Source organism: Notamacropus eugenii, chromosome 2 (assembly GCF_028372415.1).
Source record: "Notamacropus eugenii isolate mMacEug1 chromosome 2, mMacEug1.pri_v2, whole genome shotgun sequence".
Lineage (NCBI taxonomy): Eukaryota > Metazoa > Chordata > Mammalia > Diprotodontia > Macropodidae > Notamacropus > Notamacropus eugenii.
Genome location: NC_092873.1, coordinates 359,140,705 through 359,282,771, shown reverse-complemented (window position 1 = coordinate 359,282,771; position 142,067 = coordinate 359,140,705). Strand labels below are relative to the sequence as shown.

Sequence of the window (142,067 nt, the reverse complement as noted above, 5' to 3'; positions counted from 1 at the left end):
GACCAAGTATGCCAAATGTCCTGCAGCAAAACAGAACTCTTCTCTAATGCCCTCACTCTGCCAAGTGAAGGCTAAATTACCTACAGGAGGGTTGGAAGAGGAGGGAAGAGGGTGACCAGTAGATCATTACCATTGATCTTTCCCCTAAGAGGTACACCAGGACACACCAGATTCACTATCTTTGCAAACCTATAAAAATTAGATTCATTGATACCTGAACCGTATTATTAAACATCATAATATTGTTGTAAGAAAAGCACTTTATAATCTTTAAAGTACGAAACAAATGTGAGTTCTTATTAGCAGCTGAGCGAGCTCTTGGGGGGAACTTGCCACAAGTCTCCCCTCTTCCTCTGCTCCCTTACTTCCTTGACATGACTTTCTTCAGCTCTAGACAGAATTCCTTTGTCTTTGAGCCCCACCTTTCCAGGCAGTCTATTGTAGTAGCTAGAGAGCTAGACTTGGAGTTCGGAAGACCTGAGTTCAAATCCCTTCTCAGATATTTAGTAGCTGTGTGATCCTGGGCAGGTCCCTTCATCTCTCTGTGCTCCAGGCAGCTCTGAGATAAAATTACAGATGAACTGCAAAACTACTTCAGCATATAGAAGAAATCACAGAGCTAGACCAAAAAGAGAAAAAGGGCGGGCCTTCGTCAGAGGGCTTTGTGAGGGTCGGATGAGATGCAGTACATAAGTCATAAACAGCAAATCAATGTCATCCGCTCAGCAAGCATCCGTTAAGCACCTGGAAGGCACTGCACTGTACAGAGTATTAAGGATATAAAGAAAGGTCAAAGAGAGTCCCTGACCTCAAGGAACTTATATCCATCTGGGGAAAATAACATGCAAACAAAAATCCAGGCAGATACAACGTATACACAGAGTATCTGGGAAGCTTTCCCCTGAAAAAGGGAAGGCATTAGCAGCTAGGGAGGGGTAATAAGGCCTCCCGTATGTGGGCTTGGAGTTAACTCAAAGGAAGCCCAGAAAACTAAGAGAGGACTGTGGTGATGGGGCAGAACATTCCAGATACCTGGGAGAGCAAAGGCACAGAGATGGGAAATAGGGTGGACTGTTAAAGGAATAGGTAGATCAGAATTATTTGTGTTGTTAGAATGTAGAGTTTGGGAAGGGAATAATAAAGTGGGAAAGGTAGTTAGGGGACAGTTTATGGAGTGCTTTACATGTCAAACAAAAAGAGTTTATATTTGTTCCTGTGGATAATAAGGAGTCATTTTAGTTCTTGAGAGAGTATGGGAATAGTGGTAGTGTGATATAGTCAGATCTATGCTTTAGAAAAATTACCTTGGTTGCCGAATGGAGAATGAATTGATTTGGGGAGAGACTGAAGACAGAAAGGTCCAGTTGGAGGCTAGTCAAGTAAAAAAATATTTATTAAATATGTACTATGTGCCAGGCACTCCAAAGAATATAAATATAATTATCTCTTCCACATCATGGGGGTTATGGGAAGGGCACCCCTCCATCTGGATCCTCATAAAATTTTTTGACTCTCCCTTAATAGCAAAAAAGAAGTCTGATTTTTTTTTCTTTTATGGCATGTTTTACAGCATCTTATTGTAAAATTTGGTTAAGTATTTGGTTGTAGACTCTGTGTCATCTTCTGACCTTTTCTTGTCTGTGGCTTTCTCAAAACTTCCCCAAAATTCCTATTTAGTTTCTTATGTTGACCTGCAATATATTGAAACCTCAATGGGGAAAGCTGAGATGTAGAAGGAATAACTGTGCAGGTAGAGACAGTACCTGTCCTCAAGAAGCTTACATTCTAAAGGGGACAGACAACACATTAAGGGAAGCTAAAAAGGTTGGGAGAGATGAAGGCGCATAGTTCTGGGGTATTGTGAGAAGGTCTGAGAGTCAGGAGTGGCACTAGGGAAGAATGAAAACGTGGCTAGCTTGAACCTCTTCCTTAAAATAGTACATTGTATACAGTAACAGCAATATGGCAACCATAATCAACTGTTAAAGATTAGCTACTTGGATCACTACATTTATCCACAACAAATACAAAGGACTCATTATGAAAAATGCTATAACTTTCAGAGAGAGAACTGAGGAACTCTCAGTGCAGATTGAGGCATATTTTTTCACCTTTGTTTTTTTGCCTTTTTTGTTGTTGCAACATGGATAACGTAGAAATATGTTTTGCATGACTATACATATACATACACATATATGTACATGTGTGTGTACATAATGGGTATTGTATTTCTTGCCTTCCCAATGGAGAAGGGATGGATGGAGGGAGAGAATTTGGGATAGAAAATTGAAAACATTTTCAAATGAAATTTCTAGAAGGAACCAACCAATCAGAGGGAGAGGTCAGAGAAACAGCGGGCATTTCCAATGTGTGAAGTCCAGGGGTGAGGGTTGGACTGAGCTTCCAGGGCAAAGAGGTCTCTGGGGGAATGTAAAGAAAGACCAGGAGGTTATTGCAGTAGTGCAGGTGACAGGTAGCGAGAGGGTTGTGGCTGTGTGAACATGAAAGAGACATGGAAAAGATGCTGTAAAAGTAGAAATAACAAGATTTGACAAAAAATTGGATATGTGGGGTGAGTAAAAGTGAGGACCTGAGGATCATGCTGAAATTGTGAGCCTGGATGACAGAGAGGCTGCTGGTACAATCAACCATCATAACCATCTTGTTCTTCCTATGCTTTCAATAGAGTTCAAACAGAAATAATCTTGGGACAAGTCACTATCCTGCTGTTTAAAAAAAAATAGATTTACTGTTTTGAGAAATTATGTCCATATGAATAGAAATGTTTTTGGAGGGTTTTTTTAATAATTGAAAAGAACATTGGACATTAACATGAACTTACATAGTTCATTATCTCTAGGCTCTCCCAAAAGCATCCTCAGAACACCTCCACCAGCATATAGCACAGAGAAACAGGGTTTCATCCTACTCTCACATGGTTTTGAATTCTTTTGCTAGATCTCTATATTTTGTTTTTTTAAATAATATTAATTTTTCATAATTACATGTAAAACATTTTTAACATTTGTTTTTTAAAATTTTGAGTTCCAAATTCTCTCTTTCCCTCCCCTCTCCTCTCCTTGAGATGGCAAGCAATTTGATACAGTTTATATGTGTGCAAACATGCAAAACATATTTTCATATTAGTCCTGTTGTGACAGAAAGCACAGTAGGTCTTTATATTTTGAAAACTTTTCATTCCATATAGCTCAGACATTTTTGATATGGCGACCTCTATTTTTAAAAAATGATTACTCTTCAATTTGTATGGATTGATGTTCTGATTGAACAATTGTAGGAAGCCCTTTTGTCTGTCATAATGCTCCTGTTCCAGAACATTTCATCTGTTGTTACTGATATTTCTCCATACTCCAAAACAGATCTGTGGAGTTAAGTAGTGATCTCTTGGATCACACCAAATATACAAAACACATTATGTGAACATCTATTCCCTATATGTGTGAGTGTATATAATAAGGCATCATGTGTAGTGAGCCTGGGTATATATAGCTAGTGTACATCATGTACAGCCTCAGTTTCCCTTCTTCTTAAAATGTCTCTAGGACCTCATTTTTCCATCCCCAGCCACAGAGATCACTCCACTAAACTCCTGCCTAACCTCACCTTCACCTAGGAATTTAGATCCTTCACTGTATAAGTTCAGTCATAGTAGCACATTGCTTGTCTAATGTGTCCTGCCTGAGTCCCAGGCTGGGCAGGAGGTATGAGCCTGGGAGAGGAGGACAGGATGACAGGAGAGGAAGTCTGGAAACAGAAGGCAACTCCCCTTTCCTGTCTGGCTGGGATTTGTTTTTCTTCCTCACAGGCTGTTCCTTGCTGATATGGGGCTCTGCTGGCAGGGCCTGTTCTGATGGGCAGATAGAGCCAGGAGCAGTCCCCGGGGCCCCTTGTACTCTCTAAGGAGATCCACCTTTGGCCAGAAGCTGTGTGTCTGTGACCCAAGCAGACCTTTTAGGCCTGGGCAGCTACGGAGAGAGAAGAGAAGCAGTGGGGTGTCCCTTTGAGAAACTAGCCATCTGGAACTGCTTCCGGCCAAGACCAAGCATGAAATGAGGCACAGTGGGCAGAGAGGCTGGCAGGGCACTACCCTGGCTATGGGCTTGGGAGTTTTTCAACCATGTACAAACACAGGCATAATATATGCAGTCCCAAAAGGAAGGGCCCTTTTCTCAGCTGGAGATGTTTATTTTCTCATTAACAAAGGATAAGAGGCCCTTTCTGATGACTTGGGGTGGGGGGGAGGGTGGGAAGGACAGGATTTAAATATGTCACTGTGTGTATAAGGATTCAATCTGGGTACTCAAAACCTCAATTAAAAGCATGTTTCCCATCCTCTCAGCCCCAGAGGGGAGGGGGCTAAGTACCTAGGAGGTGGGTTAGTTGGGAATACTTGGGATTCAAAGGCTAAGCTGGAACACAGTCTTGTTGACAGACTCAGGAATGCCTGGCTCTGGGCTCCATGCTGCTGCTGAAGGAGGGGACTGACTGGCATTTTGGTTGAGCCCCACAAAGCTCTGGGCAGAGTCCCTAGTTTCTAGTGACCTTCATGCAGCCTCCTCTGCTTTGTTTGTTTCTGTTTACAAGGCAGTTTATTTGAGAAGGGACGGTGGTGGGGTCTGGCTGGATCTCTTCTACTCTGGCCAAATGTGTTGGGTTTCCCTGAGGGGAGGGGAGAGATTGCCTCTGCTTTCCTCTGACTCTGGGTTCAGATCCTCTAATTAAAGAACTCCTGTTGGACTATATAACTGGGGTTAAATGATTTCCATCCAGAAAAGTCTTCTTTGGTGGGAAGGGAGGAGGACATATGTACTGTGGAATCATAATTCTAAAGGGATTCAGGTTAATACCTTGCTGAGGGGGTGGGCAGTTCTGATTGGCTTCTAGAATACATAGAATCTTGGAATGTCAGAGCTGGAATGAATAAATGTTAAATTTTTGCTATTTACAGAGAACTAGGCTAAGGGTTGGGGATATGAATAGAAAAATTAATTCCTATGTTCAAAGAACTAACTTTTTTTTTCAATTTTTAAAAACATTTTTATTTAAAGTTTAGAGTTCCAAATTCTATCCCTATCTCTTTCCCTTCCCTCCCTTCTCCCTGAGATGGTAAGCAATCAGATATGTTATACATGTGCCATCATGTAAAGCATTTCAGTATTAGTCATCTTGTAAGAAAAGAAAGTGAAAAATAGCACACCAGCCTGTATTAAAAAAGTATCACTTCTTTCTCTGGAGAAGCATAGTATGCTTCATCATTAGTCCTTTGGGATTTTCTTGGATCACTATATTGTTGAGAATAGCTGGGTCATTCACAGTTCTTCATCAAACAATATTGCTGTTACTGTGTACAATGTTGTTCTGTTTCAGTTCACTTCACTGTGCAGTTTATGTAAGTCTTTCCAGGTTTTTCTGAAATCATTCCACTTGTCATTTCTTATAGCACAATAATATTCCTTTACAATAATATACCACAGCTTGTTTAGTCATTCCCCTATTGATGGGTATCCCTTCAATTTCCAATTCTTAGTCACCACAAAAAGAGATGCTATAAATATTTTTGTATAAATATGTCCTTTCCTCCTTTTTTGGATGTCTTTGGGATATAGATCTAGTAGTGATATTGTTGGATCAAAGAGTATACACAGTGGCCAGTCATGGGTCTCTCTGCACTCTGTCTGAACACATGCTATGAAGATGATGGTATAATTCCAACCCTTTTGTGAATGGTCCTCAAATCTTAAGGATTTTTTTGAAGAAAATACTCACCTGGAGCCTCTCTTAGATATCCATTAAAATGTTTGTTAGATACAAACAAAAAAGTTATTTTAGGAACAACACATAAGTAAGATTTTTTTAATCTAGTTTCTTTGTTTTTTCTCCTCTCAGTCCTAGAAGCTTGTGTAGGACAAAGTTTAAGCCTTGATGTTGAAAATCATGCTCTTTCCTACTTAAAATGTGCCCTCTTGCAGTAGGTTATTCTGCTGGTCATTTAATTCGTTGAAGGTTCAGCTCACTCCCTTGCTTCTATCCTCAGTGATTTTTGTCCCCTGTGGAAATGATTGCTGTGACATGGACAAGGGGCGCATTGCTTCATGTTATCCTGCTAGCCCCACCCCAGCTCCACCTTCACAAGTCTTCTGTGTACTCAGGATGAACCTCATTGTTTACTTTCTGTGTATCATTGGAAAATAGGCTTGTCAACACAAAATTGTTTTGTCTGAGGAGTGTTTGTTACAGAGAATATTGTTGCTAATTTGTCAGGATGAAGGGTCTGGCTCTTTCCATTTCATGTATTCAATCCTCAATGGCATCTGCAGCATGCTGGGGCATGTGCACTCGCATGGACAGGAGCACCTGACACATGGACTTTAATGGTTTCTTGATTCACTGTGGAAATTTGAGGGATCATATAGTGATTGTAAAATAACTCATTTACTCGACAGCTTCTTGTGTAAATTACAGTAAGGCAAGGTAATTGAAATTGGAACTGAAAATAAATTTGATCACAAAATGCCAAAAAAAAAATAGTATACAGTTTTATAGACCTTTGGGCATAGTAAGGAGCTCACATTTTAACCCCTTCATTTTACAAAGGAGGAAAATGAGGTTCAGAGAGGTAAAATGATAGTAATGTTAAGGGGTTGATAAGAGGAATCTCTGATCATTTCAATGGGCTCCTAAATAAGATTGATCAAGGCACCTTGTGGAACGTAGACATGGTCACTGAGTGCACCTAGTTGAGGAGATGTAGAGAATTACTGGTGTGGTTTTAAAGACTGGGGCTGCCTCTGAGATGTTCTGCTAGTGGGGACTCAGGAGGGCACACTTTTGTCAGAGGAAACATCCCTCTCTGAGGTCTGTAAAAGCAAACTGAGATATTAGTTTAGCCCTTTTCAGTCCACTCTTTACTCCCCCTCCCCAACTCCCGCCATTCCTGCACTTATGTCCAGAGTTTGTGGGACTGGAAAGGGGAATATAAAGATTTTACCTTTTCCTCCTCCCAGTACGCTTGTAGGAAAAGCACAAGGCAAAGAGAGGCACCATGGTGTGGTGGTTAGAAGGGCAGTCTAAGGGTCAAGAAGGCCTAGGATTCTGAAATGTACTTACTGCCTGGAGGACTCTATGAAAGTTACTTATCTTTTCAGTGCCCCAGGCAACTCCCCCAAATTACAAGTTGAGCAACTACTTGTGCATTGGTAGAGGTTCCCAAAACCAGTGTAATCACAGATTTTGACCAAAGCAAAAGCGCAGGGCAGAGGTGGACACAAGTAGCCTGAGGGAAGAGATCCTAGGACTGGACTTTCCCAGTTCAGGAGATGATAGTATCTGGGGCTCTGGGGGATTATTTTAAGAAGCAGATATATGTGTCTGATCAGTCTAAGAGAGGTATCTCCGTCTTGGCAGTGGGGGTTACTTCAAAGGGAAACCTAATTTTGAGAGTTTCAGGCACCAATCTGAGGGAGATTTCTTCAACAATGCTTTCTATGGAGAGCAAAGAGGATTACTAACACGGCCCCTGTAGCCAAAAGTCTAACATGAAAGCTATTACATAAAAGTTGGACCTTGCCACCCCTCACTATTACCATGAATTACTCAAATACTGTGAGTCTGCTGGAAAAGGGACTGGTTCTTCAGTAGCTCCCAAAGTTTATTTATAAAACCCAACGATGGCTTGAACAGGTCTCTACCACTTTTGTTGGGCCACCTCTGCCATACCTGTCACAAGAGACAGGCATTCGTGTCTACCAATGAGGAGAGAGTCCCAACAATGGACTTTGGGACTGGGGTTACAACTATAAATAACAGGATGGTTTTATGAGGGGGACCATGTAGGACTTTGCAGGAAAGAAAGACTCACTGCAAATGTTAAAGGGTTGTTTGGATAACAACACCAAGTTTAGTTCCCCTCCAGGAGGAGCAGATGGGCTATCTTAGGTGTATTCATATCTGTTTATGAATTCCTGTAAGTCATTTTCATCTGCTTTTCCTGTGAGGTCTCATGCTTGATTGCAATCATGAGTGCTTGTACAGGAAGTGGGGACCCTTGTTAACTACGTCTAAAAAACCTAGACTTAGCAACACTGTGTGTATATTATGAGATTTTCAGTGCAATGAGACAAAGAGAGAACTTTTATAGGATTATCTGAGTGACCTTGGGCAAGTCACTTAGCATCTTTTGGCTTCAGCTTCACTTTCCTCACATATAAAAGGAGGGGTGTTGAATTAGGTGATTTTGTCTGTGCTTCTTCCTCTTAGGTTGCCTTCTATTTGCTCTGTATTTATCTTGTATCAACCATTGATTTTTGTTGCCTTTCCCCATTAGGATGTGGGTTCTTTGAGGACAGGGATTATTTTCACCTTTTCTTTGTATCCACAGAGCTTAGTTAAGTACCAGACACACAGTAAGCACCTCATAAGCTTGTGAATTGACTGGCACATGGTAAGAGCTAAATTCATGCTTGAACCAAAATACATTAGAGCTAAATGAATGATTGTTGATTAGTAGATTTGTTCTGCCAAAAAATACAAATTGAGTACAATTGTGTAAATATTCCTTTCCCTAGACCTTGACTTAATCAAGTGATTTGAGGCATAATATTAACAATAACAATTGTTGACACTTACCTGTCACTTTTCATACATAATCTCATTTGAGCCTCACTACAACCCTGTGAAATAATTAATGCATTATTCTCGTTTCAGAGATGGCAAAACTAAGGTTCAGAAAGATTCAATGAGTAGCACAAAGTCACAAAGCTAGAAATTCAATTCAAGAAATATATTTGCAAGATGCAAATCAAGCAGAATTCCCTCTGAATCCACCAAAAAAGCACTCCAAAGAACCTGGCCCAGAGGCCTGTTGGAGCCCACCCTAACCAGTTTGTTTATTTGTAAAAGACTTTAGATTCTCACTGTGAACATTTATACCTCAGAAATCCACCATAGCTATAACTCAGGGCTTGATTTATTGTTTTGTTGATTATCTAGACTTATCTAGAAAGTTAATAATCAGATTAAACTTAAAAGTATATGTACATACATAGGGTGGGTGGGAGGAAAACCACATTTATCTACAACATGCCAGCCCTGGCCCAAGTCTCTTGCTAGTTAAGTCCTGAAGGAATTGAAATACTGGGGTTTTTTGTAAAGACTTACATGAACTGATGCAAAGTGAAACGAGCAGAACCAGAACACTGTACATAGTAGCAGTAATAGAGTGTGATGATCAACTGTGAATGACTTAGCTGTTCTCAGCAATGATCCAAGACAATTCTGAAGGACTTAGGATAAAAATGCTGTCTCTTTCCAGAAAAAGAATTGATTGGAGTCTGAATGCAGACTTTCTTGACTTTCTTCATTTTTCTTGGTTTTTTAAAATCTGTTTTCTTTCACAATATGACTAACATGGAAATGTGTTTTGCTTGACTACACACGTATAACCTATATCGAATTTCTTGCCTTTGTCAATGAGGGGAAAGAGGAGGGAGGGAAGGAGAGAATTTAGAACTTAAAATTTTAAAAAAAGAATGTTAAAAAATGTTTTTATATGTAATTAGGAAAAATATTAAATTAAAAAAGAAAATACTGGGTTCTTTTTAGTGTTTTGATTTTTAGCTGTTGCAAAGGAATTTGAGGATGGTAAGAGCAGTCTGCTAAGAGACAGTTTTGCCTGGTGGATAGTATACCAGCCTTAGTCAGTAAGACATGGGTTCAAATTCTGCCATTTTAAGCAAGTCACTTAGCACCTCCATTTTTGTATACTCTTCTCGTGGAGCATCTCAATTATGTAAAATCATAGGTTCCACTTTCTTCTTCCTCATTTCTTATTTTTTCTCTCCCTTTAAAAGGAAAGACTCTGTTAAAACAAAAAAGCTAAACAAAACAAAATTATACCCAGACCCTAAGATTATCAGAGAAGGTACTGGCCTACATAGATAGAGGGAATTTCTTCAGGAGTTCCCTATACCAGTGAAATCACAAACATAGTCCATATGCCTACTATGTACAAGCCACTTGGCTAACATACAAACATAAATGCACCATAGAAACTGAGACTCATAGAGATTAAATAACTTGTTCAGTCACAAGGCTAGAAATCCAATTCAATCCAACAAACAGGACATTTCCAAGATACTAATCAAAAGTTCTTGCCAAACACTCAAAATGCAAAAACAAGACCAAAAAAAATTCACTTCTAAGAACTTATATTACAGTGGGGAGGAGAAAGAAATGGGGACACAAATAACCATAAAGCATGGTAGAGGAAGATGAATACAAAGGAGAGAACTAGTTAAAATGTCAGGGGAAATTTGAGAAGGAATAGATCATTTTCACCAGGCAGAGATAGTTCTTGAATTGGGCCCAGAAAAAATGAGGGCCTTAAAAAGTAAGAGATGGGGGAGCAGAGAAAGGGGGAAGTCCATTTCAGGGATGAGAGGTGGTATGAGAAAAGGCATGGCAATGGGAGGGAGCAGTATGGAGACAGAGTATAGTCTAGTTTAATTGGAATGTAGAGTTCATCACTGGTCATAGCTTGAGATCAGGCTAGAGCGATAGGTTATGAAGGATTTATGAATTATGCCAGATTATGAAAACCCCCTTCAATGCCAGATTAAGAACTTCTCTTTACTCTGGGCAATACACATTTATTTGCTGAGTGTTTTCCAGCCCAGTTGCATACTCCAAATCTACTGCTCTTTCAATTACATCAAAACTATCTTTCTATATAATGCTTAAACCAATAAGAAGCCAAAATGTAAATAAATAAAAGCAGGGCAATTGTCATTATTATTATAGAGGAAATCAAACTCATCTCCAGGGAGAGAATGGAGCTGGTATTAATCAGTGCTTGATGTAAGACTGCAGGATGCTTCAGCCAAGCTTAGGAAACTCACTGCCAAGACAAATCACAGATCAGGTTACAGGAATTAAATTCATAATTTTATTTTTCTGCCTTGGGAATTCCTAGAAGAAGAAATATTCCTATTAGGTTTCTCAACTCCATTTGTCTAATTTTCTTTGATACCAGAGTTGCACTAAAAATCAAAAATCAGCGGTGATGTAATTGCTGTCTTCCACCCCCACCCCCACCCCCAGTACCTCTGAATGAAAGCGAGACCTTTTAAAAAAATAAAATCTTTTGGGAATTTTACTAGTAGTTTCTCTTCTGCAGATTAACAGGACAATAATACAAAGGCTTTTGCATTGGTGATCCCTTATGCCTAGAACAATCTTTCTCTTCACCTTGACCTTTAGCTTCTTCCTTCAAGATTCAGCTCAAGTACCATTTTAAGCAGATTTTTCCTGACCCCCTCAGTGGCTATTGCCTTCCCTTCCAAGATTACCTTGTGTCTGCTTTAGACATGCTTGCATATACTTATGTAATGGACATCTGTCACATGCCCATACCATCTTGGATAGAATTTCTTCATGTGGAGTAGCTGGGATCTTGCTTCTGAAATAGCTGTTATGCCATGTAAGGAAAGTAAGGAGAGACTGTAGAGCTTATGTATACATTCTGTAATTAGTTATGCTTGGCTAACCATGTGGTGGGAAAGATCTTTCTCCTAACAAGTCAACTTTGTCCATATCTTTGCTGCATTTGAGACTTGGGGAACAAGGTGACTCTGACTCATGACATCTTGTGAGAGAAAGAATATAAAGGGAAAGTCCTCAGAGTCTTCTTCCTTCTGAGGCCATCTGACTCCCAAGAAAAAAGATTTCTGTCATTAGTCTTTTCATTCATTTTTTTCTGTTCCAGGTACAGGGAGTAGAGTCTATGAATTGGTTGGGAGAGTAAGCCAGGAGTTGGAACGAAGGCTGGGTGTTGCCTACAGCTTAATTAGTAGTGATGCCCAGAGAAGCAAGGAGAATTTGGGGGAGCAACTTTCTGGACTCATGCAAGTGAAAGCTGACTTATGATTGCACATTTGGACATTAATTCAATGTGGACCAAAGCTATGTAGAAAATGAGCCAAGTTTTGAGTTTATTCCCCCAGCAACTGAAATGGTATAGGAGAGAGTATCTTCCTAAAGAGCTGGGAGGGAAATGTTTATGTTTGTTCTGGCTATATCTATGAAGTAAATATCCATTTGCTAAAATTAATCATTGTTGAATGGTTTAATGGAACTAGAGCACAAGTCATTGGCTCCTAAAAAATAGAGGGAAGACAGCTGAGGGGCATTTGAGCCAATGACATCAGAGAAAAAAGACACCCCACAAACCTTTCAGGGAACTTAGAAGCCTAAATAGTAATGTATAAAGTCTAGCTCTTTGAGGAAGGGCCAGAGCATCTATCTTATTGTATATATTATTTCCCCTGGTAGAAGGTAAATCCCTTGAGGAACACCGGCTTTTTCATTTCTGCATTTGTATTCTAAATGTCTAGCATTGTGCCCGATACATAGTGAGTTCTTGATAAATGTTAACTGACTGATTAAGTACCTACTGTGTATAGTACACTGTGCTCATTATTAGGGAAAGGACAAAAGCTAAGACACCACTCCGGCTCTCAAGGAACTTACAGTCTGATAAGAGGATAAGACAGCATTATAAACAACTTTAATTCACCAACATTAGGTGAGAAGTAAATCAGATAACTGGTAAACAAAGTGTCATGGAAAATTTAAAGAAAAAAGTCATTATTAACTAGGGAATCAGAGAAGACTTCACTGAGGAGGCATTTGAGTCAGACTTTAAAGTATGGGTAGGAATTGAACAGGTGAAGAGGGAGAAAGAGGACATTCTAAGCATAGGGAGCCATGTAAGCAAAGGACACACAGGTAGGAGAGCTCTGTGCTTGTTCCAGAGGCAAAGAGTAAGCCAGTTTGGCTGAAGCTTACTGTGCATGGAGATAAAGTATGCGATAAAGCTAGAAAGGCAGGATGATGCTACATTGTGAAGGGCTTTGAATGCCGGGGGGGGGGGGGGGGCAGGGAAGGGGAAGAGAGAGACAGAGACAGAGACAGAGACAAAGAGAGTGTGATTATAAACAAAACTCAGGCAACCACCTACACCCTTATTGTACTACTTTTTCTCTTTTGTAGTGCAAAATAGGTGACTTCTGGTCTTCAATTGCTGGAAACCTCCAAGGATGAGTCCAAAAAGATGCATCCAATCTGGTGAACTCTGGGCTAGAATCTATTTGCCATCTCCAGAGACTTATCTCTCTAAATCAGTCCTCACTAGGCAGTAGTCTGCAATCCAAGGATGACATTACTCTCTGGAGTCAGAAATTTTGCAGTCCCTTGCAAAAAGTCAGCTGGGGCATACTTAAATTATACAGAACATGTAATTATACAGCATAAAATGAAACAGCAACACTTTCCAAAGAAGGGGGGTAATTATCCCCATATCCAAGTTAATTATTCTACTGTACCATTTAATTCAAATGCATATTAACAATACACCTAATAGATATAGCACAATACAAAGCATCACTTGACAGGGTACTTTTCCAACTAAATTGCTAAATAAATGCAGGAGTTTGAGATTCTACTTCATACCTATCAGATTGGCAAAGCTGATAAAAAAGGAAAATCACAAATATTGAAGGAGCTGTGGGAAAACAGGTATATTGATGCACTGTTGGTAGAGCTTTGAACTCCATTTTGGAAATCAATTTGGAACTATGTTCTAAAAAAAAACTGCATACCTTTCATTTGATCCAGAAATACAATAATTAGACCTATATCCCAAATAGAACAAAGAGATAAAAAGGTCTTATTATATAAATATATTGATGGAGTTTCTTTTTGTAATAGTAAAGAACTGTAAACTAAGGGGGTGTCCATCAATTGGGGAATGGTTGAATATATAATAGTATATTAATGGAATGGAATGCTATTATGCTATAAGAAATTAAGAAAAAGCAAGTTTCAGAGAATAACTTGTGCTGATTGATGCAGAATGAAGTGGTAGGAATGAGGAACACAATTTATACAATAAAAACAATATTGTAGGAACAATTTTGGACCAGCCCATGCAATGATTGATCATCATTCCAGAGGTCTGATGATGAAGAATGCTTTCAGACAGAAAGGTGGTAGATTAATATACAGAATGATACACAAATTTTTAGACATGGCCAATGTGGAGATTTGTTTTACTTGATTCTACTTATTTGTTAGAAGGGTTTTGAGGATTTTCCCCCTCCTTAAGAAGAAGGCGGGAGAAAAAAATGTTTATTGAAAAGAAATTTTAATTAAAAAATTACACACAATAAAAATTACATAAATAGTACATTCATATCTTAAGAGTATATGCATATACCTAGTGAATAATCAGTCCTAAATAGCAAAAGAAAAAGCCCCTAAACTAATTGGAATTTATATAGTTCTTTAAGGTTTGCAAAATGCTTTACAAATGTTAACTCATTTGATCCTCACAACAACCCTGTGAAGTAGGCAAAATTACCATCCCCATTTTAAAGATGAGAAAATTGAGACACAGAGAAAGTGAGCCTCTGAAGCAGGATTCGCACTCAGGTCTTCTGAATCCAAATCCTTCATTGTATTCAGGGTACCACCTAGTTCCTTACAATATCTTTAGGCCTATAAAGAACAAACAAAATTAATCTAATCCCTGCACTAAACACTCTCTCCTTTCCTCTCTTGACCCCTTGATGAACCAGTGCAACTCTACACTGTTTTCTTGAATCCCTAGCCTCCTTAACATTACACAAATTGTACCCAGCCAAGCCTTAGCTTTGGATCACTCTCATCATTTCCTACCTCTGCTTCTACACACATGCTACTGAATGAAGGTGGGAGAAAATCACACAACGGTTCTGACTGGGTTTGGTAAGAGTTTTTGTTATACAACCTCAACTGGAAAATTCCACTATATATCTCTTGTCAACTCACTATCCCACTTCCCACCATGGCTCTCCTAGACCTTTTCATTTTTCCTCAAACCTCCTATGGGTCTCCCTCTCCTACCTTCTCAAGCAGGTAAACTTGTTTCATATTTTATTTTCTAATATATTTATTAAGCAAAGAGGCAAGAAAAACCTTTCTCAATGGAGGGGAAAAGGGAGGAAGTAAGAGGGAAAAAGTGAAGCTCTCATCACATTTGGCTTAAGGTGGGAATAACATACCCACTCAATTTGGTATGAAAATCTGTCTTACACTATAGAAAAGTAGGGGAAAGAGGGATAATTAGGGTGTGGGGGATGATAGAAGGGAGGGCAAATGGGAGGAGGGAGTAATTAGAAGTAAATACTTTTGGGGAGGGACAAGGTCAAAAGAGAGAATAGAATAAGGGGAGGGCAGGACAGGATGGAGGGAAATATAGTTAATCTTTCACAACATGACTATTATGGAAGTCTTTTGCATAGCTACACATGTATAACCTATATTGAATTGCTTGTCTTCTCAGTGGGGATGGGTGGGGAGGGAGGAAGGGAGAGAAGTTGGCACTCAAAGTTTTAGGAATGAATGTTGAGAATTGTTTTTGCGTGCACCTGGGAAATAAGAAATACAGGTAATGGGGTATAGAAATCTATCTTGCCCTACAAGAAAAGAGAGAAGATGGGAATAAGGGAAGGGAGGGGTATGACAGAAGGGAGGGTAGATTGAGGAAAAGGGTAATCAGAATGCATGGTGTCTTAGGGTGGGAGGAGGGGAGAGATGGGGAGAAAATTTGGAACTCAAAATCTTGTGGAAATGAATGTTGAAAACTAAAAATAAATAAATAAAAAAATTTTAAAAAGAGTATATACAAATAAAAATTATGCTGAAGGTAAAATATATACATATATATTAAGTTAAATATTTCCCAATTACATAAACAATTTTTTAACATTCATTTTTTAAAAATTTGAGTTCCAAATTCTCTCCCACTCTCCTTCCCATCCCTCCCCTACTCCTTCAGAAGTCAAGTAATATGTTGACTATACATGTGAAGCCATATAAAACATATTTTCCTATTACACATGTTGCAAAGGAAAACATGCAAAAAGCAAGAAAAATAAAGCTGGGTTTTTTTTAAAGTATGCTTCAATCTACACTCAAAGTTCCATGGTCCTTGCTCTGGAGGTGGATAGCATTTTTCATCTTGGCTACTTTGAAATTGTCTTGGATTGTTTTCTTGATCAGAGTAGCTAGGTCTTTCACAGTTGATCATCATATGATATTGCTGTTATTTTGTATAGTGTTCTGGTTCTTCTCACTTCACTTTGTATCAGTTCATATAAGACTTCCCAGGTTTCTTCTGAAATCATCTGTTTTGCCTCATATTTTACAAAGCAAATTGAGGTCATTTGCTATTAGTTCCCTCTTCTCCCAGCTTCCTCATTTCACATCACTCGTATGCCTTCACTCCTATCTCACATGGTGAAGTGGCTTTACTATTTACCAAGGCTAACCCTTCTATTTGTTCAAGTGATCCCATCCCATCCCATCTCCCTCAATGAATTACCCCTTTGGTCATTGCCAGTCTTTCTCTTATTTCCAATTTTTCCCTGTTTACTGGCTGGTTCCCTAGTACCTACAAATATGTCCATGATTCTTCCACCCTCAAAACCCTCCATCACAGTCCTTTTATCACTGCTATCTCCTATGTCTTTTAGTGGCTGAACTTCTTGAGAAGGCCATGTACAATAGGTAGCTCAACTTCCTCTTCTCTTACTCTTAGTCCTTGTAATCTAGCTTCTGACCTTTCCACTAAAATATCTCTCTTCAAAGTTACCAAAAATATCTTAGTTGCCAAATCCAGTGACCTTTTTCTTAATCCATCTAGACCTTTCTGCAGCTTTTGACACAGCTAATCACTCTCTCTTCCTTGATATTCTCTTTTCCCTAGGTTTTTAGGGTACCACTCTTTCCTGGATCTCTTCCTACCTGACTGCTCCTTTTCTGGATCCTTATCCAGAAAATGGCCTCTAACCCTCCCACAGGGTTCTGTCCTGTGCTTTTCTTGTTTCCCCCTATACTACTTTACTTGGTGTTTTCATCAGTTCTTATACATTTAATTATCATCTCTATGTTGATGATTTTCTAGTTTACATATCCTGCCCCAATCTCTCAGCTGACCTCAAGTGTCATATCTCCAACTGCCATTCAGACATCTTCAACTAGTGGCCCAGTAGATGTTTTAAACTCAAAGTGTACAAAACCAGACTTATGATCTTTTCCCCCATCTTTCCTATTTCTGTCTCTCAAATATGACTCTTTCTCTCCTCAGACACTGCTACCACCCTGGTACAGTGTCTTGTTATTATTGCAATAGCCTGGTGTTGGGTCTGCCTGCCTCAAGTCTCTCCCCACTCCAGCATCAAAGTGATTTTTCTTTTACTACCCTTTCAATGATGTCATCCTCCTGCTCAATACTGCAGAGGCTCCCAGTTGCCTCCAGGATCAAATATAAAATCCTCTATTTGTTGTTCAAAACCTTCCATAACCTAGTCCCCTCTTACCTTTCTAGTTTTCTTACACTTTACTGGCACCCTGTACCAACCCCACAATACTCTTGATCCAGTGATCCAATAACAATGGCCTCCTGGCTGTTCCTTGATCAAGACACTCCCATATCTCAGCTCCAGGCCTTATCTCTCAGTGTCCCCCAGGCCTTGAATGCTTTCCCTCTACTCCTTTCCCTGGCTTCCTTTAAGTCCCAACTAAAATCTTCTAGAGAAAGCTTTTCCCAAACCATCTTAATCCTAGTTCTTTCTCTCTATTATTTCATAATTATTCTGTATATGGCTTATTTGTATATATAGTTTGTTTATTAGATTGTGAGATCCTTGAGGGCAGGGACTGTCTTTTGCCTTTTTTGTATGTCCAGTGCTAAGCACAGTGCCTAGCACATAGTAGGGTCTTAATAAAGGTTAATTCACTACATGACTTAGTCATTAGCATATACATAAATAAACAATGAGCACACAGCACATAATTAACAGATATTACTCTACTACAAATATGAATAAGCTTAAGTAAATAAACATAAGGACAGAGTAATAAAACCAAAATATTATTTAAACATGCCATAATAAGCATTCATATCACTAAAGCATATGAAATTACATACAAGATAGCTTTACATGGACAATCTCTAACATTGTCACCTGACAATATTTATAACTGATTCACCTGTAGCATCATAAATTAGTTTAATAACAAGTCATGAATTGGTCTATCTTTTCTGTGACCTGCTGACCTCTCTGCCCCATACTCCAGTGGTTGTTGGTAAGGAATGTTCATCATCATCATTATCATTCTAACCATAGGCCTGCTTGCTTAAACTGTAACTTGTTGAAATATCAGTTTGACCATCAGCTTTTCCATGCTCCATGGGTTGTCTTTGTAACTTCGGAATCTCTTTAAATAAAGCTCTAGGCAAAAAAGGAGTTGCCTCTTTATTCACTCCTCTTCATCTCTATGAACTGGGGCTCCCCTCAGTTTGAAGCAATAATAATACCCAATGTCTCTTTTACTGGAAATGTTGATTTCAGAGCTAGTATTTGGTTTAGACTTTTCTTTTTTTTTTTTCCTTATAATTACAGAATTCAGAGTCAAATACTATAAGCAGTCATCACTTTTCTCTACTTTATCGTTAGAAAGTACAATTAACTTTCCCGTAGACAATAAGTGCTTGCAAAAAATTGTTTTTCAACAAATCCCTCCGCTGTCTAGAGCCTTTCTGTAAAAAAGAAAGTTGCCTACTCTCTCAACACCTTTGTAAGGTTTAGCTTTCTATTACTCTGTCAACATATGTGTCCCTTGAATATAAGATTTCTCAAAAGAATTTTATGTACTAGAACAATTTGGAACGATGCCCAAAGGGCTTCAAAACTGCGAATACCCTTTGACTCAGTAATACTGCTACCAGATATATATCCCAAGGAGGTCAAAGAAAAAGGAAAAAAGACTTGTATGTACAAAAATATTTATAGCAGCCCTTTTTGTGATGGCAAAGAATTGGAAACTGAAAGGTTTCCCATCAGCTGGGAAATGGCTGAACAAGTTATGGTATATAAATGTGATAGAAAACTCTGTGCCATAAGAAATGATGAAGGGGATGGTTTCAGAAAAACCTGGGAAGATTTACATGAACTGGTGCAAAGTGAAGTGCATGGAATCAGGAGAATACTGTACACAGTAAAAGCAATATTCTAAAGATAATCAACTGTGAAAGACTTAGAAACCATCAATATGAGTCCAAAGGACTCATGATATAAATGCTATCGAACTCCAGATACAGAACTGATGGACTTAAAGTACATATTGAGGGATATTATTTATTTATTTATTTGCTTGTTTGCTTATTTTTCATGTGTGGTTTTTTTGGGGGGGCAGATAACAAGGCTAATGCAGAAATATGTTTTGCATGGGTGATAGATATTATATTTCTTGCCTTCTCAGTGGCTAGAGGAAGACTGGAGAGAGGGAAAGAATTTGCAACTGAAAATCATTTTTAAAAAAAGAATTCTACCTCCTAGTTGGAAGTCTTGACAGTGAACCCAAATGTCATACCATTGTTTGTTTCCACTAAAACGCTTTTGAAATTATAGTTGAGAGGCTTTTTTCCAGGTTTCTCTCAGCTAGGAGATGTGCTGGTGGTGAGTATTTGTTTCTTTTATCTTCTGGCTCACACTGAGATCTGTCTCCTCCAACCCAGCCTGTGAAATTTTATCCCTAGCCATACTTTTCAGTACTGGATGAACTTTCACTCATAACGACATACATTGACTCATGGTAGGGGTGGGGAGACAGTCAGAATACTTCTTGTTTCCCATTGCCTTTTCTAGACTCTCCTCCTAGTGCCATCATTCAGCAAACTTTCCTCCTTTGATATCAGTTCACATTATCCAAATTTATCACCCAATACTGATTTTGGGAGCTCTTATGTAACAACCCCCAAGACAGACTCTCTCCTTTTTCAATGATTTCAATGCTTGGCTCAGTCTTCCTGTTCACCTCAACCCCTGCTCTCATTCTAGTGGACTTCAGCATATGTGTTGATATTCACTCCTGTATCCTCAATTAATATGACATCTAACACCTTTATCAGGTGAGTGCATGCTTTGAGTTATGAATCAACCAATCAAGTTTCATTTTGTGTGCACAAGACTGTGTGCACAAGACTGTCTACACTCTGCGACATACCTCTTTGACTGAGTCAGAAAGGGAAAAAACGTGATTGACCGATGAAACAAATCAACTACCCTCTGGGAACTTTAAATAGCAGAGCATTTTCAGCAATTCTCCAATCCAGAGGCGTCCAGTGCAGTTATGGAAAGTTTCCATCTGAGAATCATCTTCCAGTTTGAGCCAAGGCCCTGAGAAGGAATCATCCTCTCTCTCTGTAATGTTAATGTAAGATTAATGGTAGGTGGGGGGAAGAGTTAAAGATCTTCCCTGCCCATTATTATGCCTCAGATACCTTTTTCTAAAATTTCTAATGAGGCACTGAATCACGAGAGTCATGCCTTCCAGCTCTCAAAAAGTGTGTATGTACTCTGAGATAAGGTTTTACTTTGGGGCTTACTTTTCGGAGGAAGGTTCCAGTGCCAGCTGAGACTCTGGGCAGCTGCTCAGGAGTCCCCTAGCTTTGAAAACCCAGAAGTTGGTGCTTCTCTCTCTGGTAATGATGGATGTATTGTGTATGGTCAGACAGTTGGAAGCTCTGTCTGTTGGTCTCTCTGTTTGTAATTTCTGTTTGTATTTTCTCTGACTTTTCCCCACGAACTAAGTGAATGATATATACGCTTGATTAAAGTGGATTGCTGAGCCCTCAAAAGTTGCTTTCCTGTTGGAAAAGCAGATCTAAGAACCTATACAGCAGGCCCTCTTGTGTATGCTGGAGTCCTTGCTGTTACAATCTCCAGCCCTCTATCCCCACCCCTACCATGTTATTAGAGAGACTGGATAAGTAGTAGACAATACATTCAGCTGTGAGCAGAAAATTGTAACCTGAAGCCAAACACAGACAAATGTAGACACAAGTATATAGAACAATAGCTGTCCAAGGAAGGAAGTAGCTTCAGGTAATGAGATTCCTCAAAGCAGAGAAGAATATTGGCTCTGAACTCAAGAAAAGACTTCTATTAATAAGGAGTTGAGAGTTTACCTTTTGATCATGTGTGTTCTCTATGTGTATGCCTCACTACCATTATACTCTAAATTTAATCCCATTCTTTCCCTGGACTTTATGTGTACTTTGGAAGAATGTGTCCCAGGTTTTTGAAATGAAATGCTGCTGTGCCAGCTGTTCTTGCTGTACCATTTTAGCAAATACCCCTTTCTAAAAGCTAATGGAGGCTACACAATGATGGGGACTCATCACTGATGTTGTATTCATAAACAACAGTATTAGAAATACAAGCCCTTCTCATTACCTCTAGAACCCTAAGTAGGGGTTGTAGCTGCTCTTTAAGGACCTGATCCACAACTGCTAGTGGGAATTAGGAAAGTAGCTCTAGAGTAGCACTATACCTTAAATACCCAAATTTCCCTGTTTCTCAGTCTTTCAACTCCAATGACTGAATCTTCTACTTTACCTCAGCTTCAGCTAGCGATAGTCATATTCTTGGTCCTTCTACCACCCACAAATGTTCCATTTCCATGGTCAAGAATTCCTAATTTCCTTTATCCTAACATAATGTTGTATTTTCATCTTTCCCTACATCTTATTCTTCCTAAATCTGTTCTTCATTCTTACTGTGACTTCCAGTCCCTCCCACCCTCCTCTGGCTACACTTTCTCTTTTTCTTTTGCTCCCAATTTCCCCTTTTAATTTAAAGAAACAAAAAGAAAGAAAACTAAGCATATTTGTAACAAATATGTAGTCAAACAGAACAATTCCCTGCATGGATTATGTCCAAAATGTATGTCTCTCTGAGTTTTCGCTACACTTTCTTTCCTTCCTAATCTCAACTCTTTGATGAACTGCTTTAATTCTACATTATCCTCTAGTATCATATCCCTCATCCCTCAGTCCTGTCACTGTTTATTTCCTGCCAACCCAGTCCTGGCTTACTCCCACTCTCATCTCCTTCACTCCAACTCATGAACTAGCAGTGGAAATCATGAAAGGATGCTGATTGGGTATACTGCAAATTTTTGCTAATCTCAATTAGGCCCTGGGCAGTAAGGAAATATTCTCTGATTCCCTATCTCACTCACCACAGCAGCTGTTCTAAATCTTCTTCTCTCTCATCAAACTCTCACACTACCCCTCCCCTACCCTCTCAGATGAGGAGCTTGCCTCATACTTTACCCAAAAAGAGTGAGGTCATTGTCTAGGAGCTCCCTTTTCTCATCTCTCGTCTCTCTGATATCATCCCCCATTCTCTCTTCTTTCTTCATTTCAGTCTCTGAAGCTAGCCCTTCTGCCTACCAAGACCAACCCTTCTACATGTATACCTAATCCCACCTCCCTTTGTCTTTTACAGGGGTCACTGCCTCACCCCAATCATTGTCATTCTCAAACCTTCAGTCTCTCCCTGTCTACAGATTCCTTTCCTTCTACCTAAAAACATGCCCAAGTCTCCTCCATCTTAAAAAAAAAATTATTCACTGGATTCCATCATTCCCCCAAAGCATCTCCCAATCTCTTTCCTAGGCTCTTTTCTCTCTAAACACTCTCAGCTGGTGATTTCATCCATTCCCATATGTTCATCTCTATGCTGATGATTTCCAAATCTATTTATTCAGCCCCAGTCTCTTCCCTGAGCTCTAATCCCACATCACCAACCATCTATTGACAGTTTTGAACTAGATATCCTCTAGGCATCTTAAACTTTATACGTCCCAAACAGAATTCACTATTTTTTTCCTGCTAATCCCAAACCTCTTCTGCATTTACACATCACTGTTGGGGGTATCACCATCCTTCTAGGCACCTAGGTTCACAAATTCAGTGTCATAATTAACTACTCTTTCACTTATCCCATATATCCAATCAGTTGCCAAAACTAATAATTTCTTTTTCTACATCTCTCAAATACATTGTCTTCTCTCTACTCACACAGTCATTAGTCTCTCTCTAATTTAAGTTTTCATCAGTTTCACCTGACATATTGTAAAAATCTTCTAATTAGACTCTGTCATTTGTTTCTCCCCATTCTAATCCACCCTTCACACAGCTGCCAAAGTGATTTTTCTAAAGTGTAGGTCTGACTATATAAGTTCCCTCCTCCATAAACTCAATGACTATTACTTCTAGAATCAAATATAAATTCCTCTGGCACTTAAGCTCTTCACAACCTGGCCCCTTATGACCTTTTTTGTCCTTTTTAATACATTACTCCCTTCACTGTACTTTGTGATCCAGCTTCATCTACTTACTTGTTGTTGCTCATATAGGATGCTCCTCCTGCCTTGGTGTCTTTGTATTGTCTCTCCCAAGCTTGGGGTCTTCTCTTTCCTAACCTCTATTTCATAGAATCCCTGGCTTCCTTTAAGACTCAGCAGAAGTGGTGCTATCTCACACCCATCAGATTGGCTAAGATGACAAAAACGGAAAATGACAAATGTTGTAGAGGATGTGAAAAACAGAATAAGCTATTAGTGGAACTATGAACTAGTCCAACCATTCTGGAAAGTGATTTGGAATCATGCCCCCAAATCTATTAAACAGTGCATATTCTTTGACCCAGCAGTATTTCTACTAGGTCTACACTCCTAAAGAGATCAAAGGAAGAGGAAAAGAAGCCAGGTGTACAAAAATATTTATAGAAGTTCTTTTGGTGGTAGCAAAGAATTAGAAACAAAGGATTCCTATTGGTTGAGGAATGACTGAACAAATTATGGTATATGAATATGATGGAATACTATTGTGCTATAAGAAATGATGAAGGAGATGGTTTCAGAAAAATCTTGGAAGATGTGTATGAGCTGATATACAGGGAAGTCAGCAGAACCAGGAGGACCATGTACACAGTAAAAACAATTTTATAAAGATAATCAACTTTGAAAGACTTAGTAATTCTGTTTAATCCAATGACCAACCACAATTCCAAAGACTCAAGATGAAAGAGCTGATGGAGTCAGAGTACAGACTGAAGCATATTTTCTTTTCTTTCATTCAGATGTGGCACTTCAGGAATTTGTTTTGCATGACTATGCATATTTGCAATAGATTTTGCTTTTCTTACTTTCTCAATGGGTAGGAGAAAGGGACAATTTGGGACTGAAAATTAAATTAAATTAAAAAAAAAAAAAAGACAGCTCAACCACCACCACCTCTATGCCTTTTCTGGTCCCTCCAGCTATTAGTGCCTTTCCCTCTAAGGAAAGTTCCTTCTACCTTCCATCTATTCTGTATCACATATGTATTACCCCCAGTATTTAAATTTATTATATTAAAAAATGTAATAAGAACAAACATACCAACATTCTCTCCCAATACCTGGAGAACTTGATTCTTACCCATGCCAAACCCTCCCCCTTCCCACAACAACACTTCAGTTGTGAAGAGGAGGATTAAGTTCTCAATTTAATTTAGTTTCTGTATGGTACCAAATTTGAAGTCCAAAACCCACTTTAGGCTAAAATCTTAGATACATTGACTTCTGAGCTGGCAGCAACATCTAACCTGGAATCCTGTCTTGAATGGATCAAATTCCTGGGTCTGAGATGCCTCTGTCTGTTCTAGAACTGAAAGGACAAATGAAAAACACAAGACTCCAAGTGCATTTCTCTGGGACAGAGGGTCTAAAGGAGAGGAAAGGAAGCAGTTCTTTCCTCCACTGAACTTAATTCACGGCACCTTTGCTATAGGTGAACAGGAAGGGAGGGGAGGGGAGTTCCAGAAGAGGAGGGAAAGCTGTCCCAGTCTGGTAGTTTTAAAAATGCAGTCTGTTCTAGCAACAGACAAAGATGCTGCTGTCACCCATGTCTGGTGGGAGAAAAGAATATCTTCTCCCACATGGGTGTTTCCATCTTGGATGATTTAGGCAAGAGCCCCATATGTGCTGCTGATTACCACATTACAACTTAAGCTCCTTGAGAACAGAGATTGTTTTTGCCTTCTCTTCTTATCCTGAATGCTTAACACCATGGCTGGTATATAATAAATGATCAATGAATTCTGTTTGACTGATTGGTTAAAAAGCAATTTAAAAAATTTTAATTTAATTTATTTTTAGTTTCATATTCCCACCCCTCTCTCCCTTCCCTACCCATTGAGAAGGAAAGAAATATAATACTCATTGTGTTTGTGAAGTCATGCAAAACACATTTTCATTTTAGCCATGTTAAAAAAAAAACAAAAAAATTAAGTGAAAAAATATGCTTCCATCTGTACTCAGAGTCCATCAGTTCTCTCTCTAGAGGTAGGTAGCATTTTTTATTATGAGTCCTTTGGAATTGTTATTGATTACTGTATTGATCAGAGTAGCTAATTCTTTCATAGTTTATTATTGTTACAATATTGCTGTTTCTGTGTACAATGTTCTGGTTTTGCTCACTTTACTTTGTATCAATTCATATAGGTCTTCCCAGGTTTTTCAGAAACTATCTCCTTAATTATATCTTATAGCATAATAGTATTCCATCACATTCATATACTATCAGCCATTTCCCATTTGATGAACATCTCCTTAGTTTACAATTCTTTGCTTTTTTGGTTGGTTGATTGATCATCTCTATCCTCTAAGATGCCAAAGCATAAATCAAAGGGTAGGCATGGTTCTTGCCCAAACATTAGCAAATATGGTATGAATATAGTATTATCATTCCAAGGGAAGTTGTTGACATGTACTAGAAATACCATATGTTGATTTCACTGAGACTTTAGTTCTGGTTTCAGTTCCTAATATATTCACTCGTATGAAGTTGAAATGCTCAGATTATGTATCTCCTTGTCAATTCTTGATATTTAACAAAGCTAACATTTATTTGAGTAGCATGCTCTCAAAATCTCTGCTTTGGTCAGAATGGATACAGGCAAAGAATTTATAAATTGAGAAATATTTTTTAGCTCCAAATGTGTGCTTAGACATAAAGAGTAGTATCACAAATAAATTAGAGGACCAAAGAAAAAATTATCTATCAGATCTATAGATAGGGGAAGAGTTGATGACAAAAGAAGGGATAGAGATAGAGGACAGAAAGTAAAATAGACAATTTTCATTACATAAAATTAAAAAGGGTTTGCATAAACAAAACCATTACAACTAAAATTAGAAGATAAATAGGCAAATGGAAAAAATCTTTGCAGCAGTTCCTCTAACATAGGCCTTGTTTCTAAGATACATAGGGAGTCCCAAAAGTCTTAGTGTAGTTTTAAGATTTCATAACTTAAACTTTTGGGATTCTCTTTGTAGGCACCTGACTCAAATTTACAAGAATAAGAGCCATTCCCCCAATTGACAAATTGTCAAAGGATAAAAACATTTTTTGAGGAAGAAATCTAAGCTAGCAAAAACCATATTTTAAAAACATTCTACATTACTAATAAACATAGGAATGCAAATTAAACAACCCTGAGGTTCTACCTCATACCCATCAGATTGACAAAGTTCACCAAAAAAAGGAAAATAGCAAGTGCTCAATAAGCCATGAGAAAATAAGTACATGAATGCACTATGAATGGCATTGTGAATTTATCTGCACTTTCTGGAAAGCAATTTGGAACTATATCCAAAATATTATTAACTTGTGTATCATCTTTGACCCATCTATATCACTTTAACTTTTATACTACAAAGAGATTGAAGAAAGAGGAAAAAGAATACAAAATAGATACAAAAACATTTATAGAGCTCTTTTTGTCATGGCAAAGAACTGGAAACTGAAGGACTACCCATTAATTGGGGACTGGCTGAGCAAGTTATGATGAAGGGGATAGCTTTAGAGCAACATTTATGAACTGATGCACAGTGAAATAAGAAAAACCAGGAGAACAATATATATTAGAGAACAACAGTTGTTGTAAAAGCAAACAACTTCAAAAGATGTAAGAACTACGATCAATGCAATGACCAACCACAATTCCAGAGCAGTCATGACAAAACATTCTCTTAACTCCTGTGCTCATTTTACTCATCCACTTCTTTTTCTGGCTTCTTATATTTCCCAATGCCTCAAATGCGAACCTCCTCAAGATCAATGATTCATCTTTGTTTTATGATGTGACTACTTGCCCAGGGTGAGTTCTTTATAAAACAGTTTTTTTGGTGAGCATATGTTTTGAACTTGAAAAACATGGCCAACCCATCAGAGTTGTGCTCTTTGCAGTAGATTTTGAATGCTTGGCAGATTAGTTCAAGAAAAGACCTCAGTGTGCTGTATCTTATCACACAGGGCAAGCATTCACATGGTAGTTATAAAAAGCAATACAAGGATACTTTCAAGTAAGAACTTTGCAATTGATTGTATGACATGGGAGACAGTGTCACAGGACTGCTCAGCATGGCGTGCCTTCGTCAAAGAAGGTGCTGTGCTATGAGCAAAACAGAATTGAAGTTGCTCAAAAGAAGTGTGGGATGGGTAAGTTTAGAGAATCCACCCCAGATGTTCACATAGACTATTTGTGCCTGACCTGTGGTAGAACACTCTAAGCTCATGTTGGTCTGATCAACCACAGTTGGACACACTGTAACTTGACTCTAGCATAGTGATGTCATTTTGGTCCTTTTAGAAAATGAAGGACTCCAACTAACCAATCAATCTTATGATATAAAACTCAAGAAACTTACCACTCTCAAATATGAATCCAATAATCCTTAAGTAATCTTTCCATAATCCCCAGTTAATTTATTTTTAATATTGTAAGGTATAACCTTAAAAATCTAAAATCATGCAAATGAGCTAGTGGACCACAATGGCCTTCAGCCTTCATTTCGTCAGGCATTGCTCTGCATTCAAAGGCCTCCAACATATCTTCTTGGTACGTTCATCTGATAGACCACTCTTTATCATGGTTCTCAGAACACTCTATGTCTCTCTTCAACATTTTATCCAAAAGACAGTTTTCTCATGAGTTGATTTTTATCAGTTCATAAACAGGTGTTCTGTTAGCAACCAAACTTTTCAAAAATGAAAGGGGACAGTACCATGTACATGTCTGACAATTTTCTCCATAAATTGATGGAAAATGGCAGGTACCACAAGACCTCTTGTAACATATACAAATTAGTAAAATGCAACTGGGCATAAGAAAGCAATCTTTTCTTTGGCTTCTTTATCCATGAGAATCTGATAGCAATCACTGCCTAAACCTAAGACTAAGAATGGTTAACTTCCTGGAAGTAAGTCCAGGACATCTTGAATCTATAGAATACTTTATCAGTTCACTTTGGTGCTTTTGTTTAAATTCCAGTATTCTCTCTCTACTCTTGCATATTTAATTTTCAATTAACAAGTACTTATTTTCTTTTTCTCTCATCTCCTTCCCCTTCCACCTCCCTTGAAAGAGAAAAACAAATACTTGTAATAAATATGTATTGTCAAACAAATTTTCACCTTGGTCATGCCCAAAAATGTGTCTTACTCTACATATTAATCTGTCATTTCTCCGTCAGGAGGTAGATAGCATGCTTCACCATTGGTCCTCTGGAATCATAATAATTATTGCATTGATAAGAGTTCTTAAGTCTTTCAAAGTTATTTGTTTTTATAATGTTGTTGTTATTGTATAAATTGTTATCCTGGTTATGTCTTCTTAATTCTGCATCAGCTCAATTATGTTCTCTCAGGTTTCTCTGAAGCTGTCCCTTTCATCATTTCTTATAACCTAATGGTATTCCATAATATTCTCATACCATAATTTGTTCAGCCATTTCTCAATTGATAGGCAGGCCCTTAGTGTCCAGTTCTTTGCCCCTACAAAAAGAACTGCTATAAATATTTTTATTCTCATGAGGTCTTTTCCTCTTTCTTTGAACTCCTTGGGATATGGTCATAGTAGTGGTATAACTAGGTCAAACACTATGCACAATTTAGTAACTTTTGGAGTATAGTTCCAAATTATTTTCCAGAAAGACTGGGCCAGTTTGCAACTCCATGAACAGTGCATTAATGTGCCTGCTTTCCCTTAGCCCCTCCAGCACATTTGTATCTATCCATTTATCTTCCATACTACCATCATAGTTGATATATAAGGACTACTGGTTTCTGTGATGATGTCATCTTGACCAGCAACTTTTTCAAATGGTTTCTTTATCAAATAGTTTCATTATCACAGATAATGAAATCTTGCTAGGTTATTCCCTGAACAGGTTGAGCTGGATTCTGTAGATTGCTCCTTGGGTACATCCCACATCCTACTCATACCTGTCCTTGTGCTAAGCTTGTGCCTCAGCTGATCCTTCTATTTTTTTGATCCTTAGGAATCACCAAAGTCAAATAACTAAGGATCCACTCCAGAGTCTGAAGAGACAATGCTTTCATGATGCTAACTGCCACCACTTGCTACTATTCTCTGACACACCTATGGATAGGTAAAGTATATCCATAGTGGATCCAAGCTTGTTGCATGTTATATCCTGTTAGTATGTTAAATGGACTGAAATTGATTCTAGTCAATGCTAACATTTCAGTGGGAATTAGTTGGTGTGGACATATGAGAGCCTTGGCATCTAGTTTTTTGTTCACTCAAACAATTTCCTTAGAAAACTTCAAGCTCATGATGATAGATAGTTGATAGGTAATCTTTATCACCAAGTCCAAGCCCTTTCATAGTTTATAAAATGCATTTTCCTCATGTATGTCTAACATAATGATTGAAATGTGACCATGACTTCAGATCCACCCTCCAGCATGGCACTGCATTCTCCATTTCCTTCTCAATATTCATTATCACATTTGTGTGGGATCCTGTAAGCCAAGATAGGATGAAACCATGGACAATTGATGATGAGACCATGCTTACTATTTTGGGGTTCCTGTATACCTACTTTGGCCCCATCTCTGTTTCTCAACTAGCATTTGGTAGACTTTATCTTCTGAAGGACAGAGATTGCATTTTGTTCTCCCTAACATCCAACACATGGATGGCCATATAATCAAAAATTGTAACAAAAGATGGGTCTGTTTCTCTGGTTCTATATTGATGGTGAGGTTCTTGTACTGTATCGGCCCATAGTTAAATCCAAACTCCATATTGTTGCCAAAGTGATTTTTCTCAAGTGAGGATTCAATCTTGTTATGCTCCTACTTAGTTAATCCCAGAAGCTTGCCATTGTCTCTAGAATAAAATATAAACTCTTCTATTTAGCTTGTAAAGCCCTTTATAATTCGGCGCCAGCCTGTCTTTCCAACTCCATTGTCTATTTCTTCCTTTCCTGTACTCTGTGATATAGTCAAACTGACTTTCTCTCTGTTCCTTCTATGCAGTTGCCTTGGCATCTCCACACCTTTGCACTGACTGTCCTTCATGCGTCTAATGTCCTCCCTTCTCACCTCTTCCTCATAGAATTCCTCTCTTTCATCAATACACAATTCAAGCTCAAGGAGTTTACCTTCTACCTTAAGCCTTCCCTGATTCCCTCAATTGCTAGCACTCTCTCACTCCTTCTCAAACTACCTTGTATTTATTTCATTTCTTTATATTTATTTTTTATATAGTTGCAGTGCTCACTCAGACCTCACTCTTTCAGAGTAAGGACGGCTATATGTCATCTTCTGTGTAGTGTCTGGGAGGGATTAGGTGTATCTTTCTCTAAGGTTTTCAGGTCTAGCCCCCATTATGGTATAGCTCTTCCTCCCCCCCACAAACTGATAGCTGCTAGCAATCAATTCTAGTTCTCTTTAGCCAATTAACATAAATTAGCTTATATAACAGGGGTATTTACTCCATATCTATAGCAAAAACAGGAGTACAAATATCTTCCAACACCTAGGGACATGCTCTCCTTTATATCACCTCAGTCCCTGGAGACAATGGGTTTAGATTTATCACAGTTTCTACATAGCAGAGATCCTACCAATTTAATGTTCAAATGTAGCATGACTGCTAGATAAGTCTAAGTCTCAATTATTGATGGGCTAGGGCCCTAAGGTAATTTTTTAGAGACTTGATGTTGGACTAGATGGCCACAATACCCAAAATTGACTCAACTTCCAGAGCTCCTGGTGGCTCTCTTTCCTGACTGTTCAAAGCTCACAAGTTTATAGCCATCTTTTGTACCCTTGAATCCTCACTTGAGTGAGTGTACCATTTTTAGGAAAAAGTAGACATTTTCCCTAAAAGTCAGACAAATGGATAGGCCCTGGCTTACTAATACCTTTTGAATATATTCCAGTTCTGAATATAGCCCATCAAAAAAGCTCTTGACCAGAGCCACTTGCAAAATGTCTGCATGTATTTCAAGGTCCAAGTTTTCAACAGTCAAGCACACTGCTCATGTTCATTGGAATTGGGCTCATTGGCTGAGTCCCATTAGTTATATATGTCTTTGCTATCTCCCCCATTTAATTGTATATTCTAGTTAATACTGATAGTCTGTAATTGAAGTGATCTGTTCCTATTCCTCTGCCATTCTCTTCACTAAGCGCAGACCCCAGCGCTTGGCATGTATCAGACCCTTAATACATGCTTGTTGACTGATTGATTAATAATAACCTCCGTTTCCTTGACCATTTGCTTTTCTAAGAACAGTTTTGTCTACAGTTTCATCTCTCACCTGATCCTCTGTAGGATTCTGCCTTCAAATCTATATCTGCCACATTGCTGCCTCGCTTTGCTTTCATGTCCCCATCTGAGAAGACATTCCTAGAGTAGTCAAGATTAAGCCCTTCTTTGCAAAAGTACTGCGCTCCTCCATCTCTGTTAGTATTTGCCTCACCTTGGCTAACTCAAGGTTAATAATGTGGAAGTAGAATTCAAGGTTGTATATTAGGCCTCTGCATGTTTGCTTTCCTGGATCTGCTTCACCTCTCTGTAATACTCTCTCATCCCCTTCCCTTTCTTCCTATGTGCAAAGAAGGAGATGAGAAAAAGAATTAATCTAGTTAATACTGATAGTCTGTAATTGAAGTGATCTGTTCCTGTTCCTCTGCCATTCTCTTCACTAAGCCCAGACCCCAATCTCTATTCTTATACATTCTCTCTTTTAAATTATCCTTTTACAGACTTAACATGAACTGATGCTGAGTGAAGTGAGCAGAATCAGAATATCGTACTCAGTAACAGCAACGTTGTTTGATGATCAGCCATGATAGACTTATCTCTTCTCAGCAATACAATGATCCAAGACAAATCCAAAAGACTCATGATGGAAAATGCTGTCCACATCTAGAGAAAGAACTATGGAGTCTGAATGCAGATTGAAGGATGCTATTTTCACTTTTTTTTGTGGCTTTTCCTTTTTGTTCTGTTTCTTCTTTTACAACATGACTACTATGGAAATGCTTATATTATTCCACGTGTATAACCCACTTGATTGCTTGGCATCTTGGGGAGGGGAGTTAGGAGGGACAGAGCAAGAAAAATTTGAAAAAAATCTTATAAAAATTAATATTGAAAAATATCTTTACATGTAATTGGAAAAATAAAATACTATTTACCAAAAAATAAACAATAAACTATCCCTTTAAAATAAGCTACTTTACAAAGTTCATGTTTGATTTGCTTGTGATTATTCCCTCCCTAATTCTACCTTCCTTTTTAAACTCCCCTCTCACTATCTCCTTCAGTTTCCCTGTTGAGTTTAATATATTCCTCCACCCAACTCTGTGTGTGTCTATACGTGTGTGTATGTGTGTGTGTGTGTGTGTGTGTGTGTGTGTGTGTGTGTGTAGAAACACAGAGACAGAGAAAGACACAGACAGACACAGACACAGACAGAGAGGGAGAGAGAGAGAGAAAGAGAAGACAGAGACAGAGAGAAAAAGATAAGGTCTGCAGTAAGAAGAAAGGTTAACATTGGAGGTATAGATTGGTAGTCATCTGAATAGAAATGGTAAATGAAGCCATAGAAGTCTATGAGTAGAGCATTGATAGGACTGACCCAAGCCCTGGCTTGCCCATTCAGCCAGTCAGAACATTTTAGGAGAAATTCAGTTTCATGATTTGAAAGTACACATATTAACATTCCTGTGAAGAGCCAAGGGGAAACTGAAATGTCTATCTAGAAGTCAAAATGTTTCATATTTTGATGAAAACAGAGATATCAATAAAATTTTCTAATAAAAAAATAGTAAAAACAATCATGTTAGCCATTTGTAAGGACCTAGAGCTGGACACACACCAGATTCTTTTTAAAAAGTATTGTCAATTGATTTATTAACCTCACAAGAGAGGATAATAAAAGGTTACAAGTTGTTCCATCATCTTTAAGTTCAGTTAAGGAATGCTTTTACTGATGATGATGATGATGACCTAATTTAGAGTTGTGGTAATTCAGATAAGGTTGTTGTCTGCCCACTCCCTGCTATGACGGTCAGTAATGATAATATGTGTACTTTCAAATCATGAAACTCAATTTCTTTTAAAATGTTCTATAACAATTTTCTTACTGTCAAACTAAAGAGAAAAGTTAGCAAATAGGGCAAGAAAGAATGGGATTTGTCAGCTGTGGAATGAGTGACTGAACAAATTTCATGAACGTAATAACATATTACTGTACTACAAAGAATGAAGAACCTGAGAAATTCAGAGAAATATGGGATGACTGGTATGAAGTGATGCAGAAGGAAGGTGCTTGTACAATATATATAGTGCTTACAATAATGTAAATGAAGTTTGCATGAAAAGCAACAGAATTCAGGTCCAATACAAGGTCAAAGTTTGCTTCAGAAATAGTTAAAAACTAATAAATAGTAATCTCTTGGAGCAGAAAATTACTTCTGCTGTTTTTTCCATCTGATACGATTAGACAGTTTTGCTTAACTGTCTTTTTAAGTGAAAGTGATTGGGGGGAGGTGTTTATTTGGAAATAATTGTTATGTCAAAACAAAATGTACCAAAAAAAATAGAGATAAAGAACACTGTGGGGGGGCAAGTAGAGGGAGAGGGAGAGGCAATGAGTTGGAAAAATATAAGCAGGTTGAAATAGGCCTGGAAACTTTGGGTAGCATATATAGAAGTCTGACCTGAGTCCCATCCTGCTGATCTCAAAAGAATTTGGTGATGTAATAGCACAGGGTATCTCTTTAAGAATCATCCTCTGGTTTTCTCCATCCCTTTGACCCAATCTAAACCCATAAGAATCAACAGCCAAGATTAGAAGTTTTATCTATCTTTTTTCTCTTCCTGGAAATTTTTTTGCTAACCACTGCTCCTACTTAGATGAATCACCAATCATGATTCATTTAACAAGTATTTCACACTGTGCTAGGCACTGTGGGAGAGTTAACCAAGTATAAGGCATAATTACTGATCTCAAAGAGTTGAGAGGGTTTTTTTTGTTTTTTTTTTTAATTTATTTATTTGACATTCATTTTAACAAAATTTTGGGTTCCAAATTTTCTCCCCTTTTGTCCCCTCCCCCCCCAAACACCGAGCATTCTAATTGCCCCTATCACCAATCTGCTCTCTCTTCTATCATCCCTCTCTGCCCTTGTCCCCATCTTCTGTTTTGTCCTGTAGGGCCAGATAAATTTCTATACCCCTTTACCTGTATTTCTTATTTCCTAGTGGCAAGAACATTACTCGACAGTTGTTCCTAACACTTTGAGTTCCAACTTCTCTTCCTCCCTCCCTCCCCACCCCTTCCCTTTGGAAGGCAAGCAATTCAATATAGGCCAAATCTGTGTAGTTTTGCAAATGGCTTCCATAATAGTTGTGTTGTATAAGACTGACTATATTTCCCTCCATCCTACCCTGTCCCCCATTACTTCTATTCTCTTTTGATCCTGTCCCTCCCCATCAGTGTCGACCTCAAATTGCTCCCTCCTCCCCATGCCCTCCCTTCCATCATCCCCCCCACCCTGCTTATCCTCTTCTCCCCCACTTTCCTGTATTGTAAGATAGGTTTTCATACCAAAATGAGCATGCATTTTATTCCTTCCTTTAGTGGGATGTGATGAGAGTAAACTTCATGTTTTTCTCTCACCTCCCCTCTTTATCCCTCCACTAACAAGTCTTTTGCTTGCCTCTTTTATGAGAGATAATTTGCCCCATTCCATTTCTCCCTTTCTCCCCCCAATATATTTCTCTCTCACTGCTTGATTTCATTTTTAAGGTATGATCCCATCCTCTTCAATTCACTCTGTGCACTCTGTCTCTATGTGTGTGTGTGTGTGTGTGTGTGCACGCATGTGTGCGTGTGTAATCCCACCCAGTACCCAGATACTGAAATGTTTCAAGAGTTACAAATATTGTCTTTCCATGTAGGAATGTAAACAGTTCAACTTTAGTAAGTCCTTTATGACTTCTCTTTGCTGTTCACCTTTTCATGCTTCTCTTCATTCTTGTGTTTGAAAGTCAAATTTTCTTTTCAGCTCTGGTCTTTTCATCAAGAATGCTTGAAAGTCCTCTATTTCATTGAAAGACCATTTTTTCCCCTGAAGTACTATACTCAGTTTTGCTGGGTAGGTGATTCTTGGTTTTAGTCCTAGTTCCTTTGACTTCTGGAATATCCTATTCCATGCCCTTCAATCCCTTAATGTAGAAGCTGCTAGATCTTGCATTATCCTGATTGTATTTCCATAATACTTGAATTGTTTCTTCCTAGCTGCTTGCAATATTTTCTCCTTGACCTGGGAACTCTGGAATTTGGCCACAATGTTCCTAGGAGTTTCTCTTTTTGGATCTCTTTCAGGTGGTGTTCTGTGGATTACTTGAATATTTATTTTGCCCTCTGGTTCTAGAATCTCAGGGCAGTTTTCCTGATAATTTCATGAAAGATGATGTCTAGGCTCTTTTTTTGATCATGGCTTTCAGGTAGTCTCATAATTTTTAAATTGTCTCTCCTGGATCTATTTTCCAGGTCTGTTGTTTTTCCAATGAGATATTTCACATTATCTTCCATTTTTTCATTCTTTTGGTTTTGTTTTGTGATTTCTTGGTTTCTCATAAAGTCATTAACCTCCATCTGTTCCATTCTAATTTTGAAAGAACTATTTTCTTCAGTGAGCTTTTGAATCTCCTTTTCCATTTGGCTAATTCTGCTTTTGAAAGCATTCTTCTCCTCATTGGCTTTTTGAACCTCTTTTGCCAATTGAGTTAGCCTATTTTTCAAGTTGTTATTTTCTTCAGCATTTTTTTGGGTCTCCTTTAGCAGGGTGCTGACCTGCTGTTCATGCTTTGACTGCATATTTCTCATTTCTCTTCCCAGCTTTTCCTCCACCTCTCTAACTTGATTTTCAAAATCCTTTTTGAGCTCTTCCATGGCCTGAGACCACAGAATATTTAGTCTGGATGTTTGGGATACAGAGGCCTTGACTTCTATGTCTTTGCCTGATGGTAAGCATTGTTCTTCCTCATCAGAAGGGAAGGGAGGAGATGCCTGTTCACCAAGAAAGTAACCTTCTATAGTCTTATTTCTTTTCCCTTTTCTGGGCATTTTCCCAGCCAGTGACTTGACCTCTGAATATTCTCCTCACACCCACCTCGCCTCCTGATCCTCCCAGCCAGAGCTTGGGGTCTGAGATTCTAATGCTGCTTCCCAGTCTCAGGGCTTCCGCAGGGGCGGGGCTGCTATTCGGTGTGAGATTAAGTTCAGGTACTCAGGTCAGGGCAGGGCCTCCTCTTGGGCTCAGTTCCCTCAGGGGGTTTATGCAGAGACCTTCAACAATGGATCCAGGCTCCTGCCCACTTGGGAAGCCCTGGTCTACCGCTGCGTCAGCTACTGCCTCCCGAGGGGGCCCGAGTCATGGGGGCACCCCACTTCCCTCTCGACCCGCCAAGAAGACCCTCTCACCGACCCCCGTCACCTGTGGGTGGAGGGACCCGCCTGGCCGCTGGAGATCCCGTCCCTGAAGCCTGCTCAGATCTGCTCCTCTCAGTGCCGCAGCTGCGGCAGAGCTAGGCTGGGCTCCGCGTCTGCAGCGCGACGGACCTTTTGCGAGAGGTTTGCAGGTCCCTCTGGAACAGAAATCTCCTTTGCTCCACTGTGCTGTGGCCTCTACTACTCCAGAATTCGCCATGAGTTCCTTTTTACCGATGTTCTATGGGTTGTGGGTTCGGAGCTATGTGTATATGCGTCTTTCTACTCCGCCATCTTGGCTCTGCCCCCACCCCCGGAGAAGTTTTAATATATACTTGTAACTATCCTCTAAGACAGTAAATTCATTCATTTAATAAACATGCCAACTACTGTCCTAGGTTCACTGAAGAATAGAAAGATGATGAGAGGTGTCTGTTCTCAAGGAGCTTTGATCTAACAAGGGAAGAAATAACTGCAATAATGTAAATGTTTTACACATTTACACATTTTTTTATTCATTAAAGAATGTGTAAAGAATGTGATGTGTAAAGAATGTGATGAACCACAAGTTCCAAGGAGGGAGAAATTGCTTTTGGATGGGACAACAAGGAACAGTTTCTTTGGTACCATTTGAGCTGAGCTTCAAAGGATGGATGAAGATTTTGATAAATGAAGAAGGAAGAAAAGGTCTATTGCCTTTTGTGGGGAGGGGGGTGGAGAGTGAGAATAGTGTGAACAGGAAAGGCAGCATAGTGTTCAGCAATAGATAAGGGGAAATAAGGTCAATAAATTGGGTTAAACCGTGGAAAACTTTCTATGCTTTTCAAAGAAGTTTAGACTTCATTTTAGGGAGTTTTTTGGAGTTTTTGAATACTGGTTAGAGCTCCACTTTATATTTTTTCATTTCCTTTTTTTATTTTAGTTTTCAACATTCACTTCCATAAATTTTTGAGTTTTAAATTTTCTCCTTCTCCCTTCCTTCCCTCCTCCCCAAGATGGCATGCAATCTCATAAAGGCAGAGCTCCACTTTATCAATCAATAAGCATTTATTAGCCATCTCCTTTATATCAGACACTGTGCTAAACACTTCCCTTCTAAGATTTCACAGTTTAAGGGGGTGTAGGGAAGAGAACAATCAAACATATACAAACAAACTATATATAGGATAAATCAGAAATGGTTAACATAGTGAAGTCACTAGAATTAAGAGTAGTTGGGAAATTTCCTGTAAATGAGATTTTAATTGGGACTTAAAGGAAGCCAGGGAAAGCAGAAAGAGAAATGGAGAGAGAACATTCCAGGCATGGAGGATAGCCAGAGAAAATGCCCATAGCAGAGAGATTGTGTGTCTTGCTCATGGAACAAGAGGCCAGTGTCAATGGGCCATAGGGTATCTGCTGGGGAATAAAGTCTAAGAATACTGAAAAGGTAGGAGGGGGCTAGGTTTTGAAAGGCTTTGTATGACAAACAGAGAATCTTGTATGTGACCTTGGAGGTAAAAGGGAGCCACTACAGTCTATTGAGTAAAGGTGGCAACATGGTGGTAACTGAGCTTTAGTGGTCAAATGGAGGATGAACTGGAATGGGGAGAGACTTGAGTCAGGAAAACCCATCAGCAGGCTGTTGCAATAGCCCAGACAAGAGGTGCGAAGGTTCTGTACTAGTTGATGATGGTGTCAGAGGAGACACGGGGGTATACTGGGGACATGTTGCAAATGTGAAATCAAGAAATCTTGGCAACAGTTTGGATATGGGGTGTGGGTGTGGTGAAAGTCAATGAGGAGTCCAGAATGACTCCTAGATTGTGAGCCTGAAGGATTGGGAGGCTGGGGAAGGTAGGAGGAGGAAGAGTTTAAGGGGAAAAGATAATGAGTTTGGTTTTGGACATGTTGAGTTTAAGATGTCTACTGGACATATAGTTGGAAATGTCTGAAAAGCAGTTGGAGATTTGAGACTGGAGGTCAGCAAAGAGGTTGGGATAGATTAAGAATTATTAATATAGAAGTGGTTATTAAATCCATGAGAGCTGATTTTTTTTAATTTTTAATTTTCACATTAGTCATGTTTTAAAGAAGAATAAGAACCAATGGGAGGAACCATGAGAAAGAAGAAACAAAATAAAATAACAACAACAAAAAAGAGAGAGAGTAAATAGTATGCTTCAATCTGCATGCAGACTCCAGAGTTCTTTCTCTGGATGTAGACAACATTTTCTATCATGAGTCTTTTGGAGTTGTCTTAGATCCACGTATTGTTGAGAAGACCCAGATCTATCAAAGTCAATTATCACACAATGTGACTGTTACTGTATAACAGTGTTCTCCTGATTCTGCTCACTTCACTCAGTATCAATTCATATGTCTTTTCAGGTTTTTCTCAAGTCTGCCTGCTCATGATTTCCCATAGCACAATAGTATTCCGTTACATTCATATACCACAACTTGTTCAGACATTCTCCAATTGATGTGCATTCTCTCCATTTCCAACTCTTGGCCACCACAAAAAGAGCTGCTATAAATATTTTTGTACATGTGGATCCTTTCCCCATTTTTATGATCTCTTTGGGATACAGACCTAGAAGTGGTACTGCTGGGTCAAAGAGTATGCATAGCTTTAAGCCCTTTGGGCATAGTTCCAAACTGTTCTCCAGAACAGTTGGATTAATTCACATCTCCACCAACAATGCATTAGTGTTTCAATTTTCCCACATCTCCAACATTTATCCTGTTTTGTCATGTTAGCCAATCTGATAGGTGTGATGTGGTACTTCAGAGTTGTTTTGATTTGCATCTCTCTAATCAATAGTGATTTAAAACATTTTTTTTCATATGGTAATGGATAGCTTTAAATTCTTCATCTGAAAACTGCCTGTTCATATCCTTTGACTATTTATCTATTGGGGACTGTTTCCATTTTTACTGAGCATGAATGTGAAATCATTCTTTAGGAAGATTAATTTGACAGACCTATTCAGGATGGTTTTTAGAAAGAAAGCTCTTGCTGTAAGCATGTAAATATTTGTAGCTGCTGTGATACTAGAAACAGTAATAGGTTAATGATGCATAGACAACTGCTTTAGTGGAGGTATGGATATGGACTGAACTTGTGATTTTATTGGCATAGGAACTCTGGGGTAGGAAACATCATCCATCAATGCAGATCAGCACATTTTCTGCAATTTATAGTCTTATATCTAGAATTCTATGTATTCATATGCATAACATATAGAAGTCTATATGTTATAATATATGGAATTATATATATATGTATGTATATAGTCTTTCTGCAATTTATAGTCAATATAGAGAATTGCCCTGAGAACTGAGAGGTTTAATGATTTCTGCAGGGTCATGTGTGTGTTCGTCCTTCATTGCTGAAGAAGACCATGCCATCAGAGAAATAATGATATGACTTGCACTTGACTTTGTTTTGAGTGAGGGAGGGCTGTGCAGGTCACCAGCCTCACTTCTCCTCCAGAGCTATCTGAATCCAGTCACCAGATATTCACCAGGATGACTGGAGATGACCCAGGATGAGGTAGTTGGGGTTAAGTGACTTGCTTAATGTCACACAGCTAGTGAACATAAAGTGCCTGAGGTGAGATTTGAACTCCTGCTCCTGCTTTATCCACTGCACCACCTAGCGGCCCCTGAGCACTGAGAGGTTTAATGATTTCTACGGGGTCATACAGCCAAGGGAAAGATTTGGATTCAGGTCTTCAAGTCTTTGATAAGAGCTCCATTATAAAGAGCTTACAAGAGGCATGAGATGAAGTACATAGTGAATGTGTTAAAGAAGGACTTGAACGAATGCATGGATGAATGAATGAAATTTAACCCCTGTCCCAAAGCTGGTTGGTATGGAACTATCTCCTTATTGGTAGAGACAAGGACCCTGCACTTCATGAAGGGCAGGACAAAGCTGAAGAGAGGCAAGACCTTGAGTTCCCAGACAGTCCCTTTTTGGGACTCTCCACAAGAAAGTCCCCTTTGAATCCTTTTTAGGACTTTCCAGGCAAGACTCCCATTTGGGAAACTCTTCAAGCAGCAGTTCCCCTTCTTCAATGGAAAGTCAGGCTGAGCTGCCTTCCAGCTGTGGAAGAAACCAGCCCCACATCAGGTTGCTGAAGGAAAAGATTCTGGGAAGACATGAGAGGAGTTCTTTTTCTCCATTATGTCCCTGTTCTCAGCTTGCTACTCTAGAGACTTCAGGGGAAGTTTTCCTTGGGTGGGATTCAGGATTCTTTCTCGGTTGAGCTGAGTTATTTTTCTCCTAATGGAACAGCTCCCTCATTTTGTATTGTCTGGTATTTATTTTCCCATATATACCTTCTCTAATTTGTTTTGATACTGATTGGGATAAATGGAATTTTTTTTTTGCCATTTGCTATATGTGTTCATTGTATGGAATTGGTATTAGCTGAGCAAGGGGTCGTCAGCCTGGGGACTACCCTCCCCCCCATGACTCCCTCTCCCTGAGGAGAGCAGAGGGGTGGCCGGTGGTCGGTCCCAACCTCCGGCTTCCCCTTCTAGCAGTAATGAAAATCTCCCTTGGAGAAGGGGTGGGGTGGGGAGTAAACGGTAGAGATGGGTAATGTCTTTCCAACCACACACAAGGGTCGCCTTGGATAACCCCTGGCCTCCCCACAAGGGGCCCCTCTACCCAAGTGGGACCCTCTAGTCATATCTGCCCTGGAGCATTTATGAAGCTCTTACTGCATGCAAAGCACAGAAAAGGAAGAAGCCCGTCCCTGCTCTCAAGAGCGCACATGCTACTATCATATCTCGTGTACTGGGTGAAAGCGGGTCTCGGCTACGGGGCACACCTTCGTACCCGGCAGGACCTGCCCATCCTGCTTCCGGCGGTCCAGCCTCTCAAGGCGAGAGTGGGGCTCACGCGCCCGCGCCAGACACCCGAGGTTCGTAAGCACAAAATGAGCACGCGACGAGGAACGCCCGCGCCCAAAAAGAGGCCAGCGCAACCAGCCCCGCATGCGCAGGCGCAGACGATCCTGAGCAAGCGCAGGAAGGAGGGCTGCGCAGGGGGCGGGGCGAGGAGGCTAGTAGGACGCATGCGTCCTGACCACTGGGTTCGCCAGCCTAGGATGGAAGATGAGTGAGTAAACAAGTCCCGGGCCGGGGAGCGGGACTCTGCATGGGGGGGAGCTTGTCGGATGGGACCGAGGGGTCGGGGGTGAAGAGGGGGTAGGGACGTGGGAAGAGGGGGGCAGCCTGCCTGACCGCGTTTGTGGGGAGGCCCCTGGTTCCGGGCTGTGAGGGAGGAAGGAAGATCGCGCGGGTGGGAAGGGGAAAATTCCCTTGGGCTCGAGAGGAGGAGGTGTCTGCCGTCTGGGAGCACCCCCCCGTGGGGGATGGGCCAGGGGAGGCGGGGCCGCGCGAGGTGGGAGGGGGAGGAGAGGTCTGAGGAGGACGGAGGAGAGGTGTGGAGAGTTCACGGAGGGGGATGGGCGGGGCGCGCCAGGTGCGCGGAGGTGTTACAGCCCCAGGGCATCCCCTTGGGAGGGGGGTGGCGTCTGGGAGGGTTGCCGTGGGTTTGGCAGGGAGGGGGTAACTTTAGGAGAAAATCCCTGTACAGCGAGCGAGAGGGGAAAAGTGGGGTGTATGGGGAAACGGGGTTCTTTTAGGGGATAAGGCAGTTTTCTCTGAGGGGCATTCCACTCTGCAGGTTGGGGTGCGTAACAGTAAAAGAGCGTATGCTGGGAATGGACGTACATGTTTAGGCTTTGAATGAAAGTCGGCCTGAAATTCTTAAAGGGTTTGTGTGAGTGTACGAACCCCTTTCTCTCCGTTTGAATGACGACCACCTGATTGTTGGTCCTGCTTATCTCTCGCCAGGATCCTGGGAGTTAGGCGCTGTTATTATCCCCATTATTAAGTGGTTTGCCCAGGGTCATACAGCTGGGGCCAGATTTAAACTCAGGTTTTCCTGATCGCAGAGCCAGTCCTCTAGCTTAACCGGTCTCGCTCAACAAATTTTACGTGCTCTGTGCCAGGTGAGAAGCAGTTTGGCATATAGAGCAGCAGCCTTGGTGTCAGAAAGGCTTGGAGAAGCCCTGCCTCTGACAGTTTGCTGGCTGGGTCATCCTGTTATGCACAAGGCAATATGCTAGTTACTGGCAATCTACATATCCTTATCACCTCAAGACACTAGTACAACAACTTTGTATCCGGAAGAGTAGCAGATTTACATTGGTGGAAGGATCTTTTGTATTGTGTGACTTGACTGTACAAATGAAATAATAACTGCAAATGAAATTATAGGTGTGGATCTTTCCTGTCACCTACACCTACGCGTAAGTATACAAAGCACTCTTCTAGGCATTGAAGATACAAAGACATTAAATGAAAAACAATTCTTGTTCTCAAGAAGCTTCTATTATATAAGGCATACAACATGTAAATAAATAAGTAGGGGAGGACCTTGAATAATTCTCAGGCTAGTATCTTTCCTCTGCACAGCTATCAATATAATCATCCTAAAGAACAGATCATTCTGCTCAAAAATGTTCCCGATACCTCTTGGATAAAATGTACACCCTTAAACCTTATGTTTAATAGCGACTACTATCTGACTTGTCTACTTTTCCAACCACATTTCATCTACTCTACATTAGAGACAAATTGGGCTATTTTTACCTGCTTCTCAAACTCAACATTTCATCTTCTGCTATTGTGTATTCCCACAAACTGTTCCCAGTTCCTGGATATTGATTGGTCCTATACTGTGTCTCTCGGAAGCATCATCTTCCTTCCTTCATATGCAACCATATGAGGTTGCATAGCCTATGTAGAAACCTTACCTGATCTCCCCAAATTATGATTCTTTCCTTCTTTAAATTATGTTGAGTATATATTGTATCCCTTACTAGAATGTTGACTGAGAGCAGGACTGTTTTGCTTTTTTCTTTATAGTCAGTAAACATATTAAGTGCCTATTGTGAGTTGGCACTGTGTATCTTTGGAGATACAAAGAAAAGTTATAACAGGGTCCTTAGCATCAGGTAGTAATTATTGACATAGAAGATATATATACACTGTAACTGCAAGGTAATCCCAGAAGGAAGATACTGAGGTCCCAGAAAGATTTCCTGAAGAAGATGGTATTTGAGTTGAATTTTGAAGGAAGTCAAGAGACAGAGATGAGGAGGGAGAGCATTCCAGACATGGAGCTTCTTCCATGGACAAGGAGGCACAGATTTGGAGGTGGCCTGTTGTCTTTAAGGAATAGCAAATAGGCCAATGTAGCTGAATTCCAGAATGCTTGGAGAAGAGCAGAGTTAAAAAAAAAAACAAAAACTGGCAAAATAGAAAGGGACCAGATTGTGAAGGGCTTTAAGTGCCAAATAGAGGATTTTATTGGGGGGAGAGGGGTGGTTACATGGTCAAACATACACTTTGAGAAAAATCATTTTGGCGGCTGCTTGGAGGATGAGTTGTAATGTGGAGGAACTTGAGACAGCAAAACCTACCAGAAAGCTGTTGTACTAGTGTGTCTTGAGGTGATACGGATACGTACATTTCCAGCAACTAGCACATTGCATTGTGCAGAACAGGAACCTAATGTTTATTAAAGTGGAAGGGTAGGTGAGCCCCTTCCTCAGAGAACTCAGGGTCTACGGTAATTGATTGTAATGGTATGTCCCCATCCCTAGATTTGTTTAGGGAGTCTGTCCTTGCTGATGAATAGTTATATTTTTTCAGGGCTTCAGATGATAAAGGGAAAGATTCTCTATCAGTTTTCTAATCCTTTTGAATACTGTGATCTTAGGCCTTTGTAAGAATTCTTCCCATTTTAAACCCTGGAGAGATTATGGTGGTGGCACTAGAGGGAGTCCTTACACGTGGGAAGATGTATTTATGTTTGGAGGGGAGGCTCTTAACATCCAGGAATGTGCTGTGTACAGAAATGTAATCTTGTTATTGTCAAAACCTGTGCTAGACACCTTTATGAATGGTGTAGGGGAGCCAGCCCTTGCTATTCTCATCTTAAGTAAAGGGGCCAGACTAGATAGAATAAAATTTTAGAGCCAAAAGGGAGAATGCTGAATCTAATCTTTTCATTCTACCGATGAGGAACCTGAGACTTAAGAGGTGAAGTGACATGCCTAGTCATACAGTTCATTGGTGTCTGAGCTGGAGTTGGAGCATAGCTGTCCTTGTTCCTGGCTTAGTGTTCTTAGGTGACCACCAAGATCCCTTTCAGTCCTAAAATTTTGTGACATTTTGAATTAGAAGTTGTTTTTTTGGGGGGGAGGAAGGGACAGGTTGGTTATTCGTATTCTTGTAACCATTGTGTCATTTTAACACACCTTGAAAATCTATCCAGTAAATATTTATTAAGTGTCTACTAGGTACCAGGTACTAAGCACTGGAGTTACAATTAATAAAAAGAAAGACAGTCAATTCCCACAATGAACTTATAGTCTAAAGAAAAATAACAACAATAACAATAATTGCTAACATTTATTAAAGTTTATGAAGTGCTTTGCACATGTTATTTGAAAACATAGAATGAGAAAACTACAGATCTATTTCCCAAGTAAATTTAGAAAATCCAGCACTAGAAGTTGAATGAATTAATATATTAATGAAAAGCATTTATTAGGCACTTAACTGTATGTAGAAAAGCAAGGCAGTCTTTCTCCTCAAGGAGCTTACATTGTAATGGGGGAACCCACACTGATTCTAGGAAATCATGTAGATGGTAAATGGAAAAAATAGGGTAGTCCATTGATCTTCCCTCTCTATTTCTGGGGGAAAAGGTGGAGGAAGATATGAAGACTGCTGATGGTGAAAATGAGCACCTGTGATGCTAGGGAAGAGAGATTTAGCTCTCTCAGGCCTAGCTTTTAGAGTCCAGTTTGGAGGGTAGAGCAGTAGCAACAGCAGTGGTATTGAGAAGCCAAGGAGGGAAAAGGGGCCGTGGACTAAACTATCCCAAGGATTGGATTGGATTGTCTTTATATGGAGGTCCCACCAAGAAAATGGCACTTTGGACCTGATAAAAAGATCTGAGCATTCTGCCTTTTCACTGTTGTTAGTTGGAGCTTTAATGTTTTAACCTTAGATTCAGAGTTTCACTTAGAAGGTAGTTTAGGTTTAGTGAATTTGCGGTATTTTCTGGCACATCTGAATTACTTTGGCTGCATGAGGAACTTATTAATAAAATTCTTGGTTCACTGAATGATAATGAACACTCAGTAAATATTAAACTTTGTACTGAGTATAATTTGGTATCTGCCAAGATGTCCCTACTTTTGTCCTCTGAACTTTTGTGTCTGATATCAGTCCTACTTTAAATTTAGTATCTTTGTTTCAGGTATAGGAGTGTTTAGTGCACATGGCATGCTATTATTTCTTTACAAGGCACATTAAGATTTGCAAATCTCTTTCATCACCACAGTTCTGTGATACAGGTGATGTATATATTGTTGTGTCCTTTTACAGATGAGGAAAAGGAAGCACAGAGGATTGTAAGCATAAACTAGCAACGCCTCCATTATTCCATGCTTCATTTTAGTAAAGCCTTGTTTTGTGTTTAGAGGTCACAAGCTTAAGTTTTGACATACACTTGTATTTATTACATATAATTTTATTACATATTACATATTATTTCAGGAGGAGGAGGTGGTATATTATGAAAGATTCTTCTATCAGCATGTTGGAGAATTAATTTTGAAAATACGTTGGACACATAGCCACAGAGTTGGTTGTAGCTGGCGATGGTTACAAACATAATTTAATTCTGTGTGGTATTAGAGCTCTTTGGAGCTACTGCAGAGGTGGCTCATGTCTGTTTGGTTCAAGAAAGACCATGAGACAGAGCTCTGAAGCTCTCTACCAAGAAATGAAGAAGGAAGAATGAGATGGAAAGTTTTCTAAAAGTCTGACAGTACAAACTGTCCTCCAATCTTAGCTTAATAAATAACAAAACTACTTAAAACAAGAAAAAAGTGGTAATATCATTAAGCTGCTCCTAAAACCAAAGAAAGTATTCCTACAAAGTATATGTTTAAAAAGTTTAAAAAAAACCTACTCAGTTTTGAAATTTGTATGTGTTGTCACGAGTTGTAAAAGTATATACTATTGCTTTCTAACTGTATGCCCCCAAACAATTTCAAGAAATCTTTCTCTAACCCTGGGTGAGACAGACTCCTTTTCAGATTTATCCTTTTGGCTGGGAAGTCATGAGTTTTTACAAGATGGGGAATGAAAGCTTTCTTTTTTCTGTAAAGACTTGCCTTATAGATAGAATTAGAAATATAGGTCTTATTAGCATTTCTAATTTGCATTTCACCTGACATTATAAAAGGTAGAATCACTTTTAGATTTTTTAAGAATAAAATTAAGTGTTTCTTGAAAACCTTGACTAGAAATAATACAAGAACTTCTATTTAAAATTCCTTATTGACCACAATCACTGTACTTTGGAGGTTATTTTTAATTTGATAAGTGAACATTTGCAATGTAGGAATAAAATTTGTTTTTAAAGCCTTATTAGACTAACAGTTGTAATGCTAGATTTTTTTTGCAAGTCTGTATGACTAAAATTTATATTCTAATTGAAATATGAAGTGCTTCTTGTGTACCTTTTTCTCTTAGCCCTAACCAAGTGACAGTTTGGGAGTTTGGGGATTTGATTTTTTTACCTTGACTAGTTTGATAGTTTTTTGTTCTGACTTTTTTTCTGGTTTTCATTATTAAGTCTATTTGCTCCAAGCAGTATGGCTTTCCTTCTCTAGAACATTGTTTGAGAGCTAATTGCCAAATCAACTTTTAGGGACATCGAGGACCCAGTAAAAAACACAAATCAAATACAAAAGATTCAAGTATAACTTTAGGTATGAAAGGGAAAATGTGGCTGCATTTATGTTGTGGTTGGTTAAAGCTCATTGACATATTTGTATGTTTTTTTAGATCTAATAAAATGCCTTATTAAAAATAAAACTGGTAACATTCATTGCTGGGTATTGCATTGTGTTTACTATGTCTGTTAATTTCCCTAATTATGGGAAGCCATATTTCTTTCATAACATAATTTTCATCTACCTTCTTTCTTCAGCAAAAATACTGATATTGCCAGTATTGGTTTTCTGTGGCACCATCTCTATTAACCATTTCTTCCAAATAACTTTTTTTCAACCTCAGTGATGTTGGGCACATTTTTTTCCTTAGGTGACTTGATCCCCTGGCAGCCCATGCATCCTGCATTAATCATATTACTTCAGAAAAAGGAAATGAGTTCCAAAAGGAGTAACAGTGAATATAGGTTTGAAATCAGTTCTTTGAGGAGCCGGTGTATTTGTATGTACTGCTCCCTTCTGATGAAATTATGACTCTGTGATGTGGATCAAGTGGAGATTGCCTGTGCTTTTAGAAGGAAACTATAATACCCTAGTTCAGAACTGAGGATTATAGGATTTTGAACTGAAGGGGCCTAGAAATCATCTGATCCAACCTCCTCATTTTATAGGTGAGGCCAAAAGAGGTTAGGTGGCTTGTCCAAGATCACACAGTTAGTAAGTAGCAGAGTTAGGATTTGAACCCAGGTACAGACTTGTGTACTATTCAGAGCAGTCCATCAGTATACTTGTTCCTCTTAGGATGTACGTGACAATCTATTCTGGGAACCAGAGTTACTGTATTTTTGTACTTCAGTAATTATATAACTTGAAAAAAATCCACTTCATTCTTTCTTTGCCTTAATTGAGTCCTATCTTTTTTGAGAAGGGTTTGGAAAGAAAGGAGGTCATATAATTCAGAAATGAGATTTGATTTTTTTGTTGTTTAGAAATTAATTTGAGCTCATCATAGGTAGATTTAAATTGGTGCCTTTTAAAAAATAATTGCTTTCTTCATAATTTACCAGGCTTACTGTAATATTAGATTTATCAATATAGTTATATTTCTCTTAAAATCCAGATACACAAAATTAATTTCTGTCTTTGAAGCATTAAATGGGATATGTGCTTTAAATCTTACTGTTTTATTGGGTATTGTCTTGTGGGTAGAAGGAAGTACTAGTAATTTTGAAACCTTTGGGGAAATTGGAAATTATCCTAAAATAAAAAAAAAACTTTATAAGAAAACAAAAAATTAGACCTAGAAATCTGATATCCTTTGAAGTTTGTTGTACTTTGGAATTTATGTCTGACAGAAATGTCCTTACCCTTGTGTTTCCATTCAACCCAAGTACCCTGATGTAGTAAGAATCTTAGTAGTTTTCTGAGTCTGACAACCTTTAAGAAGTTGAAGCCTGCAATATTTTTGGGTAATTAAACACAAAACTAACCAACTTGTTAAGAAACTTAATTAGTCATCATCATTCTTTAGGTTCTAGTGAGATCATACTAAGATGTTCATGTTCGCTTCTGCTCTAAAGTGATGGTGGGGCATGTTAGCTGGAACTGGATTAGAGAAATGTGGCCAGGTTGGTAATTGTAGCAGGTTAGTCATATATGGCTAGAAATAACTTTTGTTATAGGTAAAGGCTATGTTTGCCAGCTCCCCGGAAAACATTTGCAGTCTTGACTTATATGCAAGAACAGTGGGTAGAAATCTGGTGAATACTGGGTCCTGTATCTGACTAGGTTCCAGTTTTTTTCAAGAGTTGAATTCTTTTCGTTTTGATTTGTCTTCATGTCTTGTCTTCTTATTAAAGGTCCCAAGCAAGTCACCTTATAAAAGTTAGAATTTTTCCTTGTAGCCATGCTGTGAAGTATGTAGAATGTTTTGCTGTTTGTTAAGAGATACCCCCAGACTGATACCCCAATCAACTTATGCTGCCTTGCATCTAACCCTTCTGCCTGCTCCTTTATGCCAGTTTCCAAAGTACCTGTAGGGACCTTAAAAGTAATCCAAGCTCCCTTGTTTTGTAGGTAAGAAAACTGAGGACCAGAGAGGGAAAGTGACTTGCCCAAAATTGAACAGGTAAATCAGTAACTGCAGAGCTGGTAATTAAACGCTGGCCTTTTGGTTCTGAATCCATCTCTTTCTACCTAATACATTGAATTACATTGTGCCATGTAAAGCTTCAGACTGAGAAATAAGATCATAGCATTTTTGTAATCTATTGCTTTTATTGTTGGACATCTAAGGAGTTAATACCAGTGTGTTTTTTGAGGGTGATGGCATGAACAGCTTCATATTCTTTTGCTCAGCTGCTTTGATATTTAATCCATGCTTACCAAAGAATCTTGTTATTTAGGAGAGTGGGCCCTCAAACTTAAAAATAATTGAAGTGCTTACTGTGAGAGAAACTCTTGAGAGGTAAATGGAAAGAAACAATAGTTGAAATAAGAGAGCAAGAACAGGGCCTCCTTAAAAATGTGAACTAAACCTATCTATGACATGAGTGTTAAAGAACAGCTCTGTGAATGGAAACTGTTTTAATTGGACCCATGGGATTAAGTGTCTGTAATTAGTATTTTTTTTGATAGATTTAATTAGGAATGAAAACATGACTGACCACATCTGTTTAGCTTTAGGGAGTACTCCAGCATCCAGACAACTAAAATGTTCATTCCTTGATACTTGTCTCTTTTCATTACAGCAAAATGGATATCCCAAATACTCCCACCTCCAAATGCATCACTTATTGGAAGAGAAAAGTTAAGTCTGAGTACATGCGACTTCGACAGCTCAAACGGTTTCAGGCAAATATGGGTGCAAAGGTAAGGGAAGTACTTATAAAAAGACCTTTTTAAAAAGTCAGTTTTGAAGTTACGTTTGGATTGCTTTATTTTTTAATTTTGAGTTACTGAGCTAGTGTGTTGTGGTTTCAGGGTGGTTTTTTTTTTTTCCCTCACTCTTATTTTGAAATCTTAAGTAATAAACCCTTTCCTTGGCTTTGCTAGGCTCTGTTTGTGGCCAATTTTGCAAAAGTTCAAGAGAAAACTCAGATACTCAATGAAGATTGGAAGAGACTCCGAATCCAGCCTGTTCAATTGATGAAGCCTGTGAGTGGGCATCCTTTCCTCAAAAAGGTATTTTTGGTACCCAAGACTAATACAGCTTACTGGGTTTCCCAAAGAGAAGCCTTCCTTTTTTCTATAGAATGGTGACTCAGTCTCCATTCCTACTCCTCAGCCATCCTGTTGGGGACAGTATAGTATAATAGAAAGAATGCTTACTGACTTTTGGGTGACTGAATATTTATTGACTCTCAGACTTGCTACTTAGGACTTTTGTGACCTTAGATAAATCAGCTTTGGGCTTCAGTTTTCTCAAGTATAAAAATGAAAAAGTTTAGAAAGCTTGAGGTACTCTCCAACACTAGATCCTACGATCCTATATCCTGCTATGTATGTATAATTTGTTGGGGAATCAGTGAGCAAGAAATACTTTATGACAGCTACTACAGTCATATCAGTTTGTGCATTTTTCTGAAACAAAGTTTTTAACAAGTTAACTTCCTCTTACCACTAAAACCATTTTTTTCTTGTCAGTTGATGTATGTTTAAGAAATGCTAACTAATGTTTATTGTATTAACCTAAGCAAAATATAACTAGCATGGCATGAAGGAGGGTACTTTTTTCAAGACAAATAGAAATCCATTTTTGGTAATCACAGTTTATCATATAAAAAGAAGACATTAAAAAAAGTAACTTAATATATGAGCAGTACTTGCAGGAAGTGGATGTGACCATAAGCCTACCTCTCTTGTAGTTATATTGATGGTGCCAACCTTGCTTTTTGGTTTTCATAGTTGACCTCTTTGGACACTCAGGGGGTCTGCCTTTACAATTCTTGTTTTGCTAGTGCAAAAACTGCATTATAAATTGTATCTCTCAATGTCTAGTATGGTGTAGGCACCTAGTTTAGGTTAATTAAGATGTTGATAAGACCTTTATCTTCAGTTTTGATTGCTTAGATCCCCAAGGAAGAAACTTTTTATTGATATCTGAATCAGCAAAGCTCTACATGTTAGAAACAGTTTGTTGTGAAACCTCTTACATATATATTTAGGAAAGTTAGAAGATTAGAGGGGTCAGTATGAAAGGGAACTTCAGCATCCATCCAGGGCTGAGTATGTATCATCTCCTCTCTGTGCCTTTGCTTGCTTGTTTTGCAGTGTACTGTAGAAAGCAATTTTCCAGGATTTGACAGCCAGGATATGTTAATGCGATCTCTGAATACAGTTGCACTGGTCCCCATCATGTATTCCTGGTCTCCTCTCCAGCAAAATTTCATGGTATGTAGCAGAAGCATCATGACGTGATCAAAGTGTATGAATAATTTATGCTAACGTAGGAGAGCTCCTCTGAAGGTGAAGGTTTTCCTAATATTTAACACATCTTAGTGAACAAAAAAGAATGTTGTTATTAACTTCCTGAGAAAACAAAACTTTAAACTGTTTTTAACTTGTTTTATTCTGTACTTTCAGAACTATGCTCCAAAATTATTATTCTAGCTAGTTTGCTGGGAAGAATGACACTGAACAATATTCTAATTTCTCTGACTTTCTTGGTTCAGTGTTATAGCATTATATGGCACAGGAGGGAAGTGGGTATAGGTTAATTTCTTCTAATAAATCAGATGCCAGAGGGATAAATAATAACTTCTGCTGATGGGGCAGTCCTTTCTGAACTGCATAAAGGAAGAAGGCCTCTGAAGATAACTGCTACACATAAGTCTGCAATCCTTTCATCTGTGTCTTTATTCTTCCATTTCCATTCAGTTAATTTCTAAAACTCATCTTGTACTCAGTTTTAGTTGCTAGAATTGCTTATCTGTTTGATAATAGATTATAAATCCATATCCTACTTCTAGTTAGGAGGATAGTCTGGGAGAAGAAATCAAAACCTAAGACAATGTTTTTTTGGTTATTAGGAAATGGTTTAAGAATAATTATTCATTCCTAAGCCTAAGAGGCTCTTTTCTGTTGTTCATAACCAGAAAACACTCGCAGCTCTCTGGTGTACACAGTGCTTTTCAAGTTGCAGTGATTTAATAGGAGTAGTAATAAGTATTTTATCATGGATTGGATTAGCTCTCCTCCACTATTTTATAAATAATTCAGAAGTTTTATATTTGCCCACCTTTTGCCATCTGAATGCTCATTTTTCTTTAGATTTTTGGGGTGTCTCCTTTTCATTTGTCTCCCTCTGTTTGTTGAAAGGTCTCTGTGAATCATTTGTGGTGCTCTATGTATGAACTTACAGTACCTTCCTGCCACACAGATATGTGAGGATAAAGTGAGATTACAGATGGAGACACTTTAAAAAATAAGTGTCCACCCAAGGACACTTGGGTGTTGGTGTTATTCATAATTCTAATACTGATTATAAATTTACCATTGGGTAGCCCTCAGTGTAGAAGTAAATATGCTTTTTTGGAAGCAGCATTCTCCCTTTCCAGGTGGCTCCATTCAGTATCTCATGAGGTGGCCATTCATCTGTACACAGATAACCTCGAGTGACAAAAAGTATCTTGAGGAACTCTCTTCCTTCCCTTTCTCCCCCTTTCTTCCCATATCCTTCCCCTCTGTTGAAGAGGTTCAGCTGATTCCCACGTAAGAAGTAGCTTCAGGAACAGAAATGCCTATCTAGTAAATAGAATAAGCCTGGTGTGGTTTGTTTGCAGGTGGAAGATGAGACCGTTTTGTGCAATATTCCCTACATGGGGGATGAGGTTAAAGAAGAAGATGAAACTTTCATTGAAGAACTCATCAATAACTATGATGGCAAAGTCCATGGGGAAGAAGGTAGACAATTGGATCTCTGGGGCAGATGCTCAGTTTGGGGGTACATGGTCTCATAACCTTCTTTATAGATGGGGCACAGTATTTGGGGGACATTATATGCCCAGGGGAACAGCATTTGGGGGACATTATATGCCCAGAAGATAGAACTTTGAATGAATGAATATAAAAGTATTAAGTGTTTGTTGTGTCCTAAGTTTTGAGAATACAAGTAGAAAAATCAAGATTACTCTTGCTTTCAGGGAGCTCACACTCTTAAGTGGAAGAAACAACCATAGAAAAGAAAGGTCAACTATAGGATAGATGGAATGGTCTTGGTGCCCTAAGGTTGCAGGGATGGGGTAGGTGGCAAGGCCCAGAATTCTGTAGGGTTATTTAGGTTTTTCAAATGAAATTTAAGAAGCACCAGAGGACACTTGTATTTAATGAGTGGCTGGGGAAATTAAAAACAATTTAGCACAAAAATATCAAGAGATTTCTGTAGCTAAAAAAAAAAACCTGAGGCCTTTTTTTGGTCTGATATTCTTCTCACCTGAGCAAAATGACAATCTAGACATCTCCTCAGTGTCCTGTGAAACAAATATAAGGAAGTTGAAGTGGCAATCTGTGCTTCTTAAAAGCAAGACGTCTAGAGTTCTGGAAAAGGCTAGCTGAATTAGGAGGGTAATAGGGAGTGGGAGGAGCTGAGAAAGGACTTGTATACCACCTTTCATTGTACTGCCTTCCAGCACTTCGTTATTATCATTCAATCCTGATTTATAGCTCCCCCTACTGTTTAAATACTGATGCTCACAAGCTGAAATAGCTTTTCTTCCATTATGAGAAAATCCTGTTCTCTGCTACAGTGATATTACTACTGATTGGTTTCCTGTTTACTACATCATTGGTAGGACATATGCCAAGTGTGGGATACATTTTCCTCCAAACGCTTTTGCTGATCCACTGTGTGCCCAACGATACGTATTTATGATACTCCTAGCTGAGATTAGAAATGTGGGCTTTAGTCTTAAATCAGGGCTATCCAAACCCATCAGGGACTGGGTCTTAGTTTTATTGACATCATGTTCTAACAAGCTGAGCTAACTACTCTGTACTGAGAAAAGAAAAAAACAACTAATTCAGAGAAATTCCCATACAGTTCCTATCAGAGTTTAAATTTACGTTACCTAGAGTGAAGTGTCTAATATGCTGCTGTAATGAGAATGCTGCCCAGCCTCAGACAACCTGAAGATCAAGATCTCAGGAGAGTTGCTCCAATAAGGTCTTCTTAGGGTAGCCAGTGTCAAGTTGAATGTGGAAGAGAAACTCCCCTCACACCACCCCTTTTTCAGAGATGATCCCAGGTTCTGTCCTGATCAGTGATGCTGTGTTCCTGGAGTTGGTAGATGCCCTGAATCAGTACTCAGATGAGGAAGACGAGGGGCACAACAATGATTCTTCTGAAGGGAAACAGGAAGACAGCAAGGAAGAGTTGCCAGTCCTTAGGAAGAGAAAACGACTTACCATTGAAGGTAGGCAGGGGTCCTGCATTCCACTGAGAAAATGATTAAAATAAGGAAGATGGAGGAGCTAAGAAGGGCTATTGCTTATCAGGGGTTAATGGGCTCCTCACTGGGCTAGCTTTAAGGAAGCTCAGCATTCTTGGCAACGTAAAACAGTGCATACTGCTCTTCCAGGGAATAAAAGAGGCAAAATTCAGAGGAAAATACTTGGCATTTTAAAAAAGAATACAGTAAATGTCTAGTGTAAAGTAACTTGAAATGCTATGATTGGCATATTGGTGGCACAGTGAATAGAGCCCTGGACCTGGAGTCAGGAAGATGTGAGTATAAATCTGGCCTCGGACCCTTAGTAGTTGTCTGACCCTGGGCTATTCACAACCTCTGTCATTTCAGTTTCCTCATCTGTAAAATGGGCATAGTAGTGGAACCTGCCTCCTACGCTGGTCATAAAGATCACATGAGATGATAATTACAAAGTGCTTTGCAAACCTTAAAGCACTATATAAACGCTAGCTATTATTGAGCGTCATCCTTAGGATCATGATTTTGAGCTAGGAAGTAATTTAAAAATTGATTAAATCCGACTCCTTCATTTAGCAGATGAGGAAACTGAAGCCCAGAGAGAATGACTTGCTCAGGTTCGCATGTTCAGTAAGTAGAAGAGCTAAGATTCTAATTCAGGTCCTTTGATTCCAAATATATTGCCCTTTCCACTATGCCATGCCATCTCTCCCTGGCCCTGCCTTATATACCTTTTAATTGGCTTCATCTGTATTCTTATTTTTCTAAAATATCCTGCCAACTTAACTTGGGTTATTTTAGCTGTAAATTCATTTCTGTCCAGAGGTGTTGCTTATGTAGGGGGACTACTTTTGTTGGCAGTTCAGTCTAGTATTTGAAAAGTCCAGACAGGAGTGACTTTTTCTACATGATTCAAAGGAGCTAGGAATCAAATTATCCAGTCAAAGTGAATGTGAAAGGGAAAAGGGCTTTTTTCCTCCAGGTTCCGATAATAGCCCTCAGAAACTTTCTGTCATTTTTGATTCAGGCAACAAAAAGAGTTCCAAGAAACAATTTCCAAATGACATGATCTTCAGTGCCATTTCTTCCATGTTCCCTGAGAATGGTGTTCCAGATGACATGAAAGAGAGGTAAGATAAGCTATCTCCAGCCTCCTTGGGAATGTTCGAATGACAGTAATTCACAACTCATCATGTTTGTTAAGTACCTACCATGCTCAGGATGGAGATACAAAAATGGAAGCAGATATAGCCTTTCCCCTCAGTGAGGGAACACTTGGAGGGAAGATGATACAAGTAACTATAATTAATACGCATTAGGATATGATCAGTGCAAAGAACCAATCCAGCTAAAACACCCTAAAAGTTGTTTTGGCAGTTTCTAGCTGTGTTCGTAAAACAAGCGCTGTTCACATGGCTGAGATAGATAATTTTCTTACACTTTTGATTACTTCCTCCTTACAATTACCTCCTTACTTACAACAGACTTTGGAAATTTGTTGTCTTGTTTTTATATCATGTTCATTTTCTGAATATACCCTTCTCCATCCAGTGAGCCATCCTTCAGTAGTAGAAATTGGAGGGGGGAGAAAAAATGTAGTTCTTCAAAATCAGTCAACACATGGACAATATATGACAGCATATGTAATATTCCATAGCCATAGTCTCCCACTTCTGAATTGAAGAGAAGGAAGTATACTTTCTCATCTCCCTATAATAGACTTATAAGACCTACTATATATGAAGGACCATTTGAACAAAACTGGACAGTGAGTTCTTTATTGTAATTTTGCTCTAGTAGCTGATGTAGCACATTTCTCTCCGTTTCCAGACAGTTCTGTGTGTACTGCAACTACACCAGTTTGTACCCATTTAGATATGCCTCATTGTTTTGTCAACAGACCTGGAGAAAGATACTAATGCTCGCCGAGCGGATCCTGCCTGAGAGGCACTTGTCAAAACTCATCCCCAAACCTTCCCTCAGCAGAACCCTTTTGCCTCTGTCCAGAAGACTGACCATTAGAAAGAACTTCTACTCCCTTTTCTCACATAGGTATCGAGAACTTACAGAGGTATCGGACCCCAATGTTTTGCCTCCCCAGTGCACCCCAAACATCGATGGCCCCTGTGCCAAGTCTGTGCAACGAGAACAGTCGCTGCATTCCTTCCACACACTCTTCTGCCGACGCTGCTTCAAATATGACTGCTTCCTTCACCGTGAGTGAGGATGTTTCCTCTGACCTAGCTCCTACTCTTCCCCTTTCCTTTCCACTCCATTCAGGAGACATTAAGCACCATCATTCACCTGCTGTGTATGAATTCTGTACTAGTCACTGGGCATCTCTCTGGAGCCTTCCATTTCTTCCTTGAACTTGGGTATACAAAGACCCAGTTCCATTTCCATCTGTTTAGTAATGGTTCTGTTTTTTGGTCTACATGGTGTTCATTTTGCATAAAATAATCACAAGCACCTCCTATCATCTCTTGTTGGAAGGGGAATGTTGACACTGTCTTTATGTCAGGGATTGTTAAACTCAGCTTACCCTCATGATAATTACTTGGTATAGCCAAATTCCACTCCTTTAATAGCCGTATAACATACTTTGGTTTGGTGTTTTTCCATTGTCTTGATGGAGCATGAGAAACAGTACAGTTTTGTATTTTCCAGCTTTTCATGCCACTCCTAACGTGTACAAACGCAAGAATAAAGAAATCAAGATTGAGCCAGACCCATGTGGATTGGACTGCTTCCTATGGCTGGTAGGTACATTCTCAGGCTATCCTTGCCTTGCTGACTTAACAGTTTTTCTTAAGTTGACCAGAGTCCATAGCTTTTAGTACAGTCCTTCCTGCCCCTGGGAGCATGAACACAGTTGTCAGAATCAAATGCAAGTTCTACTTGTAGGGGAAAGTATGAGAATTGTACCTGAAGGGCCATCTCAGCAACCGGGTACTGCCTATAGTGAGTTACAGGCTTCAATGATAATTTTTAGCATTCTCCTAAAGAACAAAATGGCTTCATGCATATTTTTGTATGATTTCTATACACTATTGTATCTGTGATCTCATTGTTGTGGAACATACTGATGACAGTTCATCCATTTTGTGTAACCTAGATCCTTGGTGCCCAGTAAATCCTCCAAAGGGGGTTTGAGCCATAGTATAGGTCTTTTCTAGTCCTCTTAACAATACTTGAATACTAATGGAGCAAGTGAGTGGTCTGGAGGTGATTCCTCACTCTAAAATTGCAACTAGCACACCTCCCTCCTTTTCCAAAGAAACAGGGTCTCTGGGGACATCTTTGACAGTTTCTTCTGTGTGGTTTTTTTTGTTGGTAGTGTACTCCAGTCTGTCATGCTCACCATATGCTTCTCCATTGTTCTTTAAGTGAACCCCAGCTTTAATTCTTCAGAGGCTATAGTGCTTCATGACTCATCTCCTTAGAGCAGTGCAACTCAAATCTGGATCCTATCTTCAGAGAGTTTTCTACAAGAAATTGGATGGAGCCAGTGTGCAGAGAGAGAGTAGGTAGTTGCTTGTGCAGTGCCCAAAATGTTTGCCAACCAGCTGCACAACGTTGGCAGTTCCATAATTAAAATTAATGTCATTCTTTTGGATTAAGTATTGCTTTTTCCTCTTTTAAAATGCAGCTCCGCCTGGCAAGAGTAATTCACTAATACCGTAGCATGATTGAAGTAAAATAAGAAGCTTTCTGAGCAAAAAAAAGGAATCAAGGCTTTAGAAGACTATGGTAAACCTAAAAGGAGAAGGGAGAAATCTTGCAGAAAAGGGAGATGAAACATGCCAAATGCAAACTTAACTCAGTCTGTCCTAGAGCAAAGGGAGTGGGGAACCTGTGACCTCAAGGCCATGTGTGGCCCTCTAGGTCAGCCCTTTGGCCAAATCCAAACTTCACAGAACAAATCCTTTTATTAAGGGACACATGTGGTCTCGCGCTGAAGATTCCCCACCCTTGCTCTAGAGGTAGAAGACATTTGGAGAAGTGAGACAAATAAAGGCAATCACAGGGTTAGTAGACTCTTCTTCAGAGCAGAGAAAGTCTATATCCAATGACCAGTTATATATATATGTATATAATATATAATGATAACATATTATATATTTACCCTTTTCTCGGAGGAACTGTATGAGAAAGAATGGCAAGGAGCTGAGATTATTAGGCATCTAGGGAATGAACTTGGCCTTCTTTGTGTAGTAATGATGAAAAAAAGATAGACTGAAGTGTGTACATACTTGAAGTGTGATTATACAGTAATACAGTTTTTTTTAACCAGTATTCTACAATTCATATATCCAAACAAGACTTGTCGATTTCAAAGTAATCACTTTCAAAGGCTAGATACTTATTCCAACAGTGCTCACATTTGTGAGAAATGAGATTCTTTGAGATTGGTCTGGAGCATGCAATATAGTCATTTGAATACCCTCATTGAAGACATATTTTCTTCCTTGAAAGCAGATATAAATCTCCAATGGAGAGCTTCAAGCATGTTTGATAGGTTCTTTATGAAGGAATTATAATAGAACTTGGACAAACATTCTGTAGAATAGGAAGGTGTGGAGGGATTACAATCTGTAGAAAGTGCCATAATAATGAGCATCTTTGAAAGTAAAGGTAGGTATTAATTTGGGGCCCAATTTAGTGAACTAAGATGGATGATCAAGCTGGGTAAAAAGTTGTTAGAAACAAGGTAAAATTATAAGATAATGATAAGAATAATGACTAGATCTGTAATTTCATTGGTATTCAGACTTCTGAAGGTGAAGAAACTTCTTCTCCCAAATGTAGGTCTGCATCTTCCCTGCAATTTATAATCTTAGAAAGTTTCCTAGAACACTAAAAGATTATGACTTACTTAGGGTTACATAGTCAGCATATGCGAACCAGGTCTTCCTGGCCTTAAGAACAGCTTTCTACCTGATACTGCCTCTCAAATGCTGCCTCTCAAAATAATGATAATAATTTCCATATGGTACTAAAGAGTAAAAAGTTGAGAAAAACAGCCAGATTGAACTAAGTATATGTAGCGATCAATACTGGAAACACCACAATTGTGAGGGATCAATATATAAGGAAAAAGAACATATCAAAGGCATGGGAAAAAAAAAACTTTAACTTTATTAATATAAAAAAAGGTAACTGAGAAAATGTTAGCATAGTAAACCTAAAGATGTACTTTGTCACTTTTACAAAATCCTTGGTAGTCATATTTATACAAGGGTTGCTGACATCCTTGAAGAGGATATAAATAGGGAACAAGCAGGCTTTCACAAGCAATATTCCCAATAATGAACTAACCTTAACTAATTTACAAATGACAGAGAATACAAGATCTCACTGTGATTATTGTTTAATTTTGAAAAAGTATTTGATTCAATGGAGCTAAATACTGTCTTAGAAACTCTTTTCCAACAGGGTGTCTCCCATCCGTACATCAGAGTCATTCAAAATTCCTTAGAAAATATAACAATAGAAGTAATTCTTCTTAACCATCCTCTGATTATAAACATCAGATGAGGGATAAAATAGGGAGCTGTATGTTTTGCCAAAGATTTTGCTTCTGTGATAGAGGAAATTTAACACAGAGTTCAAATTGAAGAGGGATTCCCTGTGGATGGTAAGGTCTTCTAGATACTTCTCATTGTGAATGACATTATGCTGGCTGCATCAAGCCAGAGTCTCTTGGAAGAAAATTCATAACTACTCAAGAGTTTTTCCTAACCATCCATTACCATTTCTCAAGTGAGAAAGGCCAACAGGTGAAGAATGTTCATTGCCCTGATTACACATGTATTCTGATGAATAGTCTGTAGAGTTTGTCCATCAGAGAGAGAGAGTGTGTGTGTATTTAGATAGACAATAAGTTGGTCCCAGAGTTGAATTACTTTGAAGAAACTTTATATTCCTTTAATGATGCCAAGTTTCCTCTTGGAGACAGACTTATTTAAAAATGACAGCAACAGTATTCTACTTGGATATAAAAGTTTTCTGAAAAATTGAAAATGTATGTCACACAGAAAGCAGTGGAGAGGTAGTACATGATGATGTGAGCAAGCTACAATGTAGAACCAAAGAGGAACTTTAAAGACTAATAGGTGCCAAAAATGTCCTAAGGAAAATGTGATAAGAAGAGAAGATGGATTGATTATAGGGCAACACCTGACTAATTGACAATCACATTGGGAAGAAGGATGGAAAATACATTTATGTAGCACCTACTAGGTACCAGGCACTGCACTAAGCACCTTTTAACAAATATTATCTCATTTGATCTTCACAACAGCCCTGTGAGATAAGTGCTAGCATTATGCCCATTTTAGTTGAGGACACAGAGACAGATAAAGGTTAAGTGGCTTGCCCAGGGTCATACAACTACTTAGTGTCTGAGGCTACACTTGAACTCAGGCCTTCCTGACTCCAGGCCCAGCACTGTGTTCACTGCACCACTTAGCTGTTCTGCAGAGATCTCCACTTGGTATCCTTAAAATTTTAAAAGAAAAGAGGAAGGCCTCTTGAACACTGGATAGAACCTCTATATTGATCTTATGGGGAGACATGAGCAAGAGTCACAACACAGGGTAGGCGTACAAGGATAGGTTCCTCGTCAAAGGAGGAAACATTCAAATGTATGAGATCACAGACCTGTTTGAGTTTGATCATTGAAAATGATTTTCTTGTATGACCCATTCACTAGGTCTTAAGGCAATTCCAAAAGAGGAGTTCCAAAAATATTTTGAGCCATTGTGGTATCATTGGGAATTACCAACATTTCCTAACTAGCAAATAGACCTTTAAAAATGGATATTGCTAGTCATTTTTTTTCACTGCTGAAATTTATAATGCTGATGTGATGAGAACTATTATGGAAGTACTGAAGCTTTTAAAAGAACCTGTGGCTTATAAAGTTGAGGAAAGGAAATGTATTATAGAAGCAAAAAGGACAAAGAGTACTTAGGAAACTTGGATTCCAATCCCAGCTTCAACACTAATTAAATGTTTGACAAAAAAGTCACTTAACCTCTTGTCCTCATTTCAGTATCTGTAACATGAGAAGGTTAGATGATATCTCTGAAGTCACTTTCCCTTCTATCCAAATATGTGATATTGTCAAAGTACAAATATTTTAGCAAAGCTGCCTCTGTGAATGGACGGACTCCCAGGCACTGCTAACCTATGAGACTTTTCCCACTCATAGCTTAAAGTTTTTTTTAACTTTACTTCTTTGCATTGCTATTGCTACCAATCAGAAATTTATGAACTAACAAGTGTTGTCTATTAAAAATATAAACTTCTAATTGTAATGACCAAATTTGGTCCCAGAGGATAGATAAGAAAATTCATCTTCCCATGTAGGCAGATGGAGGACAGTGGGTTGTAGAATATTGTATATGGTGTCAGATATAATTGCTATGTTTGTTATTTTTTGCTGATTTAAAAATTTTTTGTATTCACTGGGATGGGAAGAGGAAGTAGTTATATTCAAAAGTAATGTAAAAAAAGTAAAATGTAAGGTATCAGTAAAAATAAGATTTTAAAAGTTTATTTTTCCTAATGTAAAATATCTAGAAGTGTATTGTAGTCCAGTCCTGACTCATTCTAGTCCCAGGGTTCAGGTTTGGGATTGGAATGGAATGAGACTTGCAGATCATCCAATACTTAACAGAAAAGAAATTTACTTAACAATTAATTTGGAAAGAACACTCAGGATTGAGTGCTGGTTCAGATAGATTTTTAAAAAATCATCTTGTTAGCAAGAGTTGATGGGTCAAGTGAGTGTGGTGACTCGTACAGCAGTGGTACATCCACCAAACCTGAGGAGCACTGACTCTTCATGGACCGGCCTTTTTTATGGACTAGGTGTCCGGGAAATGAAGCTTTAGCCCCCTGGACTCACTAAATCTTGAGTACTGCTTTCTTGCCTTTTAGGGAAAAAAGTAGTTTAGTCTATATGGTAGGAACCCTACTAGATATTGCTGCTACCACATCCCACTCCTTGCTGACAAAGTCCTAAATATCCACTAAAAGACATTCCAGAACTTAAATGGCTTTAGGGCCATGACTAAGTATTCCTGACTTCTGGAATCCTAGAAGCCTGGAATAAGAGCTTAAAAACAAAAATAGAATGATAGGGAGTGAGGGTAGGAAGCAAACAATATGATGGTCCCCTGAAGGAATACAATATTCAGGGAACTAAATAAAAAGGGAACAAAGACCAGAAATCTAAGACTTCATCCCCTCCTTTAGAAGCACAATGTCCTGAATCTGTCATATGGTAGATTATGTTAGGGGCAGTGTAAAGGAGATCTAATGGAATGACACTGAGAACAAGTAGCCCCAGGAACATCAGAACCACAGAGAAAGTGATGGCACAGTTGCTGATTCTCATCATGATTAGAGTCGTACATAGTAAGGTAGATAAGAGGTCATTACCCTCTTGCATACAGCCTGTCTTGATTCTTGATCAGTACCAAGATTTACCTTTCACCACCAGTCTCTCAGTATTCCCCAGCCCACCAGCCAGTGTCTTCACTTCCTTGGGAGCCTCCTGAAGGGAGGCTTTAGACTTTTCTCCTGAGAGACTGTTCCATTCTTAAGGACTCTCACCTTTGTTCAGGGAGGCAGGATTACTACCAAATAAACTAGAAGATCCCTTTTCCTCCAAGTAAGTACACATTTGTCATAGTTATGATAGTTTCATCTCTGTCATTAGTGAGCAAGGCACTTCCCATCAATACTACTCCAGTCCCTTTCTGGGAGGAAGTCTGAGCCGTTTCCCCAGGGTGTACAGAGCCCTTTGAGGAGATGAGGAAGGGGAAGGACCATAAGGTCTTTACAGCTGTTCCAGAGATAGAATAAGGAAAGGCTGGAGAGGATCAATCAGAACTGTCTTCAGAAACCGTCCATCCTTATTGGGTAAATCATTTTGGAAGTTAGATCCCCAAATCCACTGGACCAGAGAGGCCTCCTCCTTTCTAGGGTGGCAGCAATTCATGGACATAGCTTCTTTGAGATGAGAAGCTCAATTTCAGTAGACAAGGATATGATGATGAAGCAGGGGCTTATCTTTTGTGAAGAGCCAATTTACCATGTGAAGGCAGGTTGAGCCTCACATAGAATAGATCTCCCTGGCACATGGAGCTTTATTGAGCAAACATAGCTGCCTCATCCTCAAGGGGAATCATATGGTCCCTAAACTACCATCACATGATATCATCTTATTTTATTCAGCAGAGGGCATGTTTTTCATGAATGTTAATATACCCCACAAACAACTGTGCAGAGGAATTCTCAGCAGAATTCCTGTACTAGTCCTGAACGAGAGAGCCGTTGGTTGTTCAATTCTGTTCTCTCCAGCCTCAAAACACTTAGCCAGACCTATGGCCCTCATCCAGGAATCATTATAGATGAAGATCTTATCTGCCCTATCTCTCAAGGCTTTCTCACACATCAGCCATGAGGCTTATAGCTCAGCCAACTTGGAAGACTTGCCAGATTAATTGTCCATGAAGTCCAGTGTATTCATGCTTCTCTCAAAGTGTACAGAATGTTCTTAAGGAGCCAGGTCCATTGGGTTAGGGAAGGAAACCATGTACTCAGGTAGGAATGGAGGCCTAGGCCTCTTACACAATTGCAGCCTTTTCCTGAAAGGTGCCAATTCCCATTTTCAATTGTCGATAGAAACCTCCCTACCCAACTTGTAGAGGTACCATCTTGGGCCACCCAATTCATAATAGGTGACTGGACAAGTAGTGATCCATTCAAAAGCATTTGGGACTTAGTAGAAAGTGGGCAACTGCCTTTTGAAGGTATTTTTCAAAGTATTGATTGCCTGCTTCGTGGAGCTTTCAGCCACAGAATTCTAACAGTTGGTTAGTCTGACCGCCTTCACTCAGTCTCGTCTTTATAGACTGAGACTTCTAAAAACATAGGTTTCCATGCGGTTAAAGGGGCCCAGGAGAAAAGACTACTGGATTTCCTGTTTTAGTTCTTCCAAGTTTGTACCCCACTCAAAAAAGGCAGACTTTTTTTTTTAAAAGTGACTCAGCAAATTGGGGCCATCAGGATGCCCAGATGAAGAATGTGATTTCTCAAGCCTTGGGACTTTTTAAAAATCAGTCAATCAATAAACATTTTTTCAGGTACCTACTATGTACTAGATTGGTGAAGTACTTGTTGCCAGTTTATTTGGACTATATCCAGAATCATCTAAATTCTCCTTATCCACTGTATTTCCTAAAACTTGACTGAGTTGCCTGGACCCTGGATTTTCTTTGCGTTGACATCCATCCTGCCTTTGTTCTTCGTATGGGCCATCATTGGATTTGAGTCCCTGCTGCTATTGCCTGGTTTGACCTATTTAGTGTTATCGTGAATGCTTTTAGGAAGAATAACTTCAGTTGTACTGTGACAAGTTTGTCAGCTCCCTAAAATCCACTCTAAGCCAGCAGGTGTCATTTGCCTTCTGTACTAACAGTATGGGTTTATAAGGAGATCTGGCATAATAAAATAATTCAACTTCTCTTGATTGCAATTAACTGATATTAACTAAATAGGATGTTTCAGGCAATCACAAGAGTTTCCATTTGATTCTACCTGCAATAAGTGGTACATACATGTTCCAAATCCTAGAAATTCATGAAGATTCTTTCCTCCATGACCTGTCCTCTGAAACTTCCTATGGAAGCTTGGAGACCTCTTGGTGGTCTCTTGGTATGAAATTAACCTGTTTTGTTGATGTCCATTAGCCCTTTATATTCAAAATAGCATATAGGTTTTAGGAGATACTTTAGGCTTTGATGAGATTGAAGGCTCCTTACTGCTCTGGTACTGGATATCATGGTAAAATTTTACTTGCACCCCCTATAGGCTGGCAAGTGATTGACTTCTTATCAACTTTGCTTTGGGAACTATATTCAAAGCCCCTTATGGGATAGGGTGTCATAATCCTCTGCCCACCTAATGGTGGTGAGCACCATGCCTTCTGCCACCCCCAGAACACCTATTTACAAAAGCCCAGGTGGCCACTACAGCTGTCCCAGTCTCCATATTTCACCAGTTCTACCCTGGCCCATCTGTGTAGAAGGGAAATCACATAGCAAAATCCAAGATAGGATCTAATTGCCCCCAATGCAAGCTGGTCATATGGCATGGGCAAGCTGTTGGGAAGTGACAGATCCATTCTACCAAGCCCATCTCTTTTAGCAATTTCACATCCTCCCTTTCAGCCCCAATTTGGAGAATCAGCTTTAAAAGGAAGTCATCTTTATGGGGCCAGGTAGGGACAATTTCGATAGCCACCTAAAAAGAGATAAGGATTAGTCTCCATCCAGGGCCTCCCATTTAACTGGCTTTGCAGAAATGTCTTTTTGAGCTCTGCAGGCAGAAGTAACGCTGTCACAGGGAAAGGTTCCAAATTGGTTCCAGTGAACAGTGTGTGCTTTAGCCATTATTCCAGTGACTCATCAGAATGATTAAGCTACTTGTAGAGATAGTGGTAGGATAACCCCAAGGCTTTCATACTACCAGGACAGAGTCTTAGTTCTCATGCCCGCTTCCATTCCCACTCTTTCATTATAGCCTTGATCTCAGTGCTGTTCAATACATTTTCCAGAGTGACCTCAGGGTCAGAGACTGTACTTTCCCATAGCCCATTGGTCTTTTCCCCATACCACGGTTGCCTTTGTTTTTTATTCTGTTTTTAAGTCCGTCAGCCACTTCTTTTTTCCTTTTTTTTTTCAATTTATATATTTTTAGTTTTCAATATTCACTAACATAAGTTTTAAATTTTCTCCCCCTCCCTCCCCAAGCTGGCATGCAGTCTTATATGGGCTCTACACATACATTCTTATTAAACACATTTTCATATTAGTCGTATTGCATGGAAGAATTGTAACAAACAGGAGAAACCATGAAAAATAAAACAAAATAGTCTGCTTTGCTCTGCATTCTGACTCCATAGTTCTTTCTCTGGATGTGGATGGCATTTTCCATCATTAGACCTTTGGAATTATTTTAGGTTCTTGCATTGCCATCAACTACTTCTTGATGCCTTTAGATGTCTCTGGTTGCTCAAACACATAAGGACCATTTACTTTGATTTTCTTATATTAGTGATTCAGTCTTTCTAGAACTTTTAAGAATAAGCTTAGGAATGCTTTCCTTATCACTATTAGCCCTCTTTCTTTATCACCTTTTGGGCTAATCGTCTTGGGTCAACGGGAGCCCCTTTTTGTCCCAATGAGAGAGATCACCCAAGGCAACCACAGAGTGACAGGCTTCTGTTTGAAGGACATCTAGGCCTTATTTAGAGCCTCTGGTTCAGGCTTGGGATTGGGATGAAATGAGACACTTGTTGACCATCTAACACTTAAGAAAAAGAAATTTGCTCAACAGTACTACAGAAAGGCTGTAGCACTGCTTTAGGGAGATATAGCCTCTCCTCCCCCTCCCCCCCCCCCATTTCCATAAAGAAACTTTGTAACAGGGTTTGTTGAGTCAGGTGGATGTAATGACTCACAGCAGTGGGACAGCCACCAAGGCTGAGAGGCACTGATTCCTCATGGGCAGACCTTATTATGTTCTAGGTCAGTGCTATCAAACTCAGACGGTAACAGGATCAATAGGGGCCACTAATCTGTGCATAAAGATCCCTGTGGGCCACGAATTGACTTCGTTTTAGAATGTAATATTATCCATATTTTATTGTGATTTTATTTTATTAAATATTTCCCAGTTACATTTTAATGTGATTCAAGAGGCTATCTTTGGTAGCATGTTTGATATGCCCCAGGTAACCAGGAAGCCAAGTCAAAGACTCAAGCCTTAGCCCCCTAAACTGTTAAGTTTAAAGAACAGCTATCTTTTAGGAGGGAAAATAAATTAATCTAGCCAGTATGGCAGGAACTTTAGTAGATATTACCCCTGCTTCAAAGGGTCTAGTGACTTCCAGTCATTCACAGCTTAGTGTTAATTTGTCTATTCAGATTCTGTATTGAGGAAATGGGAACTTTTAGCTGGAAGAGAGGAAAGTTAAAGTATTTTGAGACATGTAGCATTTTGTGGCCTTTGCCCACCTCCTTCCCATCAAAGTAAGAGACACTTGAGTAGGGAGACTTAGAAAAGCATGAAGGCACTGGAGGCCAAGGGAAAGGGAGAGCAGGAGACAGGAAAGTTGAACATAAAAGGAAGGGGAACCAAACCCTTTTGTTCAAAATTTTACCCAGTGTTGGCCCCACATCAGAAAAAAAAAAAAAACTTCCCTTGTCCTCTATGAACCTGTTTCTAGAACCCCAAATTCATTATGTTTCCATTAGTAACGTTGCAGAGTAAATAGGATTTTGTTTGCTGGCCTGGAAACCAGTGGCTATATCATTTTTAAGATTGCTTTTGTGGGACAATGTCTTTTTATATCCAAACATCTGATTTACGGATGAGCTTTTGAAATACAATCCAATTATAAATTGAGTGCTGCCTAAGTTTACATGACCAACCATGGGATAGTTGAAGAAGTCCTACTCCAGTGTCACAGTGGGGAGGTGATATAGGCTCTCCAAGCCTTTGCTAAACAGTTCAAGCTCTGGCAGATTACACTAAAGAATGACTTTTAATATAGATCTGCTGACAAACTGCTTTCTGTGTAGGGGCCAGAAAAGTTTGTCTCCAGGACTTTGACCTTCAGCAGATGAATTCCTTTTGGCCACAGTGGTCCACGAAGCAGACAAGTTTGTTACCTTTAGAAGCAGTATTTTTACTCTCTGGCTACTCTTGCATACATAGATGTATAGAAAATGGCACTACAGGTTCACTTAAACATGGAGACTGAGGTGTGTATTAGGACTAAGAGCCCCTAGCATTTTAGGAAAAGACAAAAACCATGATTAAAGAGTCTTGTTTCATACCTGCACTGTGTCCATTGCAGGAAGGAGCAAAGGAATATGCCATGCTCCACAATCCACGCTCCAAGTGCTCTGGTCGTCGAAGACGTCGGCATCAAGTGGTCAGCGCTTCCTCCTCTAACACTTCCACCTCTGCTGTGGCTGAGACAAAAGAGGGGGATAGTGACAGGGACACAGGAAATGACTGGGCCTCCAGCTCTTCAGGTATAATGAGCTGACTGGGGACTTACAATGCACTTTTACTTCCTTTCCTCAGTATTATTAGTGTTGTAATCATTCTTCTCATCTTCTGTTCTACATAGTTCAGGTAGAAATGATCTGGGGGCAAATGACTGTCCTGCTGTTCTTTTATATTTAATACTAGGCAGACTGTTGTCCAGGCACATAAAACAATTGCTTTTGTAGGTGACTTAAAACCATTGGGATGTCAGCTCATCTTCTGTAGGCTTACTGAAAGCATCTGCAGGATAAGTCCAATGGGAAGAGGATAGAAATGATAGGTACTTCATCCGGTTCCTAGATGGTTTTGATTTGTTTAGCTAGGGGTTCATATTTTGAGAGCTTTCATTCCACATAGTTTGGAAGGTACAAGTATTCAGTATGGCAACATCTAATAAAAACTGTTGTTCTTAAATTTGTATTGGTCAGTGTTATATAAGTCCAGGCGACTGTGAACAATAGCTTTGTTTATGATGATACTCCAGTTCCAGTTCAGGTTATTTGTTGAATTCTCAAGGGTATTTGGCAGTTAGTATTTGCAATATGGGGACTGGTCATGTAATTATTGCCAATAAAAATAAGAACACAGTTATATGAAGCTTTAAGGCTTGTAAAGTATCTTGTTCACAACTTTATGAAATGGGTAACCATACAGAGAATACATGGGCCCTCGTTATACAGCCTACCCAGAAAATTCCTGGACACCCCGAAGTGTATAAATTCATCTAGGGAAAATGCTAACTTTCGGGGAGTTACCTTTAGGCATTGCTGCACATTAAGTACACATGCTGTACATGTACTTACTCCTCACTAGCCTGTCTCCTTGGTGAGAGATTGTAGGGTGTTGCCCTTAGGTTTTTGTTTTACTTGTTCTCTTCTTCACCTCTGTCTTCCTGTTCTAGAGGCCAACTCCCGGTGTCAGACACCCACCAAACAGAAGGCCAGCCCTGCCCCACCTCAGCTCTGTGTAGTGGAAGCACCCCTAGAGCCCGTGGAGTGGACAGGGGCTGAAGAGTCCCTCTTCAGAGTGTTCCATGGTACCTACTTCAACAACTTCTGTTCAATAGCCAGGCTCCTGGGAACTAAAACATGCAAGCAGGTACTGTCTGAAAATGGAGTAGGACAGCAATAAGTGACTGAGTCTGTCTAGCCAGCCAGCTGTCCCCCAGGCGATATCCTAGGGCTAAGTGTCCAGGTGTTTGTTTATCTCAGATCCAAGCTCATGTGAGTCTGTACATATCGAGTTAGAGAGTCATATAATCTTGGAGTTGGAAAGGACCTCAGAGATCATCTAATCCAAGCTGTACTCAGATGGGGATCCCCTGTATCTCATATCTATCTCATCGCCATTAGTGGTCATTTTGCCTCTACTTGAATCCCTCCACCAATGGGAAACTTCCTTTTGAGGTAGCTCTTTCTATTTTTGGACACCTCACTATTAGAAAGTTTTTCTTTATATTGAGGAAAATCTGATTCTCTGCAGCTTCTGCCTGGGACTCATCACTCATTTTTGGCTGGGTGACATGTAGCATACATACGCTACCATAGTATTGCTGCTGTTTCTTCCTCTGTTGGAATTCATACAATGATCTTGACTGTGTTCTCCAACCTCACATAATTACATCTTGATATTCAGTGCAACTCTATTGCCTCTACTATGTAATCTGTTCCTTTGAATAAAGTATATCCTTTTAATTATGAACTGCATACCATCAGGTCTTAGTGATACATATAAGAACACATTTATTTCATTGCTTTGAAATTCTTAATTCACTTTTATCTATGCTTTGTCTATACAACCAAGGCTATGAAAATTATTCTGTCCCTCTTTTATGGCTCTTGTGAGTTATTAGATCCTTCTACTATTCTTCCTTTATTCTATCTACTTTCTCTGTTATTGAATTTAATGTATGTATGTGGGCATTTTTCTCTTTATTTTTGGTTTAAAGCCTTCTTTAGATTAGATCCAGAATTCTCTAGGGAAGTGTATTTTTATCAGCCCTCATTAGATGCATTCCAAGTTTGACCATGAGCCCATCATTCCTGTATCTTCAGCTAGTCTAGAAATTAAAATCCCATTCCTTCATCGTCTTAACCAGCTATTCACTTACCATATAGGCGTTTTTTTTTTCCTCTAAAGCCTTTAGTCAGCAACACTGAAGAAAACCCCAACTCTGCCCTGAGACATAATCTATGGAGATGCTTACTTGGGTTCCTTTTGGCAGTATCCTTTGTTTCCACGTGAATCATCAGAAGTAGGTTGTGGTTGTTAGGTCTGATGAAACTTAGGAGGTTCTCTTTTGTGTCTTAGATAAATGCTCCAGGAAGACATGCTTTGGGAGGAGGCAGCTTGGTGAAATGGAAAGTGTACCAACTCTGAAGCCAGAGCATTGGAGTTCGAATCATGCCACTGTGTGACATTAAGAAAGTTCTTTGACACCCCTCCCCTCAACCTCCATCTCCCTTAGACTGTGGGTTCCTCAAGGGCCTGTCTTTTGCCTGTCTTTTTTTCCTGCACTTTGCATAGTGAGCAGCACATGGTAGGCATTTAATAGATGCTTAGTAACCAATTGAAGGCAACATGCCTCCTGACTATTCATGTCAGGTTGACATAGGGTTTCCTTAGTATCCTGTAGCAGGAAGTTGCCACCTATCAGAATTCATTGTTTCTGCCTGGCATCAATATTAGATATTACACAAAAAGTGCTTCATCCTTAGATGGTCCACCTCCATCCTCCCTGAAAATGGCCTCATTCATGCAAGGGTTCACATGCCCTTCTTTTTCATTTTCTTCTCTTAGGTCATGTTTTTCGAGCTTCTAGATTCGTTTTCTTCTTTATTTTCTCTTTGAAACACTTCTTTCAAGGAATATTTCATTTACCCTGATAAGAGCAGAGGGCCATTAACCATTTCACCCTCTGGAGAAGTGTCTTATGGAGCCACAGGTTGCCCTAAGGTATAGAGTCTGGATAAATTTCATCTGTGTCAGTTCTGAAGGATGCCTGGGGGATATCTGTGCTCCTACCTCCTTTCTGTCTTAATATCTTTGCACTCAAGTGTAAGCACTAAGCTATTTACAATCTCTTCCTTAACTCTTGCTGAAATTGCCTCATCCTTGGCTTCAGAAACTCTCCTGTGTGATCTTCCTTCTTTTGTGAAAGTGACATTCCTGTGCCATTCTAGACAGTAGATATTAGCCCCATTTCCTAAGGACCTTTTCATTCAGACTTCCTCTTGTCCCCTTGCCCTATCAGCTACCTCAGTTATTTCTACAAACTACTTTTTGATTTCCTCTGTTTCATCTAACGTAGAACTGTGGGATACATCCTACTCCATAACACCCTCAAACATAGTTGTAGTAGCAACTACTAATAGTTTGGATTCTGGAAGATTAGGGATAGGAACATGGGTATAGGTACCCATCCTAACTCATCCATATAGCTCCTCATCTTTTGGAAATACCTGGATGGTGTCTTCTTCCTAATTCCTTTATTTTATGAATGGCAGGACCCTGTGAATTAAAGAAGTTCACACGCTCAAAATCCCTTAACCATCTCTGATCTGGAGTTTATCACTCAAAGCTGATGGGTTGGGATGGTGTCCTACCAAAACTAAATGTAATATTAAGGTAATATGATAGAGTTGGGAGTAAGGAGACCTGGTTCTAATTCCAATTCTTTCACTGACTAGCTGTGTTACTTTAGAAAAGTAGTTTCTGCTGTCTGGACCTCAGTTTCCTTATCTGTAAAATGAGGAGTGTGTAGTAGATGATCTCTAATGCTCATGCCAGCTGAATAATTTTGTGACCCCAGAAAATGGTGAGAACTAGGGACTTTCCCTCTCTGAGCCTCAGTTCTTCTTTTGCGAAATGAAAGGGGTAGACTAGATGATTGCTAAGATAACTCCCAACTGTAACATTGTATGATTCTACATCTTTCCCCCAACAGAGGGGGCTCGTGCTCAGAGCCAGGTACTGCTTTGAGTAACAGCTCCTTGTGTAAAGGCCAGAATCATTTTATAAAGCTGCTGTCTAGGTGAGGAGAGACCGTTGCAGGGGGAGAGTTAAGGGTCCAAAAGTACACTCCCCTAAAAACCACCGCTTAGTTAAAGCAAAACCTGAGGGAAAGCCAGTGATCAGGCCAGCATGCCTGTGGTCAGTACTGTTTCCTCCCACTCAGGACACCAGCTGGAGAATTAAACTGTAAAGCCATGTGACCTCGTGTCCCAAGCAGTTGGGACCCCCAGGGCAATGAAGCCAGCTGCCTCTGAACCCTCCAGAGCCTGCTACCAGCTGGGGCCCTTTGTCTGGCCACTCAGCCAGAGGGAGAGTGACGGGGCCTGTTGGATTTCTCTTCCAGGTCTTTCAGTTTGCAGTCAAAGAGTCACTTATCCTGAAGTTGCCAACAAATGAGCTCATGAACCCCTCGCAGAAGAAGAAAAGAAAACACAGGCAAGGGTTGAACAAAGCACTTTTTGTGGCTGGGATGGGTATCGATCCTTTCTGCTCCCTAAGCTTGGGCCTCCACTTGGACTTCCCATCTGTGTTCCTCCCCACAGTCAGGCAAAGCAGCATGTTCTCAGTCAGTTTAGGATCATAGACCGAGGAGGAGAGTGTGCACATGCTCCCTGGGGCCTTGTCACAGCTCCTCCGCTTTCCCTGTCATTTCTCAGTAGTGCTCTTCAGTCTTAAATGGGTAGGCCTAGCTTTACATGTCAGCTCTTAGCCAATGAGGCAGCAAGAGCTGGCTCTGTTACCCTGAGGGCAACCCTTCCTGGCTGGACAGTTAGTTACCATTTTAGCCCCTCCTGAACTCTGTCCATAGTGCATTCTCTTTCTTAGATTTTGGCAACTTTTGTTGTTGTTTTTTTTTTTTGTGGGTTGTATAATCGCACTGTCTTCTAGCATTTGCCTAGAATTGGAATTTTTTTAAAAAATGATCTCCCTGTCTTGGTGCCCTGATTGATCACCATTACCCAGTAGAAGCAAACAGTTCTGGGTATGGAAGAAATAAGACCTACTCTCATTTCTCCAGCACTAAATTTTACACAGCACTTTCCTCACAGTAACATTATGAGGTAAGTAGTGCAAATATTATTAGCCTCCATTTTACAGATTAGGAAACTGAGGCTCAGAAAGGTGAAGTGATTTACCTGTGGTCACACAGCTGTTGAGCCAGAGTTCAAACCCCAGGTATTTGGACTCTTAAGTTCAACATTTTTTCTATTATACTTTGTAAGTTTCTCTCAAGTTCTTTCCCTTAAACAGTCTCATAACAGCCAGCAGGGCACTCCACAGGGCAGAAGTTCCTACCCATTCTCCCCACCTACCTCTTGATCCGGAACCCTTTCTTCCCACCTTCAGTCTCTTGTTTCCATTCCCCATATCTGTTCCCCGCAAAGGGAGTTACTGGCATCATGAAGGAGACATACTTTTTTTGTTTTATCTTATTTTTTAAATCAGCAGTCAGCAGAGGCTAAATCAAGGTTTCTGGTTTTCATGTGCTAGAGCCCAGGCCTCATGTCTGATTTTCATGGGCAGACCCTAGGACCCTAGTTGTCAAACCAGTGTCTCAGAGTAGGTTGTGTTTTATTCAGCTGCCTCTGCAGAGCCCCTCAGGACCATGGCCCAGACCCTACTCCTCATGTCTTTTTCTTCCAGGCTATGGGCTGCACACTGCAGGAAGATTCAGCTCAAGAAAGGTATGTTGTCTCTCAGCCTTCTTCCATCAGTTCAGTCATCAGCCTCTCCTCATGTGGCCACCCACCCATATCACCCCTTAGGCAGCTGCACATGCAGACCCTGAGCAGCTCCCACAGATGGTATGTTTCTCTGCAGTCCTTCAGAGGAGCTCAGCTTCTTGTTGCAGCTGAGAAGGCCACAGCCTTGCTCTTTGGAGTTGATGCTGTGGCCTTTGTCTCTTTGGTGGTGTGGTATCCGCCAGGGTCTAGCTCTCATTTTTAAATAGATGTTCTGTAGTTTTGGGTCTGCCCTTCCTCCCCCTCATGTCTCAAAGTGATCTGGAAGTTACCCTTACTTTTGATTTCTTCTTACCTCAAGGCTCGGGGCATACGATGGAATATCAATTCCTTGAGAATAGGTGCTATTTTAGTTTTTCTCTTTGTATCCTAGCCCAGTGCCTTGAACTCTTAGTAGGTATTTAATAGTTGTTTATTGAATTGAATTGAATTGAATTTTCTGAGGCTGTGGCTGCCCCAGCCTCTTTGAATTAGGGTATTGGGAACAGGGAAGAGGGGCAGAAAGCATAGTCACAGCTGTGTCACTGGCCTATTCCCTATCTCCTAGATAACTCCGCCACACAGGTGTACAACTACCAACCCTGTGACCATCCAGACCGTCCCTGCGACAGCACCTGCCCCTGCATCATGACCCAGAATTTCTGTGAGAAGTTCTGCCAGTGCAACCCAGACTGTAAGCCCACACTGCACATACTGCCACTAGCACACACATATCCCAGCCTTCTCTTCCTTTTCACAATCTCTGAGCTGCCACTGGGCCCTTTCACATTCAGAATTTGGCATATGTCAAGCATTCTGCCTGGGGTCAATAAGGGACTGGAAATCACTGGAAAGCCTTGACTTTGCAGGTTTACAGAACTTGCCTGCCATCCCCTATTTTACCTTCAAGTGGTAAGATGGGGACTCAGGGCACTTCTTGTTCAGTGTATCCCACAACCCCCCCATTTGAGGGTTTTGCTGTTTCACAGGGCATTTTTATAAAAATTTAATTTCAAATTTGTATGTTTATAATCTAATTAAAATTGATCCGTTTTAATACAATCTTGTAGGAGACAGGGATCTGGTGACAGCACAAAGTGAAGGGTGGGTAAGGGAGGGAGGATAAGTTGCTTGCATAGTCCCTTCCCTTACCTCTCCCCACAATGCTTCTTTCCCCTCCACCACCCTGTCCTTTGTTGGCGTAGTTTACCATCAATTCTGACCACAGTGGGCTGACTGAAAAGATAGCAAAGCCAGAGCCTGCAGAGCTTGGGGGCCAGGCAGTTGGAGATATGAGTACCTTCTGCCCACAACAGATACATATCTCAGCCACAGCAGATCATTCTGGGTAGAGCAGTAGGTGGAGGAGAGCAGGGAGCAGAGAGCATGCATGGTACTGTCAAAATGATACTTGCTCTTCAGGCAAGGATTTGCCAGTGAGGAGCACTGATTGTGTTTGGCCACCTTCCCAGTCCATCTCTGTTTAGACATTTGGTCAAGGGAGGTCCAAGTCATAGGATCATGAGTTTAGAACTAGAAGGACCTTTAAGATCACTGAGGCCAATTCCTTCAGTTACCAGATGAGGAAACTGAGACCCACAAAGTAAAAATGATTCACCCAAGTCAAGCAGGCTAGACATGCAGAGGCAGGATTTGAACTCGGGTCCTCTGACTCCAAGCCTCGTTTTCTTTGTATTGTCCCATACAAAGATTCTAGATCACAGAACTGAGAAATTATATAATTCAGCGCCTGCGTTTTATAAATGATGACATCATCTGACACCCAGGAAGAAGGGCCATATACAAGGTTACATAAGTAGTAGCAGTGCTGGGCTTCAAACCAATGTCCTTTAGCTCCAGCTCCATCACTCTTTCTACTATACTGCACTGCTTCTTCTCTTGGCCAAGATATTTTGTGGAATGGATATTGGAATAGGGGGATATACCCTGCTCCCCACAGCATCCTCAAGTCAAATCCATCCCATTAGCCTCATTGCTGCCCTGTGAACCACACACTCTCTCTCACCAAAACTCCAAAGGCCATGTTTTCTCAGGGTTTATACAGTGATCTGGCTGACCACAGCAGCTTTTCCATCACTCCTCTTAGGTCAAAACCGATTTCCAGGCTGCCGCTGCAAGACCCAGTGTAACACCAAGCAGTGTCCCTGCTACCTCGCTGTTCGAGAATGTGACCCTGACCTGTGTCTCACTTGTGGGGCCTCAGAGCACTGGGACTGCAAGGTGGTCTCCTGCAAGAACTGCAGCATCCAGCGTGGTCTTAAGAAGGTGTGGGCTCTGTAGACTGACTCTTCAGGGGCTGGGTGTTGCATAGGGATAGAGGGGGAATGGTTTCTGAAAGCTTTCCTTTCTCAGCTCCCTGGAGCCAGGAGCTCTGTAGCTGCCATACTTCAGGAGTTAAAGGTTCAAAGCCATTTATTCTCTTTATTTCCTTTGTCCCAAAGTGGGGAATCATTCAGAGATCCAGTCCATTTATAGCTGACTAAACTGAAGGGAGCAGAGAGGTGGGGTCTTGCTAATGCCTTCTGTTTCTGCTTCACAGATGGCAGTAAATTCCTACAACCTCAAAACTAAAGAAACCTACCCCCATTCCTAGTTGGGGAGGTTAAAGAACTCACTCCCCTCATGTTTTGTTTGCCCTTCCTCCTTGTCCCCCATACAAAATAGAATAGATTTGCGTCTTTCAGATCCTTTCAACAGTTGCCCAGTGCTGTCCCCTGTGTCACAACCCCCTGCCCTTCCCCACAATGCCTGCTATGTAGCCTGAGATCTGACTGCCTCCTCTCTAGCACCTGCTGCTGGCCCCCTCAGATGTGGCTGGATGGGGCACTTTCATCAAGGAGTCTGTACAGAAGAATGAATTCATTTCTGAATATTGTGGTGAGGTGAGCTCTGCAGGTTTGACTCAGATTCTCACAGTGGGTGAGGCTGATAACACCCCCTACTTTTTCTGTGGGTTGGGCAACTATGAATTGCTCCCTAAATATCTCAGTTCAGCTCTCATGTGGCCTCTCTTAGGGATTCCAATGAACCATCTGCAGCCCTGAAACAAACCACTGTTCATCAGCTCCTAAGCAACCTGCTCATACAGCAAGAGTGGTGGGAGGTATGGGTTAGGCTCACCAAGTTTACTGTTAGGTGGTCTGGGTGGGGAATGGAATCACCCTAAGCAATAGCTCCTTGTGGCTCTCTAGGATTCTGATTCCTTACGTGCATCCCTGACTCCTTCTTCACCGAAGGGAAGTTGTCCTGAGCAGACATCCCAATTTATGTCCTCACTTTTCACTCTTCCTATCTCTAGCTTATCTCTCAGGATGAGGCTGACCGGCGAGGAAAAGTCTATGACAAGTACATGTCCAGCTTTCTCTTCAACCTTAACAATGGTAGGAGACCTTGTCACCACTCATCCTCAGTGGTTTGGGTCCAGCTCTTCTCCGTCACAGTCCCTGCTTCTTTGGTCTAGTCATAGGCCTACCCTCACAGGGAGCAGGTTGGGAAGGGGTCTTGATATGACTCAGTTGATATAACTCACCAGCTCTGCATAAAACAAACATTTCCCCAATTGTGCATATGGTTCCAGCACCTGATTATATCTGTGATACACACTGTAGAAGCCTCACTACCATGAGTAAGGGTCTCAGGGATTTAAAGTGAGAAAAGCAGTAACCTAGAGAGGCTTCCAGAAAAAGTAGGATACCTTCTCCCATCCTGCAAGGCTCACTTCTATATGAAATTCCCCTTGAAACCTAAATTTGTGCTGCTTTGGGAAAGTTACTTGAGACCTAAATATAAAAGGCCCTAAGGGTTGTTCTCTCTATGGACGACAGAAAAATGCTTTTTCTTTGTTTATCTCCTACAGATTTTGTGGTGGATGCCACTCGGAAAGGAAATAAAATTAGATTTGCAAACCACTCAGTGAATCCCAACTGCTATGCCAAAGGTAAAGTTATGGGGTAGATGGTGGGATAGGCTGACTTCTAGGCCACATGGACCCTTTCCTCTTGATATATATGGCAGTGCAGAATATTTGAGATAATTCTTTCCTTTCCAAAAGGGCTTTTCTCATTCTTTACTTTGTCCATTTAGAAAGATCCCTCTCTCATTGACACACGTCATCTCCACCCCAGACCATCTCAAAACTCTAGTCAGGATAAAAAAATATATAAGGGCACTTGAAAACAGATACCCTCATTAGCTATTTCTTGACTTGGAGAAGTGCCTAAGATTAGACTGTAGGATCAATTTTCCCTTCGAGGAACCATCTGCAGAACTTGAAGACAGGGTGAGAGATTTTCCTGTATCTCTCTTAAAAGCTAGAAGAATTGGCTTAAGGTTAGCCAAAAGCCAAAGGAATAGGCTTTGGTTTGTTTTATTCAGTGGTGATGGTGAATGGAGATCATCGGATTGGAATCTTTGCCAAAAGAGCGATTCAGGCTGGGGAAGAACTCTTCTTTGATTACAGGTGAGACCATTAATAGAGGTGTACTGTTTAGCATGGAAGCTAAGTCTGGAGGGGCTCAGGGCTCTGGTGGAGAGATCACAGCCTCATCCTCGTTTATCTTTAGTTCTCATGCTTTTTCTTAGAAGAAGCCTTAGCAAAGTGATAAGGCTATTGATTGAAGTTGGAAAGTGAAAGAAGGTTGGGGGCTTGTCTTGTGAAGCATAAAAGTCCTGGTATTAACCAAACACCTTCTCTCTTCCTTCCTTGACAGGTACAGCCAAGCTGATGCCCTCAAGTATGTGGGGATTGAGAGGGAGACAGATGTCCTCTAGTCTTCTGTGCCCCAACCTCCAGTGCCTCCAGCAGTGCTGCCTCTGCTTTTGTGCTCACGTCATGACTGCTTCAGTCTCCTGCACTGTCTCCTGTCCCCAGAAACCCTCTCTTCTTACCCCCTTTGTAGTGAAGCCTAACCTATGGGCAGTGGGGGAGAAGTTCTTTGTCTCAGAGTGAAATCCGGAAGCATTTAGGGCTTGGATTCTCAGGAAAGAGAGAGACAAAGGCAGGGAGGTGGGGGAGTGTGTCCTCCCAGCTCAGAGGCAAACAGTAAAGGTTAGGGGCTGATATCTGATAATTTGGTTTCCTGTTAGCTCCCTTTGCTGGGGGCCAGACCTAGGGCAGTATCTATGGGGATTAGAAAGTCAGCAAAGGCACTGTCTTATCTTAGGTCCCTAAATCAAGGTCCTTCATATAGTTAAGTCTGAGACAGGTGCTAGTAGTGAATGGGACTGGGGACCAGAGTCATTTGAATTTGAGTTCATGGCAAAGTGTGTCCTGACAGCACAGACTGAATTTAAGTAGGGGGATGAGTCTTCTCGCTCCCTCTTAACTTTCTTCCCCTTTGCCCAGTGACAGAGGTTTGCTAAGTGTGACGAGTAGGCAGAAATTGCCAAGAAGAGCATGAACTATTGCTGCTTTGACTAGGCTAGATGTGAAAGGGCTTGTGTTCTTTCCCTTCACTGTTCAGGGAAAGAGAACTGTGCTAAAGGCAGGAGCTAAGATCCCAGGGCTTGAGGGACAGGAGCCTTTGAAGAAGGTTTTGTCCATGCAAATGGACTGGTGTTTTCAGATTTCCAGGAAGGAGTGTCAGTCCCCTGCTACCTCCTTCACCACCAGTCAGTCTCTTAGAGGTGTCATGCTGCTGAAATGTTGAAGAGTGGGAGGGGTGTGCATCCGTGTGCCTGTGCGTGTGTATGCGTGCGTGTGTGTGTGTGTGTGTGTGTGTGTGTGTGTGTGTGTGTGTGTGTGTGTGTGTGTGTTGGGTACTTATCTTGTTCTACCTTCTTTCCCTCCCTGACCCCTCCCCCAGACCAGACTAAAGGGGCTAGTGTCAAATATCCCTTCAGGGAGAGAAGGCGCAGGTACAGATTGGGGGTAGGGGAGTAGGATACACAGGATGCATATATAATTTGTTTCCTGATTCTGGCACCTTCTGTTTGGTATTGGTAGGTATGTAGGGGGGTAGGGTGGGGATTTAACATGCATGTGTGTAGAGATGACCATACATGTAATTATAAACTGGCAATGCATGGATGTGGGGCTACTGGACCTTCTGCCACTTTTAAGTATAGAGGCAACTGGGCCCTCTCTAAGGAAACTTGCCAGCAAAGCACTTTAACTGTTTCCTTTAGAAGACCTGAAGGCATGGGTGGGTATAGGGATTAAATTGTGGTCCCTGGGATTCCACCCCAAACCTACTTCTGAGGAGAGGGAGGTTGCTTTCCTTCCACTGAGTTCCCCTGGGGAGCTAAGAGTAGCTGTGTTGACAGAGGGGTCTAGTCATGTTGAGAATGGGGCCAACTGAGGAGATCTGTGTCTGGCAGGTTTGCTGAGCTGGCAGGGAACTGGGGAGCGCCTGTGCTTAGGTGGAAAGGACATGGGCAAGTCCAGACTGGCCTAGGGAGTGTCTAGAACAAGGGTGCAAGGCTTTCCCCTGTTTCTTTAGGAAGTAAGTGCCTTTCTCCTTGATCTGGACTGATCTTTCTCTGCCTGTCCTTATACCTCTAGGCGTGTCACCTTAGGTTGGGGTGGAGTCCCTCCTAAACCATGTTAGCCAAGGGCCACCATCCCTCCCATGGGGATTCTCAGAGAAGTTTCCCAGCCAGCTCAGCTGGCCATCTGCCCCCATTTCTCACCCCTATCTCCAGCTGCTCCTCAGACATTCCTAGCCAGCTCTTGGCAGGGGCCAGCTGTTTAGCCAGCCAGCCTCAGCAATGATTCTGAAGTCTACTCCTGCTGTGTGATGAAGGGAACACTCCCTTTCCCACCACCGCAAACTGCTACGGGCACTGAATTGCTCATAGATTAGAATGGAAAATCAGAGACATTTGGCATCAGTTCAGAAAGCCTGAACAGCTCAGCTTTTTTGTGGAATGGGGTTTTTGAGGGGTGGTCTGTAGATCTTCACAGTTTTATTCTGGTCCAGATGAAGGGGTGGCCTAAGGTTTTTGTGATGTGTTAGTGTTCAGGACTGGAGGGGCTTTCACCACACTTCTTTCAGGCTTTCTCTGGTTTTCGAAGTCACTGGGTTTTATTCCTCGTATCTCACTTAATCCTTGTTACATCCTTAGTATTCTCTGCTACCCACAATCTCTATTTGAATTTCCTTCCTATTATCAGGAATGGGGCAGGGAGGCTTGATGTCAGTGTGGCTTTGTTGCCAGTGAATCTCACGCACTTTAAAATCCTGTGGCTTGTGATCCCTTCATCAGAATAAAGTGGTAGAAACCATTCTGCAGTAAGCTGAGCAATTTGTTTTTGGTTTAAGGGGAAGTGGTGGGGAATGTGTGCACAGCTCAGAGTAGTAGATCCCAGCATCTTCTGCCCTGGGTAAGATCCCAAGTCCTCAAGAGATTGTGTGGGAGTGGGGTCTCCAGTCAATAGCTCTGATAGAGGACTGATGACATCCTGCTTGAAAAGGGTCCTAGACTCAGCCCTTCCCACTATCGTGCACCTTGTCTTGCTCCCACTCCTCTGCCCAACAACTAGCATCTGCCACCACACAAAGACCAGCTCTGTCACTCTCTTTATTGGAACAGCTCTCTGAGTCTCTGTCAACACAACAGGGTCTGTCTCAGTATGGACAGGAGAGGTCCAAGTGGGGGGAGTGAGGAGCAGAACTTTTGAGACATCCCATAAGAAGAGCAAACTACAGACCACAGGGTACAACATGGGACAGCACACTTGACTGGGTTTGTTTTTGTTTTTATATATAAACCAAGAATTTAAAAAATTACTGCAATATAGAGATCTTCTGGAGAGACTTTGCAACAAAAAATGTATAAAGAACATGATCTCCTGGGCACATAAAGCAGCATCTGAGCATAGGAGGGAGGGGCGCTCCTCATGCATTGGAGAGCAGTACGGGCCTTTAAGCAGACACCAGAGTTATTGCACATCCTTGGGAAAGTGGGAGGCGAACATAAGGTTATTCGAGGGTCTGCCTAAATTTCTCTACCTTGCATGTTTTGGCTTATGGCTTTGACTGAAGCATATGAAGTAGCAGGGGTGCTAAGGTGCTAAGCTGAAACCTTGTGGACTCCTTGTTAAAAAGGCGGGGGCTGGTTGGGAAAGGGAGTGTGCCTCACTCCCTGCTATGCCAATAGAAGGCATCCTGCAGGACAGAGGGGAGGCTTGGGGAAGTGATTTAGCAGCCTCCTCCCCCCTGGGTAACCCCCACATCTGTCCCTGCTGAGATTGTCTACGTGGGGGGAAAGCAGATAATCTCCCCCTGCACACAGTTGTTAATCCCTTGTAGCAGCTGGAGATGGGGCTAGGGCCAGAGATGGTGGGAGGTGCCTGTGCCCATCTCCACACCAGACATCTCCTGCCAGGCAGGCACTGGGCCAGGAGCCTGAGTGAGTGGGGGTTGAGGAAGGGTGGGTAGAGGGAAAGGGATGGGCGTTTGGTTTGAGGCAGTGAAGCTCTGCCTCTCCCTTTGGTCCCAACTGCAGCTCTGCCTATGAAAGTGGGCAGGAAGAGGTTTCCTCTAGATGGACAGAGCTGGCTCAGGGAAAGAATGCTGATGCCCTTGATTAGGGGGAGAGAACAAGGGGAAGAGGGTGTCAGGATCTGGGGAGAGGGACTTTATCCCACAGAACCCTCCTCTGATTTATTCAGAACGGGCCTCCTCCAGAATCTGGGGTAGGTTCTGGTCTCGAGTGGCAGCTGCAGGGGCTGGAGGCTGGGGAACAGACGCCCGGGCAGGAGTAGAAGGGGGTAAAGGTGTCTTTCTGGCAGCATGGTAATCATGAGTGGCCTTGGGCTCATGGGTGTGGTAGGAACCCTTGTATCGATGATTTTGCAGATAGAAGAAGACTAAGAGTCCCACTAGCCCCAGCAGCAAGAGAGTCACGACAACTGGCAGAAAAGGAAAAGATGATTGTGAGTCCTGGGGGTTTTAAATGTACATATCCTTGCCCAACCTGCACTAAAACTATGTGCAACTATTCCTTAACTTTGGAGGAACTGACTTGTGGCATTTAGAGGCTTAACGTCTTCATTCCCCAGCTTCTGGTGTTTACCCCAGCCTCTACTCCCCATCCGAGTTTCTTACCCCATGCCATCCCACTCCTGGGTAGAGATGGTTTTCATCTGAGCAGTAAAGGTTAATAATAAATCTTCACCTGCTTTGAAAGCCCCCAACCCTCAAATGATCCCACTGCCTGAATTTTACTGCAGTCCTCTCCAGCCTCTCCCTGTGTGACCATCCCCAGACTTTCAGGTTATATGCACTAAGGAACAGGGAACACATATTAGAGGCAGTCTGCTACTCACAGCCTATGATGATAGCAACCCAGCCATCATCGTGATAGTAGATGAAGTCTGTAAGAGGATGAGATATAGAAAGACTAGTGTGAAGCTATTATCCTTCCTCCTCAGGAGAAAGCTCCTTGTGCCCTCCCCTGCCCTGAGACACCTACCTGGTGGCAGGTACCAAGGATCAAGCTCAGGTGGCACCTCAAAGCCAGAGTGCGGCATAGCACCACAGTTGGACTCAGCCAGATCCCCCTGAACACGAAGGGCTTCAGAAATCTCACGGGGAAGTGGGTGGGGACCCCGGAAATGGGTTTTGAGTGGGGCCACATTGTTGAAGCGAACACCTGAGAGGCAACCTGAAAAGCCTGGTGTGTTGTAGCGCTGAATCTCAGGATCAATCACTCCTGTCTCTGGATGTTGAAGAAAAGAAAGGGGCAAATCTCCAGTGAGAAGAGGGTGATGGCCACTTCCTGGCAGACCTGTACCTAGGATTTTTCAGACTCAGCACTGAACAAAAAATAACACCCTCAAATCAACTTTTAAAGTCAAATTCAGTTGGAGGGTGAAGAGACAACCCCACAGACAACATATCCTTTCAGCAGAGAACCCAAAACCCAGTAAGTACACTACCATGGTAGGCATGTGTGTCTTACCTGGAGTATAGCAGCAAGAGGAAGGAAGCACCTACAATCAGGTAACTTTGTATTTTAACTAATTTTTTTTCCAAATTAGGTGCTAAACAGATTGATTTTTATGGAGCATCCATGCCATCAGCCTCCTAAACTTTGCTACCCTGGAACAAGGTCCCAGTTGCCCTACCCTAGTCGTGCCTCTTCTCCCTGCTCTCTTCATAACTCATTCTTTATTAGTTGTGACTCCTTCCCCAGGTTCCCAAGATTTCTGTCTTAGCTCCCTGGACATCTATTTCCTAACTGCAAAGTCCCCATAATACCTTACCCATAACACGCCCCAGGTACAAGGCCTTTGGTGAGTCCAGTTGACTATCCACAAGCAATGAGAACTTCTGTTCCATCAATGGGAAATAATCCACCTGGAATACAGCAAACAAAACACACATGATCTCAGGGGTAGTCCAAATAGACACCCCTAACTTCATCTAGACAATGATGAGACTAACTAATGTCTACCCATTTGAAAGATTCTCCTAGATTGATACCAGCTAATGTTGTGCCATCCCCTATAACACTCCCGTCCTCCTTTACCTACCTGGATAAAGAGGCTTCTGTAGACACGGGTGATATTGATGCTGTGGGATTGACCATCAGTGACTGGCCGGGTGGTCAGCGGATACACATAAGGGCTAGTACCCAACTGGTAGCGCAGCTGCAGGGTCCCTGCAGGGGAGGGGAGCTGCCAACATAACACTACTCCCCCAACCTGGGTAGCCAACACCCTCCCCATGCCCTGCTATCCCCATCCTGTGAATGCCTAGGGAGAAGGGGGAAATTGGTCCCTGGGCTGGATATAGTAATGATTGGAGGTACTATGGAGCATCTGAAATTAACTGAGAGACATGCAGGAGGATGCCCACAGAGAACTCACCATCCTCCTTGATCAGCACAGCCATGTAATCTTGGACAAAGGAGCTAACATAGAGTAGGATTGCGGGGGCAGAGGTAGTACTGAAACTGAAAGAGACCTCCTCACCAGTGACATTGTAGACTGGCCCCCGATACCCCGGTACCGGCCTACCAGGTCGAGGGTAGTCAGGGAGCTGGTAACCAGGACCATGATATCCAGGCACGTAGCCAGGGGTGTCATAGCCAGGGACGTAGCCAGGCTCATAGCCAGGCACTGGGCGGCTCAGCATGTGAGAGAACTCCTGAGCGGCGGAGCGAAGGGCTGACTGCAGGTTATAGCGCACCCAGGTGCCTTCCTCAAAGAATCCGCCAATGTCTAGGGACAGGTGGTATGTCAGAGATCTTCAATAACCCCAGACCATGCAGCACAGAATGCCATATTCATTAAATTAAGACACATCTGAAGACCCACCTTTATTTTAATTCTCTTAGTTTTTCTACCTTTCCTTTTTTTTGTCCTCTCATACCCATCTACCATGTCAATTTCCCTTTCTCTGCCTTCAGTGACAATCCCCTCCCACTTACATCACTATTAACTTGCCTCCCTCTCTACCCTCTCCACTCCAATGGCCGCTCAAAGGTAGACTAGGAGAGATACAACCACACTGCATAAGCCCCAGTCCTACTCTTTTACCATGATGATGGTGAAATTGAAAATGTGCTTTAGTTGGAAGAGGGGATATGAGATTTTAGGCCTTTTGGGGTTCAATTGATTGTCCAACCCCCCCCTCCCAGCCCCCTGCTGCTAGTCACCAAATTGCTATAATAAGTTTCCCAAGAACATGGGACCCAGGAGAAATGCCCTATCCTGGGGATGGGGCTAACTCCCTCCACTCAGTTCTCTAAAAAGATGCTTGTCTATATACTCCCCTTCTGTCCAACCCTCTGTGACTGCCCCACATTCCCCAAGATCCCAATCTCACCCCCTCCACTGACCATGGTTGCAGTAGGGCCCTTCGAAGGCTGTGAGATCACAATCACATGTATAATAGCTGTACCGTTCCACACACCGTCCACCATGAAAACAGGGGAGCTTTGGGTGAAGACAGCGGCCTGTGCAGTTGGGGGAGGTGCCCTCTGAGGCATTGGCACGGCCCTCCAGGTTCAAGGTAATTCCATTTAGGCGCATTGCCCGTAAACAGCCCAGGAAGGGACGCCGCTTGTGCTCTGCAGAGCCTATAGGAGCAAAAGTCTTGAGAAAATCTGGAGTGTTCATACTAGGAAAGAGGAGTGAGCTAGGAGCTAGAGAAAGGGAAGAGACCCGATGAGATATTTCTTCTGTGCTTCTGGGACAGAAACACAGAAAAAGCTAAGCATATGTGGTTTATATTCCTCTGAATATTCCCAGAGAGCCTTGGTAATTAACTGAGCTGAAGTCTCATGAGTGGCTAACGGACATAATGATAATGAAAAGTCAGACTAGTGTTGCAGAAACAGTGCTGGCTTTAGAATGAGAGTCAGGGGCCAGATCCCTGTTCTACTACTTGCTAACTGTGTGACCTTGGGGTTCATAATTGCTGTGGATCTCAGTTTGCTTATCTGTAAAATGAGAGGATTGGATCAGATGAACTCTAAGGCTTTTTTCTACTTTAAAGATATGATATGTCCGTGTCTACAGTGGGACAAACTATAGCTAAGTTATAGAGGAGGCAAAATGAAGGACTCATGTAGGCATCTTTGACCAAGAAAGAAGAGTCCAGTGGAAAACTGGAAAAGGAAGGTACTATATAATAATAACAGCTAGCACTTATATCGCACTTTAAGATTTAAAAGTGCTCTGCAATACTATCCTCACAACAGCCGTGATAGATGGGTGATACCATTATCCCCATTTACAGATGAGAAAACTGAGATGGAGGGAGGTTAAGTGACTTGCCCAGGATCACATAGCTAGTAAGTGTCTGAGGTAAGATTTGAACTCACATATTTCTGACTCCAAGCCTAACACTCTATGCACTGTGGCACCTAACTGCCAGTGTAACCTCTTGGATCTTAGGCTTGCTTCCCTTAGCTAAGACTAGGAAGCTTACTGCTAGTCAGCCAGACTAGCCAATTAACTAGCTGGTTAATGCCCATTAACTTCGTGGATCATTTTCCACATATTTGCAAACAACTCTGCCCTTTTAAAAGCTCATCTGTGGTTTGTTGTTTTTCAGTCATGTCCAAACTCTCTGTGACCATGTATGGGGTTTTTTTGGCAAAGATATTATAGTGGTTTGTCATTTCCTTCTCCAGCTCATTTTACAGATGACAAAGCCAGGACAAATAGGGTTAAATGACTTGCCCAGGGTCACAGAGATAGTAAGAAACCGAGGGCAGCTTTTAATTCATGAAGATGAATCTTCCTGATTCTAAGCTCAGTGCTCTCTATCCACTGTACCACTAGCTACCCCATTTGTGGCTTGTGTTCCAGAAAAAAAAGCCACCCCAAGTATCCAAAGCTCCAGATATTCTGGTGGTAACTACCCTCCTCTGGGGTTGTAGCAAAGGCAACTGAGCCATAGGGGTTCAAAATGGTCCAATTCTGCATATAAATAGGATTTTAAAAAAGATTATGGGCAGGTCCTCTAGAGTAAATCTGGAAATGATCCATAGATTTGGTGGAGCCCATGTGCCTTCACAAAGTGGATGGGATGATAGGAAGGGAAAGGAAGACCATGTGGTACTATGGAAAAAAAGCTGCATCCGGAGTCAGGAAACATGGAGCTAGTCCCAGACTAGCCCGTGGGACTTTGGGCAAATACCATAACCTCTCAGGGTCTGGGACCCCTTTCTATAAGATGAAATAATTGGACTAGATGATCTCTGAATTCTCTTCCATATCTATATCTATGGTTCTTTCATTCTCTAAGAGAACTGGAATTGGTGACTGGAGAACAGAAGTGATATAGAAGGAAGGACACTATTCCTAGTAAATGAGAAGAGACTTTGACTAGTCATAAACATAGGAGGCTAGGAACTGAAATGCTAGAAGATATAGAGCAGGACCATGGTTTGTTTATGAACAAGATGAGAGACTACTTTAGTTCTAGAAACAGGGGTCCCTGCTCACCAACAGAAAGAGGCCGGTCATACTCTAGCCAGATGTAGGTCTGCAGGGGCATCGGCCGTATCTCCCAAGGTCGATGGTCAACTCGAAGCCGGGCCAGTTTCACATTGATCTCAGCCCGGACCAGGTGCCACTCATCATCATTAAATTCCATGTCCTCAGTGTGGACTGTGAGGTTTTCATCACCATTTCCCACATCAAAGGCAAAAACTATATCTCGAGAAGCTAGAACATGGAGAAAAGAGGAAGGGAATATAACCAAGTTACCTATTGATCCCCTTCTAATTCCAACCCCTAGGATTCCCCCCAGACCTCTGAAGATTGCATCACATGTTCACCCCTTAACTTCTCTAAACACCCCACAAAACCCTCCCAGATGTATTCATAAACCCAGACCCCCCAACCTTCTCTGTCTTGGCATATCTCCATCTAGAGCTAGGTGCAATTTAATTTCCCTTTTGTTATTTTGGGTAAATTTCTGACCCGTAAGAATCAGGTCAAAAATTGGTCAATTTCTCTTCCTCTCTAAAATGAGGAAGTTGGATCAGATCCTTGGTTTTCAACTTCTACGCCAAAGTTATTACAAGATCCCTATCCAGTCAAGTATTTTCTCAATCAGCAGTTACCAATACAACAATCACTGTCATGTATGAAATACTCACAACTGGGTGAGACGCTGACACCACTGAGGCATTGGAACCTCACAATTTTATGTTGCTCCTCGTACTCAAGAAGTTTGAGAACCATTGGAATAGATAATCTCTCAATCCCCTTCTGACCATAGACTCCTTTCCCCTTCATTACACTCCCCACCCAATCTTTCCCCAAGGCCTCAATCGTATCCTTAACATCATCCTTGTCCTTGTTTCTTGCATCCCTCCCTGTATCCTTCACATATCTTCTCCTATACCACAACCCACTCACTGTTGAGTTCTAGCCGAAGGTATGGTCGTCGCCACTGGCAGGGGCGGCCTCCTTGATTCTCTAGGAAGACACCTGAGTCTGCTGTGGTCTTGAAATAGAAAGAGACATCAAGACTGTAGTTGGCACGAATGGGAGGGAAGAGCAGCGAAGCACCAGTGTGGAAAGAGATGGTATTCCAGGAGTTTCCTGAGGGGCAGAGAGAGGAAAGCAAAGTGGTGATGGAACAGGGAACCATCAGTTTCCTTGAAAATACATGGAGAAACAGAGAATGAGAGAGGACTACAAGGAGTGAAAGGGACATGGAGGATAAGGGAGGGGGATTAGAGGCACCAGAGTCAAAGGAGAAACTGGTGCGAGGGAGAAGGGGAATGGTGATGAGTTGGGAGGGTAGATGCCCTCAGAGCACATGACTCCAGTATATGGGTAGAAAGAGTCTTCTATTTGGGATAGAGGGCCCTGGAGATGGAAGAGACTGATGGAAGGAGACACAGAAAAGCAAAGAGATCACAAAAGGAGAACTTGGAAACCACGGAGAAAACTTGGGTCAGGCAGCTTGAGTATGAAAGCTAAAGAAATACCCATTTGTGGGCTAGTTACTCACGGTCACCATAGCAACGAAGAGGCTTCAGGAAAAACTGGGCCTCGGAGTTGGATCGGTTAGTATCACCAACAACCACCTGCGTGACTGGCAGGTGGTCCACAAAGGTTAGCAGTCCTTTGTCCGTTCTCCTGTGGAGCAGGAGACCAAGCGTGAGAACTGGGGACAGGGGGTGTCAGGTTAGCCTTCGCTAGGATGTGAGCTCCTTGAAGAAGGGGACTGTATTTTTAAGTGCTTAATAAATGCTTGCTGAATAAGTGAATGAGTTCTAGACTTTTTCAAGTCTCCTTGCAACCTCTGGAGGCCCCAAAGACTCTTCAGGATTGGGAGCCGCCCCTGCCATCCTCACCATTGGGGCTCATCAGCGTCACAGTTGCAATACAGGGTGGGATCCACACAACTCTTATCTAGGCCACAGGCACAGCGCTGGATCCCAGGCTGAGATCCTCCCCAGTAAAAGTGTTGCTCCTCATTCCGACCTATCCAGAAGCTGAAGGGGTAGCCACCTAGACATGGAGAAAAAGTGACAATGAGTTCTCCAGGCACTACTGTCTTTTGGTCCTCCTAGATATCCCCACCCAAGTCTCCTCTCTCTCTGTCCACCTTACTTCCCCACAACACACACACATATACATACATTCATACGTACACACATTCACATATACAGACACATACACATTCATATATACACACACACACACACGTACATACACACATATACACACACTTCTTTGCTCCATAATCTGGTCCCTCCTATTATCTTCCTGGTCGTGTCACTAATCATATTGAGTAACCCTTCCCCACAACACACATGCCTACATTCACATATATACATACATATGTATGTATGTACACACATATACATATACACACATAAACACATACTTCTTTGCTCCATAATCTTCCTTTCATCCCTATTACCCTCCTGGTCATGTCACTAAGCATACTGAGTAACCTTGCCTCAGCCACTAGAAGAGAGCGCAGAAAAAAACACTAGACAAGGAGTCAGGTGGGCAGCCTAGATGGTGCAGTGCATAGAGGACTAGGCTTGAAGTCAAGACGACCTGTACTCAGACCTCAGACATGTACTCTCTATGTGACCCTGGTCAAGTCACTTAATCCCTACTTGCCTCAGTTCCTCATCTGTAAAATGGAGGCACATTGGAGAAGGAAATAACAAATCACTCCAGTATCTTTGCCAAGAAAATCCAACAGATAAGTCCATGGGGTCACTAAGAGCTGGACATAAAGGAATCACAACAGCACCAGGAATCAGGTGCCTTGGGGGCTAATCCTGGCTTGGCTACTAACTGGCAGCATAACTTTGAGCAAATCACTCTGTCACCCAGTTTTCTCCTCAATAAAGATAAGGGGTTGGGACTAGATCAGTGATTCTTAACCTGAAGTCTACAAATTTTCTTCAGTATCTTGATAACTGTATTTCCAATGCAGTTAACAATATAACTGTATATCAATATATGAACAATATATAATTATTTTATCAATACATAATTAATGTAATTGGCTTCTTCTGTAATCCTATATATATGCACATAAGAATGTCATTCTGAGAAGAGTTCCTTCCATAGGCTTCCCCAGACTGCCAAAAAAGGCTGTGCCACACACACACACACACACACACACACACACACACACACACACACACACGGTTCAGAAACTGCTGACTTAGACTACCAGATTTCTCCATTAATATGCTGTTGTTCTTTTCATTATATTTTCTCTCACCTGCAGTGTTGAGCAGCCGGGAATTATAGCAAGAGAACTCAAGCCACTGCTCACAATGTTGAGAGGCGTTGGCCAGTGCACTGACCTCCTCCCAGGATGCATTCCAGTACTGAATAGCCCCTAGGAATGGGCGATCTTGGCTTGAGCCTGTCACCCGAGTCGTCCACTGCCGATCATGGCGTACCACTGTCCAGGCCCGATTCTCTGGAAGTTGGGGAGGTTAGAGGAATAATTGGAATGTGACAAAGATAGAATTCCAACCCTCTGCCTGGGCCTGTTACATGGTACCCTGGTTGGAGTTGGGAATAGGAGTGGAAGGAGGTGAAAGACTAGCAATTATCTGCAAAAGTGGATTACTAAATCTTGTCTTGCCCTCCCAGAATTGACTTCCCAGCTTCCAGTCTAATCCCCATCTAACACAACTGCCCTTGCCAAACCACTACTCCCCACTTTCTATGGGCATAGCCATATCTGCCTTTTCTCTATCCTGATTCATAATTCCACTTCAGGTTCCCCAGCTACCCTAATGACCCACCTACCTCGGATGTCACAGTACACAACAAATGGCTTTAATGGGCCACTGCCATCAGGATCAATGGTGAAATTCCCGGAGGTCTTTCCACTGAGTCTATAGGCTTCACATGATTCTTTGTACAGGGCTGGTAGAGTAGAGAGGCAAGCCCAGAGTGAGGGCGGCGGCTAGACAAACAGCTTCTGTCTACCCCGAGTCACCTCTGTGCACTTCCAGCTCCCTTCCCCATCCGCTCTACCCATCCAAAAACAGATCATCCTCTAATGCCCTTATCACACCACCCTTCCTGGCTCACGCTGGTGGCAGATCTCCCCCTGGTAGCCTGTCAGGTCACAGTAGCAGATGAAGTCATCCCAGGACTGATAGCAGCGGCCCCCATGTTCACATGGGTTTGGGAAGCACCTGGGGATGTGGGATAGTACCAGGCAGAAAAGTGGAATAATCGTGGGAAATAAGGCAAGAGAAAGGAAAGTTTCTTCTCACCCAACACAACTTCTCTTTTTCCACACTAGAAACAGAATAATTAGCCAGGGTAGTACAACACTCTGCCCAGGGCCAAGGCAAGGAATGGCAGAGTATCTGGGAACTCAGGCCAATGCTGCTCCTATTTTATTCCTACCAAAATGATAAGGGAGACAGGTTCCCAGGCCCCACTTCTCTCCCAGGTACAATGGGGTATATTCCCCATTGGCCCCATTGCACGTCTCTTCAAGGTAGGGAAGGGACAGGAGAAGAAGAATCATCCTATAAGGGGAGGTGGTAGAAATGCAACTTGAGAATGGGCAGGAAGAGAGCATGGTCTATCACTTCCATTTTGAGAGTTTGGGGGAGGGTTTGGGGAAGTTTGCCACTTCTATGAAAGGGAGGCTTCTGTGCACCTGTCAGTGATACCACATGTGTCAAAGAGGATCTCAGCATATCTTCCAAGTCGACGGAATTCTAGCAGAGTCAGGTTGACTAGCTGCCCATCCACCTTAAGCAGCTCCATGCAGCCATGGAATGCGGTCTGGTTGGAATGGCAGCCCCAGATGCCAGCTGGTTTGGGACAACCTGGATCAACCAAAAATCTCTATAACCAACTCTGAAACAAGAAACCATCCACTCTCCCCTGGAGGGGAAAGGGGCAGGGAAGACTAAATAATATGGGACCCATCATTCCTCACCTCCTACTTATATAGATGCATACATACACAAACATCATGGAAGGAGATACTGCATTAGAGAGGGAAATGCCTTTAGGTGGCAATGGGAGAAAAAACCCAACCTTATGGGGTCAAGAACATTGGGGAAACCCCTTGTTCTACTTGTGAATTTTCTTGAGTGTCTTGGGGGTAGGGACAAGAGGCTAGCAATTTTGGCTACGACTCACCCCCAAAGAAGTATGAAATTCCAGTACGAATCTGAAGGGGATGAGAGACTCGGAATTCAGCTCCAGCAACATCATCTATACTGATGACTGCTGTGTTTTCTTGTGCTGCGAAATTCACCTCATGCCAGAACCCATCATTGAGGCGGTATCCTTCAGGCAGAGAGGAGAGACCGCAAGTCACAGGGAATGCTTCCAATAAGTCATAATCAGATGGAGTTTTATATTCATCATAGTCACCCAACAGCCCCTTGAGATAGGCAATGCAAGTATGATTTTTTCAATCTTCCCAGACTCCTCTCTCCCTCACTCATCTGTGTCCAATCAGTCAAAGTCATATTGGTTCTACTTTAGAACATCTCCTAAGTCTCTTCTTTTCTCACTCACATAACCACCATTCTAGTTCATACCCTCACTCCCCCTTGCCTGAATTATTGCACTAACCTCTTAGTTAGTGCAAATCAGTCTTCTTGTTTCAAGTCTCTCCCCTCATCAATTTACACTTCACACAGCTGACAGAATAATTTTCTTAAGACTTAGATCTGACCATGTCACTCCGTCTTTCAAAAAACTTTAGAGAATCCTATGCTTCAAGGATAAAACACAAACTCCCCAGTCTAACTTCCTCCTGAACTTGGTTGATCTTAGGCAATTTAATTAACCTTTCTGGATCTATTTGCTTACCTAAATTGAGAAGCAAGGGGAATGGTCTCTAAGATCTCTTAAAGCACTAAATCTATGAGACATGGGAAAGTTTTGTGTAAATTGGCATAGTGAGTGCTAGAGGCAATGTTTGAACAGCCAGATGCCCTGATTCTTAGAAGTCTTCTTCCTCCACTCTGACTCTCTTGAAGACATGATTGGCGTGAAGATATGCACTACAATATTATTCAGAGAGTAAATCATAAACAAGACAGAGATTTCCTAACTCCTCCCCCCCCCAAAAAAGTAAAAAATAAATAAAAAACTAGACCTGTGATTTCCCTGGTTTAGGGAATTCCCAGTATGAAAATATCTTCTATTAATCAACCACTTCTCTATAACTAATCATCATAGAGAGATGCCTGAGGCTATAACCAATAGAATCAGAAGTAAGTCTTGGACCTAGGTTTTTTCTAAGCCCAAGGACCCTCCATTCTTTACCAAAATTGACTGTCTTTCAGAATATTAACAATAATGGTAGTAATGTACGTGTGGCATCTTTAAAATACTTTCCTCTAACAACTCTGGTAAGAAATATAAGTGATATTGCGCCTGTTTTCCCAGTCAGACTCAGAGAGTTTAAAAGACTTCCTCAAGAGCCTAATGATAGGACTCTAACCTCGTTTTTCTAATACCAGGGCTCTTTTCTCCACATCAGGCCCCTTTAGGGAGTGAGGAGGAGGACTCCACGCCCCCTTATCTAGGACCAGGTAGGAAGACTCTGGAGCTACGGGTGTCCCGAGACACCTCCCGTCCCGAGACACCTCCCTTCCCCCGACACAGCTCTCTTTCCCTCCCTTGCCCATACCCCTCCCCTGCCGCCCGCACCCGCAGCAAACTGTAGCTTCTTGCGCCCAGGTTGAGCAATGGACACATTGACCTGTCCGTCACTGAGCATCAGCTCCACGTGGCCCAGCCCGTCCGACAGGCTGGAGAAGAGCAGCAGCCCTGTAAGATCCCAGGTCCGAAAACGAAAGGAAACAGCTAGGCGGCCGCGGCGGGGGAAGCCGGGCACCTGCACGAAGTTGTGTGGGCCCCCGAAATTGATAGGGTGCGGGACTGGATCCAAGCACCGAAAAGCCACTTTGCCCTATAGTGGGGAGAATGTGAGAACCAGGCCCCATCAGCGTAAGCACTCTGACAACTGGCAAAGCCTGGACGATGCTTCCGTCCCGTTCCTCTCTCCTTGCCCTTTGACTCAGTTTTTCCTCTAGTTAGTCAGGGATCAGGGTGGGGAGGGAGAAAGTTGGTGCGGTGCCTGCTTCTGGAAACACCCTCCACAGGAGAGATTAGCGGAGGAGGGGAAGGTCATTCCCACCATCACCCCTCCCCCTCCCCATCTGCTATTTGTTGTGGCCAGAGAGAAGACGGAGCTGAGTCAACCTGTATCGATCCTGATCGCAGATCGATATGGTAGCCTAGGAGAACGCCTCCCTCAGGGCGGGGAAGAGCAGCTCAGGGCGTGACCCTGTTTCTTTCCTTCCTATCTCCCCCATATCCCTTTACGGTCCTCAAGCCCGATATGGGGTCCCATGTGTCCCCCACTCTCCTGCCCTCTTCACTTCTCCCCCATACTGGCCTCAGAAGTGATCCGGGAGTGACCCTGGACAGCCAGGTCGGCGATGTTGACTCGGTTAAAGATTATATTTTCCATGCAGCCACGAAAATTTTCCCGGTAAGCAAGGTTCTTCTGCCTAGCCCTGACTATACCTCCTATAAACATCTGCAGGAAAATGATGCGTACCAATGCCAGGGTGTCAGTCACCTCAAATCACCTCACTTTCCGTGCCCACCCAAGTCTAGGATTTCTACCCACCCAGGATGAGCCTTCCAGGGGAGCAAATTTCGCCCCAATAGCATCCTAGGTTTACACTATTTGTCACACACACACTCGAATTCTCGTGTTTACACATGTCGTGCCCCAACAATACGGGTGTCTCCTCCACACCTTTTTTCAAAACGGACTCTCTCATGTCTCTTCTCCATGCATCTGCCTCCACTGGTATCCTCGAACCTCCCTCCATCTTCGGAAAATGTGAGTCTACACCCCACCCACTCCCACATTCGTCAGTATTCCTCCTCCTTCTTCCTCCATCACCTCTGTGTCTAGGTTTAGCTTCTCAAAGTCGCCATTGAGCAGGAATCGCTGCACCTCGCCATCCAACGTCAAGTTGACGTCTCTACCAAAGCGATCCAGACGCAAGTAGTGCCAATGTAAGTCATTGAGGACGCCACCCGCGAATACAGTCGTATGGCCCGGTCTGGCATGGATAGGGTTGTTACCTGGAAGGAGTGGGGGGTGGAGAGGGGAGAGAAGACACAAAGAGAACAGCCGTGATGGCAGCAGATAGGAGTCAGAAAGACCTGCTTTCAAATCCTGCCTCAGATACTGGGCAAATCACTTAACAGCCCTGTACCTCAGTTTCCTTATCTATGAAATGGGAATAACAGCACTTACCTCACAGGATCGATGTGAGGATCAAATGCAAAAATGCTGATGAAGCATTTTGCAAATCTTGAAAGGATAAATAAATACTAGATATTATCATTGTGTTCACATTCCATTAATTAATCAGTAATTATTTATTAAGCTCCTACTTTGTGCCAGATTTTGTGCTGTGTGCTGAGGATACAAACAGAGCAAGGATTTAGAACTAGAAAGGACCTTAGAGATCATTTAGTCTAGCTCTGTAATTTTACATAGGAGGAAACTGAGGCTCTGAGTGCAAAGTGATTTCTCTAAACTCCTACAAGGAACCAAGGCAGGATTTTAACCAGGTCCTCTAACTCCAAACCTCATGCTCCTTTCATGACATCTCACTGGTTGCCTGGTCTGACTGAGACCATGGGATTCCTAGAGAGTGACCAAAAAAAAAAAAAAGTTAACAAGAGGCCAAGACCAAAGTCAAGGTCAGAAACTGAGTGAAAATCAGGGGTTCGGTTTTGTGTAAAGGAGGTTGCAAGAGAGGTCAGAAGTCAAGTGTGACCAATCAAAGCTGAGAGATCTTCCCTAGGTAACCAGTCCTGAATGGGGTCCCTGGTAGACTCACCTAGACTTATGTGCATCCACAATTGAGCGTTCTTGAGCTCCAGAGTCACATAGTCGCCCTGAATCCCCTCTGAATGCAGAAGGAGCCCTTCTTTCTCCTCCGTCTTAAAGCTGAAGGCTATGACATCCCATAGGGTACGACTGATCCCCTTGGGGAATCGGTAGGAGATAGCATCATCCCCATCAAAGTACAGCACGTCTGACTCTGAAAGGAGCAGTCATACCTGAATTCATCTAACACTGGAAGGTTTACAATATGCTTTCAGGGCCTAATCTTGGATCCTCATCAGTGAAATGTTTGATCCTTTTTACTGATGAGAAATCTGAGAGGTTTAAGGGACCCATCCAGATCATATAAGTATGTATGTGTCAGAAATCAGCTAGGAAGCCTAGTCTGTCTTTGTTCCAAGCCCAGGGTTGCCTCTGATCCCTTCCAATTTCCCCATGTTTTTTCTGTTTCCTGTTTCAGCACTCCTAAACACAGAGACCTAATCCATTGTCTATACCCATCCTCAGCTCCCATCCAGAGTCTCCAGTCATAGTCCTGGAACCCCCAGTTCTCTAAGGTCTAGGAGCCCTTAATTGAGCCTCTTCCACTGAACTTTTCCTTGGTTATCCTTCCTTTCCCCTCTTTCCTTCCCCCTCCCCCACCAAAGTTCAAAAGTCTGGAGACCCTTAGAGTATTGTTTCTTCAGTTCCCACTTACTGTAAGGGCATCCGTAGAGTCCAAGTCTCAGACCAATCTTGCCTCGTGGGTTCCAGGCCAAGGGTACGATACGAATGTATCTTGCAGTTATATGGTAGTGGAGGTCATGTCGGACCACTGCGGATTCATTCACGTTCCCAAAGAATGTCTAGGGGGAGAAAGGGGGGAGGAGGAGGAAAGCCGTGAGAGGGCTAATAATGGAGTCTGTACCCCTCACAGTCCAACAGGCACCTTCCTCTAGTCTCCACCCGCTGACCTCAACCTAGGGCCACCTGGTGGACAGGGAGGCACTGAAATTAGGGACTAGGGATACCAGAATGCTTCCCTCTGGACACCCACTGCTTTCCTCCTCCTACCACCCATACCGAATTGTGCCCTCGCTGGTAAAAAGGTGTCCAGCTGTCCACACGGTCTCCATAAAGTAGCATATAGCGTGTGACCCAATCCCACGAGTTGAAGGCGCCCTGCGTGGCCACGGCCCTTATCTTATGTTTCTTCATCAGATCAATCTGTAGCCAGGGGTTCTTGTCCCCAATGGCAGGCGACCATCCACTTATGCCTGCAGACCCCAAGAAAGTTCATGTCACAAATCAGGAGGCCACCTGATAGCCGCCCAACTCGACTCAGGGCGATTTCCCACACACGGTACACTTAGGTGTCTTGCATGCACTAGAGATTTCATGTCCCCGAGCCCTGGTACTCCTCCTCACCGTGAAGCCGGGCGAAGCGGGGCCCAGAGAAAAAGCCATAATAGGAGGAGGCTCCCAGCGAGCGAGAATACAGTGAGGCCACCAGTTCCTCATCACAGCCATCTGGGGGATCCGCAGAGCAGAGGCGGTCAGTATCGGTCCTCCACTACCACACCGAATTTTCTCCATTTAATAGTGCCTTTTCCTTCCTCCCTTGTACTGTTTTTCCAAGGGTCAGGGAGTCCCCTGCTTCCCTGCGCCCAGAGTCAGCTTGAGACCGGAGCCCTACCCGCCTGCCCCACCCTACCCTGATCTATGCTGCAGCAGAACCCCTACAGCCAGGGAGGATTAACAGATATCTTCCTTCCCCACCAGACCCGACACCTAAAACCTGAGTTCCCAGAACTCAGGGAAGGTTGGGAGCTACGGGAAGGGGTAGAGAAAGAAAAGGGAGGGGTGCGAAGAAGTGGGGTCCTTGCCTTGGAGCTGCATTGCGGAGGTACTGGGAAAGGGAGAGAGAGGCCAGGCGTGAGGGAAAAGGACTCGAAATTGAGAAGAAGGCTCAATAAATCCCCTCTATACTAACGGCACGCCACCACCATTCCTCAACCGCAATGCGGCTGGATCCCAGACCCGCCCGCCAGGATCCTCCCGTTGGTTTCCTGGTTGCAGGTTCTCCCTGCACCCCTTCTCGGCCGAATACTCACACCAGCCCCAGGCTCTGGCTCCCGTGACCGCTGCAAGCAGAATGCAGAGCAACGGGGTGCCCATAGTGCCCCAAAGGGCCCTGGGCTCTGCCCAGCTCTCAGTTGTTCGCTCGCAATTTTTAAGGGTCCAGAGTCTTCTTTTCTCCCCTTTCTCCCCTTCTCCCTCTCTCCCGTTCACTGTCCCCCCTTTTTTGCCCACCTTCACCTCTCTCTCCCCCTCCCAGTCTTTCCCTGTCTTCTTCTCTTACATCCCCCAGCCTCCCCCGCCCGGTTCGCGTTCCCAACTCACGCGCCGCTTCCCAGGACCCCGCGCGCGCGCACGCAACACGAACAAGCAAGCGGGAAACAGGCTGAGAGAGGTTTAGGGGAAGTGATGCGGGGAAATCTCTGAAGACAATAATACAGAGAAAAACAGAAAGATCAGGGCACTTAGGGGAATTGGAAAATAGGGGAAGCTGTAGGAGAGAGCATCATCCCTGTTAAAGTACAGTGCATTAGACTCAAAAAAAACAGTAATAGCCGAATTCATAACACTTTCCTGAAGAACAACTTGGAGGGGGCAAAACCTGTGAGAGAGAGGCAAGGGACAATGTTAGGAAGTTCAGAGAAAAGTTGGGATGGGGGTGTACGTGACAAAGGGTCACGATTGAAAGGAGGACAGGATGCCAGGGTCAGGGACAGGAAGAAAAAGAGGGAGAGTGAAGAAAGAATGGAAAAGAGGGATAGAGAGATGGGGACAACAGGACCAAAGGGCCCCTAATCTTTAGCCTCCCCGCCCTCACCTTCACTCTCCGCCCCTTCCTTCCTCCCCACAAGTTTTAACTTCTCGCCCAACCAGACCACCTTGGAAACCGGTTTCGCGGGGAGATGGGGACTGAACCACTGGAACAGGTGGGACTCGGGGTGAGGCTAGAGGGATGGAAATGGGGGTTGGGCTGGGGGTATGGAGAGAATGAGGTTAATTATTGGTGTTCCCAGTGCTACTAAGCTGGGCAGAAACTGTGGATACTTTTTTTTCTTGTCACTTCCTCCTGATCCTGGACACCAGTATTGCCCTCAGACATTTGAATCTCTAGATTTAAGGGTTATAGGAGGGTGAGAGGGACCAATGAGCCCCGATTAAGACAGTAGCTAGGTATCAGAAGAGACCTGAACCCTGGGAATCCCCTAAAGTTTTGGTTAAATGATTCCCAGGAGAATACCAGGTCAAGAGCGGTCAGCACAGCTGTCTTGGGGGTAGGGTGAGGGGAGGAGCAGAAAGACAGGCCAAGAGACAAAAACAGAATATGCAGAATTCTCCACTCCACCCCTCCAGGACCACAGTGAGGCTCCAGCCGGAAACCTAAGGAGTAACTAGTATTATTGGTCCCCTATCAAGAAAGGCGAAAAAACATTAACCCAAATCAACAAATGCTAATTGAGCCCCATTTGCTCCGGAGCCTTAGGCTCTGCTCACCTTGTGGTCTGGTATAAGGAACTCTGTTTTGGACTAGTTTTGAGAAGAATATCCTAATACTGCCCCTAGCTTACAATAAGTTAGGTGCAGCTCATAGGACTAGCAAATGTGAGGCCCTTAGGGAGGGTGTCTTATCGGATCTATCTCTATCTCCTACTCTCTTTTTTCTCTAGGTCACCTGGGGGATCCACTACTCTGGGGAAAGTGATGATGTGTACCCTTCAGTGACTCTACCAGAGCTATGCCATAAGGCTGATGTCCAGTCTTTCAGCAGGACCTTTCAGCCAAGTATCTCTCTCACAGTAGCCGCCTTTGGCCTGGCAGGCAATGGCCTTGTTTTGGCCACCCACCTCGCTGCCCACCGGACAGCCCGCTCACCAACCTCAGCTCATTTGCTCCAGCTGGCCTTGGCAGACCTACTTCTGGCATTGACCTTGCCCTTCGCAGCAGCCGGAGCCCTGCAGGGATGGACGCTGGGCAGCATTCTCTGCCGAACAGTCTCAGGCCTCTACTCCGCCTCGTTCCATGCCGGATTCCTCTTCTTGGCTTGCATAAGCGCTGATCGCTACGTGGCCATAGCTCAGGCTTCCCCAGGGGGCCATAGGCCCCCTGCTCCTGGGAAGACCCATGTAGTCTCTGCAGCAATCTGGCTACTTTCCCTGCTCCTAGCGCTACCCTCTCTTCTCTACGGTCAAGATGGGCAGCGAGATGGGCAAAGGCGATGCCGACTGGTATTTCCTGAAGGTCTGACGCAGGCAGTCAAGGGGGCCAGCGCCGTGGCTCAAGTGATCCTGGGCTTTGCGGTGCCCCTCTCAGTCATGGTGGCCTGTTACACCTTATTGGGCCGGACACTGTTGGCCGCCAGAGGGCCAGAGCGTCGCCGAGCTCTGCGCGTTGTGGTGGCCTTAGTGGTAGCTTTCGTGGTCCTCCAGTTACCCTACAGCCTAGCCTTGTTGGTGGATACCACAGACCTACTGACTGCCAGAGAGCGAAGTTGTTCATCTAGCAAGCGCAAGGATATGGCATTGTTGGTGACCGGTGGCCTGGCCCTGGCTCGTTGTGGCCTCAATCCTGTACTTTACGCCTTCCTAGGGCTGCGCTTTCGCCAGGACCTTAGGAGATTGCTTCGAGGTGGGTGCTTCCGGTACAGATCCAGTCAACGAGGCCGCTGTCCTCGCCGACCCCGTCTTTCCTCCTGTTCAGCTCCCACAGAGACCCACAGCCTCTCTTTTTAGTGGACTCTTGTTCTCAAGGAACTGGGGATGTATATATATGGATGGAGAATAGAGTAGGGGATTAGATGGTATTGGGGAAAGGAAGGTGACAGGAGAGAATGGAGAGACAGGAATTGAAGGGAATTTCTTCTGCTTGTTTTGAGATTAACATTAAAATTCAAAGTTGATTAAATGTAAGATTATCTGAAAACTAGATGTAATCAACAACTGTTAAGGTTTTCATTCACCAACTTGGAAATGACCGGCTGGCTGGTTACTGCCCCACCCCTCTCCCTTCACTCCGGGTATGGAAGAGCACCGGGAGGTTAGATGTAAGTTCCTCGGAGAAAGCTGATGTGGGATGCAGCGAACAAGGGAGAGAGAGCAGATTGCTTCATACTGAAAACAAAACAGTAGAGAACACAAGTTTAAATCAAGCAGTTTGCATGGAGGGGGCTTTCAAGTCTCTAGAATAAGTTGCCTCATGGACTATCCGGCCTGCAAAGGGTCTTCCACTCATATCACAGAGACAACGAGTGACCTACCTCCTAAGTCTTAATTAGGAGGGCCTGAGTTCCCTCGACACAGGGCCGGAGGAAATGGAATGAGCCTGTAGGACAAAGGATTGTCAAGGGTAGAAGGTCTGGAAAAGGGAAGGGAAGGGTGAGGAGTGTGTCCAGCTCTTTGGGGGAGGTCAGTCGCTGACCTCTGGGGAAAGTCTCTTTAAATCCTGCTTTTTCTAACCAATTGTGAACCTCTCAGGCACACGTGACGCACCCCAAGGGTATTTTTTTCACAGCCTAGGGCCTAGCTTGTTCTCGGCGGGGAAGGGGCGGGACGGGGGTGGGACCTGGGCGGAGCCCTGGCGAAGCCCCTCCCCAGTGTTGCCTCTCTACTCCCGCGGGTCTGTCCTCTTGGGACCCCCTGTGGCCGAGTGGAGCCTGGATCTGGGAAACCGCTCCAAGTTCGGCCTCAGACTTCTCCAGGGCCGCAAGGGAAAGGGAGAGAGATGGGGGAGGCGGCGCTGATTCCCAGACAGGGCACCGCACTCCAGCCGCTGGGGACTCGAGTTCCGAACCCTTCACCCCGAGACTGCGGGAAGCGCTGCTGAGTCAGCAGCGCGCGCTCCCGATCCTCCGCCTGTGCACGCCTGGTCTCTGTCTGGGCCCCTCCCTCTGAATCCTCGCCTTCCCCTACTTCCAGTCCAGCGACTTGGTTAACTCCTTCCTACCCTGGACCAAATGAGGCTGGGGGAGGATGAGGAGGTGTCAGGGATGGGATAAGAGATGGGGGGGCGGGGAGAAGTGATCTTTAAGCCTAGTCCAGAACTCCTGGACTCCCCTGCTCCAGGATTCAACTCCCCAGCCCAAATTTTAGGGGAAGTTTTGAGTTCGAAAATTCTGATTCCGATTCTTGCCCTCCGCGGCCCAAGTGTTTGCATCAGTTTCCCTTCCCCCACTCCCCCGTCCCCAGAAAGAAGGTGGGCATGGGCCAAGAGCAGCAAGTTTTCTTCCTTCTTCAGAAGATCTAGGGAAACACCCTCCCCACTTAGGCCGGTCCGAGTCCCGGAGAGCTTTCCCACACCTGTCCAAGGGACCAAGGCACAGATCTCCTGGGGCCAAAGAAAAGTACCCTGAACTCTAGGCTACCTAGCGCCCCAAGCGCTTTGTCCCTCTGTCACTGGATGGTCTACTCCAAAAAAACTCTCTTCCAGGATTTTTTTTCAGCCTGTCATATTATTTTTTTAATTTAATTTTTTCCACGAAAAAACCTCTCTCCCAGCACCCCTCCCCCACTGAAAAAGAAAAAAAAACTTGTAACAAGTATGCACAATGAAAAATATGTATAAACAAATTCCTCCTTGGCCACGTCAAAAAAATACATAATCTACACCCTGAGTCCATCACCTTTCGCCCCCCCCATCAAGTTCAAGTTCTTTGGGAAGGAAGTTAAAGGGTTAAAAGGAGAGCTTGGAGGCGGGGCTGTCTTGGCGTTGGACACCCCTCTCAGGACCTCAGAGACCGGGGCGTGGTTAACATCTCTTCGCTCCTTCTCTCCCTTGCCTTGGCCCGCCCCTCCTGGCTGTCACTAAGCCAGGGGGCACATGATGCAACCCGCCGCTACCTCCATCACCCAATTGGTTAAAGCTCCCGGCGCCAGGCACTGGAATTGGTCGGAAGAGTCTGTGACGACATCCAGACCCTGCCTTGTCCAGGGAGAAGGGAGGGGAGAAAAAAAAAGGGAAGGGGGGGCGGCAAAAAGAATCGCGCGGGGGGGCGGAGCCCAGGCGCTGAGCTCGCGCCCCCCGCGCGCCAGTCCCGGGGCTGCAGGGAGCGCAGCGCGCGCGGCCCGGGCCCCGGACACCGGACGCCGCACCGGACACGACCCTCCCTGGAGCTTGGATAACTGCCCACTTTGGACACCGCACCGGACACTGCCCCCCACTGGACCGGACACTACAACGGACACTACTTCCCAGCCCCGGACATTGCTACCTCCTACCCCCTCCCTGGCCTGGAGTGTGTGACCCCCCACCCCCACCCCCGGCTCCAGACACTGTATCTCCTTCAGGCTCTGGATAGAATCCTACTGCACCGCAACCTCAGATCCTGCCCTATACCTCCGCCTCTCCTGGCCCCGCACGCTGCCTCCTTTCTTGGCCCAAGTCCCGCGACCTGACTGTTTCCGCGACTCCCCACCCCCAACCATCCACCCCTCCTGCGGCTTGACGCAGCCGCCTGCGCCCCCGAGCCCCCTGCTGTCCGGATGCCTCTCCCGGGGGGGCTCTGGTGGCTCCTTTGCTGCCGTCGAGGCTTCACTCTTCTGCGGAGGGACTACGGGGACGGAGAGCTTGGCGGCGACGCGGACGAGGACGAAGACGAGGAGACCTTTGAGCTTCGGACCCCGGGTTCTGTGAGCTGCGGGAGGGTAAGTTCGGCAGGCCTGCAGTTCTATCCTTGCTCTCCAGCTAGGCGTCTTTCCCCACTCCTCCAGACCCTTGTGCGGTCCCGTTCCCTTTCAGAGGCCAAAGTGGGCGGGGGAAGGGAATCTTCTCTCCCAGTTCTAGGGTTTCTCACCTCTTCCCTCTCGGGGGCAGAGGGGCAACCCCTGGCGGGACCTTTCTGACGGCCCCACGCAGCACTCTGGGGCGCTGTCCACCTGCTGGGGCCCAGAGGCAGGGGAGGCGTCACGCGTGGCCCTGCCTGGTCCGGCCTCTCCCTTCTTCTCCTGGCCCGCGTCCCGTCCCGTCTCCTTCCGCCTCCGCCAGCACTGAGGAATGTGGAGAGTCCGGCTGGGCGACTCGGACTCCTGAGTCCGCTCCGCTCCCTGCCTGCCAGGGCTGGGGCCAGCGGCAGCAATTCCCTTGGGGGAATTAGTTGGAGTAGGGGGGAACCTGACATTGAGTTTTGTGTTGTGGGTTAGGGTCCCTACTGTCGTGGACCTTAGAACACTTCGTCTACCCAGTATAGAACTTTCCTTCTCTCCTCCCCCTCCCCCCCATCTCGTGTGAACCAGTGGAAAACCTCCTGGGAATGAGGTAAGACATTTGACTCACTCCATGTGGAGAAACTGAGGCAAGGAGAGGGTAGGCTCTGAACTTATACTCTCATACCACGGACATAACCAAGAGTCTTCCTTCTACAATGGGGGTCCGAGGAGTCTTTCCCGTTGTCAGTGTTTTCTTCCCACCCGCCCTGGGGTCTCCGGCAGGCCCGGTGGCTGAGTGCCCGGGTGGGGCGGGTTGCACCGCGGGGCCGGCGCCAGCACCTGGCGGAGGCGGAGGGAGGATAAATATAGAGGGGCGGGGAGTGACAGGGGGTGGAGAGGGAGAGAGAAAAAGAGAGACAGACAGAGAGAGACACACAGACAGACACAGACAGACAGAGAGAGAAGAGAGAGAGGTTGCGAACTGAGGGCAAGGTTATGTTTTGCTCCCCAGAAGTCGTGACTGAGATACCCACCCAGAACCTTAGAAGGAAAGGGTCATCCTAGGAGAGAGGACCTAAGCAATCTCAGGGAGGCTCGAACCTGAAGTCCCCAAGCCGGGATAGGGTCGTCTCCGCCTCCTTCCCTACACCCTTCACCCCCTAGAGCTCTGAGGACAGGTGTCCCAGGTCCCCCTCCCGCCCCTCTCCTTCTCCCTTTCCCCCTCCCTCCTTTCTTTCGCTGCTGCTGCTGCCCGGCCCGGGGCGCACTGGTACCGTGGCGCGGTTCCCGCTTGGCGAGATTCCCGGGAGGGTTTATGGACTCTTTCTTGAGCCCCTGTCTTGACAGAAGCGCCAGGAAGCTGGTGGACAACCAGGGGAGGTGTCCTGGGCTGGTGAGCTTTCAGAAGCCCAGGCTCATTGGGGAGGGAAATCCCATCCCAATGCATACTGTCCTCCGAGGTGCCCCCAGTAAAGGAACCCTTCCCAGGCCTGAGCCGCGGGTGGGAGAAATAAAGGACTCTCGAAGCGTTATTTGAAGTTCCTTTTTCCCTTGTCTGTCTTCTTCCCTTCCCTGAAGTCAACCTGCTGCTTGCACCGACCTATTCAGAGGGAGGGAAGGGAAGATTGGTAGTGCGGTAATTGACTATGTCTTAGAAGGATAAAGAGCAGAGTAGGCTAAACTTCCTTTTTATTGTCCCACTCGGGACCCCACGACTGTAGCAAATTCTGACTGAAGGGAGGTGGAAGCAGAGGAGCTCCATTTCCGGACTACCCGGGGAGAAGCGATCCCCACGTACTTCTCGTTAATTAATCCCTTAACTTGTGGAGCCTCTGAGGCAAAGTCTAGGGATGCGGAGTAGCCAGGCCTCTGATCCCTCGGCATCTCTTTCCCACCGCTGCAGGGCCCGCTGGAGGTGACGCTAACACAGCCTGGGAGAAGCGGGCCGGGCTCGGACAGGTAAGTATTCCTTTCTCACCGTCTTTCCACTTTATCTTTCCAAGGTCTCTGATCTCCGAGACCCCCATTCCTTTTAGTCCTCACCCTCCCACCGGGTTAGGCAATAAGGAAACAGCTCCAAGCCGGACGCTGTGGTTTGGCTGGGGTCCGGGAGAGGGGTGGGTAGTAAGGGAGGCGGTCTGGCAGGGGACATAGAAGGGGGGGTTGGTGGTCTGAGCTATTTCTGGAGCGAGGTCAGCACTGCCTAGCGGTTCCCACAGCCCGGGAGGGGAGGGACTCAGATTGAGACATTGCAGTCTCCGCCCCCTCCCCCCGCCCACTACGGGAATTCCAGATCCTTTTCTAGCCAAGGAAACTCTGAATTTGGATGGGATCTGATTGGATTAGGTGCGACCTCTTTCTGGGAGCTGGGAGTTCCTCAGACCTACTAGACGCTCCCTTCACCTTCCCTAGGCTTCAGGGCTCAGAGGAGACAAGAAGCCTTATACCGGAGCGGGGTCCCCCTGAAGAGGAGTCAGACATCATTGTCAAAGGTGGGGAATCCCCTCCCTCGGTGGGAACCTCCATTTCAGGACTCCCAGCTCTGAACTCTCAACACCCCTACCAGTGAATTCCTATCCTTCTGATTTCTTTCTTTTCCTTCCCTTCCCACTAGGTTGGCTGCAGCGGGAGCCTAGGGGAGGCGGGGCCCGGCCCTGGCTGCCCCCACGCAGGGCCTGGTTCGTGCTCACCCGTGACTCCTTGGACCAGTTCAGTGGGAGTGGAAGGGGGGCCAGGCGGCTCGGGAGTCTGGTATTGACCAGTCTGTGTTCTGTGTCGGGCCCTGAGCGAAAGCCCAAGGAAACCGGTGAGACTCAGGACTGACACTTTCTGCCTACCAAACAACTTCCTCCTGTCCCTAGGAACCCTTCCCTCTTAGCTCTGGACACTCGCAACACTCTCTCCTCTGCACTCTTCGATGAAGGGAGAATGGGTGATGATCCTTCTTTGCTTTCCTCCCTCAGGCCTCTGGTCAGTGACAGTGTCAGGCCGAAAACACAGCGTCCGGCTCTGCTCTTCTCGGCTAGCTGAGGCTGCTCGTTGGGGTGCAGCACTTCGGAGCGTGATTGCAGGGAAGGCGCCCCTAGAAACCCCCACTCAGCTCCTACTTCGGGATATTCAGGTATGGGAAAATCTGGATAATGCTCTGTCATACCAGAGCATTAATAGCAATTCATCCAGGCCAAGTAGAGAGGTTAGGGAAGGGTCAGATGATTGCGCACCCTCCCCCCACCCCCCGTCCAGTACCCATTGAGTGATTCCTTTTTCTAATCTAAATCTAAATCTAATCTAATCTAATTTAATCTAAAAAGTGATTCTTTTTCTAATCCCCCAGGAGAGTGGCGGAGACTCTGAGGCTGTGGCCCTGATTTACCGGCGGAATCCCATCCTCAGGCACACAAGCAGCGCCCTCTATGCCCCACTCCTGCCTCTGCCCTATGGGATTGGCCCTCCAGGTGAGCAGGTTAGGGCTTCAAGGAGTGGGAGATAGGGAAATATGACCCTGTCCCCCCAAAAAGATGACACTCCACAGTTGGGGTACCAAGAATGGAAATAAATGAACATCCCTGGAAAAGAGAACTTGAAATACATAGTGGAAAACTCTGACCTTGAAGTCCAAATTCCAGCTAGAACACTTCTTACCTGTGTTGTCCATGGGCAAGCCACTTAAACTCTAAGCTCCAGTTTCTTCATCTGTGAAATGAGGATGGTGGTGTTGTCTATGCTTAACTCACAGAGATGTTAGGAAAACTCTTTGTAAATACTGAATGATTATTATTACTACAATCCACTAGGAATAATTGACTTCTCTTAGGGTATTACCCCACCCCACCCCCACCGCCCACCCCAGTCCTGTATAGTTTGTTCCAAACTTCTCCCTACATTCCTTTGAATCCCTCCTCCTATAGGTCCCCAAGCCCAGTCCGATCCTCCTTCACCCTCCCCATCCCCAACCCCCATCACTTCCCCACCAGGTCCGGGCTATGCGCCACTTCGAGAGGAGGCGGTGCGGCTGTTCTTAGCCCTGCAGGCCCTAGAGGGGGCGCGGCGCCCGGGGCCGCTAATGCAGGGCGTGCTCCAGACCTGCCGGGACCTGCCTGCGCTCCGGGACGAACTCTTCCTGCAGCTGGCCAAGCAGACTTCGGGCCCTGCAGGACCCCCAGAGTCCCCCGCCCCTAACAACCCGGCTGCCCTGAGATACTGGCAGCTACTCTGCTGCATGAGTTGCACCTTCCGGCCTGGGGGAGCCGTTCGGGGGCATCTGCTGGGGCACCTGGAGAGGTGAGGACAGAAGAAGGTGACTGAGGACAAGGCAGGGTAGTCAGAGAACTATGAGTACCATAGAGGTACAATGAGAGGTGAATGGAAGGCGAGCCTTAAGGTCGGGGCACTCAGCTAATCTTACTACAAGAATCTAGCCCCCCACTTAATAGTGTCATTAAGATGTGGGGAATGTGGAAGAGGGTGTCAGGGAAGGAAAGTGGGGAAAAGCAGAGGAAGAGAAAGAGGACAGGAAGTTTAGAGAAAACAGTAATGTCCAGGATGAGAGAAGACCATGGGGGTTGCAGGCTGGAGGGCACAGAATGAAGGAAGGGTCCCTATGGGCAAGGAGGGGATACCTGCTAGTGCTGTGAGCCTGAATATCCTTCCCAGGACAGAGAAAGCATTCCCTGACACGGAACTGGCTGAGTATACACGTTTCATCAGGAAGGCTCTAGGGCGCACTCGGGGCAGGGAGCTGGTGCCATCTTTGGCAGAGATCTCAGCTCTCAGCCAGCGTCAGGAGCTTCTATGTACTGTACACTGTCCAGGAGCGGGAGCTTGCAGCGTGGCCATTGACTCACACACGACTGCTTCGGAGGTGAGTGCTGGGACAGCGTTTCGTGACTATGGACGCTGTACTCCCCTTAACTCAACAGGAAGCAGCCACCTTTAAGTTATACACTCATAAAGTGCCGAATTGGAAGGAATCTTAAAGGTTCTTAGAGTTCTAGACTAAGAGTTCTAAATCTGGGGTCCAAGAACTCGTCCTTCCCCACAACTGAATAGATTTTTAAGATTTTGGTCCTACCATTTACTAGCCCGGACTCTGTGTGTGTGTGTGTGTGTGTGTGTGTGTGTGTGTGTGTGTGTGTGTGTGTGTGCGCGCGCGCGCGCGTCTGTCTGTCTGTCTGTCTCTGTCTCTCTCCTTGTCTCTGTCTGTGTCTATCTCTCTCTCTGCCTCATCTGAAAAATGGAGAGAATTTGTACTAAATCACTTTTAAGGTCCGTTCCAGGTATAAACCTATGAACCTATCTATGGTTTTTCACAACACTATTTCCCCTTGACAGTCAGATGACCCTAGGACTTCTGATCTCTGAGACTGGGGCGATTAGGTGAAGTGAAGAAAGAGTGTCCCATCTCTGCCTCTTAAGTACCTTGTGTGACTCTGGTCAAGTCACTTAACTTTTCTGGGGTCTCAGTTTATTTTTCTGTAACATGAGGGAGTTGGATCTTCCAGTTAATGACCTACGACTCCCTGGCCCTGGGTAGGGGTAAGACAGTCGCCTCCCTTACCCCCCACCAGGTGGCGCGGGAGCTCGTGGGGCGGCTGGGCTTGGCTCGGAGCCGAAACGCGTTTGCCCTCTACGAGCAGAGGGGCTCCCAGGAGCGGGCCCTGGCTGGAGGGGCCCTAGTGGCTGACGTGCTCACCAGGTTTGAGAAGTAAATGTCCAGTGCTTGTCCTAGCATTTGCCTTTGCCAGACCTCGCCCCTTCCAATCACAATCTTCCCTTCCCCACCCTCACCTTCCGCTGGACCACTCCCTTCTCGAAACCACTAGCTACTTCTTCAATTCCATATTTACACCCCACCCCACCCCCCCCCATCCAATTCAGGCTCCTCCCCTCGCCCTCACCTCGCCTTTGTCCTTTTGAGCGTCTGGGTCGTCTGGACTCCTCCTCCTAAGTAAGCCCTTGGTTATCTGTTTCTCTGCTTCGCAGTTTGCCTGCAGAGGAGGCAGAATCTCCAGAATCGGGTTGGAGGCTGTGTTTACGTCTACACGGACCTCTACATCCTGAGGGGCTGCCTCCAGACGGGCATGAACTACCTTTCCTGTTTGAGCAGGTGTGGCTCCCTGAATATTAGCAACAGTCATGTGAGCGCGCGGACACAGACACACACAGATACACACACACACACACACACACACACACACACAGAGTGAATCCTTCTCTAGGTTCCCCTGGCTGTCCATTCTGCCCACGTGCCACCACTGCTTTGCTTTGCTTTTTGGGTTCCCTCTGCCTCCTACATGCCCTATTATCCTCTCCCACCCGCAAATTGTCTTCACCATCCCTGGTGAAGCTCTTACGGGTGTCACCTCTACAGGCCCACGCTCTGCTGTTGCGGGGCCGGCCGCCCCCGCCCGAGGACACGCTGAGGGCCTTGGCCGCCCTGCGCCTACAAAGTCTACACCGTGACTTCTCACCTCTGGCTCCTCTTCCTCGTCTAGACCGCCTGCTGCCCACTTCAGTCCTGACTCGAGAGACCCCACCCCGCCCAGCCCCTAGAGCTCCTCGTACTGCCGCCCTGCTGGCCGGGGCGCTCTGGAGTCCAGGCTTAGCCAAGAGGAGGGCAGAGAGGGCCAGGCGTGGGGGCGCCAGCCGAAGTGGGAGTCCGGGGGTCCGCGATGGGGGAGGCGCTGGGGCTGCTGCAGCTGTCCTGGGAGGGTGGAAGCAGCTGCGGGGAATGGGCCAGGCCGAGGCGATGGCGACCTACTTGGCTCTAGCTGCACAGTGTCCAGGTTTCGGTGCTGCCCGGTATGACGTCCTGGAACTGAGTACGGTGAGAAGAGAGGGCGGAGAAAACACCTGAAGTTTGCTCAGATCTCTTCTACTTTTTTCACGACTTCCGCTCTCCCACCAGAGTCCCATTGGGTGCCTGGTACCTACTTTCCAGGGATGCCCTTTCCTTCCCAAAAGGGAGGAGGACGAGTAAGAAGTCCTCTGTCCCCAGAATACTGCTGCCCTTGGGTACCCACCCTCCTATAGGAGCCCTCTCGAATTGAATAAAGGTTACTTATTCCTTAGACCTGTCAGCTTCTAAACACAGCCATTTTCCTGCTCCCTCCCGGACTGAAGAATTTCCCTCCTCCTTGACTTTACTTCCTTCTTTTGTCTACCAGGAGACTGGGGGTGGTGTCCCACAGCAGCTCTGCCTTGGTGTGGGGGCCAAGACCATGTCCCTATCTCGCCCAGGGGAGACTGAACCTTTCCACAGTGTCAGCTATGGTCATGTGGCTGCCTGCCAGGTGACTGGTCCACACACTCTGGCACTAAAGGTTGGGGACAGCCAGCTGCTCCTGCAGAGCCCCCAGGTAAACTGGAAGTGTAAGGATAAAAGGGATGTAAATGTAGCCAAGAGATGGGAGTACAGAAAGATGGAGTTAAAGACCTACTTAGACGTCTAATTTCCTTTACTTTTTGATTTTTCTCAAGGTGGAAGAGATTGTGCACCTAGTGAATGCCTACCTGGCTAGTGCCACTCCTGACAGATCCTGCAACAATGTCACCCCATTAGAGCTGCCAACCACACCCTCCCCTGTCAGCCAGAATCCAAGCCTTGATGACCACCAAGTATAATCTGGCTGTTCTGGTCATCAACAGATGCAAGACTCAAGGCAGTGATGGAATCATGGCTTCCCCACACATGAACATCTATCACAGTACCACGGTTTGGGACTGCTCTGGGATCTCAAGAACCACTGACTCACCTTACCACACACACTAGCCCTGCAGGGACAGGGCCCCCCTGTCATTTCCTTCCCCTGCACCCAGGGGCCAGGATTTTGACAGGCATGGACAATTTTCTAGTATGTTTCTTAATTTATTTGTAGAAGAAAAGAAAAAAAAATCTTTATTTACACAAACTTTTCCTGTGAGAGTGATGTCAGCAGCCCATGACTACCTTAGCCTAAGCTGTGGTCCACAGTTACTCCCTTGGGATCAGGTTCCACCTCCAACCCCCGTATTCTGGGCTTTTGCCAGGAGCCTGGACACCACAGGGACACCACCCATCTTGACCTTCTGACTTTAACCCCTGACAGCCCAAGATGCTGCCCAATGGTAGTGGGTGGAGCAATAGGGCAGTAACAGAAGCTCATAATTACTTCCTCTTCCCCTCTCCTTGTGGTGTGGGGGCGATATTTTGGCGTCCCTGAGGCTGGAGGGAGGCTGAGTCACTAGCATTGACACTTTCAAATTCCTGCACAGGTGTCTGGTCTCTGCCTACACCCTGTGATCATGACTAGCATCCCTGCTGGTCCATCTCTAGCACCTCTGATCTCTCCTTATTAGAAAGAAGATCAGGGTGGTACTAACACCATATGCTGAAGGGAAGCACTCTAGATTGGGAAGGAGTGTCAAAGCCATGGGTGAGGACACAGTGGGTAGCCCCATCAATGACAGGAAGTCTGCTTAGCATGTAGTCAGCCTTTCTCCCTTTGTTGTTCAGTTGTGTTCAAGTCTTCATGGCCCCATTTGGGGTTTTCTTGGCAAAGATACTAGAGTGGCTTGCTGTTTCCTTCTCCAGTTCATCTGACAGATGAGGAAACTGAGGCAGAGTTAAGTGACTTGCCCAAGGTCATGCAGCTGATGTCTGAGGTCAGATTTGGCCAGTCTTCCTCACTCCAGGCCTGGTACTCTATCCACTGTACCACATACCTGCCCATTTTCTCCCTTATTCCTTGCTAGGCCAAAGCAGGAGTCTTTAGGAAGGAAGGAGATACCCCAGTCTATTTGCTTACCTAGAGCTTAAAGATCAAATTGAGGTGGGCTCAGCTGGCTGCCTCTTACTTAACCATTCTCCCTTACTCCCACATTGTCCACATCCTTATCCCCACAGAATCAATGGCTTATAGAATTTATAGTTAGAGGGAAGCTTGAGGACTTGACACATGAAGATCAATTGAAAAAATTCTGAGGACGCTGAGCCTGGAGAGGAAGAAGCTAGAAAGTTAGGGAGAGTTTTGGTACTTGAAAGACTTTCTTCTAAAAGAAGGATTCAGTTTCTTCTATTTGACCTCAAAAGGTACAAAGAGGAGCAGAGGATGGAAACTGCAAAAGCAAATTAGGTTTGACATAAAATAAAACTTCCTAACAATTTTAGCTATCCAAAAGTGGAATGGACCATATCAAAAGGTAGGATATTCCCCTCATTAGCCAAAGGCTAGATGAACATTTGTTGTTTATATCCTAGTGGGGATTCTTTTTTGAAGGTTGAACTACATGGCTATGGAGCTTCCCTCTCTTAGAAAGAAAAAAATTCCAGGCTTGGTCAAGGCTAGTTCTGTTACATATGAGGAAAGTGAAGCTTAGAAAAGGAGAGAAACTTGCCCAACCTCATCCAGAATTTAGATTCAAATAGCATTTCTGAATACAAACCCAATGCTTGTCCACTACAGATAAGACAGGACCCAAAGACCCCTCCTGCAAAGCCCATGGATGGACACCTCACTGTTCTCATTTAGAGTTTTATTGGAGATGGTCAACACAGAAAGAGACTACATAATTGTACTATTAGGTTTTTCCTGTGTTTGTCCTTAAGGGGGAAGGATGTGGTGAGTGGAAAAAGCTAATGTGTCCATGCTGGAGCTCAAGGTCTCTGATGGGATCAAAGGGAGACTAGATCACAATGACATACATTAAAATCTGTGAAATGTAAGGGCCGCTGTCCTTGGAGCAATCAGGAGGTCACTGTTCCTGGGTACCCCAGGAGATGTAGTCAGGCCTGGTGGCAGCATGATACTCATCAATGAGCTGCTGCACAATCTCCCTCGATGTGTCCAACTCATCGAAATTCTCCTTGAAGATGTCTTCCTTACGGAACTGCTCCAGGAAGGCCTCTCGTTTCCTCAGTTTATCATACTGGTGGCATGTGCTCTCAAACAGCTGGGAAGGGGAGTGGTGGAGGAAAGGGCACAGAGAAATAAATGGACAGCATTGTCTTGGTCAGGGAGGTTGGTTAGGGTGGGATTGAAATTATCTTGTTCTCCCTTCTCCCATAATTTGGGAAGCAGTACCAGACACATTTAGAGAGGGGAGGGGAGAAAAATAGCTTGAAACAGACTCATGGGAAGAAGCCTGGGTATGGGCAGAGGGAGAGGACTAGATCAGACTCACAGAGGAGATGCTGGTGTGGTTGGCCATCATGAGTCCACTGACTCGGTGGGCAGATGGTAGATAGGGTGATTTCCGAGATAGTGCGACCTGGATGCTTGCTGGGCCCCAAGGGATAAAGTTGGCTAATTTTCGTTCCCGGATCCTTTGCAGGCTTTTGTGGACCTGAGGCATAAATGGGGGAGAATCTATGTATGAGGGAGGTACTTTCTATTGCTGGTCTGAAACTCTCCCTTAACTCTATGCAGTATAAGGTGGAGGAGGGTGAGGAGGTTATTTAGGTGGGGGAATATTGCCCACCTGGGTGGGGTCTACCTCTCCCTGGATAATGTTGAGGATGGCAATGTAGCAATGGTTGGTCTGGCGATCCCGGCCTGTGGACACCATCACATTCTTGGGCTGTAGCAGCCGACGCATCACATCCAGCACTGTTGTTTTCCTCACACTGGCTACCTGAAGGAGGAGGCTATAAGGGACCATTCTAAGAGTAGAGGGGGAGACACAGGGCTGGCCAGGAAGAGTCTAGTACAGTCTGCACAAAGTTACATACCAGAGTAAGAGTTCCTATGACCTGCCCCAACCCCCTCTCCCAAGGCCCACCCCAGCATACATGTAGTGGTAGGAGGCTCAGACCTCAGAACTGGGAATGTGGACTCAATCAGAACCCAATGTTTCCAATTCGTCCTGTGGCACAGTATTAGTAGATAACAGGCAGTTAGGTATCATAGCGATAGAGCATTGGACCTGGAGTCAGGAAGACCTGGGTTCAAATTCAGCCTCAGATACTTTAGCTCAGTCACCCTTGGCAAGTCATTTAACCTCTCTCTAAGTATCAGTTTTCTCAATTGTAAAATGGGGATAATAACAGTACCTACCTCCCAGGGTTGTGAGAATCAAATGAGATATTTATAAAGTACATAGCACAGATCCTTAATAACTGCCAGTTGCCTTCCTAATAGTATTGTAGGATAATAGATTTACAGCTGGAACCTTCACCTTATAGATAAGAAAACTTGGGGCCCACTATGGTTAAAAGACTTGCCTAATGTTACATAGACACTAAGCAGCAGAGGCAAGATTTGAACCCAAGTGCTCCTTCTACTGTACCTCAGACATCCAGGGGTCAGCCATCTACTGGGGCTAGACTACCTACAGCAAGTGCTGTAGGTCAGGAATGAGGGCCAGACATAGGGCAAAGACTCAGTTCTCCTCAGCCCAAGTGTGAGACTCAGAAACTAGAAGGAAAAAGGCAAACTCTCTAGTGCAGCCCTTCTTTGTCAGGGAGGAAAAAGGTAGAAGGGATGAGAAGAGAGAGAGAGAATCACATACTTTGTTCCAAGCTTTGAGCCCTTAGCCTCTAGGGTCTGCTCCCAGAGGCAAAGTCACAACACCCAGCTGGGAGGAGAACAGTGACGATCAAGCCCATTCAGTCTCTGCCTACTGAGCAATAATCCTGACCTACTGGGGGCGAGGGGTGGGGGGTGGGGGGTGTCGGATTAAGAGGGGAGGGGGCAAGAGCAAGGGCAGCTGCTTACAGATTGGTCAGTGGTGAGGGGGGTATAGCCAGTCATGAGGAAGTGGAGCCTGGGTGTGGGGATAAGGGAGGCGATGAGGCCGATGAGGTCATTATTCATGTAGCCAGGGTAGCGGAGGGTGGTGGTGCTGGCCGACATGATAGTGGACACCTGTGGCCATAGATAGGTAAGAAGGAAGGAGGAAGGGAAGGAAGGAAGGAAGGAAGGAAGGAAGGAAGGAAGGAAGGAAGGAAGGAAGGAAGGAAGGAAGGAAGGAAGGAAGGAAGAAGGGAAGGAGGGAAGGAAGGAAGGAAGGAAGGAAAGGAGGGAAGGAGGGAAGGAGGGAGGGAAGGAGGGAAGGAAGGAAGGAAGGGAGGGAGGGACGGAGGGACGGAGGGAGGGAAGGAGGGAGGGAGGGAAAGAAGAATTGATTAAGCACTTACAAGGTACCAGGACTGGGCTAAGTGTGTGTAGGTGGGGGAAGGGTATATTGAATACAAATAAGAAGCAAAAAGAAAAACAGGCCCTGTCTGGTTTTGGAGTCCAGAAAGTCAGAAGCAGAGATGCCAGAGAAATGGAAAGTTGTAGCATTGGCCATAGACCATGAAGGACCCCATGGAACAACTGGAACAAAGCAGAACTATGTGGGTGGGTGGGTGGTGGAGAGGGCTCACCAGCTGGTTGATCTGGGAGAAGGATGGATTTTGGATGTGCAGTCTGTCCGTGGCAATTCGATTCAGGGCTGTGTTGTCCAGAACCACCTGAGGAGGGGTGGAGACCAGAGGAAAGCCAGCTTTGCATGAAGAACTGGCAGAAAACACTTTGATCTCTTCCACTGTGGTGTTGGGGAAGTGTCACTAAAAGTTGTTGTCATTTTTCCCGTGGTGTCCACTCTCATGACCCCATTTGGGGTTTTCTTGGCAAAGATAGTGGAGTGGCTTGCCATTTCCTTCTCCAGCTCATTTTACAGAGGAGAAAACTGAGACAAATGGGGTTAAGTGACTTGCTCAGGGGTCACACAGCCAGTAAGAGTCTGAGGCTGGATTTGAACTCAGGAAGTTGAATCTTCCTGACTGCAGGCCTAGTGCTCTATCCATTGGATATATACTTGTATATACCCTTTATTGTTGTATTATGTTTCCCACATGAGATTTTAAGCTTTTAATGAGCAAGTGTGTGAGGGGAGGCATTGAATCTTATACTTCTGCCCCATCCTGTTCCCAGACTCTCCAAGATGCTAAACGTCCAATGAGTACTCAATAAATACTTTTTGATTCAGTGACTACTGAGGGGTACATACAACTGACTCAGTGGAAAGGATCAGTTGATTTTGTATAGGCATGGGAGGACCCTGGTTTCTCTCCCCCAAGGCTCACCACACAATCTGCATTCTGTGTCAGCCTCTTGAGGGTTAGCAGTGAATTATAGGGCTGCACGACCACATCACTCATCTCATCCTGGTTGGGAAATACTGAGTATGTCTGTACCAGCTTCTTGGGGTATCTGGGAGGTAGTAGTGCAGAACAGTTAATAAAGATAGAATCTCTACACTCCCTGACTGTATTAGAAGGGAGAAGGTTAAGGTGAGGGACAGAAAGGAGTGCTCAGAAACCCTGGGAAAGGGGAAAAGTAAGAAAGTACCCACCCTTCCTAGAGAGCCTGCCTTCAGGGAATTCCTGAGGCACAGCCCAACCTCAACTCCCCTACCAGGAAAGGGGAGAGATATTCCTTTATTCCAAGATAAAGCTGGCATGTGCCAGCCCCCATGGTCACTCAAAGAACCAGGGTTTTGGTTCTCTCTCCACCCAGCCACCCAGAAAATGATAAGAAGCACCCCTATACATACTCACCTGTCATTCAGTCGTTCTAGGAGATAGGAGCCCAAACCAGAGCCAGTCCCACCAGCAATGGAGTGACACAGTACAAAACCCTGGATGCAGAGGGAGTGGAGAGATGGTCATCTTCTGTGTAAAAAGTGGAAGGGACCCCTAAATCATGGTCCTTTCCAAAGCTTCTTGGCCTCATGCCCAAATGCAGCAGTTTTTCCACAAAGTATCAGCACCTGAGGGAACATGGCCCTGTTTCTAACCCTACTCAGTGATGTGGGAAAGGTTTGGAGAATCAAGAAAGTTTCAGGGGGCAGTGTCTCAAGAAAGACCCTGCAAGTCAAGAGATGATATTATTGGGTGTTGTCCATTTCTCCCAGCAATATCATGTTGTTATGCTTCTACTAGTTTCTTCTGGAATCCTTACCTCTAGGCTGTCACTCCCATCTGCCTCCCGGTCTATGATATCAAAGATGTCCTCATGAATCTTCTCCCCCTGTAGGGACACGGGGAAGACCAAAGGCTTTTGGACACAGAGTATCCATCTTCAATTTCTCCTCACAGTACACAGAGTTCTTCCTTCAGACACAATTGAATTCCTTGTAACAAAAGCCTGAGCTGTTGATCCCAAGTAGAAGTTTATTGCATAAAACTCCAACTTGGTCCCTGTCTGGCTCACAGTGCTTCTATAGTACTGTTTTCTACAGATCTGACCAAATCTTCATTTGGATTTTAAGTCCATCAGAGAAACAATGTTTTGGGTTCCCTCCCCCCCAAATAGAGAAGTATTACTAGGGGACACCTAGCTCTGGGGAGAGGGTATGAAATATCTCCAGAAGAGATGACCATGTATAACTTCCCTATGTGATCCTCCATCAGGTACCTGTGAGAAGCCACTGGCCCAGTTGTTACCAGCCCCTCCACCATGTTCTGACAGATAGATATTTTCAGGATTGTAGAGTTTGGCATAGGGAGAGTTGAGAATGGAGTGGATGACTCGGGGCTCCAGGTCCAGCAGCACAGCCCTTGGGATGTAGTGCTCATCATCTGCCTGTCACAGAAAAACAGAAGACAAAAGAGACCCCCATCATCCAGGATCTGCATAAACTCTATCCTTTCAATTCTCTTACAGCTGTGACCCTTTTCTGTTCTATGCCAGCTACTCTGAACCTCTTGTTCACATAAAAGGCAAGCACTTTGCTTCCCTCTAGCCAGATACTGTCCTTTCCTTTCCCGTCTTATGCCCCTATGCCCACTAGATACCCAGTTCTCTGTCCCAGTGCACTTGGCGGGGCACCTGATAGAAAAAGACATCCTTTCGGTCAGTGCCTTCAGTAGCAAACTCCTCCACGATTCCCTCCGGGCTGATGCCATGCTCAGCGCAGAGCTGCTTCCAGAATTCGAACCCAACTGTGGGTATGACAGAAGACCAATATCTCCTGAATGGACCAATCCCACCTTTGAAATAGGACCCCTGTGTCCTGATGGGACCAGTCACTTCCCCCTCCCTCCCCCTGGCCCGCACCAGGGCTGAGAGATGGGATGCTGGGTCTTGATGGGACCAGTTACAGCCCCGGGGCTGGTGAACAGGGCACTTGGGTCCTACTAGGACCAGCCACCCTCTGGGGGCAGGGAGACAAGGCACCCAGCTGCAGGAGGAATGGCTCCCCCCGGGGATTCGGACTCGGGATTCTTGGGTCGAGGGGCGGGGAGGCAGATAGGACCGAGACCGCTGATGGCTGCTGCCTAGGAGGCTCCCAAGGACTTGGGCCGATCTCAGAACGGGCCGGCGAGGGAAATCGGCTGGATGACAAAGGACCCCAGCCCTCACTCTGGTTGCCGCACTGGCCCAGCTGCAAGGTGATGATCTCCCGCGGCATCCCTGCGTTCAAGGTCCTCCAAGCCACCGCCCGCGGGGCTGCAGGCCAGCTGCTCGCCAGGCGCATGCGCCGAACGCATCCGCCCCCCTCCAGCTGCCTGCTACTCCAAGCGATCCAGCCTCGTGAGCTCGGGAGGCCGGGGAATAGACGCAAGGAGACTCACTGCGCATGTGTCAGCCTCCTTTCTCCCTTCCTCTCCTCCCTCTCCCCCCATTCTTTCCCCTTCCTGTCTATGGTATATTTGGACCGCACTGTTACTATCTCCGGAGGAGTCAGCATCCACGCAGGCGCGGTCAGAAACCCGTGGGCTCGGGGCTGGCGCCTGCGCAGTGGCGATGGTGGGAACGCGGTGCCGAGGCTCTGGGGTTCAGGCCCGACTCTTGGGCCCGTGGCTCCCGCCGGGTAGAAGTAGACGGAGGGGCGGACGCGGAGCCGTAGGGACTTGGGGCGGGGGAGGAGAGGAAGGCCGCGAGCCCCGTTGGGCGCCGCCCTCGCCCTCCGCCCGCGGTCTGGGTCCCTCCGCCAGAACGGACCCCGAGCCCAGCCAGACCCCCCGAACTGTACGGATGTCGGGCCCAGACGAGCGACCCCCCCCGCAGGCGTCGAGTGCCGTAGCAGTACGATTTTAGAGAGGCTACTGGAGATTTTTGTAGCAGAATTAAAGAACTTCATTAAAAATTGGAATTTCAAAAACAGGATCCGAACTCAGGACCCTGGAGTTTGTCAGGGGCGTCCACTTCAGAAACAAGTGATCTTATAGATGAAAATGGCACGGTAGAAGTTGTACTGAATTGTAGATCAAATAATGATGAAGGCAGAATTTGAACTCAGGACCCTGGAGTTTGTCAGGTGTATCCACTTCAGAAACCTAAGGTTTTATCGGTGGAAATGGCGCTACCCATAGATGGCACGTGTACCATAGCACAGTTGGCACATACCATCTACATCTGTCTGCCTTGCCTTGGTGCCCCTGAGAACCGGAGGACTTTCCCATCTTATTCAAAGCTGAAAATTCCAATACACCCCCCCCCCCCAAGACCCTCCTGTACTAGAGCGTGAGCTCCTTGATGTCAGAAGAACCCCCTTGCCTTTCTGTCTGTGTTACCAGCGCTTAGGGTTGGGCTTGGCACATCATAAGCCCTTAATAAATGCTTTTACTTTCTGACTCCCAACTCCATTCCTTTTTTTTTTTTTTTTACTCCTCTCCACGGCCTTTCTACCATAATAAAACTCCCTTTTAAATTGACAGAGAGCTTTCCATATGATAGTCCTGCGAGGTAAGCAATGCATGTCTTATCCTCATTTTACCAGTAGAGAGACTGAGAGGTTAAGTAACTATCCCTTACATCCTCTCCTTATCTCCCCATCCTTAAGTTGATGACTGCACTGCTTTGGAGGATTTCCTCTCTTCTTCTTCTTCAGAGATGCAACTCAAGTGGACAGTGATAACGTTCCAAGGCAAGGAATTTAGAGGGTGCTTACAGGATTTAATGTCCTTCGGCAGTGTAGCAATAACTGAATTTAGGGCCTAATTAGTAAGAATAGTTAAAATAGAACCATACCAAACAGAGGGCTGGGATTAGCCCATCTCCTTTCATTCTTTTTGTGGCTTCTATACTACCCATTTTGGTTTCAGTCTCACAGATGATCTGCAGAGAGGGAGTCAGGATTAGAGTTACAAGGGTCCTTAAAGGTCACATAGTTCAACTCCTTCATTTTATAGACATGGCATTGAGTCCAAGAGATGTCACATCAGTCAATGAACATTTATTAAGCACCTCCTACATGCTTGGTAGCACATGTACTAGGGCTTGTAGGCACTGTGCTAAAGGGTGAGGATACAAAGAAAAGTTAAATTCAGACCCTACTTTTCAGTTTATATTCCTTTGGGGAAGACATGTAAACAATGATGTAAAAACAAGCTCTCTTTCTCTCTCTGTACATGTATACATGTGTGTGCATATGTACACACATATATGTATATGTACATGTATACCTATGCATATGTGCAGATAGATGGGTGGATATATATGTATATATGCATATTATATATATGAAAAATTAGAAATAACAGAGGAAAGGCACTAGTAATAAGAGGAATCAGAAAAGGATTTCTTTAAAAGGTAGGATTTCTGCTGGGACTTGGAGGAAGCCAGGAGGCAGAAGTGAGGAGGGAGAGTATTCCAGGCATGGAAGAGAGTCGGTAAAAATGGCCAGAGTTAAGATACGGCATAAAGAGAGCTCTGAAGTGGTATGTTAATTAAATTTAGCAAGCTCCTAAAAGTTTTTTCTTTTTTATTATAAACTTGACACATGTCAACAAAAACGATCATTTCCATATGCAAAGAACAGAAAAGGTTTACATATGACACTGTGGATCTGCATTAGATACAGTTTATCTTTTAAGCGTATAATAAACTAGTTTCAAAACTGTTCCGTTTGTTTTTGTTGCTTTCTGAACTTCCTCATATGCTTTCTTCTAAGTGTTATTACATTGTTTCGAATCATCTGTTCCCTCTTTCATTGGAATCACTATCTTCTCCCCAACCTCCAAAAAGCCTTCCCTTGTACCAAATAAGTATGTCTGAAAATGGATGTCCTGTTCTGCATATTCAAGTCCAGCATTTCTCTGTCACAAGATGAGAAACATTAATTTTTGGTCTGAAGTTGTGGTTATTCATTGCATTAATCAGAGTTCTTAAGTTTTTCAGAGTTGTTTTCCCTTACCATGTTGTAGTCATATAACAACTGCTACTTCTCTCTTGAGAGAGACAGGCTTGGAGAGTATCTTTCCTAACTTTTCCTGGTTCTGCTCACTTTCCTCTATATTGAGTTCTATGAGTCTTCCCAGGTTTGTCTAAGTCCATTCTTTTAGTAATTTCTTGTACCATAATATCCCATTACATTGATACAGCATAATTTGTTTAACCATTTCCCAATTGATGCCTCCTCCACTGTTTTCTAGGTCTTTTTTTACATCAAAAAAATACTATTATGCGTATTTTTGTACATATGAGACTTTTCCTTCTTTCTTTTATCTCTTGCCTAGTCACTGGGTCAAAGGGTATGAAGACTTTAGTAACTTTTTGGATGTGTTTCCAAATTGCTTTCCAGAATGGCTGAATTGATTTATAGCTCCAACAACAGTGCTCCCAAGTCCCTCTAACAATTACCTTTTTCCTTTTTGTCATCTTTACCAACTTAATAGATGTGAAGAGGAGCCTCAGAATTGTTTTACTTTGCATATCTTACGTTATTAGTGACTTGGAGCATTTTTTCATATGGTTGTTAACAGCTTGCCTTCTTTTTTTGAAATCTGCCTATTCATGTCATTTGACCAACTTGTCTGTTGGGAGATTGCTCTTCTTTTTATATATACAAACATTTATTAAGCCCCTGTTATGTGCAAGGAAGACATTGTGCTGGACATTGGGGATACAGAAATGAACTGGGACATTACCAACCCAAAGGAAGATTATATAAGTTGATTATATAGTTTATATATAATTGATCTTTGATTTACATATATAATTTACATATGATTTAATTATATAATTTTGTGTAAGTAGATAAAGTTTCACTATTTTCCTAAAAATAACACACAAAGAATGATAGAAGGAGGTACCAGCAAAGGCTAGATGATTACTTGTCACATATGTTATAGAAGGCATTCTTGTTCAGGTATAGGTTGAACTAGAGGGCCTCTGAAATCCCTTCCAACATGAAATGCTATATTTTCCCTCCCAGAATCCTCTGGATTCACTTTGAACTTTATTGCCTTTCTCTCATGATAGTAACAACTTAAATTTGTATGGCACTTTTCAGTTTATAAGGAGCTTTCCCGATGCCAGCCCTGTGAGGTAAGCAATGTATGTATTATCCTCATTAGCAATAGATAGTAAGACTGAGAGTTTAAGTAACTGCTCCTTACATCCTTTCCTTATCTTTAGGTCCTTATGAGCATAACTTTTCTCTGTTTAAAAATAATAGAAATATTTTTAGTTACAGTTCATAGGCAAAATAATAAAATCATGCTGTCTGTTCATCTAATCCTATAAGCATTCATTTACCTGCCATGTGTAAGGTACTGGGGAATGCAGAGAAGATGAAGTGTCCTTGTCCTCAAGGGTTTTACATTCTACTTGGAAAGTGTGTGTGTGTGTGTGTGTGTGTGTGTGTGTGTGTGTGTGTGTGTGTGTGTAAATGACAGTTTGAATAGAAAGAATTCTTAACAACTAGGAACAGTAAAAGTTTACCATACCAAGTGGTCCATTAGTTGAGCTTTGAAAGCAACAAGTGATTCTAAGAAACGGAAGCAAGTAAAAAAGTTCATTCTTGTCATGAGACTCAGTCTATATAAAAATACTGAGGTAGAAGATAAAATGTTGACTTAGGGTTTGACTGTTTAACTGGAATAAAGGGTGAGTGAAAGAGGGTTATACTCAGTGAGCCTAAAAAGATAAAACCAAGCTGGTGGGGCATAGTGGATCTAGGACTGGACTTAGAGTCAGAAAATTCTGAGTTCAAATCCTGACTCAGATACTAGGCGTGTGACCTTCCGTAGGTCATTCTGTCTCTCTGGGCCTTAGTTTCCTCATAGGTTAAGTGGGGATAATAATAGTACCTACCATCAAAAGATTATTATGAGGATCAAATGAGATGATATGGATGAATAATTCATTTTATTAAGCACTTACTGTGTGCAAAGCTTATATATGTATATATATATAAAACTTTGCAAATCTTAAAGTGCTACATAAATGCTTGTTATTATTATATTAGATAATAGGGAGTCATTGAAGGTATTTAGTCATTGAATAGCATGAAGGATGTAGTCAAACTTATGTGGAAGATGAAAGGAGAGAGACTGGAAACTAGAAATCTAATTAAGAGGCACTTTTAATAACCCAGTTGAGAGACCTGACCTAGGTGTGTGGAGAGAAGGAACTGGATAGGACAGATTTTATGGAGGTAAAATTGACAAGACTTGGCAAGTTATTGGATATGGATGTTGAGAAAAAGGGGAGGGTCAAGGATAATTCCCAGGGTTTTGAGTCTGTATGACTTGGAAGGGTAATGATGCCCTTTGACAAATAGAAGTCAGGAGAAGCTTGGGGTGGAGGGGGTGTGTCTGTGTGAAAGATAACAAACTCTCTTTTGAGGTGCCTATAGGATATTCACCCAGGAGATGTCCAACAAGTGACTTCCTATTGCTGAAAAGAAAATAGGTACCTAGATTTAGAGCTGGAAGGGACTTTAGAGGTCACTGAGTCCATCCCCCTCATTTTATTGATGAAGAAACTGAGGCCCAAAGGAGGTAGGGGAACTGCCCAGGCTGGCAGGATTTGAGCCCAGGTATTCTTGACTCCAAGTGTAAGGCTGTATCCGATACACTAGGCTTCCTCTTACTATATCTCTTTTTAGATTAAAGCCCTTCACACTCTCATTCCAGTCTACCTTTCCAGGTTTATCATACATTACTCCTTTTCATAAGTTGTCCATTTCACCCAAACTGGTTTACGTGCTGTTTCCCATACACAACATTCTCCTTATCTCTGAGCCTCTATTTAGGTTATCATCTCTTGTGTCTGGAATGTACTTACCTTCTCCCCTCCACCTCTTAGAATTCCTAGCTTCTTTCAGCTCAAATACAACCTTCTTCAAGTGCCCTTTCCAAGTGTTAAGATTCTCCTCTCCCCATTATTACTTTGTATTTATTTTGTATAGGTAATCCATACTTTGGACTTACTCTCCCAACTCTTATTTGCACTGTTAAATCAGGACCCTAGAAGATAAATACTCTCAGTGTTCCAGGAAGCCCTGTAGGGTTGGAGAGGAGGTATTTTTCTAATCCTTTCACCTAGGAGCCCTCCCCATATGCTATCTTCATTGATTATTAGTCAATATCTATTAGCATGGCTATGCAGTTGATTCTCAGATCTCTTTATCCAGCTCTAAATTCTCTGCTGACCTGCAGTCACACATCTCCGTCTATTGGGTGTCTAAAACTGGGCATCCCATAAGTATCTTAAACTTGAAATTGTCCAAAACTGAACTCATTATCTTTCCCCCAAACTCTCCGCCTTCTAACTTCCCTGTTACTGTAGAGGGTACCACCAGCCCCTAGGCTCACAATCAAGGTGTCATACTCAGCTCCTCACTCTCATATCCCATTTGTTGCCAAGGCCTGTCTCATTAAGTTTTGTAGCATCTCTCTCATATGCGCTTCTCTCCTCTGGCACCTGCTACCACTCTCCTCAGGCCCTCATCATTTTATATCTGGACTATTTCAATAGTCTTATGGTTGGTCTCCCTGTCTCAAATCTCTCCCCACACCAGTCCATCCTCCATTCAGCTATTTAACTAATCTACCTGAACTACACACACACACACACACACACACACACACACACACACACACACACACACACTCAATAATAAACTCCAGTAGCTCCCAAGTCTCCTTTTTCTTGTATAAGGAATGTTCATATTTGTCAAGTGCTAATAATAAAACTTTTTTAAAAAGAAAATGGCAGTAGATAGAGGTGCTGTTGTCATAATTGTTTACATACTATCAGCTGTGGTGAAACCTGTCAGTAGCCTTAATTGATCTCATTTAAATGGAACGGAGGTCAGGTTAGCTTCTGCTACAGAGTCAGAGAGAATTATTGCTGGGTAATCTCCAAAGAAACAACATATGTTTGGTTTTTTTGAAGTTTCTCAAGAATTTATTCAAAAATCTATAAAACATAAACTACTTGTCACTCTTTGTTCTGTAGATCGAGTTTTGAAATCAGTGTTTTGGTGAAATTGAACAGAATAAACCATTCAGAGTTCAGTGACCTATCTCATCTGGGTATGTTATGATCCCCTTTAGTAATTATCACAGGTGTGACTGTTGAATTATTTGTTAGTCTATTTGGAGTGAGTACTCATTGCTTCTCTTGACTGAAGTCTTATTCTGACTGACATCAAGCTAGACTTTACCTTTGTCACTTAAACCAGTAGTATCAAACTCAAATGAAAATGGGCACCACTAAACCAGCTTCCCTGCAAGTGTATATTGACTTAGAAAGTCACATACTGATATTATCTATGTTTTATTGTATTTTTACTTATTTTATTAAGTATTTCCCAATTACATTTTAATCTAGTTCAGGCTACACTAGGAGGCTTTGTGTTCGACAATTCTGACTTAAGCCTTTTAGGCTTCTGTTTCCTCATTTCTGAAATCTGAGGGTTAGTTGGAATAGATATCTCTGAGGCCCCTTCTAGATCTATGACTAATAGTTATAGGCTTCACTAATGTTTACCTTAAGAAACTAAAGTTCATGTTTAGGATTTCATTTAATGCCTCTTGGATTACTTAGGTCTCTTAAAATGAAACTACATTGGGACTTGAATCATAGAATTTTGCAGTTGAAAATCATCTCCTTAATGATCACCTGATATGACCTCTCCCATTTTACCTTTTATTTAACATTTCCTTATAGCTTGCCTTTTTTGTTCCCAAAATATAATTCTTGTTACATTCCCACCATTGAGTAAGGATATGGGAAAGATGGCACAATGAAGGTATAACTCTGGACTAGAAACAAAACCAATGGATATATCATGGGAAGAAAGCTAGTTATATGGTCATTGACTTCTTACTTAGGTAGTTTAAGTTTCAAAATGAAGGTCAGCATCCATCATCTCATCAGAAATATATTTAAGTGTGTATGATATTTCACTTAACAATATAGTTTAGAATAAATTACTATTAAAATGAAAAAAATTGTAGTTAGGTTTTTTAAAATTATGTATTAAAAATTGAAAGGAAGAAAATTTACATAAAATTATGATAAATCAAAGTATAGAGCAGTGATTTCGAGTCAGAGAACCTGAATATGAATCTGATTTCTATTGCTTAGGCCATTGATATGGCCTTATTGATAAGTCACTTAAATTCAATGGACCTTGGGGTCTTCATCTGTAAAGTGGGAGGGTTGGGCTGGATCATTTCTAAGATCCTTTTTCAAGTTCCTATGACTTGTGAATCCTGTTTTCAGGCTTGAGAGGATCAGAATTTTAGAGTTTGTGGAGATGAGTTTACTTTCCATGTGCTGCTCCCTATTGCATTTATGATCAAATGTTAGCTTGTTAGGCATTTAAAGTTCTTCATAACTTGACTCTTTTCTTACCTTTCCAGTTTTATACCTTACTCTCTCCATAAATTGAGTCCCAGCCACACTGGCCCACTGGCCCCCATCCCTGACATGTACTCTTTCTCCCCTACCTTTTGGAAGCCCTAGCTCAAATGCCAAAGGTTTTTTCTTGAAACCGTTCCTGATACACCCTGCTGCTAGAGAGCAGTCTCATAAAACTACCTGTATCCATTTTGTATATTCTACCTGTTGTTTCCCCTACTGGCACATTAAGCTGGTTGAGGATAGGGACTATTTCACTCTTATAATAATATCCTAAGTCCTTAGGGTAGTGCTTCGCACATAGTAGATCTTCATCAATATTTATGGCTTGATTGTTAACGTTTGCTGTGAACAGCATTCTTAAAATTATATGTTTTTAATTTTTTTCTTGAATTTCATTATATGTAATTCCCATAAAAAGCATTTTTGGAGAGAAAAGGATAGATGCATGTTGTTGTCATTTTTGTTATGCAGATCTATATTACTTTTCCAAAATGTTTCTATGACTTGACATGTCTATTAGAAAACAAAGTTTCTGCTTGGTCACAACTTTGTCCCCAGTTTTTATTATCATAATTTTTTCCTAACTGCTTTGTGTATTGATGTATAATGATAGTGAAGGTTAGAAGAACCTTAGGGAATATCTTATTTTACAGATGAGAATACCAACGCCCTTTAAAAAAAAAAGCACCTAAATTTTATTTGTATCTCTGGTAATTTATATTTTATACCATGTTACAGTCAGTCCATCTTCCTGCCCTACCAAAGACAAAGTACCCTTGTTCCCCCTTTCTTCCTTCCCCCATTTTCTGATTTCTCAGTCCAGAATACCCCTCCCTGCTATCATTCCATTATATATTTTTCTCCCTACTGGAATATAAGCTCCTTGTGGGTAGAGAATTTTTGTATTTATATCCCCAACACTTGCACAGTGCCTGGCACATGGCAAGCATAAACAAGTATAAATACCTTTTCATTAATTTACCTTCCTTTCTTTTATATTAAATATATTCTTTCCACCTTTTCATTTTGTTTTGTGTTTAGTTCATGAGATGCTTTTGCCTTATAATTTTAAAATCAATTTTCATGATTGAATTATCTTATAATTTTGTTGTTTCACAAAGTCTTCGCAGTTTTCTCTTTTTTGGCAACAACTTAAAAAAATTGTGCCATGTAGGAAAAATGATATCCTCTATCATTTCTTGTATATTCTTATAAACATTTGGTCCAATGTTGTCACCTTCCTCAATTTTTAGTCATATTCTTGACATTTATACTGAGATTTTATGTCTATTTTGATTTATTTGGTGCTACTTTGTGTTCTGTGCAGAATATGTAGTTTTTCTAGGCCAATTTGGGGCTAGTTAATAAAAATCTTTGGCAGATTCTTTATCAAAAAATAATTCTTTTAATATTGATATTTGTACAGATCAGAATATATAGTCATAGAGATTAAAAAGACTATAGAGTGAATTATTAATGAGGTGTCAGTAAAAGGTGTATGTTTAAATATATTTATTATAAAATTGGTTAATAAAGATAAAATGAAATATTGGTATTTATTTTGTTGTTTTGTTCCACAATAATTTTCTATTGTACCCATTTTTTTATTTTAAATTTTATTGATGTCTTTTTTCATTTGTGAATATATCCATCTCCCTTCCCCTCCACCTAGGGAACCGTCCTTTATAACAAATGTAAGGGAACTGATCTTTGAAAGCCTGGGATCCGATTAGAGAGAAGGAGCCAATAGTGAGGGCAAAAATCCCATTTAATCTTTAGGACATGAGAACAAGTTCCTTGAATAAATTACAAAGAGAAGACAGAATAAATAATGATAGTAATAATAATAATAGCTAACATTTATAAGGCACTCTAAGATTTGCAAAGCCCTTTACATATATTATCTCAATGATCAGGTAATCCCCAGGGAACCTTTGTAAGTCAGTTCAGCCAGTTCTGGACTGAGGAACCTAGCTTCTGACGAAACACATAGAAGATTCAGGGACCTGTAGGAAAGGCTAAGAAAAGCTCCACAGGGAACTGGGAGAGTGAAAGGGAGGATGGAGGAATTCATCACAAAGAAAGAGGCCAGGAACTACTGAACCAAGACTATAGGACCTATGGGGCATGAGTATTGGGCAGATGCTGTGTTGCTAAAACCTACCTCCTACCCCCTCCTAAAGACCCTAGGGAAGTAATTCTGTATCTCCTTTATTCCCTAGGCTCTTTCATGGAAGCCTGAAATCTTTCCCTTTGAGCCTGGGCAAAGTCTGGTTTATCTTTCTTAATTTTAAACATTTACTTTGTCTTTATAAACAGTATTAACCACAAGCTTTTTCTTGTTTGGATATATTTATTGAAAATGCAGTTGAAAGAAAACAGTTGAGGGTAGAAACAACCCCAGAGACTGGGGCTCAGAGCTATATACATGCACCCATACACACATACATATTTACCTATATACATACACATGCAGAAATGTATATTATATATACACATATGTGTATATATGGTGTTTTGTATGTGTGTGTATATACACATGTGGGAGAGAGAATGAGAGAGAGGTAGTAGGGAACAGAGACCGAATATTGGAGGTCCTTTGATATAATTTCCCAGAACAGAGGGGTGTATATACTGGGAAATCCCATCTAGTCAATGAGTCACTGTGCAAAGCAAATAGGAGTACCTAAACAGCTCTGAACATTGGATCACATCATCACTGCAACACAAATTTTAAAACCATAAAAATAAAAGTAGTCCAGCAAAGCCAGTCAATACTACAACTGTGTCAGATGGCATATGAAATATTCCACACATGTGGTCCCTCTACAAATAAGAAGGGAAAGGTGTATTTGTTCAAGTCTTCTCTGTAACCACGCTTGTTTACTACAGTTACATTACATGTACTTTTTTTTGGTTGTTGTCTCTATTTATATTAAAACTGTATTTCTGAGAAAGATTATTTTGTGGTATAATTGAAAACAATGTTAAGAGCCTGGTCCTCTAGTATCGGAGGACCTAGAGCCAAACCCCAAAGTCAGATACTTGGCACCTAAGTGACTTAGAGCAAGTCATTGAATTTCTGTAAAATGAATGAGTTGGACCAGATGGCTTCTGAAGTCCCTTCCAGCTCTAAGTCTATGATCCTACGTACAGAGTCTGGGAGAACTAATCCTTTCTTTTCAATTGTTTCTATAATTTTTTTCTTTTTACTTTGGAATCTTTATTTGTGTGCACCTTTGGATATCTCCTTATAGTTTATATTACCTTTCGATAGAGTGAATGAACATTTTTAAAGCCCTTAATATGTGTCAGGTACTTTGCAAATGCTGAGGATACAAATATAGGCATGCAAATCAGTCTTTGTCCTCAGGAGTTTATATTCTACTAGATGAAGATAACACATAATGAGCATCTGGAAGTCTCCCATGCCTCTTCCACTTGGACTGGTAACAAGCAGAGGACATTCTGCATGCTTTGAGAATAGGGTTCTATTGGCCATTATATATTGTTTTCCTGGTTCTGATTACTTCACATTGTAATAGTTCAGGTAAATCATCCAGGACTTCTCTATGTTCATCATGCTTGTCATTTCTTACTATACAGTTTTATTCCATTATATTCATGTACTTCAATTTGCTTAGCTGTTCCCCAGTTAATGAACATCCACTTTGTTTTCAGTTCTTTGCTCCCATGAAAAATCATGTTATGAATATTATTGTGTGTATGGAACTTTTCTTTTTATCAGTGACTTCCTTGAAATTCAATTGAATTCAGTAATTATTTATTAAATATTAAGCAACTACTAGGTGCCAGGCACTGTGCTAAACTCTGGAAATATATGCCTAGCAGTGAATTCTCTAGGTCAAGAAGTATAGAGAGTTTAATCACCTTATTTGCATAATTCCAAAAATTTTTCAGAATGAGTGAAAACCAATGAACAGTTTCACCATCTATATATCTGTCTTTCCCTAGCCCCGCTAATATTGTCTATTCCTATCTGTTGTCATCTTTGCCAGTTTATTGAGTGTGAGTCAGGGTTATTTTGATTTCTGTGTTTTAAAAAAAAATTCTTAATTGATGCTTTTACTGTTTTTTGCATCACTATCACTAAGTTATTCCCTACCACTGTTTTTTTTTCCCAACAGTAAAAAACACCAAAAAACCTCTTGCCTTATAATTAACAAGCATAATCAAACAAAATAAATTCTCATATTGCCCATGTCTGAAAGAAATGCTTCATTCTACACTCTCAGTTCATTATTTCTCTAGCAAGATATGAGAACTACATTTCAACTTCTTTCCTCTAGAATTGTAGTTTGCCATTACATTGATCACAGTTCTTAAGTCTTACTCTGTAGTCCTTGTATAAATTATTCTCCTTGTTCTACTCATTTTACTCTTCAAGGGTTCATAAAGTCTTCCCTGGTTTCTCTGAATTCAGCCATTTCAGCACTTCTCACTTATGTATAGTATTCTATGACATTTATATGCCATAGTTTGTTCAGCCATTTCCCCAGCTGATGTTTCCAGTTTTTTTGCTACAACAAAAAACACTATTATGAATGTTCTCATATCTATGGATTCTTTCTTTCTTTCTTTGATCTCTTTGATATGTATGCCTAGTGATGGCTTACTGGTTACAAGTTCAGTGACTTTTAGAGTGTAGTTCCAAATTGCTTTCCAGAATAGCTAGATGAAACCATAGCTACACCAACAATGCATTAGTGCACCTGTTCTCTCACATCCTATCCAAAATGTCACTTTTGGTTTTTTTGTCATCTTTGCCAATCTGATAAATGTGAGCTGGAATTTCAGACTTACTTTAATTTGCTATTTATCTTATTCATAATTTGACCCTTTTCATATATTTGTTGCTAGTTTGGGTAGCAGCCTCTCTGGTTTCTCTCCCTAGTTACCTTTGGCACTGACAATTCACTATTCTGGACCAGCAGGGCCTCATTGCCCTTTATTTCTCCAGAGATTCCTCATGAAGAAGTTCATTGTGGGGTGGGGTACTGCTGTCAGTGATGTATGAGTCACTCCACTGCTAGACTGGGCTGGTTCCTTGCAAGGCACAGCATCTCTACTTAGTGGATAGTTCAGCTGGGTTCACTCCTTGTAGGGTGGGGCATCATAGCCAGCTGGGACAGTTCACTGCTGGACTGTGTGAAATTGCTCATCTGCTGAGCTGTCTCTTTACTGGGCATGGTCAATTGCTTAGCCTAGCTGCTGGACTCTTTGTAGGGTATAGCATCACTGCTGGTTGGGTCCTCTTTGATGAACAACTTCAGTCTTTGCCACTTCAAGGTTTTGGCTCAGCTAGGTATCATAATACTTTTTTTTAATTTTTAGCAAGAGCAATATTACCTTTAGCTTAGATTGGCGAACTTTTTAAAAAAATATTCTCATAGAGCTTCCAAGTTTGTCCCCTCTAGGCAGGAAGTGGGAGAAATCTAGTCTCTCTTGTTTGGCAATTCTTCCTGGTTCAGAAGTGGCTTCCCTCAATGAAAGACTTCACCTTTACTTAAGAAGATTACTCCAAACACTCTTCTTAGATTTCCTCTGAATTTTAGGTAGATAAGTACGGGGGACAAAGGTGTGGAGAGGTGGTCTGTGCCCTAGAAATTCATTATTTCTGCTGGCCTTTTCATAGGCTTTTGAGTCTCATAATTTTTAGGTATGGAATGCTTCATTCATACTTGAAAGGGGTTTCCCCTTTACATTTCAATGTTTCTGCTTTTTTCCTCTTCCAACTTTCAGCTTTGCTGGATTCAAGGGGGCACATATTTGCTTTTATTCTTTTGAGATGTCTGTTCCTATCCTTTGACCATTTATCTGTTGGAGAATATTACATGCATATTTGCATCAGTTCTCTATATATCTTGCAGATATCAGAGAAATGTGCTGCAAACATTTTCCCTCCATTTGTTTTCTTCTTATTTTAACTACATTTGTGTGTGTGTGTGTGTGTGCAAAACCTTGTTTAGTTTTGTGTAAATAAAAATTGCCTGTTTCATTTCCTATTCTCCTATCACATATTTGATCACAAAATCTCCTATTCGTAGTTATGAAAGGCATCTCCTTTCTTCCTCATCCCTGCCTTTTCCAACACACATGACTAGGGACAGGGAGGTACACTCTGAGCTAGAACCAAGCCTTATCCTCTCCCTTAATTCCTGCCTTCTGTCTCCATCTCCTCATGGCCTGACTGTGAGATGGCCTTTGCCCTCTCACAGTATCCTTGCAAAGTATTCTACAGAGAGTTGGCTTTGTCCTGTGTCATGGCCCAAACAGGTCCCAGTCATAAGGAAGATCTTGCTGACTTTAGATCTCCATGAGTCACAGTTGCCTACGAAAATTAGCTTTGTTCTCTGCTGTTTCTCTTACGAGTAGGGACTGAGTAAGTTCAGGTGGTTTCAGTGTCTCTGACCAAATCCTACAGGTTTAAGCCATCTTCTTGTATGTCTTGTCTTGAATTGAGTGGAGGAGCCCCTGGTATTCCTCTTTGATTTTATTGCTTCTTTGCTTTATCTGGCAGCCTTTCATTGTTGCTGAGCTAGCCTGTTATGTTTCCCATAGTTATCTTCGCTATAAGATTAATTGCTTTTCTCTTACCCCCACACAGAGGCAGAAGATACACGTTTGTTTCTAGGTCATTTGAAGGCTTTTAGGAACTTGGATAGGTTAATGGGCAGAATCAGGATGTGGAAGTAGTCTGGAGTGTCTAGTTTACAGCTAAGATAGACCAGAAAAAAATACACACATGCACAGAGATGCCTGGGCACAGCGTGACTCTTTGGCCATAGCTAGTTACTAGAGTAGACCAACTACAGGCTGCCCTCAAGGTGGCCACAACTTTCTGTGATGTCTTTTGTTACTATAAGGGGCTATCATAACAGACTTTATTTTTTTCATTGTTTCCTTTGGCTCTCTATTGGACATTGGCAAAAAGGAAGGTTACTTAAAATATGTGGAGTATTCTGGTGTGATACTACCTATAATCTGCCCCCTGGGAGGCGGGATGGGCATGACAGGGGTGGGGGATTCTTTTCCAGTGTCATCAGCCCAGCAAACTAAAACTCTTCCTCCTCTTTCTCCCTACTCCTCCCAATTTAAGTCTAGTTATCCACCAGGATTTAGAGGTAGAGGAAAAAAAGAGGGAATTAGGAGAGTGATGGAAAGAGCAATTGTGATTTTTAACACTGCTATTGATGAGTCCCCATTTGGTATAACCCCCCCCCCCATATCAATTAAATAGCTGACATCAGTTAGGTTTTACAAAAGAATATTTACTAAAAAGGTATAGCATGGACAGAAGTTTGCAAACATCCCCTCCTCCTCATTTCAGAAGCTCCATCTCCCCAGAAGAGGGTGGTCTTAAATTGGAAGTTTGCTCAGGCATTTCCTTCTAGGCACTGATCCTGGCAGAAGCCTAAGGAAGATAGGATGGAAAAGATGCATTTGAATGAGAAGTCAAATTATCTCCTGAAGGTGCTGAGGCAAAGGGGGGTTCCTAGAAAGAGCGGTGAGCTTAACTTTTGAGAACAGAATTATAGATCTAGACATGGAAAGTACCTCAGAAATTGTTTAACCCAACCCCTTCATTTTCCATCTGAGGAAACTGAGTTCTGGGGAGGTGGAGACTTACCCAAAGCAGTGAGTAGTAAGTGACAGAGGTGAGGTTTGAAGCCAGGTTGTTGGACTCCAAAGTCACTGCTCTTTCTTTTGTACCACACTAACATCTCTACCTAGATGTTTTATTAGCCTGTTAAATTCAGCATGTGCAAAATACAAAACTCATCTTTCCCAAAATTCACACCTCTTTCAAACATCTCTTTTTCTGTCAAGGGCCCTACCTGCTCAGGTTCATAACCTCGTAATCCTCCTTGACCCTTCCCTCTTCCTCACATCTAACATTTAATCAATCGCCGAATATAGTACCCCACTCTGGGTTCATTCTTTCAATACCCACTGAGATAATATTTGCAAAGTGCATAACATAATGCCTGGCACATAGTAGGGGTTTAATAAATATATATTACCTTCCCACTTGGGCTGACAGATTAACACTTCAGAGGGTAGTTGACTACTGCTCCCCTTTTGGCTATAGGGGTAACCCTGAGGAGTTGGGATTTCTAACAGTGCTACTCATGAGCCCCCATCTAGGGTGCTCCCCTCCATATCAATTAACTAATTGAAATCAGTTAGTTTTTATAGAAGAATATTTACTGAGAAGGTATAGCAAGGATGGAAGTTTGAAAACATCTTTTCCCCCTCATTTCAAGGGCTCATTTTCCCCAGAGGGGAGTGGATTTAAACTTGAAGCATATAGCCAGGGGACATGTGTGACTGAGAGGTGCCTTGACACTTCTCATCCTGAGATACTTTTTCTCCCCAACCAAGTTTCTGCCAAGTTCACTTCTGGATGCAGTATCAATGAGTGAGTGGCTCCCTTACACAGCTGGGCTAGCTCATTGCAGCACATGCAGTCCTGGGTTAATGGGTTAATCTGTTGCTGGGCTGGATCAAGCAGGGTGCTCTTCCATGGACTCAGCTATTGTTTTCACTGGCACCAGTGGTCTCTGCTACTGACTCCATTTGTTAATGACACTTCTTATGGTTCATCTGAACTTTGAAGTTCACAGAGTCATAATCTGATTGATTCTGGCCCTGGATACTTATTCACCTAAGATCAGGAAAGAATAAGCACTAAAGAAACAGGTACCATCAAATTGCTAGTAGACAGCAGAAGTTTTGAGAAAATGCACCTACTTCCCTTGTTGGCAAAGATTCAGTGCTATGGGTATGGAATATTGCCTATACTACCAAATGGCTACTGAAATGGTTTTCCTTCCTTTTTGAAAAGACAATTTGTTGTTGTAGAGTTCATATAGTTTAGGAGTTATATATGGATATATAATAATATATACATGCGTATAATATATGTATATAAATATGATACAAAACAACACAAAAATGCATGAGAAGAGGTATGAACAAAGTGTTATATATTGTCTAAGGGGACTAAGATCATTATTGACTGAAAGATCAGGAAAGGCTTTGTGTAAGGGATGGCATTTCATTTGGACTTTAAACAATGTGTAGCATTTAAACAGGCAGAAAGTTAGGGAGTAGGGGAATGATGACATTTCAGGTATAAGGAGTAATGTTAGTAAAGGAATAAAAGTATAGGTCATGTACTTGCTGGGAAACCAAAATAGCCTAGTTTGCCTGGAAAATTAAGTACTGCAGAGGAATTATAAGGTGAGCTTAGAAAGAAAGGATGGTGCTGAATGGTGGGGGACTTTAAATGCCAAGTGCTATAGGACCAGTGGTTTCCTGATGCAGCTTCCCTGACCCCCCTGACATAGCCTTCTCTCATGCAGCCTGAATGGCCCAAGCTTCCCTGATGCAGTTTCATGGTTTGAGGGCACTGAAGGTCCCAAGCTCATATAGTCAAGATCTCTCAGAACTGATGGGTGCCTGAGACTGTATGAGTCACCGGATCCTGATGACTAACTGACCAGAAGTGTTTCCAGCTGGAGATGAGGCAGAACTCATCCAGAGAAGCTCCATTCCACAAACTGTGCCTTTGCTGTGTTAGAGCAAAGTACATTTCCTTATTTCAGGAAGTCACAAGTGCCTCATTTTGTCCAATATTGAACCTGAACTAAGAGGGTACTACAACACCAAGAAAAACCACTTAGAATTTAAGTAGGGATCTGTCAAAAGGTTTTGAGCAGAGGAGAGACTTGACAAGATCTATGTATCGGAAAAATTATCCTGGAAGGGGTATCAAGGATAGAGTAGAAGGGGGAAGAAGGCAGCTGGTGAAGGTGGAATATCTGTCAGTAGACTATTGCAGTATGTCTAGAGAGGTGGTAGTGAAGGCAATAACTAGGGCAGTGGTATTATAGTTAGAGAGGAAGGAATATTGTAAAAGATACTCTAGAGGTGGAATCAATAGGATCTGACAACTGATTGGATATGAAAATGACGAGAAAGAGTGAAAAATAGCATCAGTTTCGAACATAAGATACAGGACATCCAAATGATGGTGCCACTGACAAAAGCAGAAGGAAATATAGATTTTAGACAGGTTAAATTTTAGCTGTCTCTGTAACACATAGGATCTATAAGGAGTTGGAAATGTGAACCTTGAATTAGAGAGAGGTCAAGGATAAAGATATAAATTTGAGAGTGATCTGTCCACTGGATGAAGCCATGAGAGTCTTCCCTCTCAGAAGTGAAAAGAGGGGGGCGGAGCCAAGATGGCAGAGTAGAAAGACACACATATGCAGGGTCTCCCCCCACAACCCATAAAATATCTGTAGAGAGGGACTCTCAAAAAATTCTAGAGTAGCAGAAGTGGAGAACAACAGAGTGGAGGAGATTTCCAGCCCAGGGTGACCTGAAAGGCCCACGGGAAATGTTGGTTGCACCAGACACAGAGCCCAGCCCAGCCATGGCTGCGGCTGCACAGCAGCCAGTACAGACTGCTCCACTGGAGCGTAAAAACCCCTGGGGGCACTGAAGAGCTGAGTCTTACCTCAGCCCTGTGTAGATGCCTTGTGGCAGCTTGTCTTTGTCTCAAACTGAATGGTGGCCCTGCCCCCACAGCTTGACTGAATCCCAGCCCCCAGTGCTAGCTTGGCAGAACTGGAGGTCAGGTGTCTGTGGAGAGGAACCTCTGCTAAGATTCTGGGCACAGAAATCCTTCCTGGCACCCAGACCAGTACATGTTTGATTGTGCCACCTTGGATCTTACAGGTCCCCAGAGTATACCCTACTCTTGACAAAAGACCCAAAAGTCAAGTAACAGGTTGGGAAAATGCCCAAAAAAGGGGAAAAAAATAAGACCATAGAAGGTTACTTTCTTGGTGAACAGATATCTCCTCCCATCCTTTCAGATGAGGAAGAACAATGCTTACCATCAGGAAAAGACATAAAAGTCAAGGCTTCTGTATCCCAAACATCCAAAATAAATGTTCAATGGCTCAGGCCATGGAAGAGCTCAAAAAGGTTTTGAAAATCAAGTTAGAGAGGTGGAGGAAAAACTGGGAAGAGAAATGAGAGATATGCAGTCAAAGCATGAACAGCAGGTCAGCACCCTGCTAAAGGAGACCCAAAAAAATGCTGAAGAAAACAACACCTTGAAAAATAGGCTAACTCAATTGGCAAAAGAGGTTCAAAAAGCCAATGAGGAGAAGAATGCTTTCAAAAGCAGAATTAGCCAAATGGAAAAGGAGGTTCAAAAGCTCACTGAAGAAAATAGTTCTTTCAAAATTAGAATGGAATAGATGGAGGCTAATGACTTTATGAGAAACCAAGAAATCACAAAACAAAACCAAAAGAATGACAAAATGGAAGATAATGTGAAATATCTCATTGGAAAAACAACTGACCTGGAAAATAGATCCAGGAGAGACAATTTAAAAATTATGGGACTACCTGAAAGCCATGATCAAAAAAAGAGCCTAGACATCATCTTTCATGAAATTATCAAGGAAAACTGCCCTGAGATTCTAGAACCAGAGGGCAAAATAAATATTGAAAGAATCCACTGATCACCTCCTGAAAGAGATCCAAAAAGAGAAACTCCTAGGAACATTATGGCCAAATTCCAGAGTTCCCAGGTCAAGGAGAAAATATTGCAAGCAGCTAGAAAGAAACAATTCAAGTATTGTGGAAATACACTCAGGATAGCACAAGATCTAGCAGCTTCTACATTAAGGGATCGAAGGGCATGAAATATGATATTCCAGAAGTCAAAGTAACTGGGACTAAAACCAAGAATCACCTACCCAACAAAACTGAGTATAATACTTCAGGGGAAAAAATTGTCTTTCAATGAAATAGGGGACTTTCAAGCATTCTTGATGAAAAGACCAGAGCTGAAAAGAAAATTTGACCTTCAAACACAAGAATCAAGAGAAGCATGAAAGGGCAAACAGCAAAGAGAAATCATAAGGGACTTACTAAAGTTGAACTGTTTACATTCCTACATGGAAAGACAATAATTGTAACTCTTGAAACTTTTTTCAGTATCTGGGTAGTTGGTGGGATTACAAACACACACACACACATACTCACACACACACACACAGAGATAGAGAGAGACAGAGAGCACAGGGTGAATTGAATAGGATGGGATCATATCTCAAAAAAATGAAATTAAGCAGTGAGAGAGAAATATATTGGGAGGAGAAAGAGAGAAATGGAATAGGGCAGTTTATCTCTCATAAAAGAAGCAAATAAAAGAATTTTCAATGGAGGGAAAAAGAGGGGAGGTGAGAGAAAAAACATGAAGCTTACTCTCATCACATTTGACTAAAGGAAGGAATAAAATGCACACTCATTTTGGTATGAAAACCCATCTTACAATACAGGAAAGTGGGGGAGAAGGGGACAAGCAGGGTGGGGGGATGATGGAAGGGAGGGCAGTGGGAGGAGGGAGCAATTTGAAGTCAACACTCTTGGGAAGGGACAGGATCAAAAGAGAGAATAGAAGCAATGGAGGGCAGGATAGGATGGAGGGAATTATAGTTAGTCTTACACAACATGACTATTATGGAAATCATTTGCAAAACTACACAGATATGGTCTATATTGAGTTGCTTGCCTTCCCAAACGGAATGGGTGGGGAGGGTGGGATGGGGACAAGTTGGAACTCAAAGTTTTAGGAACAGCTGTTGAGTATTGTTCTTGCAACTAGGAAATAAGAAATATAGATAATGGGGTATAGAAAGTTATCTTGCCCTACAAGACAAAAGAGAAGATGGGGATAAGGGAAGGGAGGGATGTTAGAAGAGAGGGCAAATTGGTCATAGGGGCAATTAGAATGCTCGGGGTTTTGGGGTGGAGGGAGGGGAGAAATGGGGAGAAAATGTGGAACCCAAGATTTTGTGGAAATGAATGTTGAAAAGTTTAATTAATTAATTAATTTAAAAAAAAAATAAGTGAGAAGAGGATGCAACTTTGAGGAACATTTATCTTATAGAGGCAGGAAGAGAAAGAGGAACCACTAAAGCAGAAAACGGAAAAGTAGAAGAACCA

General features: G+C 42.9%; 5 protein-coding genes and 1 long non-coding RNA gene across 19 annotated transcripts; 4 read left to right on the top strand and 2 right to left on the bottom strand.

Moving 5' to 3' along the window:
• The first annotated feature begins 29,297 nt into the window (after positions 1-29,297).
• Positions 29,298-32,510, top strand: LOC140524028 (uncharacterized). Its single transcript, XR_011973542.1, has 2 exons — positions 29,298-29,408; positions 32,041-32,510. It is a non-coding gene; the product is annotated as an uncharacterized lncRNA (long non-coding RNA).
• A 9,292-nt stretch (positions 32,511-41,802) lies between these two features.
• On the top strand, positions 41,803-82,143 carry EZH1 (enhancer of zeste 1 polycomb repressive complex 2 subunit). Of its 4 annotated transcripts, none has more exons than XM_072646557.1 (21): positions 41,803-41,895; positions 49,679-49,730; positions 50,353-50,473; positions 50,657-50,785; positions 51,875-51,994; positions 53,386-53,506; positions 54,835-55,014; positions 56,054-56,156; positions 57,079-57,242; positions 57,694-57,785; positions 68,966-69,146; positions 70,064-70,260; positions 73,520-73,611; positions 74,821-74,861; positions 75,466-75,591; positions 77,005-77,183; positions 77,705-77,800; positions 78,217-78,298; positions 78,775-78,855; positions 79,293-79,377; positions 79,628-82,143. In XM_072646557.1, the coding sequence occupies exons 1-21, from the start codon at positions 41,892-41,894 to the stop codon at positions 79,686-79,688; spliced, it is 2,307 nt and encodes a 768-aa protein (XP_072502658.1). In that variant the 5' UTR covers positions 41,803-41,891; the 3' UTR covers positions 79,689-82,143. The 4 variants fall into 4 exon arrangements, with proteins under 4 accessions (XP_072502658.1, XP_072502661.1, XP_072502659.1 ...); XM_072646558.1 differs by having other exon boundaries at positions 41,817-41,895; positions 50,657-50,758; XM_072646559.1 differs by lacking the exon at positions 41,803-41,895 and adding an exon at positions 42,485-43,093.
• Positions 82,144-82,420: 277 nt separating this feature from the next.
• CNTNAP1 (contactin associated protein 1) lies at positions 82,421-101,768 on the bottom strand. 5 transcript variants are annotated; one of them, XM_072646550.1, is made up of 24 exons: positions 101,679-101,768; positions 99,155-99,256; positions 98,810-99,003; positions 98,445-98,592; positions 97,740-97,943; positions 96,788-96,972; positions 96,269-96,412; positions 95,518-95,779; positions 93,991-94,140; positions 93,500-93,671; positions 92,917-93,023; positions 92,629-92,748; positions 92,090-92,293; positions 90,693-90,849; positions 90,347-90,474; positions 89,746-89,931; positions 88,825-89,046; positions 86,709-86,948; positions 85,735-86,088; positions 85,399-85,526; positions 85,129-85,222; positions 84,336-84,581; positions 84,190-84,237; positions 82,421-83,772 (listed from the first exon to the last, which is right to left on the bottom strand). In XM_072646550.1, the coding sequence occupies exons 3-24, from the start codon at positions 98,942-98,944 to the stop codon at positions 83,525-83,527; spliced, it is 3,882 nt and encodes a 1,293-aa protein (XP_072502651.1). In that variant the 5' UTR covers positions 98,945-99,003; positions 99,155-99,256; positions 101,679-101,768; the 3' UTR covers positions 82,421-83,524. The 5 variants fall into 5 exon arrangements, with proteins under 5 accessions (XP_072502651.1, XP_072502650.1, XP_072502648.1 ...); XM_072646549.1 differs by lacking the exon at positions 101,679-101,768 and adding an exon at positions 100,130-100,208; XM_072646547.1 differs by lacking the exon at positions 101,679-101,768 and adding an exon at positions 99,841-100,105.
• On the top strand, positions 100,641-102,720 carry CCR10 (C-C motif chemokine receptor 10). Its single transcript, XM_072646564.1, has 2 exons — positions 100,641-100,731; positions 101,470-102,720. Exons 1-2 carry the CDS (start codon positions 100,708-100,710, stop codon positions 102,529-102,531), a joined length of 1,086 nt encoding a protein of 361 aa, XP_072502665.1. The 5' UTR covers positions 100,641-100,707; the 3' UTR covers positions 102,532-102,720.
• Positions 102,721-104,497: 1,777 nt separating this feature from the next.
• PLEKHH3 (pleckstrin homology, MyTH4 and FERM domain containing H3) lies at positions 104,498-113,348 on the top strand. 5 transcript variants are annotated; one of them, XM_072646555.1, is made up of 13 exons: positions 104,498-105,438; positions 107,342-107,397; positions 107,851-107,930; positions 108,053-108,244; positions 108,402-108,559; positions 108,773-108,893; positions 109,413-109,719; positions 110,092-110,299; positions 111,006-111,133; positions 111,421-111,544; positions 111,809-112,264; positions 112,605-112,796; positions 112,918-113,348. In XM_072646555.1, the coding sequence occupies exons 1-13, from the start codon at positions 105,277-105,279 to the stop codon at positions 113,059-113,061; spliced, it is 2,328 nt and encodes a 775-aa protein (XP_072502656.1). In that variant the 5' UTR covers positions 104,498-105,276; the 3' UTR covers positions 113,062-113,348. The 5 variants fall into 5 exon arrangements, with proteins under 5 accessions (XP_072502656.1, XP_072502655.1, XP_072502654.1 ...); XM_072646554.1 differs by having other exon boundaries at positions 111,006-111,142; XM_072646553.1 differs by having other exon boundaries at positions 107,785-107,930.
• Positions 113,349-114,936: 1,588 nt separating this feature from the next.
• Positions 114,937-121,091, bottom strand: LOC140528594 (tubulin gamma-1 chain-like). 3 transcript variants are annotated; one of them, XM_072646563.1, is made up of 11 exons: positions 120,768-120,831; positions 120,234-120,346; positions 119,820-119,987; positions 119,364-119,432; positions 118,961-119,040; positions 118,487-118,613; positions 117,785-117,871; positions 117,132-117,281; positions 115,897-116,049; positions 115,600-115,761; positions 114,937-115,368 (listed from the first exon to the last, which is right to left on the bottom strand). In XM_072646563.1, exons 1-11 carry the CDS (start codon positions 120,814-120,816, stop codon positions 115,171-115,173), a joined length of 1,356 nt encoding a protein of 451 aa, XP_072502664.1. In that variant the 5' UTR covers positions 120,817-120,831; the 3' UTR covers positions 114,937-115,170. The 3 variants fall into 3 exon arrangements, with proteins under 3 accessions (XP_072502664.1, XP_072502662.1, XP_072502663.1); XM_072646561.1 differs by lacking the exon at positions 117,132-117,281 and having other exon boundaries at positions 120,768-121,091; XM_072646562.1 differs by lacking the exon at positions 117,132-117,281 and having other exon boundaries at positions 120,200-120,346; positions 120,768-120,901.
• Positions 121,092-142,067: the final 20,976 nt, after the last annotated feature.

What these genes read in the sequence shown, in the direction of transcription:
- CCR10 (XM_072646564.1), top strand. Translation starts at nt 100,708, where the DNA reads ATGGGGACTGAACCACTGGAACAG. An exon ending in GGACTGAACCACTGGAACAG is followed by an intron (nt 100,732 to 101,469) that starts GTGGGACTCGGG and finishes TTTTTTCTCTAG; the next exon opens with GTCACCTGGGGGATCCACTA.
- LOC140528594 (XM_072646563.1), bottom strand. Translation starts at nt 120,816, where the DNA reads ATGCCGCGGGAGATCATCACCTTGCAGCTGGGCCAGTGCGGCAACCAG. An exon ending in GGGCCAGTGGCTTCTCACAG is followed by an intron (nt 119,433 to 119,819) that starts GTACCTGATGGA and finishes GTGTCCCTACAG; the next exon opens with GGGGAGAAGATTCATGAGGA. An exon ending in GAGAGGTAGACCCCACCCAG is followed by an intron (nt 115,762 to 115,896) that starts GTGGGCAATATT and finishes TTTATGCCTCAG; the next exon opens with GTCCACAAAAGCCTGCAAAG.
- CNTNAP1 (XM_072646547.1), bottom strand. Translation starts at nt 99,904, where the DNA reads ATGGGCACCCCGTTGCTCTGCATTCTGCTTGCAGCGGTCACGGGAGCC. An exon ending in TGTGTACTGTGACATCCGAG is followed by an intron (nt 92,294 to 92,628) that starts GTAGGTGGGTCA and finishes CCCAACTTCCAG; the next exon opens with AGAATCGGGCCTGGACAGTG. An exon ending in GACGCTGATGAGCCCCAATG is followed by an intron (nt 90,475 to 90,692) that starts GTGAGGATGGCA and finishes CCTGCTCCACAG; the next exon opens with GAGAACGGACAAAGGACTGC.
- EZH1 (XM_072646557.1), top strand. An exon ending in ATATGACTGCTTCCTTCACC is followed by an intron (nt 57,243 to 57,693) that starts GTGAGTGAGGAT and finishes TGTATTTTCCAG; the next exon opens with CTTTTCATGCCACTCCTAAC. An exon ending in TGGACTGCTTCCTATGGCTG is followed by an intron (nt 57,786 to 68,965) that starts GTAGGTACATTC and finishes TGTCCATTGCAG; the next exon opens with GAAGGAGCAAAGGAATATGC.
- PLEKHH3 (XM_072646552.1), top strand. Translation starts at nt 105,277, where the DNA reads ATGCCTCTCCCGGGGGGGCTCTGGTGGCTCCTTTGCTGCCGTCGAGGC. An exon ending in TCCTACTTCGGGATATTCAG is followed by an intron (nt 108,560 to 108,772) that starts GTATGGGAAAAT and finishes CTAATCCCCCAG; the next exon opens with GAGAGTGGCGGAGACTCTGA. An exon ending in TACCTTTCCTGTTTGAGCAG is followed by an intron (nt 111,545 to 111,808) that starts GTGTGGCTCCCT and finishes TCACCTCTACAG; the next exon opens with GCCCACGCTCTGCTGTTGCG.